The sequence below is a fragment of the Diutina rugosa genome (genome assembly GCF_008704595.1).
Source record: "Diutina rugosa strain CBS 613 chromosome Unknown scaffold14_size250082, whole genome shotgun sequence".
NCBI lineage: Eukaryota > Fungi > Ascomycota > Pichiomycetes > Serinales > Debaryomycetaceae > Diutina > Diutina rugosa.
The window spans coordinates 1-134,191 of record NW_022995174.1 but is presented as its reverse complement, the minus strand read 5'-3'; the positions used below and the strand labels follow the sequence as shown (position 1 = coordinate 134,191).

At 51.0% G+C, this 134,191-nt stretch overlaps 55 protein-coding genes across 55 annotated transcripts in view; 29 read left to right on the top strand and 26 right to left on the bottom strand. All coding sequences in view use genetic code 12, as the record gives it.

Moving 5' to 3' along the window:
* Positions 1–620, bottom strand: part of DIURU_004360 (ferric reductase family protein) — a gene marked incomplete at both ends in the record, with an annotated part of 2,163 nt that extends 1,543 nt beyond the window's left edge. Inside the window, one exon of the mRNA XM_034157225.1 lies at positions 1–620. This exon is cut by the window's left edge and continues 1,543 nt beyond it. Within this exon, the coding sequence (XP_034010852.1) occupies positions 1–620 (620 nt within the window).
* A 577-nt stretch (positions 621–1,197) lies between these two features.
* On the bottom strand, positions 1,198–3,312 carry DIURU_004359 (uncharacterized protein; the record flags this gene model as incomplete). The annotated part of the gene is made up of 1 exon (XM_034157223.1): positions 1,198–3,312. One exon carries the CDS (start codon positions 3,310–3,312, stop codon positions 1,198–1,200), a length of 2,115 nt encoding a protein of 704 aa, XP_034010851.1.
* Positions 3,313–5,586: 2,274 nt separating this feature from the next.
* On the bottom strand, positions 5,587–7,974 carry DIURU_004358 (ferric reductase family protein; the record flags this gene model as incomplete). Its single annotated transcript, XM_034157222.1, has 1 exon — positions 5,587–7,974. One exon carries the CDS (start codon positions 7,972–7,974, stop codon positions 5,587–5,589), a length of 2,388 nt encoding a protein of 795 aa, XP_034010850.1.
* A 958-nt stretch (positions 7,975–8,932) lies between these two features.
* On the bottom strand, positions 8,933–9,523 carry DIURU_004357 (uncharacterized protein; the record flags this gene model as incomplete). Its single annotated transcript, XM_034157221.1, has 1 exon — positions 8,933–9,523. The coding sequence occupies one exon, from the start codon at positions 9,521–9,523 to the stop codon at positions 8,933–8,935; it is 591 nt and encodes a 196-aa protein (XP_034010849.1).
* Positions 9,524–10,896: 1,373 nt separating this feature from the next.
* Positions 10,897–11,553, bottom strand: DIURU_004356 (glutathione S-transferase family protein; the record flags this gene model as incomplete). The annotated part of the gene is made up of 1 exon (XM_034157220.1): positions 10,897–11,553. One exon carries the CDS (start codon positions 11,551–11,553, stop codon positions 10,897–10,899), a length of 657 nt encoding a protein of 218 aa, XP_034010848.1.
* Positions 11,554–13,328: 1,775 nt separating this feature from the next.
* MRPL6 (mitochondrial 54S ribosomal protein uL6m) lies at positions 13,329–13,982 on the top strand (the record flags this gene model as incomplete). Its single annotated transcript, XM_034157219.1, has 1 exon — positions 13,329–13,982. One exon carries the CDS (start codon positions 13,329–13,331, stop codon positions 13,980–13,982), a length of 654 nt encoding a protein of 217 aa, XP_034010847.1.
* A 62-nt stretch (positions 13,983–14,044) lies between these two features.
* Positions 14,045–15,703, bottom strand: DIURU_004354 (uncharacterized protein; the record flags this gene model as incomplete). The annotated part of the gene is made up of 1 exon (XM_034157218.1): positions 14,045–15,703. One exon carries the CDS (start codon positions 15,701–15,703, stop codon positions 14,045–14,047), a length of 1,659 nt encoding a protein of 552 aa, XP_034010846.1.
* Positions 15,704–16,524: 821 nt separating this feature from the next.
* On the top strand, positions 16,525–17,322 carry DIURU_004353 (mitochondrial 54S ribosomal protein uL3m; the record flags this gene model as incomplete). The annotated part of the gene is made up of 1 exon (XM_034157217.1): positions 16,525–17,322. One exon carries the CDS (start codon positions 16,525–16,527, stop codon positions 17,320–17,322), a length of 798 nt encoding a protein of 265 aa, XP_034010845.1.
* A 45-nt stretch (positions 17,323–17,367) lies between these two features.
* On the bottom strand, positions 17,368–18,078 carry DIURU_004352 (tRNA splicing endonuclease subunit; the record flags this gene model as incomplete). Its single annotated transcript, XM_034157216.1, has 1 exon — positions 17,368–18,078. The coding sequence occupies one exon, from the start codon at positions 18,076–18,078 to the stop codon at positions 17,368–17,370; it is 711 nt and encodes a 236-aa protein (XP_034010844.1).
* Positions 18,079–18,514: 436 nt separating this feature from the next.
* CTF18 (Ctf18p) lies at positions 18,515–20,647 on the top strand (the record flags this gene model as incomplete). The annotated part of the gene is made up of 1 exon (XM_034157215.1): positions 18,515–20,647. The coding sequence occupies one exon, from the start codon at positions 18,515–18,517 to the stop codon at positions 20,645–20,647; it is 2,133 nt and encodes a 710-aa protein (XP_034010843.1).
* A 300-nt stretch (positions 20,648–20,947) lies between these two features.
* On the top strand, positions 20,948–21,736 carry DIURU_004350 (DNA-directed RNA polymerase I subunit; the record flags this gene model as incomplete). The annotated part of the gene is made up of 1 exon (XM_034157214.1): positions 20,948–21,736. One exon carries the CDS (start codon positions 20,948–20,950, stop codon positions 21,734–21,736), a length of 789 nt encoding a protein of 262 aa, XP_034010842.1.
* Positions 21,737–21,826: 90 nt separating this feature from the next.
* Positions 21,827–23,575, bottom strand: DIURU_004349 (transcription factor TFIIIC subunit; the record flags this gene model as incomplete). The annotated part of the gene is made up of 1 exon (XM_034157212.1): positions 21,827–23,575. The coding sequence occupies one exon, from the start codon at positions 23,573–23,575 to the stop codon at positions 21,827–21,829; it is 1,749 nt and encodes a 582-aa protein (XP_034010841.1).
* A 1,063-nt stretch (positions 23,576–24,638) lies between these two features.
* On the top strand, positions 24,639–26,456 carry DIURU_004348 (uncharacterized protein; the record flags this gene model as incomplete). The annotated part of the gene is made up of 1 exon (XM_034157211.1): positions 24,639–26,456. One exon carries the CDS (start codon positions 24,639–24,641, stop codon positions 26,454–26,456), a length of 1,818 nt encoding a protein of 605 aa, XP_034010840.1.
* A 779-nt stretch (positions 26,457–27,235) lies between these two features.
* DIURU_004347 (uncharacterized protein) lies at positions 27,236–28,483 on the top strand (the record flags this gene model as incomplete). The annotated part of the gene is made up of 1 exon (XM_034157210.1): positions 27,236–28,483. One exon carries the CDS (start codon positions 27,236–27,238, stop codon positions 28,481–28,483), a length of 1,248 nt encoding a protein of 415 aa, XP_034010839.1.
* Positions 28,484–29,745: 1,262 nt separating this feature from the next.
* On the bottom strand, positions 29,746–31,461 carry HEM1 (5-aminolevulinate synthase; the record flags this gene model as incomplete). Its single annotated transcript, XM_034157209.1, has 1 exon — positions 29,746–31,461. One exon carries the CDS (start codon positions 31,459–31,461, stop codon positions 29,746–29,748), a length of 1,716 nt encoding a protein of 571 aa, XP_034010838.1.
* Positions 31,462–34,577: 3,116 nt separating this feature from the next.
* Positions 34,578–36,383, top strand: DIURU_004345 (uncharacterized protein; the record flags this gene model as incomplete). Its single annotated transcript, XM_034157208.1, has 1 exon — positions 34,578–36,383. The coding sequence occupies one exon, from the start codon at positions 34,578–34,580 to the stop codon at positions 36,381–36,383; it is 1,806 nt and encodes a 601-aa protein (XP_034010837.1).
* Positions 36,384–37,856: 1,473 nt separating this feature from the next.
* On the top strand, positions 37,857–38,528 carry DIURU_004344 (uncharacterized protein; the record flags this gene model as incomplete). Its single annotated transcript, XM_034157207.1, has 1 exon — positions 37,857–38,528. One exon carries the CDS (start codon positions 37,857–37,859, stop codon positions 38,526–38,528), a length of 672 nt encoding a protein of 223 aa, XP_034010836.1.
* Positions 38,529–39,362: 834 nt separating this feature from the next.
* On the bottom strand, positions 39,363–41,846 carry NTH1 (alpha,alpha-trehalase NTH1; the record flags this gene model as incomplete). Its single annotated transcript, XM_034157206.1, has 1 exon — positions 39,363–41,846. One exon carries the CDS (start codon positions 41,844–41,846, stop codon positions 39,363–39,365), a length of 2,484 nt encoding a protein of 827 aa, XP_034010835.1.
* A 1,328-nt stretch (positions 41,847–43,174) lies between these two features.
* Positions 43,175–44,179, top strand: MDH1 (malate dehydrogenase; the record flags this gene model as incomplete). The annotated part of the gene is made up of 1 exon (XM_034157205.1): positions 43,175–44,179. One exon carries the CDS (start codon positions 43,175–43,177, stop codon positions 44,177–44,179), a length of 1,005 nt encoding a protein of 334 aa, XP_034010834.1.
* A 699-nt stretch (positions 44,180–44,878) lies between these two features.
* On the top strand, positions 44,879–49,645 carry RPA190 (DNA-directed RNA polymerase I core subunit; the record flags this gene model as incomplete). The annotated part of the gene is made up of 1 exon (XM_034157204.1): positions 44,879–49,645. One exon carries the CDS (start codon positions 44,879–44,881, stop codon positions 49,643–49,645), a length of 4,767 nt encoding a protein of 1,588 aa, XP_034010833.1.
* Positions 49,646–50,131: 486 nt separating this feature from the next.
* PWP1 (rRNA-processing protein) lies at positions 50,132–51,814 on the top strand (the record flags this gene model as incomplete). The annotated part of the gene is made up of 1 exon (XM_034157203.1): positions 50,132–51,814. One exon carries the CDS (start codon positions 50,132–50,134, stop codon positions 51,812–51,814), a length of 1,683 nt encoding a protein of 560 aa, XP_034010832.1.
* Positions 51,815–52,444: 630 nt separating this feature from the next.
* On the bottom strand, positions 52,445–53,113 carry DIURU_004339 (uncharacterized protein; the record flags this gene model as incomplete). Its single annotated transcript, XM_034157201.1, has 1 exon — positions 52,445–53,113. One exon carries the CDS (start codon positions 53,111–53,113, stop codon positions 52,445–52,447), a length of 669 nt encoding a protein of 222 aa, XP_034010831.1.
* A 319-nt stretch (positions 53,114–53,432) lies between these two features.
* DIURU_004338 (uncharacterized protein) lies at positions 53,433–57,545 on the top strand (the record flags this gene model as incomplete). The annotated part of the gene is made up of 1 exon (XM_034157200.1): positions 53,433–57,545. The coding sequence occupies one exon, from the start codon at positions 53,433–53,435 to the stop codon at positions 57,543–57,545; it is 4,113 nt and encodes a 1,370-aa protein (XP_034010830.1).
* Positions 57,546–57,810: 265 nt separating this feature from the next.
* Positions 57,811–58,563, bottom strand: DIURU_004337 (uncharacterized protein; the record flags this gene model as incomplete). The annotated part of the gene is made up of 1 exon (XM_034157199.1): positions 57,811–58,563. One exon carries the CDS (start codon positions 58,561–58,563, stop codon positions 57,811–57,813), a length of 753 nt encoding a protein of 250 aa, XP_034010829.1.
* Positions 58,564–59,693: 1,130 nt separating this feature from the next.
* On the bottom strand, positions 59,694–60,482 carry DIURU_004336 (uncharacterized protein; the record flags this gene model as incomplete). The annotated part of the gene is made up of 1 exon (XM_034157198.1): positions 59,694–60,482. One exon carries the CDS (start codon positions 60,480–60,482, stop codon positions 59,694–59,696), a length of 789 nt encoding a protein of 262 aa, XP_034010828.1.
* A 1,529-nt stretch (positions 60,483–62,011) lies between these two features.
* On the top strand, positions 62,012–63,202 carry DIURU_004335 (uncharacterized protein; the record flags this gene model as incomplete). Its single annotated transcript, XM_034157197.1, has 1 exon — positions 62,012–63,202. The coding sequence occupies one exon, from the start codon at positions 62,012–62,014 to the stop codon at positions 63,200–63,202; it is 1,191 nt and encodes a 396-aa protein (XP_034010827.1).
* A 797-nt stretch (positions 63,203–63,999) lies between these two features.
* BUD5 (Ras family guanine nucleotide exchange factor) lies at positions 64,000–67,827 on the top strand (the record flags this gene model as incomplete). The annotated part of the gene is made up of 1 exon (XM_034157196.1): positions 64,000–67,827. The coding sequence occupies one exon, from the start codon at positions 64,000–64,002 to the stop codon at positions 67,825–67,827; it is 3,828 nt and encodes a 1,275-aa protein (XP_034010826.1).
* Positions 67,828–68,020: 193 nt separating this feature from the next.
* Positions 68,021–69,835, bottom strand: DIURU_004333 (fungal specific transcription factor domain-containing protein; the record flags this gene model as incomplete). Its single annotated transcript, XM_034157195.1, has 1 exon — positions 68,021–69,835. One exon carries the CDS (start codon positions 69,833–69,835, stop codon positions 68,021–68,023), a length of 1,815 nt encoding a protein of 604 aa, XP_034010825.1.
* An 878-nt stretch (positions 69,836–70,713) lies between these two features.
* DIURU_004332 (U2-type spliceosomal complex subunit) lies at positions 70,714–71,271 on the top strand (the record flags this gene model as incomplete). Its single annotated transcript, XM_034157194.1, has 1 exon — positions 70,714–71,271. One exon carries the CDS (start codon positions 70,714–70,716, stop codon positions 71,269–71,271), a length of 558 nt encoding a protein of 185 aa, XP_034010824.1.
* A 23-nt stretch (positions 71,272–71,294) lies between these two features.
* On the bottom strand, positions 71,295–71,948 carry DIURU_004331 (uncharacterized protein; the record flags this gene model as incomplete). Its single annotated transcript, XM_034157193.1, has 1 exon — positions 71,295–71,948. One exon carries the CDS (start codon positions 71,946–71,948, stop codon positions 71,295–71,297), a length of 654 nt encoding a protein of 217 aa, XP_034010823.1.
* Positions 71,949–72,408: 460 nt separating this feature from the next.
* DIURU_004330 (uncharacterized protein) lies at positions 72,409–74,265 on the top strand (the record flags this gene model as incomplete). Its single annotated transcript, XM_034157192.1, has 1 exon — positions 72,409–74,265. The coding sequence occupies one exon, from the start codon at positions 72,409–72,411 to the stop codon at positions 74,263–74,265; it is 1,857 nt and encodes a 618-aa protein (XP_034010822.1).
* Positions 74,266–75,434: 1,169 nt separating this feature from the next.
* Positions 75,435–78,062, top strand: SWE1 (tyrosine protein kinase; the record flags this gene model as incomplete). Its single annotated transcript, XM_034157190.1, has 1 exon — positions 75,435–78,062. One exon carries the CDS (start codon positions 75,435–75,437, stop codon positions 78,060–78,062), a length of 2,628 nt encoding a protein of 875 aa, XP_034010821.1.
* A 242-nt stretch (positions 78,063–78,304) lies between these two features.
* On the bottom strand, positions 78,305–79,675 carry DIURU_004328 (uncharacterized protein; the record flags this gene model as incomplete). Its single annotated transcript, XM_034157189.1, has 1 exon — positions 78,305–79,675. The coding sequence occupies one exon, from the start codon at positions 79,673–79,675 to the stop codon at positions 78,305–78,307; it is 1,371 nt and encodes a 456-aa protein (XP_034010820.1).
* Positions 79,676–81,160: 1,485 nt separating this feature from the next.
* Positions 81,161–83,200, top strand: DIURU_004327 (uncharacterized protein; the record flags this gene model as incomplete). Its single annotated transcript, XM_034157188.1, has 1 exon — positions 81,161–83,200. The coding sequence occupies one exon, from the start codon at positions 81,161–81,163 to the stop codon at positions 83,198–83,200; it is 2,040 nt and encodes a 679-aa protein (XP_034010819.1).
* A 538-nt stretch (positions 83,201–83,738) lies between these two features.
* DOA1 (Doa1p) lies at positions 83,739–85,865 on the bottom strand (the record flags this gene model as incomplete). Its single annotated transcript, XM_034157187.1, has 1 exon — positions 83,739–85,865. The coding sequence occupies one exon, from the start codon at positions 85,863–85,865 to the stop codon at positions 83,739–83,741; it is 2,127 nt and encodes a 708-aa protein (XP_034010818.1).
* Positions 85,866–87,154: 1,289 nt separating this feature from the next.
* Positions 87,155–89,389, bottom strand: DIURU_004325 (uncharacterized protein; the record flags this gene model as incomplete). Its single annotated transcript, XM_034157186.1, has 1 exon — positions 87,155–89,389. The coding sequence occupies one exon, from the start codon at positions 89,387–89,389 to the stop codon at positions 87,155–87,157; it is 2,235 nt and encodes a 744-aa protein (XP_034010817.1).
* A 1,251-nt stretch (positions 89,390–90,640) lies between these two features.
* Positions 90,641–91,840, bottom strand: DIURU_004324 (alpha-ketoacid dehydrogenase kinase family protein; the record flags this gene model as incomplete). The annotated part of the gene is made up of 1 exon (XM_034157185.1): positions 90,641–91,840. One exon carries the CDS (start codon positions 91,838–91,840, stop codon positions 90,641–90,643), a length of 1,200 nt encoding a protein of 399 aa, XP_034010816.1.
* A 1,336-nt stretch (positions 91,841–93,176) lies between these two features.
* DIURU_004323 (uncharacterized protein) lies at positions 93,177–94,529 on the top strand (the record flags this gene model as incomplete). The annotated part of the gene is made up of 1 exon (XM_034157184.1): positions 93,177–94,529. One exon carries the CDS (start codon positions 93,177–93,179, stop codon positions 94,527–94,529), a length of 1,353 nt encoding a protein of 450 aa, XP_034010815.1.
* Positions 94,530–95,870: 1,341 nt separating this feature from the next.
* On the top strand, positions 95,871–98,297 carry DIURU_004322 (putative serine/threonine protein kinase; the record flags this gene model as incomplete). The annotated part of the gene is made up of 1 exon (XM_034157183.1): positions 95,871–98,297. One exon carries the CDS (start codon positions 95,871–95,873, stop codon positions 98,295–98,297), a length of 2,427 nt encoding a protein of 808 aa, XP_034010814.1.
* An 813-nt stretch (positions 98,298–99,110) lies between these two features.
* Positions 99,111–99,761, top strand: GST3 (Gst3p; the record flags this gene model as incomplete). Its single annotated transcript, XM_034157182.1, has 1 exon — positions 99,111–99,761. The coding sequence occupies one exon, from the start codon at positions 99,111–99,113 to the stop codon at positions 99,759–99,761; it is 651 nt and encodes a 216-aa protein (XP_034010813.1).
* Positions 99,762–100,199: 438 nt separating this feature from the next.
* Positions 100,200–100,868, top strand: DIURU_004320 (uncharacterized protein; the record flags this gene model as incomplete). The annotated part of the gene is made up of 1 exon (XM_034157181.1): positions 100,200–100,868. One exon carries the CDS (start codon positions 100,200–100,202, stop codon positions 100,866–100,868), a length of 669 nt encoding a protein of 222 aa, XP_034010812.1.
* A 492-nt stretch (positions 100,869–101,360) lies between these two features.
* Positions 101,361–102,998, bottom strand: PPZ1 (salt homeostasis regulator; the record flags this gene model as incomplete). The annotated part of the gene is made up of 1 exon (XM_034157179.1): positions 101,361–102,998. The coding sequence occupies one exon, from the start codon at positions 102,996–102,998 to the stop codon at positions 101,361–101,363; it is 1,638 nt and encodes a 545-aa protein (XP_034010811.1).
* A 316-nt stretch (positions 102,999–103,314) lies between these two features.
* Positions 103,315–104,139, top strand: DIURU_004318 (uncharacterized protein; the record flags this gene model as incomplete). The annotated part of the gene is made up of 1 exon (XM_034157178.1): positions 103,315–104,139. One exon carries the CDS (start codon positions 103,315–103,317, stop codon positions 104,137–104,139), a length of 825 nt encoding a protein of 274 aa, XP_034010810.1.
* Positions 104,140–104,361: 222 nt separating this feature from the next.
* On the bottom strand, positions 104,362–105,399 carry DIURU_004317 (alpha/beta fold hydrolase; the record flags this gene model as incomplete). Its single annotated transcript, XM_034157177.1, has 1 exon — positions 104,362–105,399. One exon carries the CDS (start codon positions 105,397–105,399, stop codon positions 104,362–104,364), a length of 1,038 nt encoding a protein of 345 aa, XP_034010809.1.
* A 538-nt stretch (positions 105,400–105,937) lies between these two features.
* On the top strand, positions 105,938–106,852 carry YMC2 (Ymc2p; the record flags this gene model as incomplete). Its single annotated transcript, XM_034157176.1, has 1 exon — positions 105,938–106,852. The coding sequence occupies one exon, from the start codon at positions 105,938–105,940 to the stop codon at positions 106,850–106,852; it is 915 nt and encodes a 304-aa protein (XP_034010808.1).
* A 2,156-nt stretch (positions 106,853–109,008) lies between these two features.
* On the top strand, positions 109,009–110,232 carry DIURU_004315 (alkene reductase; the record flags this gene model as incomplete). Its single annotated transcript, XM_034157175.1, has 1 exon — positions 109,009–110,232. The coding sequence occupies one exon, from the start codon at positions 109,009–109,011 to the stop codon at positions 110,230–110,232; it is 1,224 nt and encodes a 407-aa protein (XP_034010807.1).
* A 200-nt stretch (positions 110,233–110,432) lies between these two features.
* DIURU_004314 (nuclear transcription factor Y subunit beta) lies at positions 110,433–110,942 on the bottom strand (the record flags this gene model as incomplete). Its single annotated transcript, XM_034157174.1, has 1 exon — positions 110,433–110,942. The coding sequence occupies one exon, from the start codon at positions 110,940–110,942 to the stop codon at positions 110,433–110,435; it is 510 nt and encodes a 169-aa protein (XP_034010806.1).
* Positions 110,943–111,486: 544 nt separating this feature from the next.
* Positions 111,487–113,088, bottom strand: DIURU_004313 (uncharacterized protein; the record flags this gene model as incomplete). Its single annotated transcript, XM_034157173.1, has 1 exon — positions 111,487–113,088. One exon carries the CDS (start codon positions 113,086–113,088, stop codon positions 111,487–111,489), a length of 1,602 nt encoding a protein of 533 aa, XP_034010805.1.
* Positions 113,089–113,673: 585 nt separating this feature from the next.
* Positions 113,674–114,426, top strand: DIURU_004312 (RNA polymerase II subunit B1 CTD phosphatase; the record flags this gene model as incomplete). Its single annotated transcript, XM_034157172.1, has 1 exon — positions 113,674–114,426. The coding sequence occupies one exon, from the start codon at positions 113,674–113,676 to the stop codon at positions 114,424–114,426; it is 753 nt and encodes a 250-aa protein (XP_034010804.1).
* An 858-nt stretch (positions 114,427–115,284) lies between these two features.
* On the bottom strand, positions 115,285–124,041 carry DIURU_004311 (uncharacterized protein; the record flags this gene model as incomplete). Its single annotated transcript, XM_034157171.1, has 1 exon — positions 115,285–124,041. One exon carries the CDS (start codon positions 124,039–124,041, stop codon positions 115,285–115,287), a length of 8,757 nt encoding a protein of 2,918 aa, XP_034010803.1.
* A 1,996-nt stretch (positions 124,042–126,037) lies between these two features.
* ZWF1 (glucose-6-phosphate dehydrogenase) lies at positions 126,038–127,669 on the top strand (the record flags this gene model as incomplete). The annotated part of the gene is made up of 1 exon (XM_034157170.1): positions 126,038–127,669. One exon carries the CDS (start codon positions 126,038–126,040, stop codon positions 127,667–127,669), a length of 1,632 nt encoding a protein of 543 aa, XP_034010802.1.
* Positions 127,670–128,159: 490 nt separating this feature from the next.
* On the top strand, positions 128,160–129,530 carry ARH2 (NADPH-adrenodoxin reductase; the record flags this gene model as incomplete). The annotated part of the gene is made up of 1 exon (XM_034157168.1): positions 128,160–129,530. The coding sequence occupies one exon, from the start codon at positions 128,160–128,162 to the stop codon at positions 129,528–129,530; it is 1,371 nt and encodes a 456-aa protein (XP_034010801.1).
* Positions 129,531–129,788: 258 nt separating this feature from the next.
* Positions 129,789–131,684, bottom strand: DIURU_004308 (TFIIH/NER complex subunit; the record flags this gene model as incomplete). The annotated part of the gene is made up of 1 exon (XM_034157167.1): positions 129,789–131,684. The coding sequence occupies one exon, from the start codon at positions 131,682–131,684 to the stop codon at positions 129,789–129,791; it is 1,896 nt and encodes a 631-aa protein (XP_034010800.1).
* Positions 131,685–132,137: 453 nt separating this feature from the next.
* DIURU_004307 (uncharacterized protein) lies at positions 132,138–132,659 on the top strand (the record flags this gene model as incomplete). Its single annotated transcript, XM_034157166.1, has 1 exon — positions 132,138–132,659. The coding sequence occupies one exon, from the start codon at positions 132,138–132,140 to the stop codon at positions 132,657–132,659; it is 522 nt and encodes a 173-aa protein (XP_034010799.1).
* A 990-nt stretch (positions 132,660–133,649) lies between these two features.
* On the bottom strand, positions 133,650–134,191 carry DIURU_004306 (RlpA-like double-psi beta-barrel domain-containing protein; the record flags this gene model as incomplete). The annotated part of the gene is made up of 1 exon (XM_034157165.1): positions 133,650–134,191. A coding segment is annotated over one exon (542 nt), but the record flags the coding sequence as incomplete, so codon positions are not given.

The window sequence follows — 134,191 nt, the reverse complement described above, 5'->3', positions numbered from 1 at the left end:
TTGATCCACTTCTGATCGGACTTTCTGATCCATTGAGGTGAAACAAAAAACAAGAGGCGACACAAGCCGGCACCGAGGCAAACGACGAACCAGTAACTGAGGAGTACGATGCCAAACCACATCAGGTAGTTGTAGTCCATCTCTTTTGCCAATGCCAGCTTGTAGGCATTCGTATAAGCTTCTGCCGGGTATTTCACGGGCTCCTTTCCCCTCAAAGGACCAGTAGTAGCATTCAGGTATTGAGTAGCATTGGTGGCGGCATCCCTTACGTCTTCAGTGGCAATGGTAGCGTTGTGTTGTTGTTGGCAGTAATTAACAAAGGCGTCGATGGCATGAGCATTAGTCTTTTGCACCTCGACTAGACACATGGCAATGGAGCCAAACGCTTCCGGGGCATTGGCCTGGTCACACCACGCGATCTTCATCGCTGCCTGTCCCTCAGGCGTGTAAGGGTTGGGCATCCCCACCAACTGGATGCACCCACTGACGGTGAGGTCATCTTTGTGGGCCTCCGTCCATCCTTTGGCATGTTCGCCTGCGTTGTCGCTGGAGTCTCCGGAGTCTTCAGCCACGGCCACTGCCGCTAGAAGTAGGGGCACTAGCGCTACTTTGGACACCATGCTATGATCAGCTAGGAATACGAAACCTGGGTTTATATAAACTTCGAGAAACTACAGAAGGCTGAAACCGAATAACGTTTTCGGTTTGACAAGGGTGCAAGGTGCATGTTTCCGTACCCCTGGACGTTTCGGCATTTTTGACGCGAAAATCGCAGATTGTGATCACGACACCAATTTGTTTTTTCCCTTGGGGTGAGAAAAACGGGGGTACATGCCACGTAACATTCCGTCCCCAATATGCCAACCCAGTCTTCTCAACTGAGTGCCTTTCACCCCCTGCCATTTGAAATCTTACAATGGTGATTGTTTCTTTGTCGGTGACTCCGCCTCTTCCAACAATTTGCTAAACCTGTCAGTTTCGGGTGTTTCCATGTGCCCCCTGCATTTGATCTTGATTAGGTTCCGCCCCACGACAAAATCGAGACGCCGACAATACTTTTTCGGAACAACACATATTGTTCTCAAACGTCAAAAAAACAGCAGCCATAGATCCCATGACTCAGCCCCTAGGTAATATTGCCATATGCGTTGCGTAAATCGTTCATTGTCGTATAAATAGGTTTTTTATTGTGAGAGATCACCAGATCTGGGCCTGTTCGTAGTAGTCGACTCTGCCCTTAGCCAACTCAAAGTTATCCGCGATCGCTTTACGGGTAGCGTCGACAAGCGTCCCCGAACCGCACGTGGTGAAGGCGATCAGCCCTTGCGCCTCGCGGCACTCAGTTGCCACCAACTCGTCGGGACTGGGGCGGCCCTCTCTGAACTCGACAAAGTCCAACCGCAGCTTGAGCAACGCCACGTAGTCCACCAGGGGGTCAGCGTCGCTCTTCTTTTCGTCCAGCAGTTCCAGTTCCGACGTATTGGTGCCGATGGGGGTTAATAAGTCCAGTGGCTGAGTAACGTAAATCACAGTGTCAACCCGGTCATTATTAAGCTGTTGCAATTCGTGGTAGAACCACTCGATCGCCAGGTAGTGTCTGATGATCCAGTAGAACTTAACTCTGGTTTTACCTTGCTTGGACACGATATCGCGAGCCTGGTAATAGAGACCAGGAATACCGTGGCCGCCAGTAACGAACACGGCATTGTCGTAGCGGTCCAAGGGGATGCGAGTACCGTAGGGACCTTCCACCGTCACCGGAATCTCGGCCTTTTGACCAGGACACTTTTGGAGGTACTTGTATAACCCATGAGTGACCCCACCCTTTACCTTCAAGTAGAGAGTCATCGTCCCTTCGCCATCAGCATCAGTAGCATGGTCCACCACGGTGAACGGGTGCGATTGCCAGAACATTGTTGGTCTGACAAAGTGGATAAACGCATGGCACCCCGGTTGAGGGAGCCACCATTTGGGTCTTGGGGTAGTGACCCGCAATGTGTCGCCACCGACTAATTGGACCTGGGCCCGGCGGATACCAAACGCACACAAGCGGCCAAGCCGGACGGCACGGTCGAAACCCCACACCGCCACCGCTGCGTACATGTACTGGCCGTAGCCCCGGTTGTCGGCGTGGCGCCAGCCGCCAATGATGAAGAACACGGCAAAGAGGATGTGGCTTCCAAGGAAGATCTCGTAGTTGAGGTAGCGGAAGAAGAAGAGCGAGTGGAACACGAGGAGACCGCCACACACTAAGGCGACAATCCCCCAGCGAACATAGTCTTCCGTCATCCACGATTGGTACTTTTCCGAGTTGACACCGCCGGCACTGATGGTATAAGCAACCCCGTGGACAAGCACGAGCACCACGGCACAACGGGCAATCCACTTGTGGATGTAGACAAACCGCGAGTACAGCCACCCGGTGACCCACTGCATGAAGTTATTGCGGCCGGCGAAGAGTACAAGTTGAGGGATAAGCCATAACGCGGTGATCCCCGTGCGGTTAGCGGTCTCCTTAGCCCTTAACTTGCCGGCAGTTTTGAAATAGACGTTGTCAGGCGAGTATTTGTAGCCCCATGCGTTGAAAGTAATCACCAACACGAGGTAACCGGCGACCATGAGTGCCTCCCATCTCGTGGGGACCAACCAGCAGAACCAGCGGCCTCTGATTTCCGGGTTGACGTGCTGGTTGGCGAAGAGTGCCGGTAACGTGACGTATTTCCGGTACTTATTGATCACAGGGTTATGAAGCTTTTGGAACAAACGAGGGACAACAAACTTGGTCAACCGATAAAGACCCGCAATAAACATGATCCCGAACCAGTACAGCAACATCCCAATGCCAAACCACACGGCATAGTTGTAGTTAATGTACCGTTCCACCGCGGCAGTGTAGGCACCAGTATATTGAGCCTCGGTGAACTTGATGGGGAACGGAGCGGGGATACTAAGATTGTACCCTTCCACCAGCTTCACCGGGTTGGTGACAAGGTAGCTCGAGGCATTGGTGTAGGCGTCATCAAGCTGGCTCATGGTGAGGGTGACATTATTGTCGCTTTCACATAACTCGAGGAACCGCTGCTTAGCGCCATCATTGGGAGAGTTCTCCAAGCACCACGCCATCGAACCCAATGCCGGCTGGTTCTTGGTCTGACAGAAGTTTTTGGCTTTCCAGCCGGCATTCTGGGTCTTGATGAGTGCCTGGCACCCAGAGACGGCAAGGTTGACCCGGTGGTAGTGCTGCCACGGCGCGGCCTCAGCCACACTCACCATGGCGGCAAGCACGTATAGAGAAGCCGAAAGGGAGACCATGAGCTGTGGAGGTGAACTTTGGTTGGCGAATTTAGGGGGGGACACGGGCTAAATATATATATCTCGGTGACGCCGCTGGCGACAATTATCAAATCAATCTAACATGCTGAGATGCCGTGCGTCGCACAACCCAGCGATTGGTTTTATGCGCCCTGCGTGTCGCCCACGTCGCAAACGTCTTTTTCCTGTGCTAGTTTGGCCGCCTCAAGCTGCCTGGGTAATGGTAGTCTAGACCGCATGTCACTGGTGTTCCTCACCCCATGGGTCAGGCACGAAACACTGCCTCCGAATCTTGGCAGTGGCTGGACCGAGCGAGATCATTTCGATGACTTGCGGTGAGCCATTGGTTTTGTCCCTCCTCGTGGTAGCCGTTTCGTGGTTATTTTTTTCATTGCGAAGGTGAACATATCCCTAGCAGCAGCAGCAGTGTACCAGGCAACGCAAAAATTTTCCTAAGTGTGCATTGTTGACGTGCATTCCCCAGTACGCCCCCCCATGAAGAACAACCTTGAGTGAGTCTCTATCTGGTGAGCATTGCTTATACCTGGTCTCGGATATCCCGAGCATCTCGTAATGGTCACAATGCCACTGAATAATCTTGGCACCCCTCCTTTCTCCCCCCAGTAGGCGGTGTCCCCCTCCTCCACGGCTGCCCCCACAAAAAAAAGCCAGCACCACCTACATTTTTTCACCGTGGAATGCATCGCAGGCCGCGTTGCGTATATTTGTCAAAGTGACTCGTTTTGCGTTGTGAGTGCGACCCTTAGGGTTCCCCGATCGGAAATGGGGGCTATTGTTCTCAAGGGCGTGCATTCGCTCGCTGTCATTGGCTGGAAGCCAATCGAGCGAATAGCCTTAGTGGCGATAGATGAATCTAGTCAAACTACTCGTCGTGGGCTTGTCCTCGGCGCTTGTCTCCAAATGTGTCACTAATCCAGGGGACACACCTTGGCCTTGGCAGGTACACGCACCGACAGAAATAGCCCTTCGTCGAGAGAACAGAGAAGGCACTATAGGCTTAGACTAGACCATTGCTTGGTCGATGCTATGGACCCTCGTAAACACTCAGCCCCATGGCTCAGCCTCAGGTCCAGGTACCTGGGATCTACCTCCCTACGGGTGGCCGCGGGTCTTCTGCTGGCAACAATCGTGAAAAAGTTCTACCGGCGACCCTCGGTGCCAAGAAATCATCTGTGCATTAGGCACAATAAGCTTTTTCAGTGGAAAATTTTTTCGACGCTGTGCGATTACGTGGACAACCCTTACCGCAAGTTATCTGATCCATCGCAAGCCGGGAGATTATCTGATCCATCGGACACTTCGGATCATTTACGGAATGGCGTCGTTTTCAAGCACTTACGAGGACTACCCCGATGAATGACATTGTCACCCCTACCGAACCCCTTGCTTTTGGTGTATTCGACACTGACACTCGCACGGCTATACTACCCTCCCTGTATGAAAAAGCGGGAGTGACAGGTGACACCTGTCTCACACTCTCGGATTGAACGATTGCTGATTTTAAGCCTGAACCAATTTCATGAATTGCCACGAACAGGAAGTTTGGTTCAAGGCGGCGACGGCGCGCTGGTCGAAACAATAAGATTGCATGTTGTCTTTGTGCGACGTCGCTTCCTAAACGTAAACGACGTACAACTGGCTGTTTTTCTGTCAACAAATGGTAAGCCCTCGTGTATTGTTGAGTCAAATTGTCAGCCGTTTGCCAAACTGAGTCTAGAGCGTCCTCAAGGAGTTGACGCAGCCACCAACAACCACGCCATTTTTCCTTGATTTGCTGATTTCGTAAGCGGGAACCGCCCCAAAAACCGCCACAGTGACAACAAATGGTAACTAAAGCCGAGTAATTGAGGGGTTTAATGCCACCAAGACTACTTCCACGATTTCCAGTAAGTTTTTCCGTACTTGTGTGACTTCGTGGGACAATGTGTCATTGTCTGACAACAATTATTCGGTTACACGGATTTTCTTGGCCCACTGATGCCTCCACTTCTCGTTCATGTACGGAACCTACCTTTCTCAAGATCTGGGCATGCGGGCCTTCAGACCCCTCTTTCTCCTGACAGCAGCATCCCGGCGAAATAATTGCTCCGTCCCTTACACTCCGTGAGTGCTTTTTGCCATTCTGATGGGGTTACCTGATTTAGAGGTCCACAGCGGGTGCCATGCTGGTGATTGGCTACGGATGCGGTAATTTCCGCAATAACTCCAATTAGTTCTATACATCAATATCAAGTTCGTTTTGATAAACAGTGTTTACCAGATTTGCGACTGTTCAAAGAGGTCGACGCGGTGCTTCGACTTCATCAAGTTGTCAGCAATCGCCGCTCTCACCTCGTCGACCAATTGCTCGCCACCACAAGTGGTGAACGCCAACGTGCCCGGAGCATCGGCAATCTCCGCAGCAACCATTTGGGTAAGGTTGGGTCTGCCTTCGTGGAACTGGATGTGGGCAAGCTTAGCCTTAAGTTGACCCAAGTGGTCGGCGACAGTCTCAATGTCCAGCTTCTTTTCCTCGGATTCCAGCGAGGCGTCTTCCAGCGAGCAGATCGGCAGCACTTCGTTTTCAGGGCGGGTCACGTACACTACCGTTTCAAGCGAGTCGTTGTTGAACTTTTGCAACTCTTGGTAGAACCATTGCACCAGCAGATAGTGAGGGATGATCCAGAAAAACTTGATGTTCGTTTGGGCACCCTTGGTGATGAGGTCGCGGGCTTGAGCGTACAAACCGGGGATCCCATGTCCACCGGTGATGAACACTGCCGAGTCGAACTTGTGCAAGGGGACGTTTTGACCGTAGGGACCTTCAACCGCCACCTTCACGGTGGCCTTGTTGCCGGGACACTTCAAAAGGTGCTTGCACAAACCATGGGTAAGACCACCTTTAACTCTGAGGTAAACGGTCATGGTGTGGGCACCAATAGTGGCATCAGCGGGCAGAGCCTCCTCGACGATGGTGAAGGGGTGCGATTGCCAGAACATCGTGGGCCGCAAGAAGTGGATGAAGGCGTGCTGGCCAGGCTTAGCATGCCACCACGCGGGACGGGCACAGGTCACTCTCAAGGTACCGTCGCTGGTCAATTCAACGTGAGCATCTCTGGTACGGAACAAAACGAGTCTGGCAATTCTCACCACACGGTCAAGCACCCAGATGGCAGTGGCAGCGTAGTAGTATTCACCATAACCTTGGGACTCGCAGTGGATCCAACCGCCAACAACGAAAAATACCGCCATGAGAATGTGGGTCATCAAGAACACTTCGTAGTTCCAGTGACGCAAAGAGTAGAGCGAGTGGAAGCAACAGATCAGCATCGCCGCTAACGATACTGTACCCCAAATCATCCAGTCGGTGCCATACCATTGCAAGAACTTTGCCCCGTGGAAGCCACCACCAACAATGGTGTAAGCGACAGTGTGAACAAGCACCAAAATAGTCGCCATACGCGAACACCACTTGTGGATGTTGATGAAGCGAGCGTAGGGCCATCCCAGCATCCATTGCATGAAGTTGTTACGGCCAGCAAAGAGAATCAATTGGGGGATGATCCACATCACAGTGATCCCCAGACGGTCAGCGGCGTACTTAGCTAATTCTTTCACCTTGCTGTCATAGTAGATGGTGTCCTTAACGTGGCCCATGTACGCCAGGTTGCCTGCGATGCAAATAGCCAAGTAGCCGAGGGTCAAGAACGCTTCAAGACGAGTGGGGACGATCCATTGGAGCCACCCGAAGATAAACCCAGGATGAGCGAGGTGCCGCTTGCGGAACAACGCGGGGAGGGTCACGTACTTACGGAACAACTTGGTGGCAGTGCCGTTCATCTTGGCCACCGTGTTGGGGAAAAGGTAGTAGCACAAGTTGCACATACCGGCAATCCACAATACACCAAACCAGTAGCACAACATGGCAATACCAAACCACATCGAGTAGTTCAAGTTGTAGAAACGACCAATGGCAGACACGTAGGCCACCTTGTACCACTTCTTTTCGAAACCGATAGGGAAAGGAGGAATCAGCAGCTTGTTGTAGCCCTCGATGGTCTTGGCAGGGTTGTACACCAAGTACTTGGAGGCATTATTGTATGAGGCTTCCATGTCTTCCAAGGTGATGTCGGCATATTCCTTACAGCCATCAATGTAGGCCTGTTTTGCCTTGGCATTAGGCGAGTCCCACAAGCAGTGCATCATCAGCCCCATCGCTGGTTGGTTCTTCTTCTTGCAGAAGGCTCCGGCGGAGCTCTTGCCCAGGAACCAAGTGGCTTGCTTTTGGAGCAATTGTTCACATCCAGAGACGGCTAAGGTGGCCTTGTGCTGGAGCTTCCAGTGCTTACCCTTCTTCTTGGTAGTGGCAGTATTAGTGGCGCCTGCCTTCGAGCCTTCGCTGCCACCTTCCTTCAGGCCTTCCTTGCCACCTTCCTTCGAGCCTTCGCTGCCACCTTCCTTCAGGCCTTCCTTGCCACCCTTGGAGGTTCCCTCGCCACCTTCTTTCAGAGTCTCGCCCAGGCCTTCCTTACCACCCTTGGAGCCTTCATCGCCACCTTCTTTCGAGCTCGCCACTGCCATTGAGCTAGCACTGGCTTCAGCAGCCTCTGCCAGAGCCAAGCACATGGCGGCGGCCATGAACACTTTGGAGATTGCAACCATTGCTTATCAAAAAAATCTCATCAGCAGGCGAAGGATACGTTAATTTATAATTTAGGCAGCCTCTCCTTTTCCCACCTGCAGCAGTGTCGACCTCGAAAAGTGTGAAAAAGATTAGACTGGCATGCATGACAATTGAGTCGACAACGCAGCCGCATTTTGTACCCACCAGCTTCGGCATACGCCTCGTTTTTTTACGGCAGCCTGATTATCAGTGATAATCTTACAGCACGGCTGAGAAATTCGCAACCACCGCGATGGTGCCTGACCCCGTCAAAGATGAAGTGTGGTTCCTGACTTGGCTAAGCTTGGCCTCCCCATTAGAGACCGAAGGCCTTGGCCTGCCTGTCACCCGCCCTTGAAAATATTGTAGATTTTCGTTTGACCTGTATAAGGTGATTTCTTGGCGGTGGTGTTCGCCATCCCCGAGATCGCATATGCTATATAAGTGGTTACCAACAGCAGAACGGGGGGGTGATTATATTTCTTATTTCAGACCACTATTGAAGCCGTTGATGTTTATGGCTCGTTTAGTTCAGTCGTGTGGGGTAGGGTGCATTGGTGGCTTATGTGTCCTCAATAGACCAGACTGGGGAAGGGGGGGGGCTCTCAACGCTCAACGCCCGATGGCGAAGATTATGCAGGTGGCGAAGGACGTTTCGCAAAAACTCAAGAATAGTCGGATAGAGGCTGCAGCACAAGCCTCACAAACTCGAGAGGGTTTATTTTGCCCCAGGTTTCCATCAGGCTAAATAAGTGGATGGCCTATGCCTTTTCCTTCCCCTCAATTACCGTCTATCTGATCCATCTAATCAATCACATCACGGCGTCGCGGTGCAGCACGCACCAAAAAAAATTTCCTCATTTGCAGTGACGCGTCTTCTCATTGGCCAATAACCTGCCAACAGCGATGCCGCGTTTAGCCAACCACAGCAATGCCAACTTGCCGCCTGGCTGGCTCCTAGTGGTGTGAGCGATTTTGTGTACCTGCACCACGGGTACCCCCGGATCCCGCTAAACGCCCCTGGTTCGCTGGCGCCAGCTGCGCTTCCAGCACCCGCAACCGTTCGAGCAAGTATATCACCTCGGCGTCGTCGAGCTCGCCCCATACGTCGTCTTCTTCCTCCTCTGGGAGGTCGACGAAGGTGACGTCGTCAATGGCGTCATCATTGGCTTCGTCGTCAAGGTGATTGTCGGCGTACTCGGCAATCAATTGGTCGATGTGAGGGGTGTGGTCATTAGCTTGCGCTGCGTAAGTAGCCTGAGTGTCCTGGTGTTCCTGGACAGCAGAGATGTACTCACGCTTATACGCCACCCGCTCGTGTTTCTGGTTCTGGCGGAGATACTCGCTGCGCTGGTACTTGTTTCTAAGGTTATGGGGCCGGCGCGGCTTGAGGGTGGGGCGGGTCCGTGATTGGGACCCCGGGGCAGCGCGGGTGTGCTGGCCGAGTTCCCAGGTGTTCTCCTCGTTGAGCACTTCCATCGGCCGGTAGAGGCGCTGTGAACGCTCCTGCTGGTGCTGGTGGAACGGGTCTAGCTCATCGTCAGCCATTGGGAGGTTAGGAGGTTTTGGTGAGGGAAGGGCTGAGTGCGAAGTGCGACCCAGTTATAGCGTGGTAGAAATGGCACCATGGGGTGAGATGTTGAAAATGGTGAGGGTAGGTTGTGGCAATTGTAGACTGTAGCAATTTGTTGGGTGGCAATTCATATTAGTTTGGGGAAGTCTGAAACGTGTTTTAACCCTCGTTCGATATGCTGTATGCCTTCCTAATGATGTTCGAGGGTCGCACGGTCACGTGATCATCAACAGAAAAACAAGGGATGGCAACTACAATTGCCTCCATCAACACGTACCTAACATTGCCTAGCAGAAGCTGTAAATGTTGTCCGTTTCTGGCAGCCTGTATTGCACCCATTTTATACAACGAATCTACATGCAGGATTTAGACGCTAGCAATAAGGATACTCGAACAGGCAGGTAGGCGGCGATTTCTCGGCTTCTTGGTATGGCCACCGACATAGGCTCTCCTCCTCTCAAGTTGTGGCAACGAAATCATACAAAATTTTCCTGTATGGTGCATTTTAGAAAGTCCTGGATCCTTTGCAGATAGATTCCTACATTGAAGGTGACTCTTGCTGGCGTGAACACAAATCTCTCTATTTCTCGAATTCTTGCATGGCACCACCATAAGGTTGCCTAACAAACATTACTCCCACCACACGATAGTATATGGATCTCATAATCTTAAGTCACCGGGACCCGTTTGAAAACACTCATTATTTCAAAAGAGTGGAATACCATCGGAGAATACCGTCTCGGTACTCCAGAGCGGTATTCCATCTGTGAGTGCGAGAAAAGAATTGGAGAATTGTGTAATGCTAGCGTTAAGTTCACTTACAAACAAAAGAAATCTCATTCCATTAAAGCTCTTACATTAGTAGTTTATGTTGAATATTGCTGGAGGCCGACATTCTATATTTGGTAGTGATGTACCGAGTGAAGATGCAGTTGTATACAGGATTACAAGGATAAATGTCGACACCTCACTCGCTCCTTATCAAAAAATGAGGTAATCAACTAATTCTCGCAACACGAGTAGCAAATTTCACTGGACTCATCATACAAAGTTTACTCGTCAAAAGGCAGAGAGTATTATATTACGATTACAAAACTTGGTGGTCATTTTTAAAATTCAACACCTTTTCAAATTATCCGGTGACGTGAGCCCCCATACTTTTTGTGTACTGAATGCAAGAACACTCCCATAATTTGTGGATTAATGTAACAATTCCGAAAATGCAAGATGGTACTGAATCTCACTTACCAGGAGATTACATATAAAGAAGTCGAAAGGACAAGCGAATTATAATTTATATGCTGTGACCAGTTGTGTCTATTCAGTGACATTGTGTCTATTCAGTGACTCACGAGGCCCAGGGAGGGGTGCCTTCGTTCTTGTGCGATTCCTGGAACGACTTTTCCAGCTCTATTTGCTTGAGCCACTTTTGTACGTTGGGACCAGCAGGACCAAGCTTAGCGCCGACGTAGATCGCCACCGGCAAGTGGTTGATGATGTCGGCGGCAGTCAAGTGGTCGCCAACAATGTACTTGTTGCCCTGAGCCGCTTGCTTAGCCAACACCGTTTCGAGGTAGTTGATCGCCTCTTCGGCGTGAGGAGAGAACACATTGGTGGTGAGCTCGGAGTCGGCCCACTTATGAGCCTTGTTGATAAACAACGGCAAAATCTCGGCGATCAACGACCCTTCCGACCAGTGGAGGTGGAAGTCGACCTCTTCAAACTCCTCGGGCGTCTTCCCCAGCAACTTCTTGTCGGTGTCGAAGTGACGTAAAAGGTAGGAAATGATGTGGCCCGATTCCTCCAACACCACGGTGCGGCCGTCAGAATACTTCACTTCAGCCAAGGGGATCTTACCGTAAGGGTGGATCTCCTTCAAGTAGGGGGCCAGCTTCACCGTCTGCTTCACTTCGTAAGGTAAGCCGAGCTCAATGGCGAGCCAGATGATCCGGGCGCCACGGGTCGAGGGCACCCAGTGGATGATGAGTTTCTCAAGGTTAGCCATAGTAAGTGGTACAATCAATTGAGAGTCAATTGTGTTTTAAAATGGGTAATTGGCCATCTTATTTATACCAAGAATTCACCGGTAGCGGACCTGCGGGGGTAGGGTAGTCGGCGATTGGCGCGCGTCCTAGTTATCCCGTGATTTACATGTACTTGAAAGGGGGCAAAATGTAGCGGCCTGTCGAGCCTGGTGGGCTGCTCGGCAATGTAGTAGTTGCTTGATGTATTTGATAAATTTTGTACACCAGCTAGATTTGTCGGCGACATTTGACTGTAGGGCTTAGGACCCCCGTACCAGAATGTCTCGGTTTAGTGTCGACGTAGCCACAACTGTGGCGTTCATCTCTGCCAGCGAGGCAGTTGGGGCGGGGTTTAGCTCGGCAGCCTTTGCTCCCCAGCTTGAACACGTGGTTTGAAAGAGTTTTAACCCAGGCTACGTCACACGGAATAAGGTACCCACATAGGAGAGCGGGGGTCGCACAATGGCTGGCGGAGGTAGTAGTTACGGGTGGTGGTAATGCGCATCGTGAGGGGTCTCGGAATCAATGCACAAACTCCGGTGAGAGTAATTCCGACAAATGTGTAATGAAAGGTTTGGGTCATGGGTGGGCTAAACTGTAGATTGTGTTGAGTTGGTTTTAAATTTTAGATTTTTGCTAATCAAGAACGAAAATTGCAGAATATCCACCGAAGATGAGATAACTTAGAGTCTTTCCAAAATTTAAGTGAGTTCGATTCTTAGCATTAGTGATTTTGAACTCATATTAAGAAAAACTATATGAGAAGGACAGATAATTAGGGCTCCTTATCCGGTGGATATACACTCCAGTTAGTACACCCCAATTTGTTGCAGCTTTTTTCTTTCCATAACACTCTTTTATTTAAATCATAGACGGTAGTGGCGTTTCCATGGAGTCCTGTATATTGAGATGGGCCTTACTTGGTGTGCAAGCCGGATGTGTTGCAACTGGAGCAACCGCCTAACCGCCAGTAGTCTCAATTTCTTGATCTGTGAGTGCTGATGTCGACGCTTATGGGTGGATAAGTGTACATGAAAATGGCTGTAGTAGGCTCTGATTAAGTCAGTAAAAATGAACATGAATGCATGGACGACGAAGAAACGGGTTCGACCATTGACGCCTTGCTCCAGCACAATGACTACATCCCAGACATGGGTCTTTAAGGGGTTCATGAGCGGAGCTCAGCTATTGACCCATCAGCAGAAGTATTGAAGCCGATTGATTTCAAATGAACTTCTTATGTGTCGTCATTTAGCTTGAAGTATCGGTATAACAAAACTTCTCCTCAGAACATTTTCAGGCGTCGAACTTGTATCAATAATTCGGCTTAGATGTCGATATTTACGATATTGATCATCCTGATCTCGTCCGTGAATATTTGTGGTTCAGGTCATACCTCCCCGACGTTTACAAATTTTCGAGGTCATCTTTGAGTTGATGAGTATAATCTCAGTAGAAGTTTGATGCCAAATATCTTACGCTTCAAGATTTTATCAGGAATAGAATAAGTCAACCACCACCTTTTAGTACTCGTGTGCTCCAGCCGCACTGAGGTATGATGTACCAGCAACTCGTCCAAATATTTAAATTACTCCAAAGACAGATTCTTACAGTCCAGCCAAATTGAGCTCAATACCGTATTAGACGATACTTGCCAGGTTTTTCTTTTCCCGTCTGTTCAAACTATTAGTACAGCTTCAATGGGGTCGCACTTAGACCCGCGTTCATTTGTGAAAAAAATCATCGAACCACCGGGATGCTTGCGAGACAGTTCTCGAGACAGCTTTCGAGCCTGGGGCTTCGAATGTCCAACGTGGGCAAGGTGGGGATCCGGATCCCCGCCGAGGTGTCGTTCCTGACCGAGGAAATCCCCGACGAGTTCTGCAAGTCGTTTTCCAAGGGGAAAAACTCCTACAAGTTACTGAAGCAAGTGGTGGTCAAGGGGCCTAAAGGTACCCTTAAAACTCAGATCCCCCCCTTTGTCAACCTCAGTGAAAAGGATGGTAAAGTGTTTGTTTCCGTTGAAAACCCCGATGACCGGATTCAGCGGTCGATGTGGGGGACGACGCGAGCCCTCATCCAGAACGACGTCGTCGGCGCCACCGAAGGCCACATCGCCCTCGTCAAGTTTGTTGGTACCGGTTACAGAGCGATCCTCGAGGAAAAGAACGGTAAGAAATACGTGGGCCTCAAAGTGGGGTTCCCGTATACTCCTCAGCTTAAAGTGCCCGACGGGTTGACGGTGTCGTTGCCTAACCCCGCCCGGCTTTTGATTGAAGGGATCAATAAGCAGCAAGTGAAGTTGTTTGCGGCGAGAATCAGAGAGTTCAAGAAGCCCGAGCCGTATAAGGGTAAGGGGATCTTTGTTGACGACCAGAAGATCGCGTTGAAGGAACGTAAGATCAAGTGATGGTGCCCGGGTTACATGTACATAGATAATAATAATAATAGAGAAGGGTCTTTACGACGATTTTACGACGATATGCGTGCTCGTTTAGCATCTTCCGGCAGAGTGGGCACCGAAGTGGACATTGGTCGTTTTAACGTTTGTGGGGCAACTGGGGTGAGGGGCGTCGAATCCAGCGACGCCGGTGACCCCAAGTCGCCTTCAGGAGACATAGAGGGTGATTTTGTGATGGCAGAAGCAAAGGGAGACGTTTTTCTCAGGCTGTTGTTAGATTGTGGAGACTTCTCAGATTGTGGAGACTTTTCAGATTCTGGAGGAGTAGAACCTTTGTACAGCAGTGCTTCCTCGTCAACATTTGTTTGCGGCGAGGGATTATCGTTTGTATTGCTAACTTCGTTTGTATCCGGCGAGGCCGTAGACGTCTTTTCCTTGGAATCATCATCAACCTCGTCATCCTCAGTCTTAGCCTCCTTAGCTTCATCATCGTCAATCCTGTCCTCAATACCATCCTTAGGTTCATCATCTTCGTTGTCGTCCTCAGCTTCCTCATTATTAATGGTGTCCTTCTCAGCTTTGTCATCGTCAGCTTCGTCCTCTGTGGGTTTAACATCATCAATTTTGTCGTCTTCGGCTTTATCCATCTCACTTGACTCAAGCTTTTTGTGATCAGATTCGTTATATTGTTCATCATCTTTGGATGATGATTCCAAGATCTCCTGGATGATAGCGGGAACACCTGAAGGTGATTGAGGAGTAGTTTCTACCCCTAGCAAATCCTCTAACAGAGCTAGTGGAGCCTCCTTAGGCATTCGCCGCACAGGCACATACTTCCCATCAATCTTATACCGAGACATACGGGCCACTATGGGGACATTGTCTCCCAGAAATGGGTGAGTGGATAATATGCCATCGAACGACGTAGCATCATCGACTGAACACAGCGGATTATAAGCAGTATGGTGACACCGTTGGCGCCACTGGTCACGAGCCGTATCCAATACCGCTCGAGATAATGGCGTCCCTGTTCGATAGTATACTTCGTCCATGACATCGAGACAAAACTCTCTTCCCTCGGTGTCAACGAGCCCCATGAGAATTATGGCATGGTACAAGTCAACGTCACGATAGACATCATCGTCGCCTTGGTTCACTAAGTCCCAGAACTTGGCTCGGGCCTGTAAATGGCTACCGTTTTTGTGTAATAAGTTCAGCTTCAAGATGCGGTGGATCTTATAGTACACGAGGCGAGGGCTGACGAGATTAAAGCTAGCATCGACATATTTCAAGATTTCGATCCCGTCGCTGAAACCGGGGAATTGTTGGTGGATTTCTTCGGCGAGGTCCGCTTCCATAGTCGCAAGTAACACCGTACGAAACAGGGCGGCAATCGCATTGGCAAACAATGGAGCGATCGGTATCAAGCTGTTATGATCGGGAGTGATGCCAAGTACTCGTAATTGTTGGATCAAGTCATCAAGACTAAAACTACCCCCATTTTTGAAGTAAATATCGAAATAGGGTACTTTGGCGACGATGCGAGAATCGAAATGGCGCCGCCACTCGTTATAGTTGATGGCTCCAGTCAACACATGGTCGGCCGCTGGTTTATCGTAGCCTTCAGTGGCAAACCGTTTGATCTTATTGATATGCTGGTAAGCGATCTCCACACATAGTGGCAGTGGTTGGGGTGGTTGGGGTGCTGGAGCAGGCTCGGGATTGAGCATGGCCGCAGACCAAATGTGATGGTGAAGTATTATTAATGTATAGAGATCTTTACGGTCATACGAATGAAATAGGAGATGGGGGGGTGTCTGCAGCCCGTAGCCTGCTTGCCTGCCGGAAGCCAAGGAACGAGGATCTGGATTTTGCGGGGGAGCCGCGGTTGAAAAGGCGGGGCGTGCCAACCAGGAACGATTCTCCGGAAAGTGCGGTAATTACAAGGCATCAGTGAATGGGGAAGAGGGAAATCAGACGCTCACTTTGTTGAGCGTGTAAGGCTTGGACTAACCTTTTGAGCGAGAAATAATTTGCTGAACAATGACTCAATTTTCGGAATAAGGTTACCTCAATTAGGCTTTTCAAGGATCAAATGTTACGTTCGGATTCACAAGACATTTCAAGTGACAGCTAAAACTTCAGTTGACTTGTCGAGTAAGGTGTATACGAAGATAATGATATTTGTCAATTTGATAGTTGTATTGAGCTTTCCCTACCCCCTTGAATGCAAGTAGACTCAACAACTTATACGAAAGCAATGGTAATTAACTCAATCTCACTGCTTTAATCAGCTTTCTTCTTGATCTGATAGTGATAGTTCAGGCTTTGGCGATGCCTCACTCGCAAGTAACCTCTACTTCATTTCATGTTTAGACCTGCGATCACCACTTCAGCTGTTACAACCAATCTATTCACCACAAAAGTCGTCATTGGCTTCTTTAATTTCTATCTGAATTCTCCCTTTGTCACCATCACCTGGTCTACCGATACCGTTTCGCACGACCATCGCGCGCTGAAAAATCTCTACCATCGACACCACCACCACGACATGTCCCGCTTGGTCTTCACCCGCGGAGCGGCGCAGCTCACGTCGCTCCACGCCGTGCCGCTGATCCGGACACCCGTGTCCACCGTCAACCACTCGCTCGCACTGCTGAACCTCCGCAAGCTGCTCCTCGGCCGCCCCGGTCTCCTCGGGGTCAAGCGCGGCATGATCACCTGGTTTACCAACGACGGCAAGCAGTTCCCCGCCACCGTCATCGAGATCGACGCTTGCGAAGTCGTTGCCAACAAGACCGTCGACTCTCACGGCTACTGGTCGGTGCTTTTAGGGCAAATCGACAAGATGAAAAACGTGCTGGCGCTGGACCTCGCCAAGTTCGAAGCCGCTGGCATTCTGCCCAAGCGCCACACCGCTGAGTTTAGAGTGCGCGACGAGCTGGGGCTTATTGCTCCCGGCACTGAGCTTAAAGCTGACTACTTCGCCGTCGGCCAGCTTGTGGACTGCATGGCCGTCACCAAAGGTAAGGGGTTTGCCGGGGTGATGAAACGTCACGGTTTCGGTGGTTTGAACGCCTCGCACGGTGTTTCCAAAGCTCACAGACACCCTGGTGGGTCCGGGGGTAACCAGGACCCGGGGAGAGTGTTGCCAGGGAAGAAGATGCCCGGGCACATGGGTGCCCGCAACTGCACCGTGTGGAACAACGAGGTGTTGCACGCCGACGGCAACGCCGGCATCTTGGTCGTCAAGGGCCAGGTGCCCGGCCCCAACAAGGGTTTTATCCGCATCGCCGACGCCAAGAAGATCTACGGTAAGTCGGTGCAAGACTTGCAACGCCAGGACTAGCCCGGCTCATGTATATAGTTAATGACACTAGAATTTAGGCGAAACTTAGCCAAACCCAGCCCACTCGATCGAGAACGTTCGTTTAGCCCGCGGTTTCAGTAGTTGTTCTAGACCGTTCTCGGTAGAGGTATCCTCCTCGGCATCATCAATTAAGAGAATGGTTTTCTTCACCAGAGTAGCGAGTCTTCCTGCCACCACAAGGTCCATCAAATTTGCCACGGCATAACGGACGACAGCGTATGAATGGTACTTTAATGGGTCACCAGGATAGCACACGAGATCACCTCCAAATTTTAGACCAGGAGATATATAGAATTGATATTGGTCTTTTAAGTGGACATAGTTCCAAAACTCAGTGATGAACCTCTGAGGAGTATACTGGGGATGAGCATTGATGAACCTCTGCGCCAATTGCTGGGCATTTATGGTATGTTGTTCGAGAAGCTCTTTATCAGACTCGGCCTCATCATCGTCAATGACCACCATTGAACCATTATCAATCTTGGATGGCTGGGTACTAGGGTGAACTGTCCGATAATGTTTATAGTCAACAAGTTGAGCGATCTGGTGGTGGACTAGCCATAACGCTTCCCAGATCATCAACCTCATGGGGACCAGCATAAACACATTCTGCTGTTGATAATGGGAAAGAGTACCCATAAACGTAGCACACACGCCGTGGTGACGGAGAGCCCGCACATCCTCGACCCGGAACACCAACACGTCGTGGTCATTGACCACGGGGAGGGTGATCATCGCACTGGTGCGATGCGATGGTGGGGATCGATGTGGTACAAAAGATGAAATTGGTAAACGACAAAAAGAAGTTTAATCGATAATAACGATGTTTAGGGCAACCTAGGAGCAAAAACTAGGGGCGTAGAGGCAAAAAAAGAAGCCCGATGCGGGGCTCGAACCCGCAGCCTTGAGATTAAGAGTCTCACGCTCTACCGATTGAGCTAACCAGGCTTGGTGCTCGAAAATTTCTTAAGGTAGGTAGCACCAGGCAGGACCAACGTCGCCGAAGTCCCCCAGAGCGGTGTTTCAGACTTTAAATTAGCACGAACGAAAAGCCCTATTGATATTTACCAGTTTCCGAGTGATATTTGGTCCATATCACCACTATTTTGCGCACTCCTGCTGACACTCCACCAGCCTATATCTCACCATCGCGGCATACGCGTCGCGCGTCATGGACGACTTCGACTTCTCGTTTAGCGGCTCCCTCCTCGACGCTAACACCACTCTGAGCGTCCTGACCATCGATGGGCAGGACGTGAAGCTTGCGAATGGTCAGGTCATCACTCTCCGCAAGAAGACCGCTACCACCAAGGCGGTGGAAGAAGAATCCATCGCCGGGTCGTTTATGGATATCGACAAGATATTTGCCGAAGCCGAGCTTGCCAATCGCATTAAGAATGCCGACAAAGACCTCGAGTTCTTCTCACCAGTGCCAAAGTCAACTACTCTGGAAATATGGACGGAAAAGTACCGACCCCAGAAATTCCTCGATTTGTGCAGCGCCGGTAACGACAAGGCCTACCGGCAATTGTTTCGATGGCTCAAGGATTGGGACACTCCGGTAGATCCCGCTGACCCACCAAAACACAAGATCTTATTAGTGTATGGACCTCCAGGGATGGGTAAGACTCTGGCAGTCCATATTTGCGCTCGCCAATTGGGGTACCATTTGGAGGAGCTTAACGCAGCCAACTCATTGGATCAGCTTCCACTGTCATCGGCAACAAGCTTTGATGACAAACGAGCTAAGACGCTGTCAGCTCTCCGCCTCCGCATTTCTAACGCTCTTAGTGCCAACACCATCGGGGCCCTGAACAAACCTACGTGTCTTGTAATTGACGAGATTGATCTGGCTACAAACACCGTCGATATTGTCAAAGCCCTCAATGACATCATTCGTGACGATATCCGTTCGAGTCGAACCTACGACAATAAGGATAAGAAGAAACGTCCCAAACGCTTGCTTCGACCGATTATTTGCATTGCCAACGAGATCTACCCTCAAGGTAGTCGGCACCTGGGGGCAGTGGCGGCGATGGAGAGACTTAGACCGATATGTGACATTGTTCAGTTGAAGAAACCGGTGAAGACAGGGATCCACGCCATTCGTGATCACTTACAGTGGATCGCCAAACAAGAAGGAATCAATTTGGACCATAAGGGAGTGACGTCAGTAGTGGATATGTGTGATGCCGATATTCGTGCCTGTATTAACCACCTCCAGTTTGCCTCCAGGGCTGCCAAATCACATAGCAATACCTATAAGGACGGCCTGGTGTCATGGACAGAGATTGTTGACCTATTATTCAAGCATAATCCTAAAGTTCCCAAGGATCAGACGTTTCAAAGTCTCTGCGATACTTTCCTTGGAGAGTCGTCTAAGGCTGCTCCTCACATTGATCGGGTGATGCGAGGAGTGTTCAATCGATATTTGGACTACGAGGATAACAACATGGCCAAGCCTCTGGAGATGGCGGACTGGTTCGCCCACTATGATATCCTCAATCTGAAGGGAGATGCCACTCAAGGACTCGGGTACGGGTGCATTCTGGCCCTTAAGACCTGGGCAACCTACCAAGACGTGACTCGACTGCGATCAGCAGAACCAGTGGTGGCTAACGCCCGTCACATGGAGTACGAACTGTTAGACACGATGAGAAGCAACACCGCGGTGGCTGAGCTTATATGGAGTCGCTTACCGGTAAACCTTCAACGGGAACTTGGTCTGGTGTCACTGCATGGGTTTTTGTCGGTGGTGATCCCCCATATCTTTGAGCTTTTGCATCCGCTGCTTTCGTCGAAAATTAAGCTGAATCTTCTGGACGAGGAGAAGCTGGCGTTGCTGCGGGTAGCCTCGTTCGTCAAGCAAATGGATTTACGCATGGAAACCACCAAGGACCACACTACCGGTCTCCTGTCATTAGCATTTAACCCCAGTTTGGACTCATTTATTGACTACCGCTCGGAATGGGCGACTCAGCTGTGGCTGTTTGCTGAAAAGGGCATTCAAAGAAAGCGGATACAACTTTTCCCTTTGCTTTTAGCTGAGTTTGATGCCCCCAAGCCCCAGCAGAAACGACCACTTACACCTACTGAAAATGGCGGCGAGGCAGCTCCCAAACGAGCGAAAACCACGATGGATTTCTTTAAGCAGCAGTATGACGATGTCAACACACAGAAGGAATCCTCGCCAGTGGCAGCAGCAGCTGCAGCACCTACTGAACGTATTTGGGTCAAATATAATGAAGGGTTCCTGAACGCTGTTCGCAAGACCATCCACTGGCAGGATCTCTGGCGAGCCTAACAATGATTACGAAATTACAAGAACTACTTATAGTGGTATTCCACCAAGCATACTCCAGACTTTATTCTTACTCTGCAACTCTTGTCTTGATTTTTCACTCACACGAACAATGAATCTACCACTCAAACCGAAAATGTCTTTGGTGAATTTGGACCTATTCTTCACCAAAATCCAACTAATCCCCTCCTACAGTCGATTCTCTTATCTGTTCATTCTCTCCTTGTTTGATCTACCACCCGCACTGACCTCATCGCGAGTCGCACCAAAGCTCATCTCATCTCCACCAAGTGAAATCCAACGATGTCGACCCGGGCCCTCATACAGCCGCTGACAAACCCGGTCGTCGACGGGGTGCTGCAGTGCTTCCACGTCGTCCCCACCGAGATGTACGTGTCGCTCGCCCCGCAATACTTGGCGCTGCCCCTCGACGGGGTCAAACAACAGCACCTCGACCACATGGTGATGAACTACCACGCCAAGGCCCACGGCGTGGTTGTCGGGTACGACCACGTGACTATTGAATCCTCCAACCCCTTGGGCGACGAGACCTTGCTCCCCATCGACGACCTGACTCCCTACTCCTTTTTCTGGGTTAGAGCCGATCTTATGGTGTGGGCCCCCCAGCTCGGAGACACCTTGGAGGGACACATCTACATGCAGACCGCGTCCCACTTGGGTCTCTTGGTCAACGATACGTTTAATGCCCTGATCAAGAAGCACAACTTACCCCTTGGGTGGGAATTTCAAGCCAGCGATGCCGACACCGATTCCCGCTACGGGCTGTGGCTTGACGAAAGCGGCCAGCGTGTCGAGGGTAAGATCAAGTTCACGGTGAAGCTGATCCACTCGTCGGGGAGAGTGGTGTCGCTCGAAGGGACGCTTGTCGACCCGCTGTCGGAACAAGACGCGCAACCGGTGACTCTGGGACTGAAGCACGTTAAGTTTGACGACGACGACGACGACACCGCCACGCCGGCACCGTTACCGGAGCTGGTGCAGCAAGAAGCCGCCAACGACGACATGATTCCTCGTTACGAAGAAGAAGAAGATGATGAAGATGAGGTGAACAACGACGACGAGAGTGATTAGATAACTCTTGCACAAAAGGTTAAAAGCCCTAGTGGCGTGTATATTAGAAAAAGATCATTAGCATCAGTAAACAACTACTACTTTACAACGTTACTTTAATTGGTCTTGCTTGACATACCCCACAAGCCCACGGAGTTGACGACCCGCTTCTTTGCCGGCGAGCTTCTCAAGCCGTTTCATCACATCCTCTTCGACTACTTTTGAGTCAGCTGCATTCTCATCCGCTTCTTCATCTTCATCTTCTTCCTCATCCTCGTCTTCGTCTTCTTCAAGTTCTTCATCGTCATTAGCATCGTCATCATCATTAGCCAAAGCGTCATCGGCCATGGTGTAGTCACCATCTTCATCGACGCCAGTTTGCGCCAGATAGTCACCCTCGATAATATCAACCACTTTATCTTCACTGATGGGGTCCTCCTTGACCAACTGGTTGATTTTGTACCTCACAAGTCTCCGGATCGTCTCGATCGTCTGTCGGTGAAGCCAGCCGTCACTATTATCGGGGGTGTCTCTGAGACCACTGCCGCCATCCTCGAGGGTATTTTGAAGTAGTTCAACTACATCTCCATCCAAGAGATCACCGAGTTGGAAATTAACTGTGGTGGGTAAGATTATGCCGTCAAACAAAAGACTACTCAGTACTTTAACCCCTAACTGGTCCGCCAACTCACGATCCTGGATGGTGGGGGAGAACATCTTAGAGCATTGGTCGTAGGTCTTTTTGCGAGCTTCGCGTGCCACTGCTTGCTTATGCCGTGGCACCCGGAAGTATTCTGTTTGGTACTGCCAGAACGACGGGTCCAGAGCGGGGTCGACGCCGTAGCGGATACAGCAGAACCGCCAGGGCCCTGACTTGAGAAGGTAAGACACATACGGCAACGCTTGTTTCAAGTACTTCTTGTGATGAGGAGGGGTGATATCGTCCAAATGCTTTCTTAACCAGATAGGCTTAGTTTTAAACACCTCTTCCATCCATTCAATACAATTGAGAAGGCCAGCATCGGCAACGGTTTCCGCATCACCAAACTTATCTCCTCTTTCTTCACGAAGCTTTTTAAGCTGAACTAAATGGTCACGGTTGACGGGTGCCGGTTCTTGCGGTACCGGCAGACCGTATTCGATGATGATCGAGTGGAGCTTAGGAAGTACTCGAGTACGAACCACTTTCGATTCACCACTTACACTATCGGTGACCACGTGAGTGCCGGGACTGGGCTGAAACTTATAGTCAAAGGGGAACCGAACTTGCGAAAAGATTGGCGGCGGAATGAGACTGTGGTCAACATTGGCAAAGTTTTTCGGGTCCTTCCAATCAGTAAGTCCCGTGAACTGGTCGTGCTGGTTGAAGTAAGTTTTAAGCTCATCAAGATGAGTCGCTTTAGCAAAGTCATTGGCGTACTCTTGGGCAAGAGGGTTATGCTTAGTCGACACTTGGAAGTCAGCAATCAGCTTGAACGAGTAAGTCTTATCGATGATGGCCACGGGAGTAGCCTTATAGTCGGTTTGTGAACACAATTCCTTGAGGGGCATCAGCTTATAGTTTTCTGGTAATTGCAGCTTAGGCACCAGCACCTTGAGCAAAACACGTTCATGGGACAGAAACAGCGACTGTACCGGATGGTGGAAGGGGTCGTTTTCCCGTAATTTGAGCTCCAACGTGTTTTCTAACGGGGTGTGGATGTTTGCGTTGCCGGCCTTGTCGCGGTGGTTGATGGCGCTGGCGATGCGATCTTTGCCGCCAAGCATGGCAATTGCCCGGTCGGGATTTTGCACATTGAGGGGGAGTTCGACCGCGGTGACGTGGGGGATATCCAACGAGTGTTTCTCCGCTATCCCCATGGTGGTAGGTACCTATAATAGTATTGATGGTAGCTCAACTTTTTTTCCGTGTATGAGCCCTGGGAAACCATAAACCGTGCGAACTTTGGAGGACAGATGGAGGAGACAAAAAAGGGCTACAATAAATGGTAAGGGGGGGTCTGGCTGTAAAGCTGACGCCTCGTACCTTCGAAAAGTCTCGTATAGCACCATTACGCCTCTTATATGTAGTGGAAGGTGGTCATAACCCCTCAAAAGGCTAAATATAGGGCGACAAAGTGGTCGCATGGGCCGCCTCCTCCGAGACTGTCTGCATCAAAACCATTTATGATTAACTGGTGCGAAGGCCACCCTTTTTTCCCTCGTCGCGGTTATTCGACGCGCCTGTCAAATTTGAACAATTCGTAGCTTAGGCACTCTCCCCTTTAATTGGCATTGACAGGAATGAATAAAGATTTCCAAAGGGTGTTTTATTAGCTTTTACCCTCTCACCTTGCCTTTTGTCACTGCTTGCACGCCTTTCAGTATTCTCCATTTTCCTCGCCCTTGCAGTTTCCAGGCGGGAGGCGCGTTCGCGACGCAGTGGCATCGACCTGATTGACATACCACGGTTGTTTAGCCCTCTACGCGTCTCATCACCTAACTCCTTTCATCGTCGAGCCACTCACCGGCTGAGTAATTAAATTTAGTAAATTTCGAAGTCTCTATACAGTAGCCAAGCTCATAGAAAACTCATCACGATGCCTTTCCTTGGCTACCCCACTCGACATCAGTGCATCGCTCGCCCGCGTCCTGCCCGCCTCTGAAAAAGTAAACACGGACACCACCGCGCGTCAGATCACGATTGTCACTTGGGATTGTTTTTCCCAATTCGGCGCGCGCATAGCTTTTTTTTAGGGTGAGTGATTCGTCTTTCCTCAGCGTCGTGTTTGCCTTTGTTCGTGGCCCCGTTAAGCCGTCCATTCGTTTAGACCAGTTGTCCCCGTGAAACTACCGTTTGACCTTTAGTGTTTGTTTTCCCCACCGTGCCGTTTTTCCGTCCACGTTTGATTTCTATCTGTGTTTTGATTATTATACTCCCCCAATGATTATCCCTTTGTCCCCGAGAAGCAACGACGGGATGGACCAGTACTGTAAGGAACATCCCGGCAGCCAGGAGTGTGCCAAGCCCGTCAACGACAACGCCACCATCATCGCCGTGTGTGTCGTGGTGCCCGTGGTGGTGATCTTGGCCGTGCTTGGCTTCTTCCTCTGGCGCAATTACCGCAAGGACAAGAAAGAATTGCTGGAGCACGACCCCGACTTCGACGAAACCGGCGACGTCACCGCGTTGCCCGACTACAAGAGCTACGGCGCCTATAATGGCTATGGCAAGGAGCCATCGCCGACGAAGACTACCACCGACCCCTTTGCTAACGACTCGCTGCTGAACGACTCTACTGCGTTTGAAAAGAAACCCAATATGCCCTACCAGAGCCAGTTCCACCACTCGCTGACGTCGCTCGCCAGCGACCCCTTGGAATCGTTTTTGCCCACTCAGCACGCAACTGAGTCCAAGGTATCTCTTAGTGACTATATCCGTCAGTTCCCTGATGGCCAAGGGTACTCGAGACTGTCGTACCTCGCCCCTCACGGCGGCATGCGCCCGACACTGTCGCTCTCAAACCTTGCCTACCAAAACCGTCTGATGAACAATTTGCACCAGCGTACGGTGTCTCTGGGCCAAACCACTGTGGATGATGCTCTTGACCAGCGTCTGAAACATGGCGAAATCTTAGATGCGAACTCTGAACCGCGGACGGCGTCGGTGCTGCCATTCGAAGAAAACTTTACGCAGCCGCCAGCCCTCCAAGTCAACAACAACGATACTTCGTCCACCGACGAAGATGACGATGAAGATGACGTGTCTAACTTTACATTTGAGCTGCTGAGCATGTCGTCAAAACGGCGTGCTGTTGACCGCCAACCGCTGGGAGTTGACCGCAACCCGCTGACTCTGCATCTCCGTCAAGTGTCTGGAGGCGCTGAATCAGCCGCTACTGGTGAACACGAACCCGCCGCCTCGCTTACCGCTAAGCCGAAGCTGCCGCGGATCTCCCAGTTCAATCTCTTAAACAATGATTCTGATGAGGAAGGCGAACACGAGCTTACTCAGGAACAAGAAGAGGAAATACAACGGATGAAGCTGGTATACCGTGTTTATTTCGATAAGGATCAGCGCGAAACCTACCAGGCTGATCTCTCCAACCCGCTCCCGCTGACACAGATTATAAACTCTCACCTCACCGCAAATACCGATTACCAAAAGCGGATGACGACGGCGTCGCTGGTCTACGATGCCAAGATCGACGAGGCGCAAGCCTACCCTCACCAACAATTTCTGCCCGACATGGAGCAGGGCCAATTTGTCCCCGTTCCTGGAGGCGAACAAATGATGATGTCACAGCAAGTGCAACATCAGCCTCACCCTTACCACCAAAACTTCGAACAACAGTACCAGCCGCAACCGCAACCGCAACCGCAGCAGTTGAGACCGCTCCAGCAGATCCCCACGGCTCTGGATATTCGGATGCTGACTCTTCAAACATATACCGACTTTGACCCTCACCAGCGGTCTAAGCGCGTACAAGCGGGCGTTCAGCGACCAGTTCAACAAGAGTTTGACCCTCTGGAACACATGCCCGCCTCCAATAGCCCTGCCATCCCTCTGGCGACACAGCTAGCTCGGTCGTCGGTGGCGATGATGAACCCCACCGGGATCCAGCGTAAGGCCACTTACAAGCCCGCGGGAGCGCTCCAAGCCCAGCCCCAATTCGTTGAGGAACACGGCCACCATGATGGTAGCGACTTGGTGCCGCAAGCAGGCGAAGACGTTCGGCGAATGATGAACTCGAACTTTTAGCATACCCCCGAGTCCGTTCCCAATTGCATATACCGTACAGTTCAATAGACAATGAGCTAGATAATACCTATCTAATAGAATGAACCTGCGGCGTTGGAGTGTGTGAGTTGTTTGTACGTTGAAGACTCGATTCAAAATTATCCTCCATAGTTCAAGGTCATCAATACTTTCACGAGCTTGATGAGGATACAATCGCTATTGTTGTCGACCATTGATCATGTGATTGAACAAAGGATGGCGTGAACGACATTTTTATTCCACCAGTGGAGTGAAGGTGTCCTACGAAACGCTGATATTTCCGTAAGCTTCGCTATTGGAGTATGTTAACTAAGCAGTAGTTTATTTTATGGGTGCAATTCATCGATTTATCTGATCTTACTCATTCCATCGAGGAATTCCAGAAGCTAAAGTCAGTGGAATTCGAAAGCAAACGGTAGATTTGGCTTAGTTGAACCACCGAAAATATGAAAGATCTGCTGAGCTACTGCAATTCAAAATTAAGAGTCTGGTTTGTAGCGTGATGACCAAAGAAACATCATCATTACCAAAAGATGCCTGTAACTCTTGGAGAAATCACCTTACCGGTTTTCACGTGATCATTGTTTTGTTGAAATGGCTCAGATTTCAAATGAGTGCATAGAGAAAGTTCGGCTGAACTTCACCAAAAATTCAACATACCAAACCTTTCGAATTTGACATTCCTTTTACCATCTTTCACTTTACCGAACCTGAACTACTTTTGTTAGAGAAATCTCTATTGATATCGCACCAATACAGCCATGTTCCGGGCCCAATCGGAGAACGATTCCATCAATCCCCCTGAAAGCAAACTTGAGTCTTTGCCACCACCACTTGAACGAGCGGCTTTTCAACTTGGTTTAACAGATGGTGAGTCCATTGATCGAATTGAGCAATTGCTCTATGAGTGGTGCCTTTTAAATTTACAAAAACGAGGATTGAAACAAATCCTGGCTAAGCCACCCGTCGAGCTACCATTGGAAATTATTGCTATAGTGCTTGATTACTTACCACAACACAGGGTGTACCCCTTTCTATCACTTTCGAAAGGCATTGACTATATCGCGAAACGAAGGTTATTTCGGAAGGTGTACGTCTTCATTGAATACCCAGGACCATTTTTACATGACGCTAATGATGATTTGCTACACTGGCTGTACCTCACCAAATTCCAATTCTTTAAATTGATGCGACTTGGATTCAAGTGGCCCGGTGAAATTGTTTTCATTCAGGAGAACTCTTGGAAGACACTCGTGTTTGAAGCAATCAAGAAACATTTACAACCCGCTGAAGTCACCATTGTCAAGAAATATAAAGAAAACGTGGTTATACCTTCAACAATACAAGTTCTCGAGCAATCGCTTCGAACGTCCTTCACCACACATCCCCACCTTGCGAAGCTTTCATTAGTTGGAAGAAGATTTATGGAACCAACCCCAGTCAAGCTCAAGGTCGATGCTCTTAGTATATTTGGTATCGTTGGAGGTATCAGAGGATGTATTGATCTTTCGTCTGTGAAACAGTTGTCTCTCGTTGATGCTTATAACACTGACGAAGGAAATATTTACAGCATAGCAAATCAAATGGAGCTGTTGAAGGACTTGTACGTGGCGCAAAGCAATCTTTCCTCAGACATATTCAACAAGTTTTTGCCATATATCAGACGATTGGCCCTTTACGACCCAGCATTGGTTCAAATCAGAACAAACTTTTATGGACTCACCGAAAATTTTGGGCTATCTGAGAAGTGGCTCAGAAGTACCTTCGACTGTGCCAAACACTTTCGGATGCTGCTTCAGTATTTCGAATTGGCGAATGGACCTCAAACTCAAAACTGGCCACGGCCGTTGAGAAAACTGGCTAATGTCAACTACACGCATCTTGATAAGTACTTTGAAAATGGCGAATTTCCCAGACTCAAAGTATGTGTTGTGGAGTCCGGGGTGTACATCATTGATCGAATCTTAGGTGAATACAACTCCGCTGAATTGAGCAATCATAATAGGTAGGATGTTGAAAACCTTATTTACACAATCAATTTAGTCATCCATCAGAATTGATCACCATCAGTATTTCAATCAAGCACCAGCCATCCACCTTAACTCTTCTGACGCATAAGTCAATTTCAAAGACTTCGGCATGCAAACACTTGTTTTCTTCGAGCTTGGTCCTTAGTGCTTCATTGTGCTCTCCGACGTGAATGGATCAGCATTGCAATCACTGGGGGTTTCAAGATGACTACTGCGATGAGAGGCAGCTTGATATGATTCCAATTCTAACCGTACGAATGCTTCCATCGATCATCTTTAGGTAAGATCAATGAAATAACAACTAGCGTTTCTGTCACGTATTCCGTGAGTTCAAAGAACTGTCATCAGGCAACAGAAGAATTTCACAACTCAATTCTATCGCAAGCTTTTCGCCTTTCAGTAGAACTAAAGTAAATCAGCTTTGTACTTTTTGATCTGTGTTGTCGTGTTAGAGGCAATGGCGTTCGTGTAGTGAGCACTTACGAGGTATGCTAGAAGCAGTAACAAATTGCGTTGAGGAGACGAGGGTGTCGAAAGACTCGAATATTTGGAGTGTAGTACTGCACCTTCCTATCCGTGATTGCAACAGAGTTTGTGATTGCCAAGGCTGAGAGTAGAGAACAATATATCTCAATGAGGATCGGTAAGATTAGTTTATCTGGGTATTTCCCATCACACAAAGCAACAACCGTCGAGAGGGGAATATTTGGGATCTTCGGGATCCGCTCGTTATGAGCACACCCAGTGGTTGATTTCAATCACCAAACCAGCGTTAGAGCAACCCGAAAGAAAATGAGAGATTGGGAAAGGACAATACTGTCGAGACAATTAGGATTGAGACGATTGTTAGTTTCACAAGGCTGATTGATAATTGTATCTGGCTATTGTGTTTAACAATAGAAAGTGAATTTTTTCATAAGCTGATGACGTTACTGAGCATCTAAGGTCCGAATGTCATGTGTGTTTGTTTGGGTGTATTCCTGCACACAGTTTATGTGAGCAAAGAAAAAAGGAATGAGTTAACCATTAGAGGTAGTGAGCTTGTGATTTCGGAGCGGAGGCGTGAAGGCAGCAGCAACCGTGTCTCAGATCAAAAGAGGGGGGGCTTATGGAGGCTACGACTGCTAAAATAGAAAGTGACTCGCGTATACTGATTGTTAATTATCCGATTATTCCGATTGTCTCAATTCTCTCTTTCGGTGATTGTGGTTACGCTAAATCTCTCATAATCTCTGGCTCTCTCAGGCTTGGACACCGGACGAGACGCCCACGGGCGCCACCTGCGGTTCGACAACGTTGCGGTTCAACGCATCGTCGGACAACAGCAACTGAGCGTCGGTCCAGATGTGCTGCACCTTGGTGGGGTCGACTTCGCCGACACCACACAACGGGTCCAAGGTCCAGTCGTTAACGCGCTTCAAATTGAGCTCGTTGAACACCGAGTCCACAGCCGATACCAATTGGTCGGAGACGTCGCGGCCGTGGCCGGGAGTGGGGGTGATTCTGAGCCGTTCCTGGCCGATGGGGACGGTGGGAAAGTTGATCGCTTGCACGTAGATGTTGTGCTTGTTGAGCAACAAGTCCAGCGCCCGCTTGGCGTCGGCAGCGTTGCCGACAAGCACGGGGACGATGTGGGACGGGTTGGGGATCACGGGGATGCCGATGTCGTGCATCGCGTGCTTGACGTAGCGGGTGTTCTTTTGCTGAGCAATACGGTCTTGCAACGTCGATCTTTGGTAGCGGATCGACGCTCTCGAACCCGCCATCACCGCGGGAGGCAAAGTAGTGGTGAAGATGAAACCAGGAGCGTAGGAGCGGAACCAGTCGACCATGTTCAGCTTACCGGTGACGTAGCCACCCACGGTACCGAAGGCCTTACCCAAAGTACCGGTGATCATGTCCACTCTCAGCATCACCGACGGCTTCGCGGTAACGGCAGCGCCCATACCCGACTTCAAGTGGGCGTCAAAGTCGAGGTGCTCGGCGACACCGGCCCCGTGAGGACCGTACATACCGACGGCATGCACTTCGTCGAGGAAAGTGAGGGCGCCGTACTTGTCGGCCAAGTCACAGATCTTCTCGATGGGAGCCACCAGCCCGCACATCGAGTACACCGACTCGAACGCGATCAATTTCGGGGTCAGCTTCGGGTACTGAGCCAACAACGCCTCGAGGTCCTCGAGGTCGTTGTGCTTAAACACGTGCTTGCGGGCTCGCGAGTTGCGGATCCCCTGGATCATCAGAGCGTGGTTCAACGAGTCGGAGAAGATGACCAAGTCCTTCATCTTCTGGCCCAATAACGACAACACGGCGTCGTTGGCGACGTAGCACGACGAGAACACGAGGGCGGCCTCATGCTTGTGCAACGCCGCCAACTCGGCCTCGAGGGCGATGGCGTGGCGGTTGTGGCCGGCGATGTTACGGGTGCCGCCGGCGCCCATGCCGTACTTGTCGAGGACACGCTTCATTTCCAGCACCGTGTACTGGTTGCGCCCCATCCCGAGGTAGTCGTTCAGACACCACACGGTGACCTTGTCGTCCTCGTCGGCGCGGTGGGCGCGGGGGAACTCGTTGGCCAACCGGTTGATGTTGTTGAAGAACCGGTACAGCTTATCTTGGCGCTTTTTGGCCAACTCGTCGTTGACAAAGCCCGAGTAGTCAAACGCCTGTTCCTGGGACCCTTCCGGCGCCAAGTTGAGCAGCGCCACCATGCCCAAGTCGTTCAAGTCGTTGGCCTTGAACGCGTAGGTAGTGGGCAGCGCCGTCGCCGTCGACGTCGCCGTGGCCCGGGCGGGGGGAGTGGCGCGCGAGTACTGGCGGAGTTGTTGGCCCATGAACGGGCACTGCGACGCCTGCTGGGCCAACTGGTGCTGCTGAGACATGCGGCGAAGGGCAGTGACGCCTTGCTTCTTGACGAACGGACACACCGTCATCGACATCCGCGTAACCGATTCCATAGCTTAAAAAGGGAAGCTGTTTTTGTTACGCTGGGCGGGACAAAGTATGGGGAAGGGCAGGATTTTTCACGCTTATAAGGAGTCGCACCATTTGTGTGCAGGAGGCTCTCATCGAAAACTCACCGTCGTCTAGTCGCCAGCGACAAAAAATATACTAGGCTCTCGGCCCGCGCAGAATGCTACCAAGACAACCGTCTCCCACCCCACACGGGGATAGCATTGTGACGTAAAACCGTTGACATGGTTTGGTAATTGCTCGTTAAAAGGCTTGCTTTGGAGTGGCTACCCCTCACTAACCCCCGAAACCCAGATCCCGCTGTCTGCGGCTGCCGCAAGTCACTCGCCGTTTCACCTGTGAATCTTACGGAGTTTGAATCGACGCGCATGCTACTGAAGCAGCACGGGATTAGTCATTAGCTACAAGCGAGCACATCTAAGCAAATAAAGGGTAAAAAAATGAATTAACGGTTGTATAGTTAACTAAAATAGTAGTTCTCTCAATGTTTCCACTTCTCTACTCGCTTGCACTGCTGGAGTTCCGTGGACTCCGAGGTGTTTAAGCCTATCACGCACCGGCTAACTGCTCACCGTCATAGCGGAAAAAAAAAAAAATCATCGTATTGTTTAGGCAGCTTTTGTGCTCATTAAGAATGTATGACAAGACTAGCGCCAACCGGTTACGGCTAAACCCACAATCTCCAGACCAAATAGAAACACTAAGTTCAAATTCATTAAGCAATTTGTCAGCAGTTACTTCCCTTCGCCTAAGTACGGGGATTGGCCTGTTATCGAGTCCGACTCGGACGCTAGGCAATGCGCCAGCGACATGGCGTCGAACAGTAAAAAAAAAAAACGGTATGTGATGAGATGGCATTAGTAGACGAGCACAGGTCTAACCAATACGTCAAGAAATAGTGGTACCGGTAAGTGTTTCATATGTCACGATTGTTAATTAGAGACTTCAAGGGATTGACAAGTTAGTGTTCTTGGTCGTACGATATTGTTTGCTGTCGAGAGGGTAGGGAGGCGGGGACGGGAGGTGGGGCAACGCTCCCTGTTTGTCCTCTCTCAATCCAGCGATGCGCGGCGTGCCTAGGACGTGGCCTTTTACCTGACTGACAAATGGCACGACGCTGATTCGTATAGTGTGAGCGTAGTGTGCGACTATGACGTCATCGCCGAGCAGTTGCCTAACCGGGCAAACACAGTGGGGAAACGGATGACAGGTTTGATAAATCACAAGCTTCCCCACATTCAGGGGGAGGTAATCAGCGGCGGCGTTTTGGACACTAGCGAAAGAGGGCTGGCACAGAATGAAGTGGAGGTTCCCTAATTCACATGAGCTCACTCACACAATGCACGCTTTGTGGATGCTACCGGCACCGGCTGAATTGGGTAAATAAAACAGCGCCGGTACCGGCGCTATGCCGGATCGACTTCCGACACTTCCGATACTCGCGACGTTTCCGAGACTGTCACGACTAATCACCTAAAAGGGCTCACTTTCTGAAGAGGATAAATCACCGCCATCATCACATTAGCCACCATCAATAGCCGTTGGTCAAGGCAGCAACGACTGTATTGCCACCAGTAGATTGCATTCACCAACAGTAGCACACTAATAGCGAATAAGGGCCAGAATATACAGTGGTTTGAGGCTGAAATACTCGCGAGACCACCGTGAATAAAACAGACACCGCTAGCGATAGTGAATTGAAGGTTTGCGTCTGAGACCTGTCTCACAACTCGATGAAACCTCATCAAACCCACCGTATACCCCATAATCATCAATAAAATCATGACTGTCCCTTTTAGTGAGACTGGTACCACTACCATTGCCAGCACCACTGCAATAACCGCAAAAATCAACCATTTCCCACAAGACGTGATTTCAGGATCAAGGAACGTGGCCACTCCCAAATCCTCCCACCCCGTGCTGGCATCCACAAACACGTCGCGGCCCTGAACAAAGTGGACGTTGAAGCCAAGCACCTGATCCAGCAGTTGAGCTGACGCTGAGCCGTATATACTCAGATCGTCGACCTGCTCCATCACCGTAGAAAATTCACAAGTGGGATTTAAAGTTGATTTCGTGGCACTGTTCCAGGTTCACCATTGACGGCTTAGCCATGGCAGGTGGTGACGGGGAGGTTGAATCGAGGTGATGTCATGAAGGGATGAGCCCTGCCGATATTGTCGTGACAATTTACTGTTTGCAGACATGGCGGGGACATTTGAGGGGGTTACTGAATGGTTACCGTGAACCCTATAAAGGCAATATTCGTCGGAATAAGATTGGCGACCTCAGACATAATTTCAGATCTCGACTGAGCCACACTGATAAAGAGAGAACAAACTCAGGATAATGAGTTTACGATGGATTTCATATGGGAGCCAAGGCTTTCTTTCGAGTGGTACTCCCATCTGCCGAGAGCGGCGTCGCTATCTCTTTACCTTCTCGAAATATTGACCACAGAATCTTGCATCTGGTCATCGGATGGGGCTGAAGCTCTATCCGAGTTTTCTATTGTTTTCAATTCTGGGGGTAGGCCCACAAAACGCCTGAGCCACGCTCGGTTTCGGCATTTTAGGCGACGCCCACCTCCAGTCGTTCACGTGGCGTCTGAGTCACCGAGACCGTAAGTCCGAAAACCATCCTACTCAAGAGCTACACCTCGGTTTCTATCTCCCGAAAGGCATGGTGTTTAGGCCCGCACCGCACCGCATCTTTTCACCTTGATCGGGGCGATCTTCGCTTGTGCATTCCCTATTGTTCGCAGCGTCCCTCACCGACTGCTGGCGGGTATTCGCTATACCCACGGCAACCACTGACAACCACTCACTATACCCACTGACGGGCTAACGGATGTAAACCAGCTTATCTCCCTCATGCTCATCGGCACTCCCGTTAATTGCTATTATTTATCCAACGGTCAAATTGCAGGAAAGAGCCGCTAAATCAATGAATAAAGTTTGCTTGGGGGAAGCTTGGCAACTTTTCCGGTATGCGGGTGACTTGTGTGCAGGCGGTCCTGACTCAATAGCCTCAGCTCGGAGCCGAGCGTCTGAGTAATCCGAAATCGACCCAAATATATACCCACACCCAACCTCCCGCCATGGCTCCCCCCGCCTCGACTATGGAACCCACGCCGCCACTAACTCCGCATACTCCGCAGCCACTAGCGTCGCCCACCGAGGAGTGCTCCATCCTCCCCAGTTACCACATGTACACCCATATCGTCACTGGCGAGCCCTGCCGGCACCGCTCGCATCGGCTACCGCCGGATTATAACCTGGAGGACGAGTCCGACGATCTGCCTGCGATGAGCCGGGCGCTGTCGCCGGCGGTGGTGCCGGCTCGGGCTCCCATGGCGGCGTTACACCCGCGGCAAGACGTGGTGGCTGAGGCCACAGCGTTGGGCGATTCCAAGCTTTTGGACCGGTTACTCAAGCTAGAGGACAGAAACGTCGACGGCTTGGACATCGCCGTTCACTTTACTAGGGAGCTGTGCAAGTTAGGAGTGCCCCTGACGGAAATCGCACAACGGGATAAGTACACTGAAGGCGATACCTTACAGGGGTACATTACTATTGACAATAACACTGATACCACGATTATGTTTGACTCGTTTTTGATTTTGTTGGAAGGGGTGTATACTCTGCACTCAACCGGGTTCAAAAGGCAATTTCTCCAGATGTTGGATTTCGGCGCTCTGTATAATCCGGCAAGAATAAACCGGTTAGTGGGAGACAACGACTACCCCTACCGTCTTCTAGATACCTACATCGACCCGGTGGACGGTCGTCAAGCTGGGTTCAGTTTTGGCGGTCAGGTGGAGAGAAGAGTGAATGCTCGCGGTCGCTACAAGCGGTTCTTTGCCTTTACTCTTCCGCCAGGTATTTTGGACTGTGAGTGTGAAGAGAATATCCCTGAACATCTCCAATTACCGCCTACTATGTCCAACGAGCTCGCGCTGATCTCATACGCTATCACCACCCGAATAATTGGCTGGAACCACAACGCCACCTCAGATGACAACCAGTGGTACATCTTCAAACAACATGCTCATCCCATCACGGTGGAGCCGCAACGTAACCTGTACCACAACGCGTTGGAGCGGCTCGACTTGCTGGAACGCATGTACTACAATTTCATCCATCGCATTGAGGAGGAACTCCAACAACGTACCCTCCACGAAAAGGGGGAGAGACACGGGCTTCCAACTACCATCAAGTCGACCGCGTTGGTAGAGGAAACCCACACGTTTGGCCCTACATCCAGAGGAGCGTTGGTGGTACTGCTAAAACGAAGTGTACCTACCATCTGGCTCAGTGCTAAGAAAATCGGGTTGAGCCTTTCGTTATCGCTAGAATACACTCTGGACGATATTCTGAAAGCACCAAAGATAAAACAGCTGTTGGTGACGATTCAGGAGATCGACTACGCCACCGACCAGTCGCTCCCGTTCTCGTTAGGGGTGTTTTTATTCAATAACCCCGTTACCGCTACCTCACACGACGCTGACACCTTGGACTATGCTATCGAAAGTACCCGTAAGTTGGCGGGATTACTCCGGAACGTCGCCATTGACGAGCAAGTGCGGTTGAATGCTGATGTTGTCAACCATGTGAAGGCGATGTGTAAGCTCCGGTGGAAGAGCACCACTCATGTGATGAAAACATTTAACAAAGGACTGACCATCTCTAAGCGAGCCAACAAAGTGCCGTGGCAGAAAATCGGCCCCAACACTGTGGGCAAACAAGTCACGATCGACATTGACCACCGCCACTTTACTCTGGAAAACCTTACCCCGTGCTGGAACTTGTGTATGACCGGCAAGTTCCATATTCTTAAGATCACCTTTGTGCTTGGGCTGGGCCAGAAAGTTAACCTTAAGTTACCCCTTCATCTTAAGGCTTAAACAAAAAGTTACGACTGATGAATATATTTGCATACTTTATTTTCTTCATAATGAACATTTAATCAACACAGAAGTTTAGTTTGGTAGAATACTCGTTGTAGGCTTTAGTTTGATATCACATAATGACGCGTAGATCAGAGATGAAAAACCCACTAGTTTCCGATAATACGAGCACTAGGGAAGCTGGCTTTTCAAGCTCACCAAGTGTGATTTACCGCTTACTTTTGCGATTACTTCATTGCAAAGTTTATGTTGGTCAAGCGGTGTTTTATTTGAGGCTTACTATCGTGGCAGGGACGTTGTGAAAATCTCTACTCTGTAACTTTAGTATTTGGCAGGGGCTCAAAATGCAGAGGCTATATCGTATAGAAGACGAATACGTGACGGTACTAAACGCTAATCGAAAAACAACAATTCATCTGGCAACAGAGAACGGTAATTGAGTACTGGAAGAGTTGTAAACTTGTTCTCTTGTGGATTTTCAGCGTACACCGTTGCCTATGAATCAAAGGGGTCGTGGCCAACCACCACCGGTAGTCATTGGCATTAGGGACCTACCCGATCTTGTTGCCTCCTGGATCGTCCAATTTGAACAAGAAATGGTGGTGTTCAACGCGATTTGGAAACCGTACTTCTTCAGTCGTGATATTTGGGTGATTAAAGCGGTCCCTTTCTTGTTAATGCCGTACAACGAGTACGCGTTGTTGTTGTGGTTTAACCTCATCCTGCTTCTGTTATGGATCCCCCAGATTTACCGCAACACTATGGAGGACCGGCGTCAAGCGAACTCGTGGAAGTTTGTCTTTAGTTTGCAATTTATCGTCGCCAGCCTATGCTATGTACATGCGAAGGTTGTCTTGCTGCTAACATCCGACGGGTTATTCTGGCAACTTAAGGTGATGGTTGCCTGGTTAGCCATCCAATGCGTTTGGTTATATCTCCAACTCTTATTGGGTCCACGGTTCTGGATCCCGTACCACCATAAGCTCTTCCCTTGGCACTATCAACCTATTCTCACTTTGGCTGATCTTGAGCTGAAAATTTCACTGAGCGTATTGGAGGGTATGGAATTAGACGACAGAGGTGGAAATGGTGAAGTGATTGATTATCAGTGCACGTGTCCTATATGCTGGACAATGGTGACAATACCTATACTCAAACACTTTCAAGCTAACCTCCCTATTGACCGCGAGATGGAGTACGCGGTGACTCCCTGCCACCACGTTTTCCACGCTGAGTGTTTGGTGATTTGGTTACGGTATGGCAGTCGCTGTCCCTTTTGCGCTTCAAAAATACCCCGAAACCAACCGTTTTGAAAATCGTGAAATTTCCTCCTATATAGTTGATGCCGATCCGAGTAACTATGGTAAATTGTAGTTTTGTGCGACCTGCATATTGGCTACATTATCATGCTGCGTCATTAGATCCCGACTAGTATTTAAGGCTCACGCGACTCAGCCTCATGTCTCAATCATGATTACCGTCTCCGTGGGGTCTCGACAAGCCGTTACCAAAAACGTGCCCATCATATATGTGGACCGGAACGACAACATGCTCAATTTGATCCCACTCGCCGCCGTTTTCTTAACAATTTACCGCGAGATATGGGGTAAATACGAGGAAGAGTTCGTGATGGAGTGGCGCCAAACGCGGCAAGAATTCATGGAAGCGCTTACCAAGAGCTTCAGATACGGTCGAGACCCCAGGTTGACTTTGAGTGATGACATAATCCCCATGATGAGAAAATATAGCTATGAAGAAACTAATGCATTGAAAGACATTGAAGATTTCATCGACGCCCAGCTTAGTTTTCAAATGTCTAGCCAACATCGGGATGCCGTCATTGCCAACGCCGACTCGAGAGCATGGCAGATTGTGGAACAAGGTTTCCAAAAGTATCGCGACATCTTCAATGAACACATGTTTCCTCATCTTCCATTGAAAAGTCGGAACAAGCTTGACAGTATCATTAGCACTTACGAGAAGAAAATGAGACAAGCACCAATTTCGAGGGATCGGAAGTGCCAAGCTTTCTTCAATGACGAGGCATCTGGCACCAACGTCCTTTGGATCAACGCACTGTGGGGGAGACTCGACATCCTTGTCCAATTCCCCGACGGCCTCAGACGCATCGTGTGGACTTGATCAAAGCTGGACTTTGTCAAGAGAACACACCCAAAGATATGACCTAACGAAACGAGTATACCCATTATTAAGAGAGAGAGAGAGAGAGAGTAAAGTCAGCGAATATAGAGGATATAGAGAATATAGCGAGAGAATCTGACGAGTATATCAAAAAGCCAATATGGGAAATAGGCGGAAGAGGTGTGCTGACGCAAGTGACTTCAGAACCTAGTAGTGTCGCGTTGAAGAGCTCGTTGTCGCATTTGAGAATTCGAGTTGTCGCAGTTGAGTGTTAGTCGTCGCAGTCGCATTGCAAAGGCCTAGTACCAGAAATGAATTTCCCAGGAAACCACTAGTGTCATTGTGTTCTACAGTTAAATACGACCAACTTTCGTTAGCATCTTGAGGTACAGTGTCATACAAACTTTTCGTGAAAGCGACGTATTTCTTGTTCATTTTGTATTAGTGTGTATGATCGTCATACACCAGGCCCCTGTGATGGTAGCGTAATAAACTGAAGGAGTATAGAAGCCAGGTGTCACCAACACTTGAACAGACTGGGATAGAACTATTCATTCGCTTGCTAAGACTGAGCTACTGGTTCATGAGCGTTTTGTATATGAACGCGTTGTTTTCTGGACGAGTTGAGATTCATAAAGCCGAAATTCAAGAAAGTTGATGAGAAATCAAATGTCAAGAGAATGTCAAGAGAGTGTCACAGCTCTCACATCATGATTTTGTTATTCTTGAAGATATATTGCCCTAATTGCTGGTATCACTGCATTAAACTCGTACTACGATCATTGGCTCACTTGAATTTCATGACTCATGATATTAATATATAACCGTGTTAGACTACTCAAAGAATGCCCGCTGTTCAGGATGCAAGTTGCGGAGGAAAACGGGGGGCGGCGTCATCGTCCCCAACGCCCGCAACGCCTGTAAGTTCATCAACGTCAACCCAAACACGTACAGGGCGTTGACCCAGCCAAACCCTTCGTTGGCGACCCCCTTGAAGTCGAGCCCTTGGTTACCGTACTCAGCGTCGACCTTGTGCGGCGCCAGGGTACCGATGACGTTATACTTTTCCACCACCACCCCGTTGTAGTCGACAAACGCCTTGGTCATCATATACAACCAGCGGTAGGCTAAGCGGCGAGCGACGCCGTCATACCCGTAGTTGATGAGCCCGATCCACGCCAAGATTTGTTGAGGGGCCCAGCCGAAGGGGTAGTCCCATTGACGTGACGGGCGGTCCAAGGAGATTTCCCCACGCAGTCTCAAGGTACCGGCAGCCAAGCCACCGAGCTCTTCAAGTTTCACCACGGTGTTGGTGACCATGGCTTTAGCCTGTTCGTCAGTAGCACACTGAGCCCACAACGGCCAGAACGTCGTCGCCAGCTCGTACCCAGTTTGTGCTTTTTCCTTGACGTTGTAGTCGTAGTAGATCAGATCCTTTTCGTTCCACAAGTAGCGGTTGATGCGTTCGCGGCGTTGAGCGGCGCGAGTGAGCCACATCTCTTCCGTCTGGATCTCGCCGTGGTAGTCGTACTTGTTGTCGAAGAACGTCATCACCATGAACGCAATGTCGGTCTCGTACTTGTACAAAAGCGAGTTCAAGTCCACCGTGGCCAAGTGGGCGCACTTACCCTCCAACCGGTACAGGGTGTCATGGCCCAGCTCACGCACGGCACGGTCGTGCAAGAAGTACTCGTCGAGCGCCGGCTCGTAGATCTTCTGGTCGTTGTAGATGGCGATGAACTCTTCGCGAGTGAGGTTGTATTTTTTGAGGTAGGGAGCCAACACCGAGTCGAAGTGGGTGGCTTCAGTTTCGGGAGGAATACCGATCCCTTCAGGGTGGTAGCACGAGAGCCCCGTGGCCTCGTCGAGACGAGGCTTGCACACCCACACCTCGTGGTATTCTTTGATCAGCGCCCGCAACGCCCGTTCCAAGAAGTCCATGGTGTCGTTGTATCTTTCGGGAGCCACCTCCATCGTCTTGTTGAAAATACGAAGGGTCATATCCGTCAAAAACGGCGGCTGAGAACGGCCCAAGTAATACAGCCGGTTGGCGTTGAGGATCTTGCCGTAGTGCTGGATCTGGAAGATGAAGTTCTCCGCCATACCACGGGCTAAACGCAAGTGGTTTTGGTGGTCAGAAGTGACATCAGTCAAGAGACCAAGGGTCTCCATGTACGAGTCCCACCCGTACTGCTCATTGAAGCGACCCCCGGGAACCACATACGGTTGAGAAACAAGGTTGGTAGGGTCTTCAGGGTCAGGGTACATCAGCAACGATAACAAACCAGGCTTGTCATTGATGGACTTGATGTATTCGGCGTCGATCTTTTGCGGAAGGCGTTCCACGTGTAACGGCCAATCGGGATTATCGTTCTTAATCGCCATGAAGTAGTTGTATTGGTCATCACGGTTATAAGGCACGTAGATGCGATGAGTGGGTTGGTTCTTGTGGACGACGCCGTGGATGTCGGTATAGTCCTCGAGGATCTTAGTGTCGGCCAGCATTTCCAAGATGTTATCCTTGTTCAATTGACGAGTCAACGATCTCCAGAACTGAGTTTGAATAAGTCTCTGTAATCTCTTCACTGGGTTTTCGCTAAGTCGGCGTTCATCCAATACCATCTCCTTACGGCCAAACCGTTTGGCGATGGTCAATTCTTGGAGTAAGTTAGACAACAAGTAAGTACCGTAAATCTGAGCCTTAACGTACCCCTTAGAGTTCACCGTACCCAAGTTAAACACTTTAGGACCGGTATCTTCAATGGTAATCTGGAAGTTGTGGTCGGTATCCTCGTTCTCCAAGAGCTCCTTAAGCGTAGCATCGATGTCGGGGATGTAGAACTTGCGCGGTTTAAGCCGGGTGAGGTCGACCAGAGCCCGGCGCAAACGGAACACATGGTTCTTATTGTGGCTAGCCACTTCAAGCATATCGTTACCGTCCAGGTCCAGTTCCTCAGCGATCAGCTGACCCGGTGGCGGCGGGGTCGCTTCCTCCTGCGGTAAAGCGATGATCAGTGGACGGCGCTCGCCCGGGTGCTTTAAGTCGAGGTCGCGGAGCTGCTTCGCCGCCTGGTCGAGGTCCTCCGTCAGCAGCAGCAGCAGCTCCTCGGCGATGGTGTCGGTGTGCTTCAACGGTTTGGTCATCCCCCTATAGGGGTTCATCTCCTGTTTGTTCAACAGCAGCATTTCCCGCATCAGCATCAGGCGGAGCTTTGCCAGCGACGTGCTGGGGTTCTTCGCCTCGTAGTAGACTTCGGCGGCCTCAAAGGGGTCGCCCGACGACAGAGCGTTCAGCAAATTGCGTTGGTGGTGGCTCATTTGAGGGGACGAGCCAGTAAGGTTTTGTGGTTGTGGGTAGGAGAAACCGTTTGGTTGTGGTAACAAGCGCAAACACAAACTTGGCGAGCGGAGGGTGAGGGCCTGACGGACGCCTTTGTTCGCTCGCTGGGACCCGGTGACGTCAGCGGGCAGCAGCGAGCCAGTGAGTGATAGCGCTTAAATGTTCGGGGTAACCGCGAGCGTGATCACTAGCAGTTAAACAGCAAGCCACCAGCCAAGATAAAAAGACAAATACCATGCAAATAAATCTATAGTATCAATGGTGGAGACGGTTTGAGATGTTTTGATGATGTTGACATTGTCCTCTATAGAGTTTACGTTGTACGTGGTGCCATCGCTCAAACCTGTTTAGTTGTAGGTACTACGTGGGGGACTCCTAATCTTCAATTGGTGACGGCGCGAGGACTAGCGTGAATAACGGAGACCACGGAAAAGAGACGTAGCTAAATACAATCTCTCTGGATCGCAGGAACTAGTCTTCAATTGAGAGGCTAAAGTACTTGATATTACCAGGGTTAATAGCTTTTGTCTGTTATTAATTCAATGGCGTAAAATACAATATTTGTTGTAATTTTTGCCTCAATTGTTGCTGGTGTTGCTGGTGGCTCTGACTTGTCGTGGACATTAATGTTCGGAAACCTTCGATGTTGCGAGCCCCGGCACCCATCAATTGACCAGCGACAATATTTCAGCTCGACTGCTGCTGCTAGCTTAGCCAACGGGGTCCGGCGGTCTGATCGGGCTGCGCACGACCCGCCTCCACACCACCCACCCATCCCCACAAGTGAAATAATCACTCAGACGGAGACTGGCTCCGATATTTTACTAAATTTCCATCAAATTCCAAAATTCTTACCGTCAATTGACCGCTACCTCCATCAAATCCATCTTATTGACCGACACCCTTAGTAATGGCGACAGCTTCCCTTTGTCCGTGTACCCAAAGTTGTGTCCCCACAAAATGGCGTGCGAAAGTTTAGCCTGGGGACGAGATACCCTCGGTAAATACCTCTGAGGGAAACTCGGAAACTCTCGGAAGGATGAGACAGCCACCCAAGCAGGTTAGGGTTGCCACGCCATGTTCACACGTTCATGCCCGAGGCCTGCGGCTGAGCCCTACCAAATAGGAAGTCACCGGCAGGGTGGACGTGTCTCCGGGGAATACTGCCCCGGGGTATTTCGGTTGGGCTCCCGGGGTAACGCGCATGCTCCCCATGAATCCCCCCTATCACAGAAAAACTATATAAACCCAAACTCGCCCCCGCACCTCGCTAAGTTTTTCACTTTCACATTTATCAAATTCAATCATGGTTAAGGTTGCTGTCTGCGGTGCTGCTGGTGGGATTGGCCAGCCCCTCTCCCTCTTGTTGAAGATCAACAAGAACGTGTCGGAATTGTCGTTGTTCGACGTCGTCAACGCCCCCGGGGTCGGCGCCGACTTGTCCCACATCAACACCAACTCCAAGACCGCCGCTTTCGTCCCCTCGTCTAAGGAAGACAAGGAAGCCGTCGGCAAGGCCTTGCAAGGCGCCGACTTGGTCATCATCCCCGCCGGTGTCCCCAGAAAGCCCGGTATGACCAGAGACGACTTGTTTAACATCAACGCCGGTATCGTCAAGTCGTTGGCGGAAGCGATCGCCGACCACGCCCCCAAGGCGTTCGTCCTCATCATCTCCAACCCCGTCAACTCCACCGTGCCCATTGTTGCCGAGACTTTGAAGGCTAAGGGTGTCTACGAACCCAAGAGATTGTTCGGTGTCACCACCTTGGACATTGTCCGTGCCAACACCTTCATCGCCCAAGCCGCCGGCACCTCGCCCTCCGACTACAACGTCAACGTCATTGGTGGCCACTCCGGTGAAACCATTGTCCCCTTGTACTCGCTCGGCTCGTCGAAGAAGGACTTTGACGCTCTTTCCGCCGAACAACAAAAGGAACTCATCCACCGTGTCCAATTCGGTGGTGACGAAGTGGTGCAAGCCAAGGCCGGTACTGGTTCCGCCACTTTGTCGATGGCTTACGCCGGTTACAGATTGGCCGAATCGATCCTTGAAGCCGTTTCGGGTAAGGACGTCACCGAGTGCACTTACTTGAACTTGGACTCGTCGATCAAGGGTGCCGCCGAAGCCAAGAAGTTGGTCAAGGACTTGGACTTCTTCTCGTTGCCCGTCAAGTTGGGCAAGAACGGTATCGAAGAAGTCAAGTACGACATCTTGAACCAAGTCTCCGACAACGAAAAGAAGTTGATCGACGTCGCCATCGGCCAATTGCAAGGCAACATCGAAAAGGGGATCCAATTCGCCACCAAGTAAATTTTTACGAAATAGATACGACCAGAGGTAAACAATCATGTAGATTTGTTCAGGAGATTTCGGCGTAGACCGGGACCACCACTCCGACATATCCCGCAGCACCTGCAAGGTTACATGTAATTGTGTGGCCCACATAACAGTAAAGCGTATACCCATGCAAGCTTGTACATCTAATCGTTAGTAATCGTGATGGATAGCGTGTTAATAACAATTTCACCATTTTGATGAAGGATCCTTGATTGAATATATTTAGATCGTCGATGAATTTTGAATCTACTCGCACATGGAGATTCAGAGAGAAAGATTGCAAAAAGGTGGAATATACACTGATCAGCTGAATCGCACTAACCCCATAAAAACTACACTACGAAGTAAACGATAACTTCAAATGCTACCTTTCTTTCGAGTAGAGCTAACTCATTTTTCACTACCTCCTTTTCTCACCCCTAAACACTGAACTAGATCCATAAAATAGGCAGGAGAAAAGAATGAGAAGAACCGATATCAAACGGCAAAATACGAATCACGAGCATGACGTTCGACGTTATCCTTTAAAGATAAACCAGCGTACTCTTTTGTGATTGGAATCCTTAGTCGGTCCATTTGGTCTTGCCACTCACGTGACCTCATCGCATCGCAAAATATCGCACCAAATTTGACAATCTCACACCCGCTTAATCATCCCATCTCACGCTCAACATGGACATTGGCAAGCCCGTCGGGGCGAGTATTGCCAGTGTGGACTTTGGGGTCATGAGTGACGAAGAGATTCGGCGCCTCCTGGCCAAACAGGTCACCAACCCCGTGGTGTTCGACAATCTCGGCCACCCCATCCAGGGGGGTCTCTACGACTTGGCTCTCGGGGCGTTCCTCCGCCACCAGTGCCACACCTGTGGTCTTGACGAAAAATTCTGTCCCGGTCATTTGGGCCACATCGAGTTGCCCGTGGTGTGCTACAACCCGATGTTCTTCAAGCAGATGTACTTGTTTTTGAGAGCTCTGTGTGTCTACTGCCACCACTTTAAGATGCTGGCAGAGCAAAAGCACTTGGTCATGTGCAAGCTTAAATTGTTGCAATATGGGCTTGTGCGTGAGTGTGACATTGTCGACGGTATTGGTGCCGGTTCTCCCGACGATGTTGACGAAGAAGGCACCGGTATCAAAGGCGACACTAAGAAAGTGATGGCGCTTAGAGAAGACTATGTGGCGAGAAAAGTGGCTAAAGCTACTCCCGTACAGACGCTGACACTTATCGAAGAGCGTAAACGTGTGATTCTGGACTTCTTCAAGCGGTTGATCGCTAGAGGTAAATGTGACAACTGTGGCATGTTCTCGCCGCTGTTCCGTAACGACGGCTACTCGAAGTTGTTCGAGAACTCGTTGACTGATGCTCAACTCGCTAACAACCGTGTTAAAGGTTTGCTGCGCCCGCAAATCGTCAAGGGCGGTGTTTCTGATATCACCGTCCGTTCTAAGGGTTCGAAATACGTGTTGCTGACAGAAGTGCACGGTATCATACAACGGGTATTCCAACAAGAACAACAAGTTTTACTGACGGTGTTCCATCTGCGCCCGCTGGACGCGGAGGTGTCGGGGGACATGTTCTTCCGCAAGGCGTTGGTTGTCCCTCCCACCCGTTTCAGATTGCCGTCTAAGCTTGGTGACGAGATCCACGAAAACGCCCAAAACGCCCTGTTATCGGAAATCTTGCAAACCGCTCTCAATATCCGTGACTTGAACGAACTTATCGCTACTTCCTCGGCTAAGGAATTATCGGCGGAAGTGCGCAAACAGAACTTCAACCGGTTGATGAATAACTTCGTCAAGTTGCAAAACGACGTCAACACGTTTATGGACTCGACCAAGGCCCAGTCTAACGGGGGTAAGCTTCCCAACCCCGGTGTCAAGCAAGCGTTGGAAAAGAAGGAAGGTTTGTTCAGAAAACACATGATGGGTAAGAGAGTCAACTTTGCTGCTCGGTCAGTCATTTCTCCCGACCCCAACTTGGAAACTAACGAAATCGGTGTGCCTCCCGTGTTTGCCCATAAGCTTACCTACCCTGAACCCGTCACCACTCATAACGTCGCTGAATTGCGTCAGTGTGTGATTAACGGTCCCGAAAAGTGGCCCGGGGCGATGCTGATCCAAAACGAAGACGGGCTGATGGTGTCGCTTTTAGGGATGACCTTGGAACAAAGAAAAGCCGCCGCTAACCAGTTGATGACTCCCTCGGGTCCCGCCCAAGGGGTCAAGAAGGTGTTGCGTCACATCAGAAACGGTGACGTGGTGCTTATGAACCGTCAACCGACGTTGCACAAGGCCTCGATGATGGGTCACAAGGTGAGAGTGTTGCCCGGGGAAAAGACGTTGAGATTGCACTACGCCAACACCGGTGCCTACAACGCCGATTTCGACGGTGACGAAATGAACATGCACTTCCCGCAAAACGAGAACGCCCGTGCCGAAGCGTACAACTTGGCCAACACCGATTCGCAGTACTTGACCCCTACCTCGGGGCTGCCGTTGCGTGGTTTGATTCAAGATCACATTTCCGCCGGGGTGTGGCTTACGCTGAAGGACTCGTTCTTCACCAGAGACCAATACCAACAGTTGGTGTACCTGTGTATTAGACCCGAAGACGGCCACACTTTGGGTGCTCCTCGCATTCGCACGTTGCCTCCCACCATCATCAAGCCGCAACCGTTGTGGACGGGTAAGCAAGTCATTTCCACCGTGTTGCTTAACATTGTCCCTCATAACGCTCCCGGTCTTAACTTGAAGCTGAAGAATAAGGTTAAGAATGAACTCTGGGGGGTTGACTCCGAAGAGAACACCGTCATCTTCCACAAGGGTTTGCTTGTGTGTGGTATCTTGGATAAGTCGCAATACGGTGCCCAGCCCTACGGGATGGTCCACTCGATCCACGAAGTGTACGGCCCCACCACTGCCGGTGCTGCCTTATCAGTATTGGGTCGTCTTTTCACCAACTACATCATGCAAACCGCCTTCACCTGTGGTATGGACGACTTGAGATTGACTGACGATGGTAACAACTGGAGACAAGAGATCCTTAAGAAGGGTCCTCAAACCGGTAGGGACGCCGCGTTGGAAGTGACCAACTTGACCGCGGAAGACTCGCCGAAGGAACTCCGTCGTCGTCTCGAGGAAATCTTGAGAGATGACTCTAAGTTGGGTATTCTCGATGCCATCACTCAAAACAAGGTTAACCAGATCACCTCGGAAGTGGTTGGTAAGTGTATCCCTGACGGTACGATGAAGAAGTTCCCTTACAACTCGATGCAGGCCATGGCCACTTCTGGTGCCAAGGGGTCCAACGTTAACGTGTCGCAGATTATGTGTTTGTTGGGTCAACAAGCGTTGGAAGGTCGTCGTGTACCCGTGATGGTCTCTGGTAAGACTCTTCCCTCGTTTAAGCCGTTTGAGACTGACCTGAGAGCTGGTGGTTACATTAAGCAACGGTTCTACTCGGGTATCCGCCCTCAAGAATACTACTTCCACTGTATGGCCGGTAGAGAAGGTTTGATCGATACCGCCGTCAAGACGTCGCGTTCGGGTTACTTGCAACGTTGTTTGACTAAGCAATTGGAAGGGGTCCACGTCTCCTACGACGACCTGGTGCGTGACGGTGACGGCCAGGTGATCCAGTTCTTGTACGGTGGTGACGCCGTCGACGTCACTAAGCAGCTGCACATGCACCAGTTCCAGTTCTGCTTGGACAACTACGACGGCTTGCTCAACAAGTACCAACCCGGTGAAGCCATCGAACACTTGGACGTCGAAACCGCCGTCAAGTACTCGAAGAAGGCCCGCAAACACCTTAAGAAGGAAGCCGACTTGCCTGTCTACGCCCAACTGGACAAGTACGACCCCGTGCTCTCGGTGTACTCGCCGCTGCGGTACTTGGGTTCTGTCTCGGAACTGTTTGCCGCTAAGCTCGACGACTTTATTGCCCAGAACCCTCAATTCTTTGAGAAGGGTGTCTCTCCCGTTTCCGAAAAGAAGTTCCGTGCGATGATGGCTCTTAAGTACATGAGATCGGTGGTCCACCCTGGTGAAGCTGTGGGTATCATTGCCTCGCAATCTATTGGTGAACCGTCGACTCAAATGACGTTGAACACTTTCCACTTTGCCGGTCACGGTGCCGCTAATGTGACGTTGGGTATTCCCAGAATGAGAGAAATCATTATGACGGCGTCGGCCGCGATCAAGACGCCGCAGATGTCGTTGCACTTGTTGCCTGACATCAATCTGGAGATGGCCGACTCCTTCTGTAAGCTGGTGACTCGGGTCACTCTTGGTGAATTTATTGACTCGGTGTCGGTGACTGAAACTACTTCTGACGGGGCCAGATCCTACCAAGTGCAAGTTAAGTTCTACACTAAGGCTGAATACGAAAAGGAGTACGACATCTCTCAGGCTCAGCTTGAACACACCGTCCAAGGTCCTTTCCTCCAGAAATTGGAAACCGAGATCGTGAAACAGTTGAAGAAGGCGCTGAAGAAGCAACCGGTGGAAGTGGGGCAACTGGCAGGCAAGATCGACTTGGAAACCGTCCGCTCGTCAGGCAAGGACGACGACGACGACATCGACGCCGAAGACACCCTGAAGAAGCAAGCGGTGCTGTACGATGGTCCCGACGACGACGAAGTCGAGATCATGCAAAAGGCCGAGGCTCTGGACGCCGAGAACGACGACGACGAGCCCAACTCCGGCAGCGACCTGGACTCCGACGCCGACGACGTCGACATGGACGCCGAGCGCCTGGAGTTGCTGAAGCTGGCCAAGGAAAGACAGAGTGCCGTCATTGGCCACACCAACTACGTCACTGCCTTTGACTTCGACGACGCCCACGGCGAGTGGTGCTCGTTCCTGATCAAGTTGAGAGGTAAGGGCGACACGTTGCCGCCGAAGTTGTTGATGGTGAACATCATCGAGGACACCTGCCGGGCCCTGGTGGTGCGGGAGATCCCCCATATCCAGCGGTGTGTGCGGGACCCTCTGGACCCGAAGGCGTTGACGACGGAAGGGGTTAACTTCCGCGCGATGTGGGACGAGGACGAGTTCATCGATGTCGACAAGATCACCTCCAACGACGTGGCGGCGGTACTCAAGACCTACGGGGTGGAAGCGGCGCGTAATACCATCGTCAACGAAATCTACCGGGTGTTCGACACCTACGGGATCTCGGTGTCGCTGCGTCACTTGGACTTGATTGGTGATATGATGACTCGCCAAGGTAACTACCTCGCGTTCAACAGACAGGGGATCGACTCGCTGACGTCAGCGTTCATGAAGATGTCGTACGAGACCACGTGCCAGTTCTTGACCAAGGCGGTGTTGGACGGCGACCGTGAACAGTTGCAATCGCCGTCGGCGAAGATTGTGTTGGGTAAGGTGGCGGACGTGGGCACGGGCTCGTTCGACCTTTTGGCCCGGGTGCAATAAGGATAAGATAGATATGCATGTAAAAAGAGATATTTGATAATAGCCAGTGTAGATCACCACCAACAGCATTGATCTTTGAGCTCTGTTAGTTCACCCTTACATCAAACTGTATAGTTGATTGAATTTGTTGAATGTTTATAGTCCTGACTCAACGACTACGTGTTGATGCCATGAGTTCGGCGTCTACGGTTTTAAGGGTTACTCAAGACAATCATCTCCACTTTTGATCTGAACTGAGTTCTGGATATCAAAATTTCAGTCACTAACATCCAATAGAGACAGATTTAATAATCAATTCACAGCGAATGAAAAGCCACCACATAAGAAGTCCATAGACAAAAACGAAACCAGGAATTTCCTTTTTTCATATTCTTCTTTTCACCCCCGCTTATCTGTCATTGCTCGCGGCGGGGCCTCTGGCTCATCGCCGTTTTCCAAGCAGCTCATCGCGCACCGACTGCCTCAGACCCATACACCCTCGCCCCGATGATTTCCAGTTCGACGTGGGTGCCCCGAGGGTTTGCCCTGGAGTTCCCGGAACAGTATGAGTTGGACGACGCCGAGATGGAGCGTATCAACCAGTTGGCGCTGCTTGAGCTCAGCGATGCTCGCGACGACTTGGCGGAAGCCGAAGCCGACCAAAGCGACGACAAGCCGGCGCTGGCGGCCCTCAGCTCCACTCTCGAGATCGACGACGACTTAAAGGCCTACGATTTGGAAAACTACGACAACGACACCTCGGAAGGCCAGGAAGTGACGATGTTCCCCGGGTTGAGCTCTGAAGTGCAATACCACGAAGGCGAAGAAGGCAACGACCCCTACTTGCTGTTGCCCAATCAAACCGACGAAGCCGAAGAGAAGGCGGAAAACCAGATCTACCCTACCGATAACTTGGTGCTTGCCACGCGTACCGAGGACGAGATCTCGTTCTTGGACGTTTACGTCTACGATGACGGGGCTGGTGCGCCCGTTGGTGCTCAGGAGGAAGACGGCGACTTTGACAACGACGGCATGGCTCCCGGTATGGTCAGAGAACCCACGTTGTACGTGCACCACGACATCATGTTGCCTGCTTTCCCCCTTTGTGTCGAATGGGTCAACTACCGCCCTGGCAAGCTGGTGGTGGACGAATCGAACCCCAACATCGGTAACTTCGCTGCCATCGGGACCATGGACCCTCAGATCGAGATCTGGAACTTGGACTGTGTCGACAAAGCGTTCCCCGATGTCATCTTGGGCCAACCTCAACCGGGGCAAAAGAAGAAGAAAAAGAAGGGTAAGGGCCACGTCACCACCCACCACACCGACGCCGTGTTGTCGCTCGCCCACAACCGCGTACACCGCCTGGTATTGGCGTCGACGTCGGCCGACCACACCGTTAAGTTGTGGGACTTAAACACCGCTGACTGTGTGCGGTCGTTCTGCGATATCCACGGCGGCGCCACCGTGTCGCTGTCGCAATGGCACCCTAGCGAAGCCCAGATCCTCTTGACTGGTGGCTACGACGGTAAGGTGGCGGTGCTGGACGTGAGAATGGCCGACGAGCTGCAGCTGACCAAACAGTATAAGATCGGCAACGGCCAGGAAATCGAATCGGTGAGATGGGGGTCGCTGCCAGAGCTCTTCTACGCTGGTACCGACGGCGGTAACGTCTACTGCTTCGACGTGCGTGACCAGAAGAAGCCGTTGTGGACGTTGCACGCCCACGACGCCAGTATCTCGTCGATGGACGTCAACCCTCACATCCCCGGGATGTTGATCACGCTGGCGATGGGGGAGAAGGTCGTCAAGTTGTGGAAGTGCTCCCAGGGCACTCCCTCGATGGTGATCCTGAGAGACTTTGGCATTGGCAACGTGTTGACGCTGTCGTTTGCCCCTGACATCGAAGTGGCGGGGTGTGCCGTTGTGGGTGGTGTCACCGGCGACCTCAAGTTGTGGGACGTGTTGACTAATAGTGGTGTTCGCCGTACGTTCAGAGATGAAGTGAGCCAGATGCAACAACGCGCCCGCGAAGAAGCACAGACGGTGGGTAAGCCGTCGCGGATGGCACGCAAGTACCAGGGCGAGGTGCTGGAGGTGTTGATGCTGGTGGAAGCGGGCGGTGACGACGACGAGCTGGACGCCGACGAAGGTGATGTCGGTGGTGACGATATTGAGGAAGACCAATAGCATAGATCGAGCAATAGATGATAATGAGACATTCTAATCAGCGAAAGAGAGTAGAATAGTAATTTAAAATAGGAATCAACGGGTTGCAAGGCAAAAAGTAAGCCCGATGCGGGGCTCGAACCCGCAGCCTTGAGATTAAGAGTCTCACGCTCTACCGATTGAGCTAACCAGGCGCCGATATTTAACTAAAAAGTGCACTTTGTCGTGTGACATTTTACCACAATGGGGTTTTCAATCTTTACACTAAGGCCTCAGAGGTCGTCGCATTTGAGTGAATCGAAAAGTCCAGAAGGATAGCGTGGTACATGAGTAAACAAAGGCCCCGAATTACCAAAGATATGTCCGTCTCTTGCGGATATACGACGTTGTGATATCTCTTTGAACCACGATAACTCGCTAGCTACCATTGTAAGGAGACTGAAGAGTTGAGTATGCGAAGAATCGAGAATGGAGTATATTTCGGGAATGGTGTACTTTGCCCAACGCCCACGATCTATCAATAGAAATGCCCCTAAAGCAGATTGATAGACTATGAAGTTATGCAGCTAGTTGACCGCAATAGAGTACCAGAGACGTGTTTCACGTGTTTATAACGTCAATTGTCTTACTCCGCTGACCAGCACAAAGAACTTAAGCTGTGAGCGTTCTTGATTCAAAAAGGTAGATTTTCGCCACGGCATCAGATTTTTTCCACTCCTCAGTCACCTGCCGGATACGAATTTCTGGGTTTTCACCTTTCCATACATCATAAATATCTTCTTCAACCCGAAACCGATGGAATTGTTTCTTGTTAAGCACCCCAGAAAATACGTGATAGTTGGTGGGGGGTTCAATTAAGAATGAATTTAATTTCTTTTCGGTCAATAAATCACAAAGCTTATCTCCAAACACTAAATGGTAGCACCGTAAGAATTCTTTGCGATCGAACTCGAAGGTATCCAACAGTGTAATATCGTTCAGAAACTGCATCCTACAACCACATAGCGCTTTGAAGTTTGCAAGCCGAATTTGCAAGCTATGCATGCGATCAATTGCGGTCTCCAGCCTCAAAAGTTTCAGGGCAGACTCGATCCAACTCTTGCACTCTTGCTGCTCTTGAGGAGGAGTTGCAAGCATTCTTTCGAGGGACGAAATAAGCAGGGCTAGATCGAGTTGATCATCCTCGTCGGGAGTGGCGTGTTTAGCCAAAATTTGAAGATCGATCCGTCGGCGCTCGAGGTTTCGGGATAGTGCGGCACTCATACTGTCAACATCTAAGTTTTTGTATCTCTCCATTGAGTTTTGACGGGATTCTCGCATAGCAGCAGCAAGACTAAAAATAGTCGTCGCCTGCTGAACGCTCAGTATTCTCCGGTAGGAGTTATACGCCTCTTCGGGGTCAAAAGATTGAGCGAATTGTGGATATACCTCGATGAAAAACGAGGGCGGGCGGCCTGGCGTCCTTAGTAAGTCGACGGGTTTGTTTGAAGTGGAGCTCATTGTAGCAGCATCTTATCGTTAAGTCCAGAGCAGGCGCAAAGCCGACGAGGGTGGTATGGTTTATTTCAATCGCTGGCAAGGGTAGACGTCCCCGCGCGGGTTATCAGTAAATGCACCGTCAAATTTAAGCTCTACTCACATGAGTCGTGTTTCTCGTCAGGACACTTCTCGGAAGCGGGGACGAATAACATTCAATGGTCCAAGCCAACCGAAGAGGCAACGCCGGCTAAGGAGCCATGATCCCGCGAAATCAGCCCCTCCAGCGTCGTTCCTTGACGGCGTAGAGGTGATCGACTTGTGCGACTCTCTGTCGCCATCACCCGAATCTTCAGAGGATGAAAATAGCCTGGACGAAGCCTCTAGTGCTAGTCCATTCGAATCCCGGTCTCGTGACCATCAACAACAGGCCAATGATGAGTCAATCGCATCAAAAACCGATACTGAAGATAATAATGACAGTGTGGAAATAATCGAGATTGAGGATTTTCCCCTGGGCGGTGAAGACGTTTCTAGCCGAGCAGAGCCGTCTGGTGTTGATACTCCCCAGGATCCAGCTCATTGTGAACTAGTGTCTACAGGTAGTGACACAATCGTACAAGCTGATGATGATGCTCGAGATCAAGTGTCTGACATTTCGAGTGACGAATATACCGGTTCTGACGCTACGGAACCAAAGGTGAACGTTATGAAGCACGCAGAAACTGGGCTTCTAGTTTGTGCCGAGGGCCACGAACCGATGGTGGTGCTACGTCAGCAGATAGGGTACCACTTGCAAAGTAAACACAAGGGCAATTGTTCCGAAGAGTTCCTCGACAAGCTTCGAAAAGAGCTAAGAAAGAGCAACATCACCAAGCTTCCTCTCAGAGTGAAAACCAGGCTTCCAGGCATTCCCGTTACTGAGGCATTCTATTGTTTTACATGTTGTAAAGTCCTCAGAGCCAGAGTGGTGCATACTGTAAATAGCCCTACATGCAAGGGAAGTAAGCGAGTAACGGTCAGAAGTCAGCAGTGCTTTGATCGCGGAAGCGTGATTCTTGGGTCCATTCCAGGAGAGCCCCTCGATCATGACCACGTCGATTCTGATGATAGCGATCTGGAAACAGAAGTTCAAATCGAGAAGCACAAAGAAACTGGCTTATTTGTGTGTGCCCACGATCATGACCCGGTGGTTGTGCTTCCACAGAACATCTCAAAGCACATGGGTCATAGCCATAAATATGGGTGCTCTGAAGAGTTGCGCGCAAAGATTCGCCGAGTTCTCAGGCGTTGCACGGTTATGGAGGTTCCCCCCAATATAACCACCAGGCTTCCTTTTATTCCCATTGTCACGGTTCATTTCTGCTTTCACTGTCGCGAGATTTTCAAGAAACGGCACTTTCATGAAAAGACAAATCCCCAATGTAAAGGCAGCAAAAGCGTACCCGTCAAATGTCAATTCTCCGCCCTAAAGAACGGTGTGATTCTTGGTCCCATCCCAAACGAAGAAGATATCAATATGTGCGACCATGCACTCACTGGTCAGAATTCTGAAAACTATTCGGTATACACTAGCGATGAAAGTAATGGGGGTGCTTTAACCAAAGTTAACGTGTTCCTTCACGAGGAAACAGGCTTACGTGTTTGTGCCGAATCTCATAGCCCTAGGGTAGTGCTTCCACGCCAGATAACGTCGCACATTTCGAATTTTCATACTGACAATCAAAATGGCTCCAACGAGATTCGCAAGCGACTTCGTGAGGAACTTTTGAAGTGCCCTGTCACCGACGTCCCGCCCAACATTCAGACTGCGCTTCCAGCTATCCCCATTGACGAAGCAAACTACTGCTTTAAATGTCGAAAGGTTTTCGTAAACACTTACATGCATGACAAACGACCCCAATGCAAGGGCGGCGAGCGAGTATTGGTTAAATGCCAATTCTACAACAAAGCCAAGAGCGTGATCATTGGGTCCATGCCAGATGTACCTAGTGATCTTGCTGATGGCGACGTCGACCATATTGACGACGGTGAGGCCAATGGGAACGATGGTCCAGATGTAGATGTCCAAAAACATAGCGAGACTGGCTTGTTTGTCTGTGCTCACGGCCACGCACCTGTGGTAGTACTCCCACTGCAAGTCCTCGTCCACCTCACTAATAACCACACCACCAGACATAACTGCTCCAAAGAGGAACGTGCACAAATTCTGAAGATACTCAATACTTGTACAGTTACTGAAATTCCGGCAAACATTCAAACAGAATTCCCTGCCATCCCCATTGTCATCGCAGATTATTGTCTTAATTGCAAAATGGTCTTTAAGACAAAGACAAGTCATGTCAAGAACGACGAATGCGTCTTGGTACGAGTCAGGTGCCAATTTTACGCTAAGGGTCTAGGCGTGGTGATTGGACCGTTACCGCAAACGCCTGATGACAACGAAGTCATAGACTCCGACGAAAGTGACGTTGAAGAAGAATTGAAGATTGAAAAGCACCAGGAAACCGGCTTGCTTGTTTGCGCTGAAGGTCATAAACCAAGGGTAGTGCTTCCAAGCCAAGCCAAATATCACGTCAGATATGACCATTCCATCAAACGTGGATGGTCCAAAGGGTTACAGGAAAAGATGATTGAACTTCTCAGCGCCTGTTTAGTTAACGTGGTGCCTTCCAACGTTCAAACCCCACTCCCTTTCATTCCTGTTGTCCAGTCAGAATACTGCTTTAATTGCTGCCGGGTATTGAAGTATAGCTCCGACCATGACGAGGAAAATGAATGCTTGGGCAGCAAGCGAGTTCTAGTCAACTGCCAGTTCTATTTACAAAATAAGGCCTTAATAATTGGGCCTACGCCAGAAGAGCCCAACGATGTCGTCAACAACATTAGCAGATCGGGTCTGGTTCACTTTAATGATAGTGACGACAATGATGATTATGAAGATGAACCACCATTGAACATCTCGACTCACCTTGAAACTGGGTTGCTTGTGTGCGCACACGATCATGAACCGGTGCTAGTGCTTCCACAAAACATTGCAAGCCACCTTTCACAACTTCACCCGAAATCGCAGTGTTCCGAGAGACTACGTCAACGTATCCGTCGATTCATAAGACGTTGTACCGTCAGTGAGGTTCCTGCCACCATTCAGACCGCGTTACCTGCCATTCCCATGTCCGTCGCAGAATATTGTCTTCAGTGCAAATTGTTGTTCAAATCATCCAACACCCACCAAAAGACAAAGGCGGAGGGGTGTGAAGTTGTGCGAGTGAAGTGCCAGTATTATAACCGATATCAAGCCGTCATGGTTGGGGATATTACAGATCAAACAGATGTCAACGAGTTACCAGTTTTATACGAAAGTGATGTGGAAGCGGAGGTATTAACCGAATTGCACGAGGAGACTGGCTTGTTCATGTGCGCTCATGGCCATGAACCTGTGGTGGTTTTACCACGCCAGGCCCGTCAACACACCGTAAGATGGCACTCCGACGAGCGTGGCGGCTCCAAAGAATTACGTATCAAACTTCGTCGAGTTCTTGAGCGTTGCAAAGCGACTGAAGTCCCTGCCAACATCTATACCAAGTTCCCTGCCATTCCGGTCACGAAAGCAGAGTACTGTTTCGGATGTTGCGAGGTCATCGGAGACTGGCCTCATCATGTAAAAGAGTCTTGCAAGCGCATTCCACGAGCACAAGTCGACTGTCAAATTTACCAGTACAGAAAAGGTGTGATCATCGGGGATGTGCCGGAAACTCCCCCTTATTATAAAGACATCGATTCTGGAGATTCTACGCTGGATGCATCCAATGATGAGGGCCACAACCGTCCTGACGATTCATCCACACCAATCGAGGGTGAAGATGAGGAGGACGATGGCCTAGAATTGAACATCATGAAGCACCAAGAAACCGGCATACTTGTGTGTGCCCATGGTCATAAGCCTATGGTGGTACTTCCTCTGCAGCTCACGTATCACCTCTCAAAGAGACATTCCTACATGTACAACAGCACCGACAAGTCACGAGCAAGGATTCGTCGTATTTTCAGCACTTGTACGGCGACAGAGGTTCCTCCCAGGATTAGTACGAAGCTTCCCTTAATTCCCGTGATTCTGGCAGAGTATTGCTGCAACTGCTGTCGCGTAATCAAGAATGACCCAGATCATGATTGGACAAATGAGTGCAAGGACAGCAAGCGAGTGATGGTCGATTGCCAGTTCTACACCAAGACCGAAGCCGTGGTTGTTGGACCATTACCCGTCGAGTCTGACTGATGCTCTAATAGAAATGACATTTGTGACTACAACGACACTACAAGGGGTGGTTATTGAATTTGAGCTTTAACTAGAGCATGACGATCAACGACATTCAACGATAACAACTCTTACATATTATATTGTTACTTTACCACTTTCGTTGTACCTCAATGCAGTGCCACGCTCATAAGCGTACGGAGCTTCACGATCTAGTAATAGCCTAGGAGGGGTTGCAAGGTCGTTCTAAGTGTTATATTAATGCAAGTTAAGTAGTTTGAAATCATTAAAGCTTGGTGGTGTCGCGCCACTCCCGGCCCTTGTTACCTCTGATCATCACGTTCATCACCGCGAAGTCCTTACCCTCCACGGCCCCGTCAAACTTGTTGCCGAGAACGATGTTTTCTACCAAGTGAAAGTTGAATCTCTCGTAGATAGGGATGTTCACTGGACTCAGCAGTTCCAAATAGCAGATCAGGTCGGGATCGTTGTCGATGTAACGGTCAAACATGTAAGAAAACACTTTGCGCAAGTTACCTTTGCCTCTCAGACGCTCCACCAGGCCCACGTAGACAAGTGTCCAGCAGTGCTTGTTGCGGAAGCGGGGTTCATGCAAAATTCGTTCACACAGGTCGTGCAACAACGGCACCAACCCGGAGAAGAACTTCTCTCTGGTGGCAGGCGGTACCATGTCCCACAACTCGTTGTATTTCAGTTCCATCATCGTGGCGAAGGAGAACATCCCTTCATCTTCTGAGGTGGGAGTCGCAAAGATCGCTACCGTCTCAAACGTGCTGGCATCTTCACCGACACCTAAACACACCCCTTTGAGGATGTGCTGACGCACGTAACACTCGTACATCTTAGTTTCCGCTGCCTGGCGGAGCTGGGGGTCCTGGATGTCATTCATCAATAACAGCGCCAACGCATCGTTGCGGAACAGCTGGTAAAGGGTGCGGGCGGCCTTAGCGGCATCGTCCAAGGTGAGGAGACGTAAACCGGTCAGATATGTCGTGGTATTGGTGGTGGCAGTGCTCATGGTGGAGATATCAGGGAGTGGGCGTTTGTCATTTATAGATGGCTACCCCCAGGGCGAATGTGGCTCCCAAAAAAGCAGGACGATGCGCGAGCGGAACCCTGGTTAGGCGGCCCCGCGCGAAACTTCAACCAGATTGCGGGGGTCTACCCCCCAGTGTCAGGCAAGTGACACTGTCATTTACCCCCTATGCCCCTGAGATCAATACCTGTGTCACCTGGTTCAACATCGTGTACAAGAGTTTACGAGGGTAGCGTTGAAGTCATTGATCTGTGTTGCGAGTGAGCTTCACCGATTAGGGAGATAAGCGCATTTCACACACTCAAGGATTCGGGCTTATACACCGGAGCGGAAATGTATGGGCGAGTTGTGAAGCCACTCTCACCGAGGGTGCCGATGCCATCGCTCATGCTGATTCAGGCAACTAATGTGCTCAAGTATGCTTCCGTATAGTGGAGAACTTTTGCTGTAGTAGCCCAAGTCGTAAATGATGATTCTCATCATATCATGTTGGAGTGACTTTGATTTATAGGGCTCTATTTGAACAAGATGTGGGACCACATATTGTACCCCTGTGGCTTTACTGATGAAGGCTAATGCGACACTGGTAGGGCTTGAGTAGTAGATGCGCCGGCATAGCCCGAAATGGCACGAGATACATATGCCGAAATTGTTTTGCCCATCGTCTTAGTTGTATCGTAGTCTTAGCGGATCAATTCACATCATTGAGCAAATTTTTGATCCATGATATTGGAGTTACCAAATCCACTTCCAGCACTCATCATGCTCCTCACATTTGAGTATGTCGCTAGTAAATAATTTTCAGACTATCTATGAAGATAGGTAAATGATTGATATTAAACTTTACTCCCCACAAGTTCAATTTATGAGGGTTTCAACAATTTTCGAAATTTATGTTGCAATATTGGAAAATTATATACATATCAGAAGATCTTGACAATCGCGCTCGAGTGTCAGCTATTTCAAATTTTTTACAGAAGGTTAAAGAGAATAGCATTTATAACTATAAATTCAAGGTATCAATATGTCCAAGTCCATAGAGGTGACTAGACATCGAAAAAGTAGAAAATGTGAGAGATGTTAGAGGCGTTGTTAATTAGGGGTCAAACTGCTTACAACAAAGCGGCGATCAAACCAATGGCACCCATGGCGAAACCGAGCTTGTTGGCGTTAGCAGCACCTTCGAGAGCACCCGACACTTCAGGGACACCCGGAGCCGACGTTTGTTGTTGTTGTTGAATGGGGGCAGACTTTTCGGGGCCAGCAACAGTGGTAGCAGTGGTAAGGGGAGCGGGGCCTTTGCTGGCGTTGCCAGTGGGAGCAGGAGCAGGGGCCTTGGTTTCCTCAGCAGCCGAGGTGGGAGCAGGGGCGGGGGGTTGAGACTTGTTGTTGTTGTTCTCGGGGGCAGCAGGGGCAGCAGGGGCAGGGGCAGAGGAGTGAGGAGCAGGACCTTGGCTGGCGTTGCCAGTGGGAGCAGGGGCGGGGGGTTGAGACTTGTTGTTGTTGTTCTCAGGGGCGGCAGGGGCAGGGGGTTTACCTTGGCCTTGTTCGCCAGTGGGAGCAGGAGCAGGGGGTTGGCCTTCGGTGGTCTTTTCACCTTCAGCGGGGGGTTGACCTTGTTCACCGGTAGGACCAGGAGCAGGGGCGGGTTGCTTGCCGGTTTCGATGGGGCACAAGGTGGTGTAGACGGTTTCCACGGAGTCGATGGTCTTGGTGACGATCGAGTGGGTGGCGGGGACGGTCTTTTCGTTGCACTTGTTGTCTTCGCACGAGGTGATGGTGATCACGGTGTGGATGGTGGAGCCAATCTCGGTGACAGTCTGGGGTTCAGTGTCGGTGGTGTTCGAGAAGGCGGCGACGGAGGTGGCAAGGGCACCGGCGAGCAAGTATCTGTATTGCATAGCGAAAGTAAGTAGTTGGGTTGGTGAAGAAATGAGATTGAAGATGGCATCCTATTTATATTATTCTGGGATCGGCGGTTCACCAATATTCTTCGTCGCCTATGTGTTATGTACATACCATGCACCTATGACTGGTCTTATGCAGTACGACGCCAGAAAATACCTCCTTTCGTGGGGTGTGGCTGCAGGGGTTACCGGGCCCCGGCCTCTTACATCCACGGGTTCCAAAGCGGAAAAATCTTATTGGGCCGGCCAATTGCACCTTAGGTGCTGAAGCTTAATGTCTGAGGTGTCGGCGCCACCCCGACAGCAATTTTTCGATAGTTAAAATTTTAGTTTCGGCAAGTTTATTGTACTCTCAGTGAGGCCACTTCAGTAATGTGACCACTCTCCTATAGGGTGATTGGGTCCCGTTCCTCCGGTGATGCCCGCCTCAGTTGTGGGCATAGCCAACAACGATGTCATCATACGTTGGCAAAGTCGCGTCGCTCGGCCAGGCAACGCCGATTTAGCAGCTCGTGTCACCCGGGCCCCGGGGGCAACAACACGACAAGGCGCTACGCGTATTGTTTACCATTGTGTAGCCGACGTACAGCTCACACAGCCATCATCCAGTGACACAATAGTCCAATTTTGTCGTGGTCGCGTGCTATACTACTCTGAGCTTATCTACAACCTACAGAAATAAACAATGCCAACGTGTGGCGGCCAAGCCAGCGGGCTAAAAATGAAACCAAGGCCAGATAAACAATCGTTGGGGTAAGAATCTATCAGAATGTTCACCGGGGATATGATATCAGGGTGCAATGCGGGTGATTTGTGCCTATATAATTGTTGGCGCCATCGCTGGGAGCGTTGCCAAGCCCCTCTGTAAGGAGCGCAAGCTGATCGCGCCTGTGACAGAACATCGCCTAAGGTAAACGAAAACACTGTGCGCGGAGAGCGGGGGAGTCGAGACCCCCGGCGAACGGAAAAAAAAAAAAAAGAACACAATAGGGGAGAGTGGAACGGCCAAACTTTAAACAACGCCACACACTAGCTCGCATGCGAAGAGGCTGACCTGATATCACGAGGCCCCACCCGGTCAGAGGCATTGCCAATTCCCTAGGTAGCCAAGCCTCCAGCCTAAGCGTAAGGCAGGTGGAAGCATTCGTTGTCTGTAGCTCATTAGCGGTTCTGTCCTCCGAGCCTCGAACGACAAATGACCGACAATATGTGCCATTGTTTTTTTTTTTTTTCAGCGCCAGTCGCCGGTATAGGCTAGCGGCGGTTTTTGTCACCGTGCGTATCCCTTTCCGAGAATGTCAACAACAAACGGGTGGAGAGACGGCACCGCAAACACCAGTATAGGGGCACACAATGGCCCACTAGCCCCCCTCCGTCAACGCAGAGTGGCTATACGACGACAGCAAGCCTAAAAAAAGGGCCCTAACACCGGGCCGGCTAAGCCTCGCCACAGGCACTGTTTGTCTCAGCTCGTGGTTGTTTGCTGTGCCACTGAGGTGCGACCCGTCTCGCACACGCGTCGTATGGTTCTGGTGTATGACATCATCCAGTCCCAGGTGTCCCGTTTCTCCCATGTCACCACGGGGATAGGCGATCCCACCCTGTTTGAGCCTGGCGTGTATGATTTCCAGACGACGCCCACCAACCAGGGTGTGGCGGTGGCCATCGCGTCGATGGCCATCAGCCATCTCAGCCACGGGCTGCTGGCGCGGGTCGTGGTTATTGAGTGCCTAGGGAGGTTTCCCTGGCCGTTAGTGACGAAACACCGTCAGTTTCGAGGGCGTTGGCTCGATGCTAATGGCCCCTTAAAGATGTATCGGTGTACCAGTTTTGGCGAAGTGTATACGCGTCTTGAGAGCTTAGTCGGCGACGAAGACACGTTGGTGGTAGTCTACCAGCTCCACGAGCTTCTTGACCACTACCGTCTCCAGCTTGTGCAGTCGTTTAAGCACCATATGCTCAAGTATAAGCTCGAGAAGACCGCGGCTGCCGTCGATAATAAGACCCAGGGAGTGGACGATATCACTAAGAACCTCCCTACTTTACCACCATCATCGGATTTGCTACAAAAGCTGGCCATCAGCAAGTTTGATGCTCACATGACGGCGTTGGTGCTGCTACTAAAAGAGGTATCGGCGACCTCAGTGGTGGTATTAACTGGGGGACTTGACGCTCGCTTTTGTAAGCTTGAACCGTGGCCGGCAACATCATCGTCGTCGTCGCAGCTTCCGTCACTGCCGATATCTCAGTCACGAGACCCTGTTGCTCCCAATCGGACTCGCCTCATGCTCGTCCCGTCATCAGAGTTTCTCTACCCTCACGTTGCGGCTCGGTTCATCTTCTTCCGTGACTGGTACCAGAAATCACCAAAGTTTGCCCTGGCGGAATGCTACCAGCCTCGGGTCAGCTATACTGACTTGCGCCTTGTCCACGCAGTTAAAGTGGATAGAGGAGGCCAAGTCAATACCTACTGGTTTGACCTAGACGCTGATGACGAAGCCACCCAGCTGAGTCAATTTAAAGTTACTAGTCTTATGGTGGACACTGTTGACGAAGAACCAGAAGATGATGCCAACCAATTCTCCTCGCAACTGACGGCAGAAGCTAACGTAACCGTCGTGATGAACTCGTCAGCGCCGCCCGAACTCCCACTGACGCCGCTGGTGACCTACGACAACACCCACGTCACCATCAGATACCGTCTGACTCCATGACTGAAACGAAAAGCTCAGTCTCCAAAACCACTAATGATAAATGTCCGCAGACTTCACCGACTCCACTTCAACGGTGAACTGCAATCTAATGCCCTTAGACACTTCCTTCACAACCACGACTGTCATCAATACTTGTATCACTATAAATAGCGTACCGTCAGTGGTTGTGTCGATAGATGCTGTAATATACAATACAATACATATTTAGAAACACTACAGGCCACGGCTGAGTTGACACTGGCACATTTGTGGCCAGATCCACTAGGCGTGTCTGCCGGAGAGGTGGCGCTTAGGTCGTCGCCATATTTTTTTTTTTTTCTCTTCACGACACGTCTTGTCCCAGTGCCTCTTGGCAACCCTCCCACAGGCAGACGCGTCTCACTAGTCGCGCTCAAGATCGAAAAGGTAGACCCTGACCGTGGTAGTGGACAGTGATCTCCTGCACGTCATTAACGCTCTCGAACCAGGCGACCGAGTGCCGAGAAACGTCGACGTGGCCCCTAGCCTCAAATCAACGAGAAACCTCAGTCTAGACCCCACTGCCAGTGTTACTTTTTTGTTTAACAACTACGTCGATGTACCCTTATATGACGACTTAGTCCGTTTTGGATAACTGTTAGCGAGATTGTGAGGTCTAGGCAAGGGGGGGGTACTCTGATGACTGTATCCTGCACATAAACCCACAGTCCCGCCGTAGGCACACCAATTTAACCTTTTAGTGCGACTGGGCGAGGCTCACCACCGTCCACCTGGCCCTCAGCGAAACCAGCCACTTTCAAACCCCCCTCTCACTGGCGATGTTTCAGGTGCCACGAAAGTTGGCCCGAGACCTGCAGACGCTGACACTGCTGCTGGTGTATCTGGCAGGCGACGACGATTTCCATTTTGACGACGAGGCGCCGCTAGAGGCCGCCGCTCCTATGGACCATATCGAGGAGGAAGAGGAAGAATTAGGCGACGAACTCGAAGCAGACATATCTACGTCGACCAGGAACGGTAACGCTGAACCAATCGAGCCGGTACCGCCTCAGCCAGTGCCGCAACCGGTAGAGTCAGTGCCACAGCCCCTGGTGGTTCCTCAAGCCGCTGACCCGGTTCCCGAGCCAGCCGCAGCACCACAACAGGCTCCCGAAGAACTGGGTGAGCTCCATAACAAGTTCCACCGTCTCCTGATGACGCTCCAGCAGCTGAAGACTAATGACCAACTGCAAGCTTTCATGCTGACGTTCCAGCAGAACGTTGATAAGGCCGCTGCTCGTCAGCCTCAGCCTATCGACACCAAACGGGCTCTGTACTATGCTCGTATCCACGATAACGTTCCCGACGACTCCTTTGACGCTCTGAATGCCTCGTTTGACGACGCTGACCCTCACCACAAATCCCCTGACCCTCTGCCTACTGTGGCTGGCCCTGACGACGAACATGACCACCTTAGTCTCGGCCAGAAGCTGGGCTCCGGTCCTTCCGGTGGGTTGGGGCTCTCAGTGGACGAAGAACTGGTGGAGCTGGTCGACGACGAGGACGACCTTCTGACGCTTTTCGTGCGCCTGTTGCACCCGTTCGACGCCCTGCTGCTACAGCTGGATCTGGACGCGCTGATATGTCTTTCATTCGACAAGGACGAGCTCGCATTTGTCCATACCATCGACGAAAGTGGCTGGGGGGAAGTGACGCTTGTGGAACTGTTACAGCGAGGGTGGGTGCCAATGAACTACTTCGCCATGGCTGTGATTCCGGGAGACGACGACGAGGAAGAAGAAGATGAAGAGGAACGTGACGGCATCATCCCTAATTCGCACTACCTCCGTCCGCTTTTCCATGCGTGTGGCAAGTTCCTCATCAACCCTTTAAGTCATCGCAACTCTAAGGGTAAGTTCACGTTCTCCCTCCGTACCGTGAACCTGATCAGAGATGGGGTACGCTTACTTCTCCAGTACACTGACTGTCTTCTGCGGCTGAATGAGATTGTCACCAAACGGCCCGTGGTGCGCAAGCTGCGGAAACTGTTGCTTGCTGACTGGTATAATTTGATGGTGAAAGCCAATGAATTCAAGGGGACGCTGAATTTCGGTAAGATTGAGATTTTAACTCTCATGGTGTACCAAGTTACCACCACCGCCACCATCTTCCTCCAAGTGTGGCTGGTGGAGCTGCGCCAGGTGATCAAACGCGATAACGAGAAGCGTTTGCAACTGGATATGAACAATTACCCGTTGTTAGCGGTACCGCCGCTTGCCAAGACAAGAATCACCGAAATCAACAGTCTTTTGTACACTTACCTTGGCCTCATCATCGGCCGGCTTGATCTTGTCGAGCACAACCCGATCGGGTGTGACATTCTTGAGACCCTCACTCATCAAATCATTTTGCTCTTAAGAGAGCTCTTATTCATTTCAAAGACGGGGCTGGACTTCAGTAATGAGAAGCCGCTGGACTTGGACGCTCTGCTCGACACGTTGTTGCTGTTGGTGCTGGACTTGGTTCTGGGGGTCAAAAACCTCGTGGTAAAGACACTTAACGAACTGCTGGAAACCCACGAGGTGGGCATCATGCACGAATACTACTATACTCCCGAAGGTGGCGACTTGATCCAGGTGGCTCTGCGCATTATTCGCCTGATCTCAAAGACAATTGCGCTGATCCGCAAGCTTCTAGAAGTCACGGGTGACTTCAAGCTTAACCTGGAGCGGCTGTATCCTGACTACTCGCGTATCAAGATTGAACCCCAAGAGTTCATCCGCAAGTGCACTTTGGGCATTGCCAAGCTGAACCTGGCTCAATTCAAACAGCACCAACCCATCAAACCGATGCAGCACAACCGGTACTCGCTCATTCGGGCGGGGAAGACAGGCGAGCTTGGCATCACCCCTGGCGGGGCAAATATCCTTCACGATGTGCTTTTGGAAACTGAAGGGGCGTCACCGTTTGCCGTTGATCAAAGTCCTCTCGTTCCTATCGATGAACAAGAGCTTCAAGTCGATCAAAATGGTAACTTAATCGGGGCACTGTTCCGGGGGTTGGTCTACACCTTGACCAATGAGACCAGCCCTCCCGACTACTTCTTCGTGCTGACGTTTTTCCTCTGCTTCCGCCTGCTTGCTCTGCTGATTGACCTCACCGAAGAGCTTATACAACGATTCGAACCTCAAGGTACAGACACTACCTCGTCGCATATGCGCAACCGCCGTCGTCTCATCGTGAAGATGTTCCAGCTCTGGATGGAACTGTACTGGAACGCCGAGACCGATTTCAGTATCTTGACCACCCTCATCAACTTCTTCAACGAAGGGGTGCTGCAGTTCCTTCCCCTTGATGCCATGAAGCTCATGGAGATTGCCGTTAAGTTGCTGACACGTCCGCTGTTGGTTGAAAACGAAAAGAAGGTGTTACGCCTGAACCGCCAGCTTGTCATACGTCTGATCACCGCAGGACGTAAACTGCGCAAGACTAACCATCTGGCCACGGTGGCGCTGGGCGACCAATTGGTCGACCAGTACGAGTTGGCGAAGATCCACCTGAACCTGCTGACGGAGCTGTACCAAAAGAACGAGATGATTGCCCTGCCGCAACTGCTGCTTTTACTGAAACAAGCAGTGGCTCAAGTGGAACACTACGTGATGCAGTACCGCAAGATCTTGGGTGAATCGTGGACGTCGTTACCAGCGGAGGAGCCATATCAACCAATTGAACCCCACCATATGTTGGCGCTGTGGTATGCTCTATGCCAACAGGCGGGCGAGCTCCCTCTGTACCGCCCTCAACTTCTTGAGTTCAACGGTCTTGAAATCGCTAAGCAGCTTACCATCCTCGAGCTGTACATCTTTTGTGTGATCAAGCCTGATGAATTGCTTAACCAGAATTTCAGTCTGAAGCGTGCCCACCTTCGGTTGGCGCCTAATATCAGATTGCTGTTGTTATTCACTAACTGCCTCTCGGGCTATGTGCTTGAGCTGATTTTACAACCAGGATTGCCCCTCAAAGCACGTATCAATATGCTTAAGACGTGGCTCAAGGTAGCGATCCTGTGTTTGTATCTCCGCAACTTCAACTCGCTCGCGGCAATTATCACCTCGCTTCAATCCCATTTAATTACTCGTCTTACTGAGATTTGGGACGAGTTGACTCCGAAGTACCGTGAGTTATACGACTACCTTGCCAGTATCATTCATCCTGACAAGAACTACCACGTGTACCGCTCTAAGCTCAAACAGTTCCTTGTGGTGAACAGTTACGCCATTCCCATCGTGCCCTACTTCTCGCTTTTCCTTCAGGACCTCACGTTTGTCACTGATGGTAACCCCAACTACCGTCGCAACCCTGTCAACGGAGAGAAGTTGATCAACATCGACAAGTACCTCAAGATCACCCGCATCATTGCCGACATTGAGTTGCTCCAGATCTCATACACTGGCCCACTGTCGCTGGCCAAGCGAGGTAGCAACAGCAGTAACAATAAGGAAGAGGACTACTTCATCCACTCGTTGCCGGCATTGCAGGAGCTTATTCTCTTGGAGTTGTATAAGGTTCACCAGTTGAACAAGCACAACGACGACCGTGCCTGGGGCTTAAGTTGCGCTATCCACCCTCGTGAGCAACACCACCAGCAACAGCAAGTGCACAACTGATCCGTTGCCGACCACCGCCAAATGATGATGTATTATAGTGTGGTTCGTGCAATGGAACAAGACAGTTTTGCAAAGATTAATATGGATTAGTTCGATTACTATACATACTGGGTATCTCTGGTTAATTCTCGTTCTCATAACTCTCTCTGGTATCTCTCTGGTATTTCTCTGGTATCTCTCTCATCGTCATATTTCAATTAAACTTCTCGATTTTCCCCACCCATGTTTCCAAGTGGAGAGTTCCGGTTTCATCCAATTGCGCTTCCCGGAGCTTAAACAAGTCCGACTCCAATGCGATGAACACCATGTTGTAGCTGAAATGGCTCATGTCGTATGCCAAGAACGCCGTAGGCACCAAGTCGGTGCTCTGGAGCAAATACAGCTCGTTAAACGCGTGAGCGAGGCGACAGTATTCCTCGATAAACCACCACTTGCCGGCATAGGTGTAGCGCAAGATCTTCATCTGGCTGTTCCAGGCAAACGTCGAGTCTTCTTCCAGCTCATATTCAAGGCCGATGTCGGCAGCATCCTGGGGGGAGAGGAATCTGGCGTACGTCCGCCGCAACAACAAGTAGCACAGCGCGTAGAAGAGGGTGAATACGGTGATGGGAAGGTGGAGGTGGATCTCGCGGGGCATTTTGTGGTTGTAAAAGATAATGTTGTGGCACGCCTTGAACACATACAGCTCGGGGATCAGATTGGGGATGTGGCAGTCGTCATAGCGCACCTTTTGGGCAATGGCAACGACGTGGTTTTGCAACACTCGAGAGATGAAATGCAAGTGCTGGGCAGTATAGGTAGCGAGCGAGTTGCGGAGGTCCAGGATGGTGGCAAATTGGCAGTTATACGGCGACTGGGTCGAGTACTGCTCGCGGTCACAGTAGGCAAACTCCATCTTTTGAAACTCGTCAAGGTCAAACATCTTGTAGCGGATCTCCATCTTGTTGATCTGCAGCACTACATTGTTGTTGTCAAACGGGCGGAACACGGCAAGCATCATATTCTCCACGAGGCGGGCAAGTTGGACAAGTTTAAGCAAGTTCAAATTCGCATAAGGCAAATCCAAGTTGAAGTCGTCCAGACGAATGAAGAGGGAGCGAGCGTTGATGAGACCATTGAGCCGGTCACTAACGTAAAGTACCCACCAGAGATTCGTCACATACTCCCGCTTGACCGCCGCCACGTTGACAATGGTATTCTTTTTGTGGATTTCCATCCCCACGGCGATGGAAATGGCACTGCTCAAATCGCTCAGCATCTGTTCATTACCAAAGCGGTGGGGGCCAAAATGGAACAGAAACATCGCCATCACCACCATTTTGCAGAATCTAAAGTCAAAGCAGAGGTATGGCATCGCCATAAGTAACTGGCGAGTCTTGTTCTCGATGTTCACCATGAACTTTTCAAGCTTCTGGTGGTAGCCTTCCCATCCTAGAATGGGGACTAAAATCGGTTCCGCCATTGGGTCTCGAGCAATCACCAACACCATGGCGTAGGTGATAATGGACGGCACTTCGTCGCGCCCCAAGTGGACCCAAAACTCCTCCGCAGGGAGTAACGGCCACACCAGGTTCACTTTGAGCATATACAACTCAAGTAAATTGCAAATGTCAACTGAGGAAAGGGTGTGGGTCTCCAGCAGAAGCGTGAACGCATTCATGTTGTGGAGCATCTTGTACTGTTCGTAAGGAAGCTTGCGAACCTCGCTGCTTCTGGGGGGTGCTTCCAGCGTCAGCCATAAGCTCACACAGTCGTGGGCCCGGCCGAGGCAGATGAAGTTGTGCTGTTTGCGGAGGAACTCAGCGGTGACTTCGGGCGGGGCTGTATCAGGAAATAGCTTCTTCACATCCACCGGGGGTACCAAATCGGTAGTGTTGGGGGTCGTATTAGCGGTATTGACGGTAGGCAGAGACGTGGAACCACTGCTGGAGGGAGGAACAATGGGGGCAAGCATCAACCCCATTTGGGGAGGGGGAGGGACGGCTCGGACTTTCCGTTTTGGGGGCATTGGCGACGGCGTTGGTAACGTGCGGGGGATATCGGGGGAGTCTACCAACAGACACCTGAGACCGAAGCGTTGACAATTGTCACACCCGTGGAGCTGATAGTCGGCGTAGTTGTCACACTTGACCCGTTTGGCTTTGCAACTGGCACAGGAGAATAACGAGCGCTTGCGGGTGCGGTAGTTTTTGTCGAATGCCGGGAACACTAGCATTGACTGCTGAGACACAAACAATGAGGGAGGCTTCGACGGGTTAATATACCTGAATTCCCTTGTCAATCATGCTGCTGCCTAGAGGTGCGTACAGTTTGAATACGAAGGGCGTGGTTGACGACGAAGCACCGGGGCAGTACGGAGATCCCGCCTTGGCGTGTCGTTTTCGCAGCCACCTCAACAAAGCCTGGCGCACGCCGAGATCTCACCTGACAACCTCAGTTCAAGAGATGATGAACTGGAGTATTCTGATCTTTTGAGATTAGACTTATTTCGTTTCGTTATACGTTTCCTTTTCATTTTTTTCCCATTTCTTCCAAACGTTTTCCCGGACGATTCGCGTCATCGGTGTTGTCGAAGGATCGCGTGTGTGCAGGGGGTACTGCGATGGTGCGCATCGTTAAGTCTGGGGAGGGGAAGAAGCATCGTCTAGCATGGGTAAACGCGGCTAGCGTACGTTCCCGATTACGAAATCACAAGAGAAGGGCACGCTCACAGATTTGATTCAATGAGAAAGTTTGAGGTGGCAAAAGTTGTCTTAGAACCTGTGAGCCAACGCGGTAGTGAATGGCTACAAAATTAATTGGTGTTTTCGGTTGTGAGCGTGTTGTTTTCTCCCCCTCGACTAATTTTTCTTCCATGGCGACGAGGGGTCATTGTTATCGCATCGCATGTCCAACCACCGCCCCACCCTCGAAAGCAAACGAGGCAAGCGGATCGCCATTGAAAACCTGATCCAGCATGCTCGGAATCAGCCTCAGCACCAAACACTCAAACGTCGTCACGTGAGCGATGACGAAGATGAAGACAATGACTCCCTGAGTGAGGATAGTCATCAGCAGCGCGTCAAGGGTGGCGATCTCCTGGTGGTGGATGGCTACGGTACTAGTTCGGATGAAGACGATGATGAGGTTGATTTGTCTAAGCGAGATCAACAGGAAGCGGGCCTGGCTAGTGATGGGGTCCTGAGTGCGGACGAAGGAGAAGAAGAGGACGAAGACTCGAGTCTGGACGATGACGAGGAATTAATCCGTTCGGAACTTGCACGTACTCAAAGTGAGCGTCGAGAGGTGGTGGTGGCTTCACCAACTACTACCAAAAAGCTGTCGTGGCGGTCTACTCCGTTCAAAAAGGCGAAAACCACTACTTCATCAAATGGCGACGATTTCCACACTTCGGTGATCGATACTAAGAGACATCGTGATTTCATGGCCAAATACATTCGGTAAATGTTGACTAAAAAACGGAGTTTCTACAAGTGGGCGCCGAACTTCTCCACCATGACGTCGGGGGCAGTCGACAGCTCGATGTCGGCGACGTTGACGCCATTGATTTGCACCAGCGGCGTCACGTGGATGTTGGTGGTCCGCAAGAACTTGGTGAAGTACTTGATGTCGGCGGTGGCCAGGTTGCCGTCGTTGTTGGGCTCGTCGGTGTTGGCCTTGATGTACAAAGTGTTCAACACGGTGTCACGGTCGAAGGGGAACTTGAACTTCTTGGCGACGACGTCGTAGATGTTTTCATAGTTCTGGTTCCGGTTTAATCCTTGGGTGACGGAATCGTAGAACTTTTGCTTTTCGTGGAACACCACATTGTTAAACTCCCAGAACAACTTGTTGGCGTCAGGGGTCTTGTGTTCTCTCAAGAGCTTAGCGAACGCCAAGGCGAATTCGTTGAGGAACACCAGGTTGGGGTGCCACGGCTGGACCACGTTGACAAACACGAATTGGAATTTGCCCGGGTGGGCCTTTTCCAACTTAGGGATCACCTGTTCATAGAACTTGTTATAGAAGATGCCGGAGAACGGGCAGTTGTAATCGAGGTAAATGTTGACCACGTGGGGGTTTTCCTTCAATTGGTCGAAGGAGTAGTAGAAATGGGTGTTGTAGTTGGGTTTAAGCAGCATGGGAAAGGTAACGGGGTTTGACTGGGAAGAGCTTAAAGCAATCTCCGGTGAGGGCTCTCATCCTGAGATTAGCCGGGGGGCAAGGTTGTGTGCAGGATCTATTTTGCGCGCGCCGCCACAATCGACACACACCCCACACAGTTTTCCAATACTGACAAAATCATAGAGACAGTTATCACATGGGTATGAGACACCGATCAGCGGATACGGGGTTTTGTGACTGAAATGTCAAAGTAGAATCGTTGCTTATGTCGGAGACAATCAATCTGGATCAACTAGAGGCTTTGTAGAAGGATAATGAGTAGTAGTCCTTCGTCATACCCTGGGAGCAACCTAGCGGAGGGTGGCTTCCCCACCACCGTCCCAGCTGTCGATTTCCTACGGGATCGTGCGAACGCGTGGTTACCCCTCGCTAGGCCCCAAAATTGTAGTCTCGGATGCGCAATCAGCCCTCTCGCCAATGCCGGTGTTGCTCGACCTCCCCGTGGAGATCTGGCTCGCAATCAGCGACTGGTTGGCGCCGACGGACCGGGTGGCGTTGCTTGATGCGCTAGCAGGGCACCCGCCGCTGGCGTTGATCTACCGCCACCTCTGCCACCACCCGATCAAAGTGGTGGTGACTAATTGCTGGCCTCAGAGCGATCCTCATAAGTTTACCGTGGAGCAATGGCTTGGGATTGATCACCACTTGGATCAAGTGCATATGGCTTTCCAAGCAGACTCTCAGTACCACTGTCCGCTGGAGTTTGAGCGCCATGAGTTCCAGACCCTCGCTCGTCTACCTGAAGTGAAATCGACGTCGTGGGACTATAGATGGGGACTGCCACCTGATCTCCGGTTGAAAACTCGTGAATTGGTCCTGGATCTGGCGCTGTTGTTCTTTAACCGGCCTAACTTGACTAAGGTAACGATAACCGAATTAGACGGCGACGTCGACCTCGTGAAGTTCCCTTTATTGAAACAAGTGGTGGTGCAAGCGTGTTGTCGCCACGCCCGCTTGGTGGTGCCGGGGCTGGTGCTGGTGTTCAAAGTGACGGGTGCTAAGGATAGTCGCTTGAATGTTGAATGGCCTCAGGGGGCATTGTACGTACAAGAAATTGATGTTCGGGGAGTGAAAGTCGACTGGGAACCAACATCGATGCCGTTACTTCAATTGTTTAATTGGGACTGTGATAGTCCCCTGCCAGTGGACTTTATGCCCGTAACCTCGGTGTATGCTGAAGGACCCATTCTCACTCAAATACCAGAAAACCGTACAAAATTCATTGCTGAGCTTAACCTTGTGGGTTTAAAACTTACATGGTTACCCGAAGATCTAGGGGGTTGTGTGGAACGGCTCCGTATCGCCGATAATCTGCTCACCACTCTTAGACTCAGTGGCAACCGGTTGCTTCGAGTATATGCTGATAATAACCCTCAGCTCTACCTGGTGGAGCTTCCCCAGCAAACAAGCTACCTTTCGCTTGACTCGTGTGGGGTATATCTGGTGGATCGTATATCACCAGTGACCTATCTTTCTCTTCGAGATAATTCCTTATCCCCCCACCAAGATCTTCGCCATATGCCTGATCTCACCACCCTTATCATTAACGAATCATTGGAGAAGCTATACGGCGTACCAGTATCCACCACATTGGATTGGCTGAAGATTATCGAGGTACAATTCCAAGGGTTCCCCGTGAACGTTATCCCGCCGCAAGTACCTCAAATGGATATCCACATGCCTGAAGTCCCATTTAAGTATCACGAAGACGTGGCCTCAGTGAACATCGATGTCGCCTTCTACCCGGAAACTCGCCTACCTCAGCTCCCCGCTCAGCTTCAACATCTCCGACTCCACCGGACCAAATTGGTCACTTTCCCTTCGTTGGAACTGCAGGTGGTCGACAACTTGTGGACCCAGCTACCTCGACTTAACTGGCTCCGTCGTCTAGAAATTACTGATAGCATCTGTCTAGATCTTGACATGCCGGTGCTCCTTCCGATGCTGGTGGAGTGGGTCCTGCTTAATGTCAACCCTGAGAATCAAGACCTAGAGATCCGTTTCGACGGTACGGGACCTACTCAGCTCAAATCGCTTCTGATTGATAACGGGGTGATGATCCCGCTCCACTGGAGCTGGCTGCTGATCGGCCATAATACTAATACCTGGCACCCCAAACTCGCCCGGATCCGCACGCAATGGGCTCCAGGCATGCAACGTGGCCACGAGTGGGTCATGCCATGGGCTAGGGAGATTGCGGCACTGGTGTTTGCTGATGCTCCCGACGACTTCCTAGGGTTTTGGTATGATGGCCACCACTTCCACCGAGACTAGGCATTTCTCATAAAAAGATATCCCCATATAGCATAAACAAAATATCGCTTGCATCTCCTTTTTTTTTGGGGGTGAAGTCATATGGTAGAGGATTTCATATGGTGCCTATTTTGGAGTACGTAGCCGCGGCAACGGTCATGTTCCGTAACGCTGTCACTTTCTGATCCGTATCGGTCGTTGCGTGATCTCAAAGTTCTCCGAAGGCGACGGAGCACAGCTAAACACAAAGCAACGGCGCCCGCCCCGCTTTCGCCTAAATCAGATGAACGACGACTATTGACGGCTACAACCCCAACGGTTTTTCCTGTTTACCTGATCCGGGAATGTCGTAGTTAACGCCAAGTTAGTCCGAGCATATTGCCCTGTTTAAGTTTCGATTTTATAGTTCCACTTTTTTGAATATTTTCCAAAATACTCCATGGAATGAGATATGTCATGCTACTGTACTATAGATCACTCGCTGGGTCACTCACCATCTCCTATAGTCTCCCGTACTGATGACTGGGAGCGTCACTCGCCCCCATTGCTTTCCATCGGGGTGTTGTCCTCACTCTACCCGTTTTGGGGGAAAACGTAAACAGCGCGTGTCATAAGCCACCATCGCCCAGTGGCCCCACTTTTTGCGGAACCCACTCACTAACACAAATTAGCTCTCCATTTCGGCCTGTGACAGGCGCTAAAAGTGACCATACGACTTGCACCAACTACTCGCCCACTGTATAACTAAAAATTCGTAAATGACCCCTACGACCACACAGGGCTCGCTAACCAAATTCCCAACAAACACACACACTCACCACACTTTACTACCAATATCTCATCACCGGACCGAGTGGGTTCGCTTATCTTGGGTCTCGCAGTGGTCTCGAGATAGTTCCGGAAGCGGCCGATACCGCCGGGGCTAGTGGCCACAACCCCCCCAACACCTTCGCTGCTGCTAGCGCCGCTGCCGCGACCCGCCTCGCCGCCAACGCTAAATTTTTATTGTATCGAGCACGTGTCCTGCACACAACCATGGGCGCTCGTCGGCGCGTAGCTTCAATCAAAACAAATCCCCTTCCCCTTCTCCACTGAGTCATCCGGTTGTACCTTTGGTGCCGCTCCACCCTAGCCGCCCGCCGAACCCCTAACGTCAAGGCCCCTCCTTGCCCACACCCTTAAGCGTCACCATGACGTCTCTGCCCCACCAGGATGAGTTGGAGTACTACACCAACGGCCACTTCCTGAGGTCGTTCAACTCGCTCATTCTCGAAGACATCCTGGAGGAATTGGGCCGCCACCCGCCGAAGAAGATGGCGAAACTGCCTCCGTTCACCGTCGCCCGCCCCTCGCTCGACCCGGGGCGCCGCCAGCTGAGCTACCCGCCCCTGCTGGACGACCACACCGACGACGTCACCGTCGCCCACCAGTACCTGCGGTGGGCGACGCCCGCCCCCTCGATCAAGCGGCTGCTGAAGTTTCTCAACCTTCTGATCGACCTGGGCCTCCGCTACGACGACGCTAACGACGAAATCGACCACCAGGCCATCGGCGACGCCACCCCCATCGACACTAGCCTGCCCATCGCTCTGAAGGTGCTGCCCCATCCGCTGCGCACCCCCGTGGTCCACAACAAGTTTAAACGGCCCCACAAACTCGTGTCGCAGCTGCCGCTGCCGCTGCACCTGAAGCTCACGCTGCTGCCCCACCCGATGATGGTGGAGTTGTCGCCGCGTGACTACGGCACCCCGGAACACCCGCGCCTGATCCTCGCGCTGCTGCTGGTACCGCTGAGCTGTCCCCATCTGACTCTTGGGGTTGGCGCCAATAAGTTGCGCAAGACCAGCGCCACTCCGTTTAAACTGCCGTTCCAGCGCTCAGGGCTGGTGGCAGCGCGGCCGCTGTCGCCGTTTGAGTACTACCACCTCGACGACTCGGAATTGGACCTGCCGCTGAAGCTGCGCAAGCTGTCGCTGCTGGGGATCGTCGTCTACCAAGACGTCGAAGGTCCTAAGAAACCTTCCACCGGACCCGCTAACCAGCGCCCCTATGACGATAAAGAAAACCGCACCCTGTACCGGTTTGTCAAACCACTTCAGACGGCATTTAAGCTGCTGGGGCTCATTCGCAAGGGCCTGGCGGCGGCAGCGACGCTTGCCAACACCCGCAAGCTTCCGGAGACCCCGATTAAGAAGAACCCCCTCATGCTCATCAACACCAACAAGGCCCCGGTGCTGGCACCGGCGGTGGCCCACGCCATCGACGACGACCTGGAGGCGCTGATTGAGTTGGGCCGGAACAACCTGACGTTTGTCAATGATCTGACGATTCTGATATTGCGCCTCGGGTCGGCGCAGGCACCGGCCACGGCGCCAAACATCAACTTGGACGTCGACTTGGATCTCGAATGCATGGTTCCCGACACTCCCACCAAAAGTGTCAAGAAAAGCCACCTGACCCCAGTGGCGATTCACCTGCCGGCGCCGGCCGTCGGCAGCCGCAGCCACCCCCACTTGACGCTGTCGGGTGCAGACTATACCCCCGATGCCCCGCGCCGCCGTAAGCGCAACTTGAAGCTGTTGATCATCAGCTGTCAAGAGGATGCTCCTAAAGGGTCACTTGAACCGCAAACCCCCACCAATCTTTTGCACTACTCCAAACTGGCTTTGAGACCAAAGGGCATCGACAAGGACAGCATCATCGAGCTGCTGATTGACGAAGTGGTCGACGTCCCCATGCCGCGCCAAGGCGGGGTGCTTTGTGATGCCGACGTTCACTTGATCTCTAAGTTTGGCATGCAAAACATCCAATTCATCGGCGCTGGCGAGTTCCTGGTGGCGTACGAGTGCACTCTCGACGGCGCCAAGTATGCCGTCAAGCGGCTGAAGCGCCAGCTTCGAGGGCGCGACCACCAGTCGATTCAACGGGAAATCGAAGCGCTTAGAGTACTTACTGGGGTGAAAGACAGTGACCGGGAAAACATTAAGGATAACGAGGATGGCAAGGAATACTTGGTCTACTTCATTGAGGCCTGGGAATACGACCACTACTGGTACATTATGACCGAGTTCTGTGACAACGGTACTTTGGCTACCTTCCTTGACGACCACAAGAACTACCGCCTCGACGAATTCCGCATTTGGAAAATTCTCATTGAAATTCTCACCGGTCTCCGGTTTATCCACCTCAAGAACTATTTGCACTTGGACTTGAAGCCAGCCAACATCTTCATCACCTTCGAAGGGCTGCTCAAGATCGGCGACTTTGGTCTCGCCACCAAGTTGCCGGTACTCGAAGCTGACTTTGACCTTGAAGGCGATCGCAACTACATTGCCCCTGAGTTGATTAATGATAAGATTTATACCCCCTTCGCTGATATCTTTAGCGTTGGGCTCATCATTTTGGAGATGGCGGCCAACATCATTTTGCCGGATAACGGCACCCCGTGGCGTAAGTTGCGTCTGGGAGACTTATCCGACGCCGGCCGGTTATCTCTGGACAACATCTCGGAGGTTTTGAGTGGAGCCAAAGGCGGCCAACTGTTGGCACTGACCACGGGCCTGGACTTCAGCAACTCGCTGTTAGGACCCGCCACCACCGCCTCTACTCTGGTGACACCGGGACTGGTACCTCTGTTCTTAATTGACAATGAGCTGATGAATTTGGACCGCTTAGTGCAAAAGATGCTTCGCCCCACCCCGTTCGAACGGCCTACTGCTAACGATATCTTGAATATGGACGAGTGTGTGGAGATCGAAAACCGTCGCAAGGCGGCCGCCACCATTTTCGAAGGCGAATTCGGTCCCAGTGACGACTAAATGACGATGTACGGATGACAATATACGAGTAAGCCTAGTTGAGACATGACAGGCATAAACAACGAAACCTTGTAGAATCGCTCGACCACTCAGCTGGTGTAGCTGAATGCCCGGTAAATCTTCCCCAATCAAGTGGCATTCACATATGCTTCGAAGACACCACGCCATTTCTATAAGTAAAATTTACTACTGCGTGCTCGTCTAACGTAAATTCAAGTACATAAATAAATAAATATATCGGGTTAAACCCGGTCATATCTCAATGTGAACATATGAGTAAACACCATCTTCATCGGTATATGAGGCTGGGGATTATTCGGGTTATTGAGGATCAAGCCGTCACGGGCTTTAACATAACCGCGAATCAATAGAAGCATTGTCACGGAAACGAAATAGCACACCCCGACCCAAATCGAACAATCTTGGAACAGTTTTGGGTTCACTTCGCCACCAGAAAACTTGGTAAGACTGGTCCCGATGGGAGGCGAGAACACCGCCGATATCCCCAATAGCGCCCACTGATTACTGAAGGAGTATCTCATCACTTCATCACCCCAGATACGTGCACACGACGGGGCCAACATCCCGAAGATCAGGCCCATAACCGCCCCCACCAAGAGGGCAAACGCCACACAGGTAGCATAGTTCCGGGCAGGGATCCACATCGCAAGACATAACACACAGCATATCAGGTGGGCGATGATGGTAGTGGATAGTACTCCCGTCTTGGGAAAATCAGATAAGTACCCTATAAGGATCCGTCCCACCACCAGTCCAAGATTGACGAGGGCTGATACAAGAAACCCTTGGTCCTGAGAGTAGCCCAATGAAGTGACAAACAGGCCTAGAGTGTATAAAAGCACAAGGTAGCCGAAGGTCAGGGTGATGGTGTAGAGCGACAACCAGTAGAAGGGGATCAGCTTATAAATGCCAAAGTTAGCTTTGGGAAACACTCTCATTTCGGGGCGGTCACGGGCTACGCATATGGGGAATAGCATGAGAGCTAAAATGATAAACGCCTGTGCTCTTAATGCCCATCCCACCAGGTTTATCTCCACAATACGGCCACACATAAGGTTAAACAATACCCCACCGAGTCCCAGAGTCCCCGCCGAGATCAGCGACGGTAGTCCTCGTCTATCCTTTGAGAAGTACATCAGGGGTAAAGTAAGCGACGCCATCAGGATCAAGCTAAGTCCCACGTTTAGCAATAGCCCTTGAGTCAAGTATAGCTGCCAGATCTTAGTCAGCCAGCTGGCAAGCATAAGCGCAGCAAACTGGCACACTGTACCCACGGAAATGATGGTAGTGAGGCCGTATTTCCCTAGCCGTACCCAAATCCAGTTTGTCAATGGAGTAAACGCAAGCATAGCTCCATAGGAAATACCGCCAATAAAACTATAGTCCAATTTCGTCGCTCCTGGAAAAGTATCGTCGTGGAGGAAGTGCTGGAAGTAGACGGCAAACCCCAGATTAAGCCCCCAGATACAGAAGTTCATAGTAGCACAACAGGCACAGATCACCCACGAGTAGCGGGTGTTGAGCCACGGATCTAGCTTCACGCTGTGGTGTTCAGCATCGGACAATTGTTTATCTTTGTCTTCGGAGTCCATGGTAAACGACAGAAACTTTGGCCCCGGCGGGATTTACCGAATAGTTATATGCTGGCAGACGCTGGCGATCATGTCGGCAGTCCTTCCCCAGTGACGTTTGTAGAGGTACAGCATAATGTATCCATGGAAGCGCTCCGATATGTTAATTTCCGTTTTCATCTGTACCCCGCATTACCGTTAGCACTAAGTCCGGACTTGGCTCAAGAACTCCGAGGAGGGGCACTGCCGTACCATCGACAAACACCCCGACCACCAACGGTTTACAAATATAGGATTAGCTTCAGGGGATTAACCACATCGTCAAACGGTATGAACTGTTCCCTTCGAGCGTGGCGCTAACGCCGAATTCGAGTCATCACTACCCGCACTGGACCTCGGCAAACCACACCTAATTTTTTAAGGAACATGTTGGAAAAAACTGCTATTGATTGGCCCGACGGACAGCCACATCCTTGTCTAGATTATCTCATCCTGCGTACGTATTGCTTGAGTCATCTCCGCACTAGCGGGTATCCACACCCTTGCTACTGAGATTGAGTCATTTTCCGTAAGGTACGTCGCAGCAGCTGGCGGGACCACAGATCCGCCAGTCGATCCGTCTCCGGAACCACTGCTATCACGCAATGTGTTTAGCAATACATACATAGCGTCAGGCTCCGACACACGCTCTCACATTTGAAATTTACTTAGGGGGTCTAGCAAATAGTGTATTTATCAAGAGCAGACTTCGACGCCCGATAATTCACCATATAGAGTTTGGGTTCCGAAGTCCGGGGTCACAGGGAAAGTCGGACAAACGGTCGGCTAAACACAATTTTGACTATCACATATACACCACATTAGCTGCCGGGGACCTCGGACGTCACAACTCAATGATTCGTCGTGGATAGTCCTAATCCTCCGATACAATTGCAGTTTCCACTCGCACTTTTTCGTATCAGCCACAACACAGTGCTCCAATTTTGGCTGTGTATACGTCCATCTCTTCACTTTAGTTCTGTCATACTAGCATCGTAAACTCTTCACGGTGTGCTGTTATTCGAAAACAAAAAAAGAAGCCCAATGCGGGGCTCGAACCCGCAGCCTTGAGATTAAGAGTCTCACGCTCTACCGATTGAGCTAACCAGGCTTTCTTGAGCGCAGATCGGTTTCCCACAAGTTTATTAATACGAAAATGCCACAATTACACCCTTAAACAGCTTAGTGATTGTACTGTTTGCCTTTGAGAACTTTTCAGCGGCAGTAGTGTGCATTTAATTAGGATTGATTTCGTGACAGTAATAGATGAGAAGTCGCCGAAAAAGAACTCTCACAATCCTTCAACAAATAACTTTTCGAACATATCATAAACTTTGACGATTTTTCGAGTGATGTACCACTGAATGAACCCGCAACCATTGGAATTTGGGAACTGGATTGCTCGTCCTTGGCTCGGTTGCAGATACGCGTCCGCGATATGAGCCCACTTGGTTCGCGCGTAATGCCATGGCCAACGGTGATGAATCCAGCGAAACCAAGGTCTCCCTTGCAAGTCTTCCCGACCGTATCTTGAAGAGAATCTACTCCTACCTCGATGTGCCTCTGGTGTGTCGAGCATACGTGGCGTTTTCTCCTAACCAGTGTGCCAAAGTCGCTGCCGAGGTTTTAAAGGATTGTAAAGTGAATGTGTCAATTGACGCCATTGATGGGGATTTGGATGAAATAAACTTTGACATGCTTGCAAAGCTCCCTCCGTGTAATGTCGCTGTGACGGCGACTGACGCCACTTGGGTCCCATCTGTTGAAAGACTCAATCGCCTAAAACTCACTACGCTAGAGATGATCATAACCGAGGATTTCAAAGAGATCGATGAGTTGTTTTCTCAAGTGATTTTGCTGCATCCTATTAAGACTTTAAGACTCACAAATGTCATCGTCGCGATTCAATGTCTTCCGAGGAACATCTGCCTGATTTATATTGAAAAGTGTCGTGTTTCAGGTCTAAAATTCTTTGGAGTCTTCAACAATCTTCACGATCTAACTATCGTGGACTCTACCTACGTGCCACCTGAAGATCCAGACGAGCCAGTCTGCGTCATGCTACCAAGCTCTTTGAAGGAGGTGACACTACCCCAATATTGGCATCAGATTGATTACGCATTGGCAAGCGGACTTCGATACGCTAGCACTGAAATTTCAAAGCCATACTTTAGTAGGCATACTTTGGAGACTCTTGCACATACTGATATTCCTCGATGGGAAGAAATGAAGAATTTGAAGCGAATCAAGGTGACAGAACAGGGCCCTGACCACCGAAACTCATTCAAAGAAATTAACCTTCCGAAGCTTGAATCTGTTGAGATTAAAAGGGGGTTGGAGCTTAATCCACAACGCACAGAGGCCTCTGAACTCTTCACGGAACTGCAAATGACCCAGTTGATCGAATTCAATGCCCCTGATTACTGTATCAAGGACTTTGGACCTTTTAAACAGCTCCGAAGTGTTCATATCATATTAGAAGAACCGTTGACTAAGGACCTTTCCCTACCTCCTACCCTTGAAAGTCTCCATGTTGAGACGTGCTACCCAGTTGAAAGTGTTCCAGCACAAATCAGAGTTTTAGGCATAAATGTTTTTGAGAAAACCGATTTGTCAAACAGGTTACAGTTCAATCCGGATGTGACTGTTGCCTCTCCCAAGATTCGTGAATTATCTGTGAGTGGTGCTCACAACGTGTCCGTGCTGTGTGTTCAACTAAGACACTTAACGTTGAAGAAATGTGACGGAGAAATGTCTCTAAACACTCCCAACATGAATAAGGTGGAGATAACTGGCATGAAGCATGATGACTTTGCTTATATCACAGAGAAGAGCTCTGTGTCGTTTGTCAAACTTGTTGATTGTCATGCAAAAAGCTTACACTTTGGACACCGGTTGGATAAATTGATTTGCGAGCAGGTGCTAATCAGTTCACTTCGGGTCGAGGCCCTCAAAGTTCGCTACTCAAGTGAAGACGCTACCAATGTCTTTATTAGAGCCGACTCAGCTGTTATCGATATACCATATCCTTGGGAACGGTTGAGGTTAGACATCGAATGTCGACATTTGCTGACTTCGATTTATCGACAATTGCTTTATGAAAGTGTTAAATCACTCACACTCTGGCACAAGGGTCCAGGTGTAATGAATTTGCCTTACAATGCTTTTGGAAGTACCAAGTTGGAAAGAGTGATTCTAAAAAATGTCACTGTGGCAAGAGGCTTCCGTATTCCTGACACAGTGAAGACGTTGATTTTCATCGATATGGGAGGTTCTACGCTCGACCTTGACTTTGACGACGATACTCAGCTTCAGCATCTAGAAATCCGTCAGGTTAACAAGCGCTCAATTTGGAACGATCAAATGAAGCTGATTTCAGAAAAAAACCTTGGCTTCAGTAAACGACCTCCAATATGCAAGTTCTACGGATTGGATGTACTTGAGGATATCGATGTCGATTTTGATGAACACCCAGCAAAACGTCCTCGATTAGAATATGTTGATTGATTGATGTGCGACTCAATATGACAACAAGGTGATGGTGAATAGTGCTGGAGAGGTTACTAGTCTATCAGCGCCAGGTTCCAACGTTGGACCATTCATCAAAATACTGGATCCCCTTATACATATTTCCTCCATATTGCCCATTCACGTGAAATACAACGCAATAGGTTTGTCAGCGATCTTCTCACAACGATCTTGTTTAGGTGATATCGGATCACAGGCACATGGGGAAAAAGAGAACTAAGCACATATTCAAGTTTCGTTAAACAAAAGAGAGAAAAAACTCACACATCTCTAAAAAATGGACGAGTTGGGAATCGAACCCAAGACCTTTCGCATGCCAAGCGAACGCTCTACCAACTGAGCTACACGCCCTCGGTCGAAAAATACCACTTTCAGTAAACCAAACGTTGCAGTCTGCCCAAAAACAGTCTCCTCGTCTCATAATTTGATTTTTGCTTAATCTATACTCAGGAAAAAAATGAATCACTAATCAGAGGGCCGTATCATTACGCACGTTCACTATTTCCTCTATTTATTTTCACTTCAATGCCTCCAACTCCTTCTTTAACGTTTGGAATCTTGGCTCAGACCCATACTTGGTGAAAGCAGTAGATACCCACGGCGGGACATCGCCAGCTTTTCCAGCATGCTTCAAGTTACCATACGCAATTAGCACTCTGTAGGCGGCTTCGCTCCCCAGCTCCACCACTTCGTCAGCGGCGGTGAAGGCAAGGTTGGAGCGAGCTTGCTCGCTCGAAAGAGTGTAAATGAGAGTGGCGTACGCCGTGCACGCCGCGCCGTACTGCTTGTGTGTTTTGTCGCAACTCTTGATGAAATTACCGGCCGCCGCTATTTCCAGGTCTTTGATAGGAAGGAAGTTCGCCAAGTTGTTAAGCACCTTGAGTGCCATCATCCCCACCATGGTCAGAGGACTCAGACCGAAAACCTTGATGAGGGCTTGGTTGACCTTATCGTAGCACAGAGGGACATACGCAAGCGACACTCTGATCAAGTCCAACCCGATCACGGCGGCATCCGGCAGCCACTTGTCGATGATGTACAACCCTGTGTCAATCAAGTGGGACCCCTTGGCATGCACAGCTTTGAGAGCTTGGTTGATTTCGTCCAGATCCAGCAGTGATAATTGGACATCCGTAGGTGCCAGCGAATTGAATTTGGCCAAACCCTTTGCGAGTTGCTCCAGCTTGAAATCGGAGAAGTAGACCGCTTCTTGAGACGGAATTACCAGCGGAGTTGGCGACTTTTTCTGGGGTTGCGATGTAGCCTGAGTGTTCATGTAGGGGTCAGCGGCGCGATCGTAACCCAGTTGTTGCTCGATGTTGAAACCAGCGGTGTTCTTTTCGATAAATCTCACCACTTCCTCGCGATAAGATGTCGGAAGGTCATTATCAGCGAGGAACCGTTCCGCGGCAGCGTAGGCGTTTTCGTTAACATTGTAAGGTAACTTAAGTGGAGGCTTACCGTCTTCAACGTCAACGTCAAAGACATAGTCCCACTGTTTGCCACCATACTCTTGCTTTTGCGAGTCCTTGGTGGCACCGACAACGTCACCGATCTTCGTCCACAAGCCGCCACTCCACTGGTGAGCCTCGATGTTTCCTTCAGGAGACTTCACCATGATGGTCGCCCCTTCCAGTTTACCGGGCTTTTCAAGCGCTTCGTAGCCAGGCAAGTCAGTGCGGTTAATCTGGCTCAACAGCTGTTCGGCGATGGTACTCTCCTTGACGGCATCAGCGAACGAGATGAGTTCCGCCTCCGTGGCATAGCGGCTAGGGTCAGCAGAGAACACTCTGAGATAGTTATCGGACAGCCCCACAAGCAAGTCGCCGTTGTTGTCGAAGTCGACGCACCATACCGAGACACAGGGTAACGTGATCACCTGTTTCGGTTCGACCAGGCCCAAGTCCCAGAGTCTCACCAGCCGGTCCTCGCCGGCACTGGCAAGGCGCTTGGACTCGGCGTCGTAGGCTAAACTGTAGATAAACAGCTCGTGGCCGTCTAAAGTTCTGACACACTGTCTGGACTCGACGTCCCACACTTTGATGGAGCCGTCGTTGGCGGCCGACACGATGTGGGTGGCGTCGATCTTGACCAACGACCGCACCACGTCGGTGTGGCCAACCAATTGTCCCACTTCCTTGTGCTGGTGCCACAATCTGATCGTTTTATCGGCGCCGGCGGTGACGTAGCGGTCCTCGCCCAAGATGATGGCGTCCCACACCGCCAGCGGGTGTCCCTGGAGCACGTGGACCTCGGAGAAGTCGGCAAGCGACCACACGCGGGCGGTGCCGTCCCACAGACTCAGGATGAGCTGGTTGGTCGTCAACAGCGACCGCACGCTGCAGATGTTTCCCTGGTGGCCCACGAGGGCGAACTCGGGCTCCTGGCTCGGCTCGTCGGGCTTGAGCATGTAGACAATCGCCTCCTGGCCGCCACAAGCAATTAAATTGTCGGCCACGGTGAAATTGACGCAGTTGATGAATGCGTTGGTGCCGCTGGTGGTGAGGATCAGCCCCAGGTTGTCTGGATGCCACTGGCGCACGGTGCCGTCGCGCGAGCACAGCACCGGCAGGTTATCCCGCAAGTGGGTGACGCCACGGACGTCCTGCTCGTGTCCCTGCAATTGGCGGCTTAACTTGAACATTGTGGTAGGTGGTGTTGTCGCCACTGAGGTGGTGTTGGTGCGCGCGCTATCAGTGGCGACGCCGCACGCCCGACCCCGTATGAGAAGCAGTATGGAAGCCTGTGGAAGGGTTGCAGAGTTGAACGTCTCACCATATCCATATCACTAATATCGCCCAGCTTAGAGATTTGGCGAGGTCACCACTTAGCGTGAAATTTCAGCGAGGCCCCTACCATATTATGGTATAGTTAAAATCATCACTGAGTTTGAATGATATTCATCTGGTCGAGATTGAAAAACTCTGCTTATAGTAACCACCACTTTTCGAGTCTAACTCGAGCGAAGTTCGACAATAAACACGCGTGTTTGGATTTTATCAGCTACGCGTAGAGTGAAACTAGTTATAAAACTTCAATATGGTGTAACCTCGTTTTCTCAAAACTGTAATCGCGGATCTCAAGTGTTTGTAAAGCCTTCGTTCTCGATACCCTGCGATTTGAGATATAAGAGTATTGTCTATGGTACTGTTGATTTCAAATATATTGAAATCAAACTATGGGTCCTATGACGTCATAACCTCTATGGCTGCGAAAGGTTAACTATAGGGCTGCGAAAGCATTGTATTAAGCTAGACCCGCGCTACCACCTTGCGCAGAAACTACCACCCCGCGCTACCACCATGTACGCCAAATTCTACCCTGCGGAGGGAAACAGGTAGTATTCAGTTTGTGGAATTCAAACACCCGTCCCGATCTACACTTTTACAGCACATAACCCCTCGGCTAAACCACCTGACACTGGGAGACTGAGATGGACCCGTATCGGGCTGAGAAGTGAGCACATCCGTAGAGACACTAGGCCACAACCCGCCTCCTAAGTGCCACTAACACAGCATGTACTGCTATTAATTGATTAAGCACTGGCAACAGCCTTTTAACTTGGCTGCTAGGCGTGCTATGCGTAGTGAACAAGCGTTTGGAGGTCTGTGATGAGTGTGCTAAACCTGTGCCAAAGCCGTGCCAAAGGTGTGCAAAAGCAAAATATGAGGCAAATCCGCAGTTACACCGGCTAAAACCCGCTACTAACATTGTAGGAGAAGTAGTAGTAACCATATGATTCAAAGTAAGAGGCTGTGATGTGGCGAACAGTAGTAGACCTATATAATAGAGGGGATAATGATGAAAAGTGCACCTGGGGCAAGGCGATCATCAAGCTAAGAGACTGATATCGCTTGGAAAACCTTGAAATTAAAGAAAACTTTACCATAGTGTTATCCAAATTCGTTTATTTCATTTATCGTACATAAAAAATCACAACTTCGCGGGCTTCAACAACGAGCCCTCGGAGTACATGTCCAAGATTTGCGGTTCCCACTTGGCAAACGCCTTGGGCCGTTGCAACTTGAGCGAGGGGGTCATGCACCCGTCCAAGGGGTCCTGGGCAACGACGATGTTGTGGAGCTTTTCAAACCCGCACAATTCGCCCATGGGCTGGTTCAATTGGCGCAACAACGCCAGCTTGACATCGAACCGGTTGACAAGCTTGACGGCTTCCTCTTCGGAAACGTCACGGCCAAGGTGCTTGGTGACAAAGCGGGCGACATCCTTGGGGGCCATGCCGACAACACCAACGATGAAGTCGGCGCGAGAGTCGCCGTGGACGTAGCAGTGGGTCAACACGGCGTTGCCACCAAGGTAGGCGGTTTCAATCTTCTCTGGGGCGACAAATTCCCCTTGGGACAACTTCAGGTACAGCTTGATGCGGTCGATGATGTACAACATGCCGTCTTCGTCGATGGCCCCGACGTCACCGGTGCTGAACCAGCCGTTGTCGAACGCCTTTTGCGTTTCCTCGGGGTTCTTGTAGTAGCCACAGAACACTTGGGGCCCTCTGATTTGCAATTCGCCGCGCTGGCCCAAGTCGTGCTTGGTGTCGATACCGGGGATTTCCCGCAATCTCCACTCACAGGCGACGGAGCACAGCCCCACCGAGTACGGCTTGCCCTTCTTGGGACGCAACCACGGGTTGGTCATGGCGAAGCCGCCGAACAGCTCGGTCATGCCCATGCCCAGCGCCATGCCGATGTCCAAGGTGCACCGCAAGAACTCGATGGTTTCCAGCGACAACGGAGCGGCGCCGGTGATGAGGTACTGGAGGTTGTCGAACCCGTAGAAGCGGCGCAAGAGCTTAGTGATCGACGTCTCAAACAACTCGGCTTGGTAGTTCAAGGGCCCGCGGCCCCGCTTGCGTTGGAGAATGAGCAATTCCCACGCCTCTCTCACTTCGGGTCTCAGATTCTCGGTGGTGAGCTTCTTGATCAGAGCCTCCAACTTGTTCCAAATGCGGGGGACGTTGGCCAACACGTGGGGCTTCCACTCCTTGACGTACTGGAAGTAGTTAGCGGGGGTGTAGCCGTTGGGGGGGAAGCCAATGACGCCGCCAGCGGCAAGGGCGCCAGCCATCGTCTGCCGCTCCATGATGTGGGCAAGGGGCAAGAACGAGAAGTATCTCCACCCTTGCTTGGTGGGGATGTCCGTCATGTTGAACGTGATCCCGGCGGCGGCGCCCAGTTGCAACGAGATGACACCCTTGGGGGTACCAGTAGTGCCCGAAGTGAACAGAATGGTGTAGATGGTGTCGGGGTGAGAGGGCATGGTGGGGCCGGGGTGGGCCTTACCGGCGGCAACGACGTCGTCAAAGCTGACCACCTGGATCTTGTTTTGCGCGGCAAACTCGACCACTTGGGGGTCGGTGATGGGGTCAAACAGGACGATCTGGATCAACTGGCCCAACTTCTGCGGGTTCTGTTGCTTTAAAGTGGCTAAGCGGCGGATGTGGTTGCCCAGAGCGAACACCACGGGACACTCGGTGGTGGCCAAAATGAACTCCAGCGCCGTGACGCCCAACGTGTCGTAAAGAGCGGTGTTGGTGATCGAAAACGCCAGGCACATCAAGTCGGTGGTCACCCACTCGTAGCGGTTGGTCAGGTAGAGACCCACGCAGAACGAGTGCTTCTGGTCGCGGTAGAAGTTAGGGTACTCCTTCTCGTGGGTGTCGATCTTGCGGTGGGCGTCGTAAGCGGCCAGCTGCTTGTAAGGGTTGGCTTTAAGCAAGTGCAACAACCCGCTGCCCAACTGGTCTCTTAATTGCTGGACTTCGCCATAAGTTAAATAGTGGTAAGTAGGGTCAGTGGGGCCGACGCGGTAGCCAAAGCATCTCTGCTCGCGGTTCAGCGCCACCAGGGCCTCAAAGTACTGGTGGTAGGTGTCGATGCCTTCAATAAGCGTCTTCTTCAAGTGGTTGGGGAACCCCTTGTTGCGGTACACTTTCGAGTAACCGGGAGTAGCGCTGCCCTCCAACGGGACCAGCGCCTGGATCCACTCGTTTTTGAGGGGCAACTGGTCGCGGAGAAGCTCGGCAGTAGTGGTGACGTTGCTGAACACCCAGTCGGCCTCTTCGGGGGCGAGGGCCATCTGCGAGTAGAAGGTCAGCGGCAACAGCGCCAACTGCGCTTGCGGTTTGTGGTCTTGTAAAGCACCAGGCATGTTTGTGGTTTGGTGGTGTTTGTGAATTGGTGATGGATTGGATGGGGTTTTGGTCGTTTATATAGTGTTGGGGAGGTGGTGGAGCAGAGAGGAGAGTCTATCGGAAGTATTCTCCGTATGCGGGCACCAAACCATGCAGTCACACGACGCTAGAGATTAAGGCTAACTCACCAAATTGAAACTTAATTAAAAGGAAAACTAGCGTGGCTGTTAACTTCAAAGCTAATTAGACAATATATCTGATTTTAAATGGTAAATATTGGTGGGATTTTGGTGTACTAGGCCAGCTTACGGATGGGTACCCCGCAAAGTGTTACTGCGAGCCCTGGCCCGGACTTATCCAGGTGCATAAGGTTGCATTGTACTTTGCCGCCTTTGTGTTTTCGGAGTTGTAGCAATGCATGAAGGGGCGTCATACGTCGTTTACCCCATACTGCCGATCGTGGGGATTTTGTTGGGGCACCGGCAGCCGCCGCCCCGCCAAGCTTCACCTCATAAAATACATAGACAACCACAGTATTAGAAACTCATGTAGTTTCCAAACAATGAAAGATTATTGCACTGCCCCCCTCCCACCCTCCTTGATTTAAGGGATAGGCTATTGTGCTTGTTACTGACGTTTGCGGGGTTAGGCTTTCGCCTAGGAGAAAAAGCAACGCCCCCGAGCGGAGTTGGAGCATTGCAACCAAAAAAAAAAACAGAAAAAATTCCACAAAACCGCTCGGAGTCCCCACCCCATCGGGCGGAGGTTGCGCGATTTGATCCAGGTGCAGATGGATAGGGGGGCGTAGAACAATGGACGGAATTAGAAGCAAAGAGGGGTTCTCCCTGCAGTCGGCGGCGGCATTGNTTTGGGGGGGGGGGGGGGGGGTGATGGCTACGCGTGCCGGCCAACGGCTAGGACAGCGATGACAGCGTGGCCATTACTAAGCGGGTGACGGCGCCAGCTTCCTACTCTGATAGGTTTATGTGGTGGTGAAGTGTCCACAAAAGATAAGCGCATTTCTGACACTTTAACAATAGCTATCGGTTAATCGCTTGAAAGAGTAACTCTCCGAATATTGAGATAGGACTTAATTGTTAATTTTTTTTACTTAATCAAAGCATCGGACTGTTTTTACCACTTTTTCATTTCGTGTATACATTTAAACGTTGGGCTTTTGAAGGGATATATTGTATAGGGCACTAGCTGCGCGTGGGTGAGTCACGGTGACCGCCGGCGACACTGACGTCATCGAGGTTTGTAATGTATCAGTTATTTCTGATTTTGAGGTAGGCGTCGGTGCCCCACCCCGGGTACGTCTGCAACGAGAGGCTGCCGTTGATGTGGTCGTCGCCGTCGTTGTTAAACACCTCGACGTAGTTGCGCGAGAGGGGCAACCCGTACCCCATCCCCGCCACCAAGTTGTCGTCGCCCGCCAGCGCCGTGTACGCCATCGTGGTGTCGTCGGCGGCGGCAACCGTCAGGAACGAGTACTCGAAGATATCGCCGATAAGGTGGGGGTTGATCCCCTGGCCCCGGTCGCGCACCCGGATCTCGACAGCGTCGCCGGCAGCGCACACCGTCACTTTAACCGCCAGTTTCACCCGGTTCTCCACGTGCGAGCGGAACGAGTTTTTGAAGAGCTCGGTCAAAATGTAGTCGAGGTGGTACTCGACGTAGGGGAACAACACCGGTTCAGAGCCAACGACTTCGACGTCGACATTAACGTGGGCGTCGTATTTGACAAAGATTAAATCGTTGACGAACTCGGCGTTTTTATGGATCAAATCGACGGCATTACACTCGGTAATAATGCCGTTATAGCGCGATCCCGGCGTATAGTTGTTGGTCACCAATGACGCCAGGAGGGCGACGTGGTGCTGCGCTACAAGCTGCATTTTGATCCGGTCCTCTAGATGGGTATCGAGGAAGTGGCGCACTTCGGGGGCGTCCATGAGGCCTAGCGCTAGCACTTCATTAAACCCTTTCAGGAGCTGAGGGAGCGCGTCGGCGTGGAGGTCGATAATTTGAGTAAGAGCGCCGTCGACCAACTTTTGGTTGGTCTCAGCGGTAGTGGGTAGCGCCACCGACTCGGTAATGAGTAATTGGAGGGTGGCAAGGTAGGTTTCGTAGGACTCGGCGATGGCGGGGTTGAGCACCACGAGGTACGGCAAGCGGCGGAACCGGCGCAACTGGCGACCCGTGTAACCGAGCAATTGGTCAATGGTCAGCTGGGCGTTTTGGAGGATATACTCCCGGGAAAGCTTAGCGCTCAGGTCACAGAGGGCCAGCATGTGGAACGGCGGGAGCGGCTGGTCGGCGTAGTGCTTGATCGGCGCCTCGAGGAGCGAGCGCATTCTAAACTCCTGGAGGTACTTTTGCTGATCTCTCTGAGGTAAGCGACAGCGAGCCGACGTCGCCAACGGGCGCCATTGGGCGGTGATGGGAAGTAGTCGTCGCACTAGCATGGGAGAGTCTCTAGTGCGCCGGCACCGGTGAGTCAATACTACTGTTGCGCGCACCCGCACCGGCGCACCCGCACTAGTGAGTAATACTAGAAAGAATAGTAAAATTGAAAAAGGCCATCTAGATTCTGCCATTAGAGAATTTTACGTCCGGTAATGACTATTCAAGGGGAATGTCATCGACTATCGGTTTTGGTCAAGCGTTACACCTGAAGTTGTTGGATATTGAGTCAAAAAGTGAGAACATACGACCGTTGTAGGCATAGAGACATATATCAAAAGGTAGAGCTCATAAGATTGATGTGTACAACTCCTCCTAATGAATAATTGTTCAACGTTCGAAGAGGATAAATTCTAGACCCACATGTCGTTGCTTAAAAATTATGAAGCCAACATAGATGACATACTTGCCCACAATTTTGTAGTTTTGTGAACAGAGATCATTTGGAATTTCAAAATATCTTGTGGAGTGTCTATAAGCGTGACCTATCGGCGGGTTCAACCAGGCGCATTCCCATTTGTGGGGTAAGCCAAGAGGACAAGCACTAAATGCAACAAGTTCCACAGGCTACTCATTTTAGAGATTTCTTTGGAGCGATTATATGAGTAAGCGTTTTGGTGAGATATTAGTGCAAGTGAGTAGAGATTGGCGTGGATCCAGCTACCATAATTGGTTTAGTAAACGTGTCATGACTAATGTCTCAGCAGACGGGTGTTTCATGGCTGTGCCTAGACGTCAGCTGCACTTAACAGATAACGCCGCCGATTGTTTCCCCCGGACCGGGCGGCAAGGTCATCCGCTGTCGGTGATTAGCGTCGCCACCAGTAGAGACTGGTCAGTGGGCATTCCCGATTATGAGCCCGTGACTTTCCCCTCATTTTCGCAGTGCTGAGGAAAATTCCAGCGGCACCAGCTTCCGAAAACCCACCTCAGCGGGGGCAATTACCGTTCATGCTGCCACCCACCCCATGAAACAGCTCCGATGATTCAAGATGTTATCATTAAAATCGGCTCAAGCCGCACCCTTCACCAAAAAAAAATTTCTCTCTCCTTTTATGGAGAACACCTATCCAATAACAAGTACCACCCACTTTACCCATAAAATGACCACTACTCGAGCCAATCTATACCAGAATTTGACTGTTCTTGATATACCGATTTCTCTCGAATTGTCAAATCCCCCTTACGCCTTCAGCTCCTTTTCTGCTACTAGTTGGTATTGTTGTTGGTACTGTTGTTGTATTTGCTGATCGTACGATATCTTAGTGCGCGGCGAGGGAAAACAGTGGGGGGCGTGGCGGGAGCCGCACCCACACGCCTAACTCGAACGATGGACCCATGATGACCACCGACGCCTGCCCCCCGCTGATATGCCGTGCCCCCGAGTGTGGCGAGTGGATCCTGTGTGACGTGTGTGGCCAGTGGTTCCACCAGCCATGTGTCGGTGTTAATCCGCAACTGGTGGCGGAGATCGTCGCCTACCACTGCACCAATTGTGAAACAAAACACGGGCCTCTGGTTACTGCTCGCAAGAGTAAACGGAGCAAATCAAAGATCGATTACCAGGCATTGGACCGGGGAGAAACGTTTGCCGTTCCTAAGCTTTGGCACCCCCATATCTCGCGGTTATTGGCGTTTCAAAACCAAGATGACGTTTCGGTTACTGTCATAGCTGATGCTAAGGAGTTTACGACGGCAACACCACGTGACCGTCCTCTCCTTATACCGCAGGGCCAGTCTCAACTAGAAGCTCTTGGAATGGCCATCCCCAAATCGTTTACCATTGATGACATCACTAACCTGGTCGGCGACGACACCGCGGTGGAAGTGATGGACGTGCTTACTCAGCAGGGTGTCCCCGGATGGAAATTGGGCCGGTGGCGAGACTATTTCAAAAGTGACACGCGAGACCGCATCCGCAACGTCATCTCGCTTGAGATCTCCGACCTGTCCCTTGGCCAACAGTTTCAGCGTCCGTTGGTAGTGCGAGAGCTGGACCTCGTTGACAGAGTATGGCCCGGTCCCGAACCACGTCCGAAAATCACTACCTATTGTTTGATGTCCGTAAAGGATAGTTTTACTGATTTCCACATTGATTTTGGTGGTACTCTGGTGTACTATACGGTGTTTAAAGGCGGTAAACATTTCTTGTTTTACCCTCCTACCGAGGAAAACCTTATATGCTACACACAGTGGTGTCTTGATAAGGACCAGAACTATACCTGGTTTGGCGACTACCTGACGATGCATAAACGCCGTACCATAAAACCGAAGGGGGGTTTCAAAGTGGAACTCACTAAAGGTGACGTGTTCTTCATCCCGCTGGGATGGATCCACGCCGTGTATACTCCAGAGGATTCACTCGTTATTGGCGGTAATTACCTCACCGAACAAGACGTGGCGATGCAATTGAGGATCTGCGCCGTTGAGGAGGCTACTCACGTGCCGCTAAAGTACCGGTTCCCTCAATTTGACCAAGTGATGTGGCTCACCAGCAATTGGCTCCTCCAGAATAAGCAATCAGAAGAGGTTGATGATGATGTGGTGGAGGCACTTATACAGCACCATAAAGCCCAAGTGGAAACTAAAGGTAAACTGCTAAGATTACCTAAAGCGATTACTGATGCTACTAGCCATATCGCTCAATTGGAACAACTACGAAAAATTAAAGTGGAAAGTGACGATACGTGAAAGCTTTTGGTGTGTATCAGGTGCCAGTCAAAGTTTCATTTGCTTTGCATGTGATACCTTGCTCCACCGATAACTGAGGGCCTTATGATCAATTGCGAATTACAGGTGAAGAAGTTGTGATTCTGTTTTCTTTCTGAGAGCGTGGAGGTCACGAGAGTATAGAGGGGCTCTTATTCGTTGTATGTGAAGTTCCAAACGACCTTTTAAAGCACCTCCTACAGCACCCCACGGCACTTGACAACCCACTGCCGCTAACTGTGGGGTAATCACCTACGTCTGTCTCAGAAGGTATCACTTATTGCGAAACTTCAACTTTGGTGTTGTTTCAAGGTTGTTTGGTGCAGTGACCGAGATCGCCGATTCGTTAAAGAGGATGACCCGTTTAGATGATGATTAGATTGTTGCTAGATTAATTTTAGATATAATATATATTTCGCTTAGTCAGCGGTAGCGTCAGCGCCCCCCGGCCTGCGACCCGCTGCAGCACCTGAACCTTAAATTCACGTAAAAAGGGTGGGGTTAACGCCACCGATATAGAGGCAACCCCACCATCACGCGAGGGGAGGGGCTTAGCGGTTGTGTGTGTGTGTGTGAAAACGGTTACCAGACGTTTCATCTCTCGTTTCGGTTACTGCCTCCTCAGGAGACGTTGCACAATATGAGATAAACGGCGACTTTCCACGAGGCTTGAAACCCCCAATTCGAGCCGAGCATATTATACCATCCCTGATTAGGAAATTTACTACGCAGTTCGGTACGGGCTCGTAACTGATTTTCTTACTTGTACGGTACGTGAGGCACAGGGCTTTATAACCAGCAGGCCCAGCATCTGGATATGGGCTAAAAGTTTATATACTACGTATTGCTATTTGGTGAAGACCAAAAATCTCATGCAAACGGCGTTAAAAAAAAAAATGAAAGCACTGATTTTTCGGTTCGAGGCAAACAGACACCTTTGTGGAGACATCTACCACTATATATTCGGATGGCGGGTCAGTGATAACTCCGAAACAAACGCCTTTGTTGTGAAACCCGTAGCCACGTTTCACAATACGTACCCCTACCCCTTGTTACCCCTAACCCTCATGTTTCGGCCATTAACTTTCGCTGCACTGGCAGGCTCTAACCTGTCTCAGCACATGATCCAATCTCCACCCTTCCCAAACGTGTGAGGGCGGGGTCCACGCGGCAGTCCCCCCGTGTCTTTTTTCGCCTCGCGACCACACCTCCCAAAGCACCACCAGCACACCCCCCAACCCCCCGAATCACTGTGTGGAGCGGGCCCTGATCTGCTAGACTTGGGCCTCTGAAACACGTTTCACGTTTCACATTACCCCCTCGATGCCGTTACGGTTTTTCCTGACGGACAAGCGCGGCGGCCTCTTCAAGCGCAAGGACCTCCTGGGGTTTATCCCAGAGCTGGTGGTACGCCTGGACATTGAGCGCCACGGGTACCAGCTTGTCGGCGGTCAGCTGACGCTGCTGCTGCTGGCGGCGCCCGACCACCTGATACCAGCGCTGCTGGCGCCGCCGCCGCCACCCCACAACAACTCGCACCAGCGGCGGCTATCGCTGTCGCTGTACGGCGCCGACGACGACAGCGGCGACGACTACTCCCGCGACGGCTCCTACAAGCGCCACCTGAACGACTACTCCAAGGATTATTCGAAAGACTACACCAACGATTACTCAAAGGATTACACTCAAGAGTACTCCCACGAGAACCTGGGTTTTTCATTTGACGACTCGTGGGCGCTGCGCCCCGACGGCGCTAGCGGCGCCAGTGGCGACGACCGGTCGCTGGTCCACCGCCGGCGCCGGCTGGCGCTGGCGCTGCTGCTGACGCTGCTGCATTTCAGCTTCAACCGCATCGCTCCGCGCAACAAGCTGCTGAAGCTGGTGGTGCTGGGGCTGACCCAGGCCGACCACCTGAGCGTTGCGCTGAACCCCTACGAGTACAAGACGACGATCGCTGACCTGTTGGCGCACCGCGAATCGCGCAGCGCCAGCGGCGGCGTTAGTGGCGGCGACCAACGCACTACTAGTGGTGGCGCCGGCCGCCGCAAGCGGTGGCTGACGACGCTGCTGGCGCTGAACCTGCTGTTCCACTCGACCAACCTGCGCCACCCGTCGCCCACCATCGCCGAGTTCGCCCGCCAGAACGTATCGCCGGCGCTGCAAACGGCGGCGGCCGCCACCAAGATCCGCGTCAAGCCGCCGCAAGCGAAGCGGCTGATGGACTTTCCCCAGCCACCGCTGCCGCTATCGCCGACAGAACACCTGTTTGGCCCCGTGCGCCCGCTGCGGCTGCCGAGCTCGTATAAGCTGAACGGCAAGACGCCCCTCGCCCAGCAGCAGGCGACTGACCAGACTACAAGCAATAATAACAGCGCCGAGGGGTCGATGACGAAGCTGTCGCTGGCGCTGGTCCCTTATAACGGACGGTTAGCGCCTAAAGTCGATCGCAGCGAGCGCAGTGATCGCGAGCGCTCTGAGCGCAGCGACCGCAATGACCGCAGCCACGACCGCTCCGACCGCGACCGCGACCGCAGTGAGCGCAGTCTGTGGCACAAACAGCCACCGGCGCACTCGCGCAACTACAGCTCGGGCACCATCCACCTGGTCCACTCGCCCGCGCTCACCGACGTGCCCCCCGTGCCCCTCACCGACTCGTCGCTGCTGCTGGGGCTGTCGCTTGGCTTGCGCCGCTTCCTCAAAAAATTCCGCCTGACCAAGGACGGTCTGGAAGCGCTGCTGGCGCTCCTCAAGAAGTACAGCCACCCGGGGCGCCTTTTGGGTACGGGTGCGCTGGGGCTGGTGCTGCTCGTGACGCTGCGCCACGACAACGTCGTGTACGCGGTAAAGAAGTTCCGCCCCCGCCAGGCGCCTCAAGAACTGGTGCAAGACTACCGGACTAAAGTCGAGGTGGAGTTTAAGATCGGCCAACAACTAACCCACGAAAACGTCATCCACACCATCGAGCTTATCACCGACATGCCCACGCGGAAAATGATCTCCGCCAACCCCACCCTGGAACCTGATTATTACATTGTCATGGAGTACTGCGCCTACGACTTCTTCACGCTAGTGATGCTGGGGCTTATGACCGAGCCCGAGGTGGCGTGTTATTTCAAGCAATTAGTCCTTGGAGTCCAGTTCCTCCACCTGATTGGCCTCGCCCACCGCGACTTAAAGCTCGATAATTGCGTGGTGAACCAGTACGGCCAGCTTAAGATTATTGATTTTGGTAGCGCCGTGTGGTTCCGAGGCACTCAGTCTCAAGTACAATACGCTAAGGGCATCGTGGGGTCTGACCCGTACTTGGCGCCAGAAGTGTTTGAGTACGTCGACGTCGGGTATGACCCCAGGCTCGCCGACGTGTGGCTGGTGGCGATCATCTACTGTTGTATGGTATTGCGCCGTTTCCCCTGGAAGATTCCGAAACAGAGCGACACCCTGTACCGCAGTTTCTCCCAGGGTCACACCCCCGGCGACGCGCCGCTGTCGGATCTGGACTCCGACTATAGCGGCGGCGATAACCCTTACGGCGCCCAGCGCCTCTTGCGGTTGTTGCCGCAGGAAATGCGCCGCCTCGTGAAAAAGATGTTGACCATCGACCCCGAGCGCCGCTACTTAATCTCCGACGTCGCCGACTACCCGGAGTTGGCGAAGATCGACCACTGCCACAACTTGAACGCGCGCGAGTACTTTATCCCCAACAACCACCGCCACCACCTCATCGCCGAGGACGACGTCAAGAAGGGGTAGGCAAGTCTTTCTTTTTAGCATTTGTTGTTTTTTATGATGGTCATTCGCTTGTTCCGTGGTTCGACTCCTGACTGCATTTTTATTATGGAGTCGCCCCCCAGAGCAAGGACAGTGTATTCATTTCTATATCCCGCTTAATGCAAGTTTACTCAGGCTCTCTCTGACATGTGAAGACTCGCATTCGATCTATCACTTCTAATTGCAAAGATACGAATTGAATGGGAATCTGAGGTTTGACTGTACACGGCTGTACTTCATTCGACGGTCACCAAATGGCTTACTTCTCTATTAAAACCGTGAAGGGTAGACCTCAAACGCCTATCACAATCGAATGCAAAGATTTAGATCTCAGATCACATCGAGGGTCGTCTTCATTTTGATTGCACCCTGCTACATTACCCTGGAGATTCAACAAATTTTATAAATTCACCTTCGAATTTTATCAATTCCATCTAACCATTTCCAACCTAAGCCTATCTTAAGCTCTTTAGGTGAACACTATATAAATTTATATTAGGACTACGCACCACTCGAAACTCCTAGACTAGATTTTCGGAAAGGGACTCGAGTCTCAGTTGCCGTGCCCTGAAGAAACGAATTGTCAGTAATCAAAATTCACAAGCAATTGACTTGGGAGGATATATAGAGGCACTGAGTGGGGTTAAACGGGTGTCCTGCGCACGACTCCTTCGGCTGACAAATCAACCCTTAGTAGGCGATTGCGCAAACGTGCTGTGGCGGATGTTGAATAAATATCGTGTCCTTTGTCAGTTGCGTCGCCACTACTCAGTCGCTTCAGTCCGTTCAGTAAACATGACCCAGCCCGTCACCCTCTATGCCTTCCCCACTCCCAACGGGGTCAAAGTGAGCACGTTGCTCGAGGCGCTCGAAGTGCCGTACAAGTACCAGAGAGTGAGCATTTTCGGCGAGGTGAAATCAGACTGGTTCGTCAAGTTGAACCCCAACGGCCGCATCCCCACGCTTGTCGACCCCAACACCAACACCACCATCAGTCAGACGGCGGCCATTGACTACTACTTGGCCGACACTTACGACAAGGAACGCAAATGGAGTTACGCCCCGGGCACCCCCGAATGGTACCAGCAATTGGAAATCGTCATGTTCCTGATGGGTGAACAGGGCCCCATTCAAGGACAGGCGAACCATTTTGTCATCTATGCTCCTGAGAAAGTGGAGTACGCGATCAAGCGTTACACCACCGATATCAAGCGCATTTACGGCGTGCTTGACGAGTACTTGAAGCGCAATAGTGCCAATGGCCCTTACTTTGTGGGCACGCACTACTCGATCGCCGATTTCGTCGTGTTTGGCTGGGCCAACCGGTTGGACGCGTTGGGAATCGAACTCGCGCAGTGGCCCCACGTCCAGGCGTGGTACGAAAAGTTTAAGCAGCTCGCACCCATCCAAAAGGGGATCGCCGCCTTGGATGAAGAGACCAAATAGCTACGTCGATAGTGGAATTCAATGAGTCCTCGCTGACTAAGTGACGACACCATAGTTAGACCGTAGGTAAGACACTCTGTTGACAATTGTCGATGTGTCTTTTTTGTCATTTGTGGCATGGCCGAGATCGGAGCCAAAGTAGACGGATACCACGGATTCAATCTACCCTCATTAGGACCAGAAGTCAATCAAGTGGGGTCTTGTACTATATTTAGCTGAGATTTAGGGGTCGGCTCCGGCCGAACCACTTCTCCAGAGAAATAGGGGCGGGTGGCAAACCCTAGATCTCTTGGCATTTTTCCCTTGGTCCTGGTGTCGATATCTCTTATCAATATTACCGTCACTAGCGATAGTTACGACGCGCGTGAGTGTCGACAGCTGCATTTCCGACAAGCCCGCACTGTACCAAAATCCAACACCATAAACACTCCGTTTGTCATGGAGCTGGGCAACTTCTACTTCCTCCTCAAGACCGAGAACGTCCAGCCGCTTGTGAGCGTGTTGGACGAGCTCCTGCACCAGCTCCAAGCCAACCACGAGCTCCTCGCCAAGGTGACGGCCCAGGCAGACGCGCTCACCTTCCCGGACCTTGTGGCGCCACCACCACCGCTGTCGCCTAAACCCGAGGCTGACCTGGCCAACAGTGGCCTCAATTACCTCCTCAACCAGAAATATAAGCTTGACGAGATCGTCGCCCGCAATACCAAGACCTATAGCGATGATGCCACTGTTGATAGACTCCACAAAGAAATCGAGGCGTTGGCGGCGATATATGAGGGCAAACGGAAACGTAACCAGCAAATGGTGAAGATTATCCATGAGTATGAAGAATTGATTATGGAAACGATCCTCCCGGCGTTGAGAAAGGATGTGTTGGCGACAGATAGCGATATCGACCACCGGTTGGTTGAGAGCAAATTCGCCATGGTTGATGCCGTGTACCGGCGCTACGTGGCTAATGTTGAGTGTCTTTCACGGCTTATCGATGTGGGAAGGCGGTTGATGGCGGTGTTGGAGACTTACGATGATACCCACTATCAATTGCTTAACCAGTTTGAAGTGCTTCAGAATCTAAAGCATAATCTCGTTGAGATCGCCATGCCATAGCTCGTGCTTGAAATATCAAACTGGGAGACAGCTATATCGTGCTATCGATATCACAATGGAATACTTGATTGAGGTATGAACTAAGTGTCAAACTTGGGATACCAAACTGTTAAAGTATACAGCTATACCGTACAACTCACCATACTGACGATGACACAATGATTCTATTGTTGATTCAGTCCAGCCTTGTTGGTGGTAATGAGACTAAACTCCATCTATCTCCTCCAGTTACTGAAGATCTGGTTGATGCTCCCGTCACTTTAGCATTACCGGTTGATGCTACACCAAAACCAATGTACTGTGAATCCGGGTAAGCTCTAGTTCCTGTGGTAGAGTATGCTACACTCGCTCCCTCGCACCCTCGCTTTGGCTTCGCCAAATCTTGGGAGCTTCGCCAGCGCTCGTCTCGTTTCTCTATCGTTATTTCCCTAGCTCTATATATTCTGGCACAGCCGGGGAATGCCTCATGAAAATTCTGTCCGTTTGCTCGTGTCACTTGCGCGCCGCCTTCCGCTCGGCCTTGCCCTTTTTCATCACCTGTTTGAGCGCCACCAGGTCCAACGGGTCAAGCAATTCAAACAGGCACAAGAGCTCGTCGCTCACCAGCATCACCGCCCCCCAGTTGTCGAACTCGCCGCAGTAGTTCGGCGCCAGAAACACCGTCACCAACGTGCGGTCGTTGAAGAACTCGTACCCGTCCTCGACGACCATGTGGGCGCGGCAGACAAGGTCAAAGCCAAATTTCGCCAAAAACTTGTTGATCGCCAGCTTGGAAAACACGTACAGCACCCCGCGCTCGTTGTCCTCCCACTCGTTGACGGTGTCGGCGGGGTCCAGCCACAAGAGGTCGTTGAGCAACCCGAAGTCGGGGACGTCGGTGGGACGGGCAATGTTGCGGATCTCGTCCATCAGGTTAAGCACTGGCAGCAACCCGCCGTGGACACAGAAGATCTTGCCCGCGACAATGGCGGCGATGGGCAACGTGTTGAACGTGTCTATAAACATCTTCCACGTCTTGATGTTGCAGCGGCGCTTGCACTCGTCGTAGAAGCCGTACACTCTGGTGACGTTGGCGCACTCGTGGTTGCCCCTCAAAAGAAAGAAGTTCTCTGGGTACTTGATTTTGTAGCACAATAACAAGAGGATCGTCTCCAACGACTGTTTACCCCTATCAACATAATCCCCTAGGAATAAGTAGTTGGTCAGCGGCGGGAACCCGCACTTGGTGAATATGCGAATGAGGTCGCCGTACTGGCCGTGGACATCGCCGACGACTTTCACCGGTGGCAGGAGCTCTAGAAGCAGCGGCTGGCTCAAAAAGATTTCCCTGGCAGTGGCGCAAATAAGCTGGATCTCGCTATTTTTCAAACAAAGGGCCTTGGTCCGTTTCCCCAGGTAGCCGGCGTCCAATAACCTCTGGATCAAATCCTCAATGTCCACCGTCTCGTTGTCGACAGTGGTAATCTTCGTCATCACCACGGGGGCCTCGGTCTCGTCGTCGTCGTCCTCGATCGCCTGGGAGTTGATCAGCAGCGTCCGCAGCAAGATACCCCCGTCGATGATTTCCGACCCGTTGGGCAACAGACCCCCGGCAAACAGACCCGACCGCAGCCCCGGGCGACTCCCGGGACGCAGCCCCAGCCGCAGCCCCAGCCGCAGGTGCGACGAGTGCACCGAGCGGGTGTCCAGGTGGTTGGTGTTGGTGCGCAGCAACCGGTTGGCGCCGGGCAGCGCTAACCCACCGAAATTGGGCGTCAGCAGCAAGTTGGAGTCGTTGGTGTTGCGGCGCATGAGGATGGGGTCTTTCGGCGTCACCACCGCCAACGAGGGCGGCACCTGGCCCAGCGGCGTCACCGTGAGCTCGGGCGCCGAGAGCGCCGGCGGTAGGGTGCCGTGGCTCAGGCCATGGTTGTTGGTGTGGGCCAGCAGCGGCGGCGCCAGCAGCGGCGGAGCGGGGGTCACCAGTTTCGGCGTCGGCGCCGACGACGCCAGCGCCAGCGCCGGCGCCGCCGCCTTGCGCTGGTGGCTGCGGTTCAGGCGCACCAGCTTCCCTGAACGAGCCAGGGCGCCGGTGTCGGAGCGACTGAGCGGCGGAAGCTTGTCCTTGGATTTACTCGGCGAGTTCCCCATGGTATGACGTCCGAAAGGAGGAGAGGTTTTGTTTGGCGCGCGCAAAGGGGTCAGCAACGCAGCGAGAGCTATCGGCAGCGAGGCGGTTCCGGCGCCGGCAGTGTCGTCAGTGTCGGAAGTCGCACTAACCAGTAGTCACGGCTACGCAAATTTGACTCATCTTGTTCGCCCCGCCCCCGTATATGTGGGTGCCCCCCCTCCCCGTAGCCATGTGCCCCGGGCTCGCAATCAGACACCCCCCACGCCTCGCCCCTCGCCATCACCATGACACTTAACCGCCTACCACCCACTTATCAACATCTCCGTGCTACGGTCCATGGCAAATGAGAATGGCGACGCCCCCGACACCAGTGCTTCCCCGCCGCTGCTGAAGCCGCGAGGGCGACTACCGCAACGCCGCTACGCCGTCACCCCTGCCGCCGCCAGCGAGTACAAGCGGGTGGCGCTGACGTTCGTGGCGGCGTTCTGGGACGACCCGTTTGTCAACTATGTCCTCCGCACCGAGCGGCTCTCGCCGACGGCCAAGCGGGCATTATACTCCGCCTACTACACCCACGCCGTGTGGGAGTGTTTCGCTTTGGGTGGCACCGTATGGGTGGTCAGAGACGTTGACCACGAAGCCGAGCTCGCAAACAGCGCCGCCACCCACGTGCGACGCGGCGCTACCACCGTGTTTGTGGCAGCAGCCACCTGGTACAACGTCTACGGCGACCGCCGCTACCACGACTTGGACTTGGGGGTGGTGGCGCTGCTCTTGCTGCGCCACTACGTGCGTGTCGAGGTGCTCACGTGGTGGTACCAGTGTCGCCGCCGCCTTAGCGGCGCCATGAAGCGGCTCGCGGCGGTGCGCGATTCTTACGTTACCCGCCACCAGTTGGTTAGCGACGATACGGTACTCTGGTATCTTGATGACTTAGGCGCAGTACCTGAAGTCCACGGCCAAGGTGTAGGCACGCAATTGCTCAGTCACTGTCTTGAGCAATTGCGCCAGCCCCACGCCGTGTTCTATTTAGAGCTGAGTAACGTCGCCAACCGCGGCTTTTACCGTAAACACGGGTTTGAAATTGTCGACCTGGAAGACGTCAGTCGCGGTAAGAGTAAACTGCCAATCGTCGTGGACGCCATGGTGCGGGCGAATTGACCCTTAAACAATTTGTATCTATCTCTCCCTGGGTGTTTTGAGCGGTGTTTTGATGCTCACCCCAGTATTTCCTAGTACTACCATATAGTATTCAATCACAAGATTTGGTTTATTGTACTGTATGCTAAATCTCAACTTACAATGTCGTCATCAAATAGTAACGGAATGCTCTCAGTATTAGTTTTCACAAATGAGTCTATATTGGTTTCAATGTCGCGTAGGTTACAACTTGGAGGTCGTGTTTGCCCCCTTATACGCTTTAGTGATTGCCAGTAATAAGTGGCCACCGACAACCTCGGGGATCTCCTGTACCATCAAGTGTTTCCCATCGGGAACTTCGACCACCTCCACCAACAGCGGGAGCATCTTTCTCAACTCCAACAGTCTATCTTCAGGCGTGGTATCGCGGTCTCCCCAAATAATGTATACGGGCGTCTTAATATTCTTATACCCGGCCATTGCTTCCCGCGCACACCGGGGGAACTGCCAGTAGATCTGCGACTGGATCTTGGCCGTGGCCTTAGGTCTCACTTCATCATAACTCTCACCTAATTGGTAGCGTCCGTTAAACTCATCGTAAAGCACATTATTCAACTCTTCATCGGGGAATAACCGGAAGAACGACTTTTTCCGGTAAAAGTCCCACGCCGTCTGCCACCAGTCTTTACCCTTAGTGTCATACGACGTCTTAAAATATGGTCTTCGCTCCCACATGGGGATGGCTACCGCCATGAGATCCTCAAATTCGTCGTCAATATAGGCAGTAGGATTGACGACAATACACGCCTGCCACAACTGGGGCTCGAACTCACACTGCATCAACGCAATGCACCCCCCCATCAGATGTCCCACCACCACGTTAACCCCTGCAGAGAACTCTGGCTGCGCCTTAGCCACAAGATTACAGTCGTGGGCACTGTCCAGCCACCAGTAGTCGTAGCCCAATTTGTCTTGGTTGGCCTCCACCAGGTCGCCGTGATTAATGAGATCAGTGGCCACGGCACACTGGAGCTGGGGCACCGTGTGAAACAACGAGTCGATCATCCGATGCCACGCCGCCTTGTTCATGCCGTTCCCGTGGTTGAACAAAAGATTAAGCGGGGTTCCTTTCACTGGTTCTCGCCGTACGTACTTGCGGTAGGCGACCTCGACGTCCTGGCTGGCGTACACCAGCCCCCGCTTCCGCTGGTCGTACCCCGCGGTGGTTTCGGTGGTGTAGGTGTATAACGGCGACGATTCCGGGATAAGCTTCAATGGCATGTTTGCGTAGTTCCGAGTAAGTCTGTTTGGATCAAGTTATATAGTTTAGCGGGTCGGCATGTGAAAGCAGTAGTAGCGGATGAAGTCCGGGGTAGAAGCCAATGTGGGGAACGCCAACCGTTAGGCGCAGCCTCGGCTTCGGAGATGTGCGAGCCTGCGCCCGCCGAGGAACAAACACCGAAGCGTTGATGAGAATTACGCCATCTAGAGTATTCGTAAGCTTCTCTCGGCTTGGTCTTCTATTAGCCTATTCTGCTTAGATTAGCTGATAGTAATTCAATAAACGACTATATTGGTCCTAACAGCCTCGGGCTATCTCACTCCCCCCCTCTCTGACCCCGCAGTCGGCTCGGAGTTCGAACCCCCCCTCGCGGAGTTTTCTTCACCGTGACAATTATCGAACTTTTCCAGAATTAACCGAGCTTAGATTTATATGGTGGTGGTTTGCTTAGCGGGTCGTTTCCTCGGATTGCACCTTATCACGTGAGCATGGACACCTGCCCCATAATGAGCGGGCGATGCTACCACCACCGCCGCCATGAGTGACAGTTTCGAGCTCAACGAGGTCGTCGACGCCTCCGTCGACACGTCGCTCCAGCGGAAACTTAAGGATATTGCCGCCGGCTTCGTCGGTGGCGCCACCCAGGTGTTAATCGGTCAGCCGTTCGACCTCGTCAAAGTGAGATTGCAGACGGCCAAGGGCTCCGACCCCCAGTCGATGGTGGGCATTGTCAAGCTGGTACTTAAAAATGAAGGTCCGCTGGCATTTTATAAAGGCACATTGGCTCCGTTATTCGGAGTGGGAGCGTGTGTGCTGCTTCAGTTCTACGGGTTCCACGAGACTAAGCGCCAGATTTTAGCTCGCGAAAAGACATCAGAATTGGGATTGTGGCCTCAAACATACATCTGCGGTGCCGTCGCTGGTATCGTCAATACCCCCGTCGCCGCTCCCGTGGAGCAATTGAGAATTTTAAGTCAGGCCGACCTGAAGGCCACCCACACCCTTCTGTCGATGGTGAAACAAATATACAGTCACAGTGGCATCAAGGGCATATATCGTGGTACTGGTATCACGTTAGCCCGTGAGATTCAGGCGTACGGGGTGTGGTTTTTGACATACGAGACCCTCATTCGTCAGCTCGTCAACTACCACGGGTACAAGTCACGCGACCAGATCCATACCCCGGAATTGTTGGCGTGCGGCGCCTTGGCAGGCAATGCCCTCTGGCTTCTGTCGTACCCCTTGGATGTAATTAAATCTAACATTCAGAGCGACGGCTTCGGTGCTGACTCCAAGTTCAATGGGAAGGTGTCAGCCGCCACGCGATACATCTGGCAAACTTATGGGATTAAAGGGTTCTGGAGAGGTTTGATTCCCTGTTTGACTCGTGCGGTGCCTTGTTCTGCCGGGACATTTGCTCTGGTTGAATTAGCTTTGAGGTTGATGGGTTAATGAGTACATAGTATAATGATGAGGTTGTGGTTTTGAGAAAGCGGCCTTCAGAGACGTTCATTCGAACGAGCAGTTGGTCAAAAGAAATATAAACGAAGCTAACGCCTGAGAATTACATTAGCCCAATGTTGGTGTCCTAGCGAACACTGTTAAATGACTTGAAAACCTTGAAAGCTATAGTGAAAGAATTGTTACTCAACCTTGAAATTGGCGCCAAATTCACAGACTGCTGCTGGAGCAGAATTGGAATACACCTACGTAATGACTACAATAACCGAGTTAGTTGTTTGGCGATCGCTAATTATGATCTACACACTCAAAGATGACATACGTTTTGATAGACCATCGAATTGAATCTTTCGCTCAGCCTGTTACGGCTTACTCGGTTAATCCTGCATATAATGCACTGCGTCGCTCGTCAAAAATTATTTCAAATTTTTTTTTCAAGTTTTTTTCTCCAGTTTTTTTTTTTTTTCTCAAAATAAGGATTTGGGATCCTTCTGTTGTATAATTCGTCTAGTTCTCATTGATGAAGTCAGGACTTTTCGCGTATACACATCTAGCCGTATAAATGGTTGATGTTCAATTGCTGGACGGTAACGTGGCTGCCATCAATTCGACCATTATATTTAGTGCTATCGAGGTAATCTTGTAACACCCGGATCTTACACGAAGTAATTCGATGATGAAGCTTAGCGAGTAAAATCTAGATCACACAGGAGACCGCTTGTATTTATGCTACAGGTTAGCTATACCTTATCCGTGTATCTACACGCACGGCGAAGGCCAACATTTCTGAAAATCCCTGATTTATATAGTCCAGTCCTTCTGAAGTTTTATGTCTACATTCATTGAGGAACAGTCTTTTAGGAAATGCGATTTCTGACGTAGTTTCACACCGCCATAAGCGTGGTTCGTCGCTACCATCACAATGTTCTTATTTCAAGCCCTAGTGTTCGCTATGCTTTTCCCCGAAGCTTGCCTTGGTGGAGAATTAAGCATGAAGCTGGTTTCAGAACAATATGGGAGCGCACTCTTGGAAACAAATTACGCTAAGTCAAGATTTCGGAGACAACACTGCAGATCGTATATCATAGTAGCTCTATTTGTTGTCAAGAGGGTACGAAAAGCAGATGAACACGTCGTTGATGTGTTAGATTCAAAGTCTCGAAATATTAGTCCATATACCTCTCCACAGCGACGTAGTCAATTTTCTCTCATTCCTTCAATTTCTCCAATGACAATCATATCACGCAAAGTCATCCTAATGTCAATCACGAAGGCTATAATGGAAAAGCCCAGGCAACCTCTGTACTTAATTACAGTGCTTTCTCATTCACAAGCCAAAATATTGAGTCAAGAGATGGTAGACATTGATAGGTGAAGTTTTCCCTGAAAAGCGATACTCACAGCGACGTTACAGCTGAGTGAGTATCCCATTTGCACATTTTCATTTCAACTCATATGATACTACAAAGCAGTATTATTTTTGTTTCGTAAATCCGGTATAGTGTAGTGGTTATCACTCAGCACTCTCCATGCCGCGACCGGGGTTCGATTCCCCGTACCGGAGATTACTTTTTTTTAACCTGTCATTAATCATTTTTAGCATCATCCCGTTGATCTTACATCGGACGGCAATCATTTTGAGTCATTCGGGTAAATCTCCTGGATCGCATTTTCAGCTAATTAGTCATCGTATACGAAAATCTTTCGCGGTGTCGAATAATCATCTCGGACATTTCCCTTTTGGGGTAACTGCACTGATCGATTAGATGAATAACAAAGAGGAGTGGCAAGTTGAACAATGCGACATGGCAAACATCAGACATTATTAGTAAAATGAAGCGTTGTAAGTAATACTCCTTGCCTTGAATTATTTGCCAACGCTTAAGTTTGTAGAAGCTGCTTGATGCTAACGTGATTATATTCTCATTGATAGGAGTCGGGATGTTTCCTGATCTGGCACACTAGCGACACTTACTAACTCAAATAGGTCAAACTATTGATTTATCATCACGTGACCTTCGTCGGCTGCAAAAAAACCGTTTTTCACGATATTGTGGTGGCTGACAAATTGTGAGCATCAACTTCCCCAATATAAATACAGCGACTCTACCGCGTTTTCCTTTAGTCATCAATTACAAAGCCAAATCATGACTGTTGACAAAATCAATGCCCTTGGCAAGACCAAGCTTTTTAAGCCGCTCCAAGTGGGCGCCAACCAATTGGCTCATCGGGTTGCCTACGCTCCCACCACCAGATTCCGGGCCCAGACCAACCACGTGCCCTCTGATTTGCAAGTGCAATACTACGACGACAGACTGAAGACCCCCGGGACTTTGCTTGTCACTGAGGCTACGGTAGTCTCGGCGCAAGCCGGGGGTTACCCGATTGTCCCCGGGATCTGGAGTGAAGAACAGCTGAAGGCGTGGAAGGCAGTGGTGGACAGAGTGCACGCCAACAAGTCGTTTATCGCTGCTCAGTTGTGGAATTTGGGTCGTACTGCTTACCCCAAGTTTCTTAAAGCTCAGGGGCTCGATTACGTGTCGGCGTCGGAAGTGTACGACACTGAAGAACGTAGAAAGGCGGCTGAAGACGCCGAGAACCCCTTGAGAGCTTTGACCACTGAAGAAGTGGACCAGCTTATTGATGAAGTGTACCCTAACGCTGCTAAGCAAGCGATGGACGCTGGTTTCGACTACGTCGAATTGCACGGCGCTCACGGCTACTTGTTGGACCAGTTTTTGCAACCCACCACCAACAAGCGCACCGATAAGTATGGTGGATCAATTGAGAACAGAGCCCGCCTTATTCTCGCCATCATTGACAAGTTGGGTGAACAAATTGGCTACGAAAAGATTGCCATCAGACTTTCTCCCTGGGCTCAATTTGAAGGTATGAAGGGTAAGGACGCCGAGGTGCACCCCATTGCCACTTTCGGCTACTTGCTTTCGGAATTCCAAAGACGCGCTGATGTCGGTAAGAAGCTTGCCTACGTCTCCGTAGTGGACCCCCGGGTGGCTACCATGGCCGATAGAACCGTCAACGTTGCCGAGGAGAATAACGACTTTGTCCCCTTGATCTGGAAGGGCCCCATCATGAAGGCGGGCAACTACACTTACGATGCTCCCGAGTTCACCTCGCTTTTGCAGGATATTGAAAACGACCGCACCATGATTGCCTTTTCTCGCTACTACACTTCCAACCCTGATTTGGTGGAACGGTTGCGCGATGGTGAGGCGTTGACTCCCTACGAACGTGAGTTCTTCTACACTTCCTACAACTGGGGCTACAACACGTTTAACAGATTGGGTGAAACTAAGGAGTTTGACGAAGAAAAGGAAAAGGAACACGCCCCCCAACCCGTCAAGGCCTAAGGTAGCTATATAACCAAAATACATTAGCATTCTGGAATTACTCAATCTTTTTATTTCATTTGAAGCTGTGATCGACATGTATATTAGGGTTGGCTAATAGCAGTGCATTCGTCTGTTTGGTGTTTGATCCACAAATACTACGGCTGAATTCACGTATAGCTCAAAGAAATGTCGCCATCTTCTCTCTATCCTGATTGCGGTTACACCCACTCGTCGTACCAACCCTCATTGGTGTACTGAGGATTATAGGGTGGGTCCTGAGGGTACGGTGGAGGCTGGGATAGCAATTGCGGGGCACCATCAACTGCCAGGTGAGGCGTGACTTCGTCAAGGTATTGTTCGTCCGGCAGGATATCCGGCAGCACCGACGTCAGCCCCATTTCCAGCGACTGGGAGTCCAGACTCTGCTGCGGTTGCTGTGCCGATCTGGGCTTCTTTTTGCGGATCCGCCGAGGTCTCTGCGCTGCCTGCATCGCTTCAAACTCACGGTACTTCGCCAAGTAGATCTTGAGCATCTCGGCGTAGTGCTCGAACCCTAGAGTGTACATCGACCAGAGGATATCCTCGCCGTTCATCGTCTTGCGCTTTTCTAGGAGACACCGGTCGCTCAGCTGAGACGTGATGAAGAGGATAAACTCGGACACACACTCTTGCATACACTCCTTCAGCTCCTTGGAAAGCTTACCGTTTTCGGGTAGAGCCGCCTTCATCACCCTCCCCACTTTTCTCAGTTAGTACCTTTCGAGTCGGCTGTTTGGGCGTGTGGTTCAACTGGGATTACGTACCGTTGGCCAACGGGAGAAACCGGTCCTGCTCCTTGATTTCGTAGTCCCAATTTTCCATGACAGGGAGTGGAACCGCTGTGTGACGGTAAAGTCTACGGCAGGTGACGGGCGCGTTGTGTCTATATAGCTGATGGATTTGATAATGCGGACCTCGGACACGCACAAAACCGGCCAATAATATCGCATCGCTCTCGCCCGTCGCCGCAGCACCAGGCGTGTAAACCATGGCCCTACCACTACTAGTGGTGTCTACACTGGTTGAAAATGCTATTTCATGAGTTAGTTACCCGACCAATGGCCAATTATTACCTATTTTCCGTGTCCTTCATCGGTCGACCCCGGGGCCATCTCGCCAGATAAGCCACCCGTGGTGCGGCGGGGTGCGGCTAAAAAAAAAAAAAAGAATGGGCGAATTCGGGGCGTATTCGGAATAAATCTCGGACATCCTAAGCGAAGATGCCTCCCCTGCTCACCAAATGCGCTTGCTGCTCATTTTGAACCGCATCACCGAGTCGAGGTCGGTATCCCGATCTCGGCGACGCAGCTTCTCCTCGTTCCCCGGAGGTACCGGTTCTGACGGGTCGTAGAGTAAATGGCGGCTCGTAGGGTTAATTGTCGACATTTCGGGATTGGGCACCCCGGGGAAGATGACGTTCTCCACCTGGCGCCGGTTGACGATGCTCACCGCCAGTTTGAGGAGTACTAACCCTAAGATGAGGCGTATTAGTACAAGAGCCAAAAACACTAGGAGAATCACCACTGAGTTCGCCGTCACCGCTTTAATTGAAGTGCCTCGTACCGGTAACAACACGTACTTTAAGTCGCCCATCGTCATCAGTAACAGACACACGATCAGCGCGTACAAGGGGATGCCGATGCGCCGCACGTGCACCAAGTAGTCGGTCAAGTTGTGGCTATCGCCGTCGCCCATGCTCAGAATATAGTCGGCGCTGATCACGGTGAGGAAGTTGCGGTACACCTGTGGGCGTAGCTTATTGAACTTGGTGATGTAACAGTGCTTAAGCCAATCGACGATGATTTCCAGGCCAAACACGCCGATGGCGGGGCCAATGATGGCGCCACCCACTAAATTATTCCACGCCAGCAGCCAGCTGTTGGGGATGAGCAGTTCCCACGAGTCCAGCCCCATGCGGGTGAGCTGGAGCAAGTTGCGGGAGGCGATGATCAGGATCATAAGCCCAAGCGAGTACCGCTCACACAAGTCGGCGAGCGCCACTTGGAAGAGCCCCTCGCGTTCAAACCGTTTGAACACGCTCCCTTTAAGCTCAGCAAACTGGTTGGAAAGCAATAACGTCATTAACGCGTTGGAGTATGAGTTGGCAGCGACGTTAAGACTGACGGTTTGGTACACCAACACGTAGGCGTGAAACGCCAAATACACAATCGCCAGCGCTGCCACCACCACCCGCCGGAGCTTGCTATTGTCCCGACAATAAAGCAAGTCCAGCACGTCCTGGCCGAGACTCAGGAGAAGCTTATCGGCGACCTCAAGCACCCCAAACATCACGTACAACTTGATGTGGGCCTGGCCGCGGATATCGTGGTACATGCGGCTGATATCGAGTCCCACCACCACATTGAGCAAGTACACCGCCCCGCCAATGGTGACCAACGTCGTGGCGTCGTGGCGGAGCGAGTCTGGCGGACGCGTCCGGACACCTGTTATCCGGGCCCATAGCAGCTTCACCAACTGCACCACTAGCTTCAATGGCACCAAGGTAAACACGGTGAGGTAGCTGCACACACATACCCCTAAACCAAACGCCATGAACCGCTCCAAGTAGTACGGCACCCGCGTCATGTTGACGATCTCCTCGATGTCCCGGGACAGCGCTGGTGACGGTGACGGGTGGTCGCCGCCTCGGATCTCATAGAGCAATAGCAGCCAGAGCGACACGTTCACTTTTGAATCACTGGTACTGGTAGTGGCGGGCGTGGTTGGCGGTGACGACACCACTCGCGACCCCGAGTGGGTTCGAGACCGCCGCCGGAGCGTCAGCGCCAGCGCCAGCGGTAGCAGGAGGCTGTGGCTCCGTTTCAGTATTCCCATAAATTATTTAGATTTGGTCTATTCCTTGGGAGGGGCTGGAGCGTAGGGGAAGGTATTGTTATGATGAGGTGGTGGGGGATGGGATGGTGTCATCGTGCGCCCATCGCGACCACTAGTAGTACTGAGTCCGCTGAGGCATTCACCGCTAAATATTACCAACTCGTAGTGAATCAAAATAGAACCAATCACTTTAATCGCCAGTGATGATGTCATCGGCGTGAGAGTCACCCCCCGCTGACCATTGTTGGTCGCCTTCCCCACAAATATGAGCCCTGCTCGCTCATCCATCATGCTGCCACTGCTGCTTCTGTGCCCCGGCAAGTGCGACCCTGAGCCGCCCACCACCAAGGCAATCGCCACTGATCCCGCCCCCACTTCCACAGCCAGTGCAAACTTGTGGTTTCGAAAATCGCTTCGGATCGTTACCAGCAATTCACGTGACTGTTTGAAAACCCTGACTCGAAAACGACGACGACTTAGGTGATATACTTCGCTCTGTCACCATATTTACCTGCCGACGTCGCCCACCATCATCCCCCCCACACGCCAGCGATGCCGCCATTGACCCTCACCCAGTTTGTCCCCATGCTCGCCCGCTACCCGCACGACGAGTTCTTGGACCCTAGCCAAGCGCTGGGGCTTCTGTTGCTCCTTGTCGAGCTCTTGGTCGATAACACCGTCGAGTACCCTCTACTCAAATACCTCAGCCGGTTTCTTCTGCCCGATCTATACGACAGCGTCGTCGAGGAACGCCAGATCGAACACAACTGCGGCTACATAACATGCTCCAATAAGCCCAAGGCGCGGCGGCCCAGCGTCCATCTGCTGCTGCCGCCCAACGGGTTCCAGATCTACGCCCGCAAGCCCCTGATTATCTTGCCCAATACTTACTCGCTGCAGTACTGCTGCAAGGAACACTACCAGGCGCTGACTTTCTACCGTAACCAGTTGCTGGAGGAGGCAGTGTTCAGCCGAGCCAATATTATGGTCGCACCGCCGTTCCCGGAAGACTACCCCGCCTACTGGTACGAAAATGGCATTACGTGTTTAGAGGAAGTATTGGAACGCCACCGGCAAGATACCAACAAGCTGCTTTCGGAGATCATCGCCCAATTGGCCGGTCTTAAGGTGGACGACTCCAATGGCCACCAACAGCCTCTGCCAGCACATGACCCCACCAATAAGCTCATCGAGCTCATCAACAACTTCGAGATTGTTGAACACGAAAACCCTCAGCCTGATCTAGGCAACAAAGAGGAGGAAGACGAGGAGGACACCAACACCAACGCCGACGGCTACCGCACCCTGGCGCGTGCCTGGGGCGGCTATGTGGTGTAAGCGCCACCGACGTCGCTAACGCTAACCATTTAACGACCATCTAACGCTGTATACATTGTGGCACCTATCCATAGCAGACCTACCCAGAGTACAACGCTCGCTCGTGGACAAACCACCATAGAATACAATACAAGTCATATCGATTATGAACCTAGAAATAAGTATAGGACTTACTGTGTCGAGTAGTACTCGGATGAGAAAATGAGTGTGATTTACTGATCATCCGTGGCTCCACATGAGAGTAGCAATCAGGAAGCAATTGACATATGCTACTCAAGCACTCTGAGTATGGCTGATTTGAAACCCAAAGTTGGATTCCAATGGAACGAGTCTTTCGCCATTAGCCTCGATTCGGCCGCTCATATATCCAGCATACCCTCGACATGGCAGACTGTTCATAACACCGCAAACTCGGGGCAATTGCATTCCCTGTCCATGATAGTACTCATAGTCCTATCATCGCAACGAGGTCTTTCGGCTCGATAGCAATGGTACTGTTTCGAAAGCCATTCCACTGAGGATTTACCAGGCAATATAATCATGGATGACACGTGGGGTAACTGGCTCGAGTCAACATCAGAGAGCTCAGTGCAAGTGAGGGGTATCGTAGATGGTGTTGAGGCTCCTTCTTCACATCGGGAAACGATCTGGGCTTTGTTCACTGACTTCAGATGGGTTATACAATCGCCATCTTCGGGTGCGGTGTCATTTTGGTGACTTAACGATCGCACTACGTATGGAGGTATATACGTCTTACTCGTATAGTATTGTCTACAAGCACTGACCTTTTGCTTTCCAGTTATTGATGTGATATAGTTCTCTTTATTGATATTAATAATTCTATTACCTCCAAATAATTCATTCTTCGTCGCTATCGTCGTCGCTATCGTCGTCATCGTCACTAACGTCTCCACCTAGGGCCCGTAATTGATCCTTATACTTAGATTTAGAGTCGTCAAGCTCACTCATCAAAAGCATCATATCGTCCAACTCCGAACGTGGCACCATCAGCTTGAGTTTATCCTTAACGTCCTTGAGCTCACTTTGTAATTGTTCAAGTTGAGAGGAGTCGGCGGTGGCAGCAGTGGTAGCCTTCTTCGCCGCTTCAAGTTGTTGCTCCATTTCAGCGATACGTTTGTCAGCAGCAGCCTTAGCTTCGGCGATTTGCTTTTCAGCTTGTTGCTTAGCTTCGGTTTCAGCAGCAGCCTTAGCCTCGGCAACTTGCTTATCGATAAGCTTCTTAGCGTCAGCTTCCGCTGTCGCCTTAGCTTCAGCAGCCTGCTTCTCCGCCGCTGCCTTCGCTTCCGCTACTTGCTTGTCAGCGGCGGCCTTGGCGTCAGCAATCTGCTTGTCGGTTTGCTTCTTGGCTTCAGCATCACTAGTCGCCTTAGCCTCAGCGACTTGCTTTTCGGAAGCGGCCTTAATTTCAGCAATTTGCTTTTCAGCTGCTAGTCTAGCCTCAGTAGCAGCGGCCTGTTTGGCTTCAGCCACTTGTTTCTCAGCCGCTTGTTTGGCTTCAGCCACCTGTTTCTCAGCAACAGCCTTGATATCGGCAATTTGTTTATCAGCAGATTGATTCAATTGCGTTTCATGAACTTGCTTGAGCAGGTCGATCTCCTTCTGGTGGGCTTGTTTAGCGTCATCGATCGTCTTCGCCTTGGCTTCATCCATCTCCTTCTCGTGCTTAGCTTGCGCAGCCACAAGTGTTTCGCGCTTCGCCTCCTCGATTTGCTTGTCGGTGGACTTCTTGGCTTCAGCTAACGCCGCCGCCAACATCTCCTCGGCCTTCTTGTTGGCTTCAGCAGTGGCAGCCTTACGCGCTTGTTCGATCTGTTCAGCAGCTTCTTGCTTCGCCTTGGCAACGGCTTCTTCCACTTGCTTAGCAGCTGATTCCTTAGCCGCAGCTTCAGCAGCATCGTTGGATTTCTTGGCTTGTTCCGACTTGATCTTGAATTCCCGTTCAGCATCAGCATAGGCTTGGGCCTTGGCTTCTTCCACTTGCTTTGCAGTTGTCTTTTCCGCTTCAGCGCGAGCCAATTTCTTTGCTTCTTCGACCTGCTTCGTCGCGTCTTTCTTCGCTTGTTCCAACGCATCCTTAGCCAATTGCACTTCACGTTCAGACGAGGCCTTCACGTCAGCAAGTTGTTTAGTAATGAGCTTCTCGGCATCTTCCTTAGCTTTCTTGGCTTCGGCTTCGGCAGCAGCTATCTTAGATTCCAACTGTTGACGGATAGTGCTGATTTGCTCAGTAGCTTCGGCCTTGGAAGACTCCGTCAATTGTTTCTTTACCGCATCAACATCTTCAGCTGCCTTCTTCTTTAAAGCCTCTGCTTCAGAGGCTGCCTTAGCCTTGGCATCTTCTAACTGTTTCTTAAGACCAGCAACTTCCTTGGTGATCTCCGCAACCTTAGCGTCAGCTTCCTTTCTAGCGGCTTCGACCGAGGCTAAACCCTTTGATGATAATTCAGACGCTTCTTGTTTAGCAGCAGCAATGTCCTTCTCGGCCTGAGCTTTAACAGCAGCCACAGACTTCTCCCCTTCCTCCTTAGCGGCAGCCAACTTCTTTTCCAATTCAGCCTTCAAACTAGCGGTGGTCTCCTGGGCTTCAGCCAATTTCTTTTCCAATTCAGCCTTCAAACTAGCAGTAGTCTTCTTGGCTTCAGCTTCAGCAGCAGCCGCTGTCTTTTCAGCATTAGTCTTGGCAGCAGCAACGCTCTTTTCGGCCTGAGACTTAGCATCAGCAAGTTCCTTCTCCAACTTGGCTTTAATCAGAGACGCCAGTTCCGTGGCTTGCGCCAATTGGTCCTTCAATTTCTGTTCAGCCGAAGCAACCAGTTGTTTGAGCAATTCCGCTTCCTTCTTGGCGTCTTCAAGCGCCTTGGAGTGAGCTAAAGCCTGCGCAGCAGCTGACTCCTTAGCCTTGATTTCGTCAGCCAACTTTTGCTTGAGCTCAGCCAACTGCTTGCTCATAGTTTCATTCGCCAGAGCCGTCAGTTTGGACAGTTCTTCTGCCTTAGCCAGAGCAGATTGTAAGGCTTCAATCTCCTTTGTCTTAGCAGCAGCATCGGATTCAGCAGTGTCCAATTTCAGCTTCAAACTGGCAGTCTCGTCTCTTAGGGAAGTAAGCAGCTTCTCTAAATCACTGAGCTTAGTTTGGTGATCAGTTAACTTCGAGTTGAGGGTATCACGATGAGCAACCACTTCTGCGTGCTTCTTCTCCCACTGTTCAGTTGCTTCCTTGTGCTTCTTTTCCCATTGTTGAGTGGTTTCAGCCAAAGCAGCAGCGGCGGCTTTAGCGGCCGTCTCGTGGTCATCCTTCGCTCTCGCCAATTCATCCGCAACCGAACGATGTTGTTGAGTGAGTTGGCGGTGCTCTTCTCGGGCCGCTTTAAGCTTGGCTGACCACTCAGCCACCACTTCTTCAGACGTAGAGGTAACCATCGCCCGTTCCTTCTCCACATCGGCTTCCAATTGAGCCACAAGCTTAGACTTATCGGCGAGAGTCGCCTGAGTTTCCATCAATACTTGCTTCAAGCCCAGAGCATCCTTCTGAGCTTTAGTTTCCGCCTCTTTGAGTTGGCGACGCAAGTCATCAACCTCCTTGGATTTAGCAGCAGCAGCCTTGGTGCGGTTATCCTGGGCTTCAGAAAGCTGTTTCTCAAGAACGGTAATCTTTTCCAGGTACTTCGACTTCGCATCGGCCAACGCTTGGTCGTGAGCTTCCTTCTGCTGCTTCAACTGGTCCTGGAGCTTTGTGACTTGCTCCAGCCCCGACAACTTAAGCTCGGCAATTTCCGCTTGGCTCAGTTGTTGAAGCTTGGTCAATTTCAGTTGCGTCTCCTTGAGCGTTTCCGCCTGAGCCAGTTGAGCCTCAGCAAGTTTAGCAAGTTCAGCCTTGTGGTCCAGTTGAAGCTTAGCCACTTGATCGGCCAATTTCTTAGCATTATCGGTAGCCTTTTGAAGATTGGCTTCAGTCTTTTCGAGAGCAGCTTGAGACGTTTGCAATTTGGTGGAGTACAGCTTCACCTGTTCAGCAGCATTAGTGGCTTCCGCTTGTGCCTTAGCAACATCATCTTCTGCCTTCTTCTGGACTTTAGCGACCTCAGCTTCAGCATCTTTGCGAGCTTTAGCGACTTCAGCTTCAGCATCCTTTTGAGCTTTGGTCAATTGCTCATCAGACTGAGCTTTAGACAGAGCAATTGCCTTATCGGATTCAGTCTTAGCCTTGGTGACCTCAACCTTAGCATCATCCTGAGCTTTAGCAATGGCAGACCTCGCCTCCTCTTGAGCCTTGGCAATGGCCGTCTTGGCATCAGCTTGAGCCTTGATTACTTCAGCTTGAGCGGCATCACGAGCCTTCGTAAGTTCAACAACTTGGGCCTTCGCCGCGTCACGAGCTTTCGTGAGTTCTTCAATTTGGGCTTTAGCCTTTGTCACCTCATTCTTCAACTTAGCAACCTCAGCTTTAGCATCAGAAAGTTGTTTTTCAAGTTCCTTGACCTGCAGGGTACGCTCATCTCTGGCAGTGGCAGCTTCCTTCGCCAATTCCTCCAACTTTTTAGTTGCTTCGGTGTATTTTGCCACCACCAGCTTGTGTTTGGCTTCAGCTTCCGCGAGTTGCTTAGCGTGGTCTGCTTTAGCCGCTTCGTGAGCCAGCTTAAGACTTTCCAATTCACCCTTCAGCTTTTCCTCAAGTTGCTCAACAGTCTTAGAGTGTTCATCGGCCAACTGTTTGCGCTTGGTGTCAAAATCAGCAATAGCTTTTTGGTGAGTCTTCGTCAAGCTGTCATTCTCCAACTGAAGCAGTTCGACGCGAGAGTGAAGATCAGCAGCTTTCGCTTCGGCAGCTTTGATCAAAGAGCTCGCTTTCTCATCAGCTTGTTTGATCAAGGTAGCCGCCTCGGATTTGGCAGTATCAACAGCCGATTTAAGTTTACTTTCATGAGCATCACCTTGAGCCTTCAACGCGGCAGCATGAGTATCCTTAGTTTTAGCGATTTCAGCAGCATGGTTGTCCTTGGCTTTGGTAAGCTCATTAGCATGGTTATCCTGAGCCTCCTTAAGCTTTTGCTGAGCATCCTTAAACTTGGCCTCGGCAGCCTGAAGCAACTCTGCATGCTTGCCTTCAGCAGACTTAAGAGCCGCATCAAACTTCGACTCGGCAGCTTCAAGCTCCTTCTTGTGTTGTACTTTGGCAGCAGCAAGATCATCTTCGTACTTCTTGATAGTCGACTCGAGCTGTTTATGGGTGCCATCAGCATCAGAAAGCAGCTTCTTGTGGGTGTCAACCGCCAGTTTAAGATCGAAAATCTCCCTCTTGTGGGTATCAAGGGACAGCCGAAGATCAGAAGCCTCCTTCTTGTGGTTATCAGCCATCAGTTGCGCCTCGGTGAGCTGCTGTTTGAGACTGACGGCAGCAGCTTTAGCAACGTCAATTTGTTTCTGGTATTTGGCAGTGAGCTCGTCGCGCTCCTGCTGATATTTAGACGTGAACTCTTCCACCTCCTTCAGATGAGCGTCTTTCGTAGCAGCAAGAGCGGTAGCATGTTTCGCTTCCACAGCATCAAGCTCCTTCAGATGGGCATCCCTGGCAGCTTCGAGGGCCTGTTGGTGTTTGTCTTCAGCAGCCTTGATGTCCTGTTGGTGCTTAGCTTCCGCAGCCGCGAGCTCCAGTTCGTGGGCCTGCTTAGTGTCGGCAAGAGCCTTCTCGTGGCCCTTCTTAAGCTCCGAAACGGACTTATTATGGGTATCTTGTTCCGACGACCTAGCAGCCTCCAACTCCTTTGCGTGAGTGTCCTTCAACTTATCCAGCGCCTTTTGGTGGTCATCAACCATTTGTTTGAGCTTAGCCTGGTGGGTATCCTTGAGTGATTGAAGTTCCCGTTGATGAGTTTCCTTGGCCTGCTTGAGCTCGTTCACGTGACTCTCCTTGGCGGTGTTAAGCTCAGATTGATGGGCCGCCTTAGCTTTCTCGAGCTCCTTCTGGTGGGTTTCCTCGGCAACCTTAAGCTCTTTTTGGTGGGCTTCCTTTGCAGAGGCAATTTCAGCTTGATGAGCTTCTTTGGCAGCCTTGAGCTCAGCTTGATGGGCTTCAATCTTAGAGTTGTGAGCATCAGTGGCCTCCTTCAATCCCCGTTGGTGAGTTTCCTCAAGCAGTGATATCTTTTCATCGTGAGCCTGCTTATCAGCTTCAAGAGATTGGCGAAGTTTTGCAAGTTCAGCGGTGTGAGTCTTGGTGGACTCAGCGAGCTTGGCGTCAGCAGCTTCCAGGGCTTGTTTGAGCTCATCTTCAGCAGCCTTCTTGGCTTCAGCAAGTTTGTTTTCAGCATCTTTGATGGTTTCTGTAAGCTTAGTCTCGGCATCAGCCTTGAAAGCTTCAAGCTCCTTGGTTGCCAGCAGTTTTGCTTCAGTCAATTGAGTCTCAAGATCGGCAACACGCTTATCAGCACCAGTAGATAACTTCTCCACCTCTGCCTTCAAGTCGGCAATTTCCTTCTTCAAAGACGCCACTACTTCCTCATGCTTAGCCGCTTGCTTAGCCGCTCGTTCTTTCTCCACATCCAATTCGGCTTGGAATAAATCACGCGCCGCTTCAACTTCTTCCAACGTGTCCTTAACATCCTCCAATTGCTCTTCCAAGTCTTCAACCTGAGCCCTAGACTTGGCCGTCGCTTGATCCAAGTTGGCCCGTATCAGAGCAAGCTCGCTCTTGTGGGTTTGTGTTTGTTCCAGGGCTTCCTTTTCAAGACGTTCTTTGACAGACTTAAGTTCAGCCAACACCAGTCCCGCCAGGCGCAATTTGTCCATAAGGTGAGTATTCTGTCCTTCAACCTCAGTGAGCTTCGTTTGCATATCACGCACGGTGGTTTGACTCAGCAGTTGCAGACGTTCAAGATCGGCTTCAAGCTTAGCCACTTTCCCCTCGAGATCCAGCTTGATTTTAGCATGTTGCTTCTCAAGTTGTTGGTGAGCCTGAGCATGAGACTTCTTGAGGTCATCAAGTTCCTTAGTAAGCAGCTTGATCCGCTTTTCTTGTTCCTTCTTCTCCCGCTGAAGCGTAAACAAGTCTTGCGTCATCTTATTGACCCCTTCTTCAAGCTTAGCCTTAGCCGCCTCAGTTTCCTTCAACCGTTCTTCCAACTGTTTCTGCAGCGACCCCAACTTCAGAGACTCAGCTTCCATCGTGGTCAATTTGGCTGTCAACTTCTGCACTTCGCTCTCCGCTTGGTCCTTCAATTGAGTAGTTTCCTTCAACGAAGCTTCAACCTTCTCCAAGGTAGACTTGGTCGAGGAGTAATCAGTCTCAATCTTAGTCAATGCCGTCAGTTTTGTCTCAATGTCCGCTGCCATATCCTCCAGCTTCTTCGTGAGCTCAGCCACTTGCAGTTTGAGATTCTCTTCCGCAGATTTAGCAGCGACTTTGTGTTCCAAAAGCTTCCGCTTGACATCAGAGTATTCGCCTTCGAGCTCTTCAAATGCTTCAAACGTGATGGATTTGCGAGGATCAGTCATTGGGTCGTGGAAGAGCGCTCGTCTGATACGACTGAAGTTGCTCTTTACAAGTGTCACATATAGATGGTCGAAATAAACCTGCGGTAACCCAACGTGGTCCAGCAGCAGGCTCAGAAGCAGCTGGTCGTCGAAGTCACGGAACAAATGGTATTGGCGAAGCTGCTTGATACGTAGCAGGTAGTTATCTTTACCCATACTTTTGATCAAAAGAGTGTGGAGATCCTTTCTGGGAAGTGGCAGTTGGGAGGTGGAGAACTCGTAGCACACGCCGAGCCACACCAGCGCCATCGACTTGGCGACGGTGACCTCAGTCAGCTCCAGATGGTGGCCACTAAGATAAGCCAACACTTGACGAAGAGCCAGCGGATGCTTCAACACCTCGTTCACCACGGTGAAATCCTCGTACATCCAGTAAGTGAACAACATGTAGTACGCCATGGCAATACGCTCGTCGTAGCCAGTTTCAAGCAGCGCCACTAAAAGCTCAAGCATCGCCTCCACCAGCGTCATCACTTCAGCATCGCCTTCAGCTCCAGTGGTGACCGTAAGAGCAGCTTGACGGTTCTCGTCGTAGTCTTCGAACGTGTACATCAAAATGACGGCGGCAAACCATGCCCGATAAGGGTTAAGCTTGATATCCATATCGTAGTCCATAAGCACCAGAAAGATGTTGGGGAATTTCGGCGGAGTAGCCGAGGCAGCGCTGCCGTTAGTCTCGCCATTGGTTTCGCCCTGGTCCCAGTAGTGGGGGTCCTTGTATGCTTTCATTTGATCGCTCAAGAATGCCTGTTTCAGTTCCAGATTGTCTTTGAGAAACGCCCTCAAAACGTGGGCAGCGTTCATGCGGATATCGAACCAGTGCACCAGGTTGATGTTAAGTGCCCAATTGAGCAAGACGAGGGTCACTGGCGCTAAGCGGCCGACTTCGAGCCCCGGCATCAGCGGGTCCTCAATCATCGGCACATCGATCTGACTAAATTTGAGCTGAATTTCAGGGTTACCAGCGATCAAGTGGGCCACGTTGCTCAATGCCACCAGCTGGAGGGCTAGCGGTGTCTGTGGAGTAAACAAGAGTTGAAGGATGACAAAAAGTACCCCAGCATCGAAGAGTTTCTGCTGATTTTGAGCCAAGAACTCCAGGTCTTCGTCGACAAACGTGCGGCACAACTCAATGGCAATCGTCATGTTCTGCTGGCGCTGGTCGGTCCACACCATCGGCGGCAGGTCTTCACTGGTGTCCACCGGCTCACTGAGCAACTGTCGTAACCGTTGTACCCCTTGAGTTTCGAGAAATAGCAGCTGGTTACTCGCATTAAACTGTAACAAGTTGGTGATGAGCGTCAAGCAGTCTTGGACCAAGATCAGACCGCGAATACCGCCTTCTTCGGCGATAATATCAAATAGCTGGTCAAAGCAGTTTTCGAAGGCAATAAGCTTCTGGATGCTATAGTTGTTGTTAGCCAATGCCATCAAAAGAAGGACGGTTTCGTTGCGCACGGGGTCGTGGTCATGATTTAAGAGATTGACAATCACCAGGATGGCGGTGGGCACTTCAAGCACCACTTCCTTCATCTTCTGCGGTCGTGTAGCCACGAGCGCTTCCAACAATTGCAATGCGTAGAGGGTAAGGTGCCAGCCGGGGTTGCCATTGATGATCTCGATGATATCGGCAATAACAGAAGTATCGGCGGTGAGGCCGTCAGCAATCCACATACTGAGTTGGTCCAACAGCACCTGGTCCTCCATGAGCCACGGCAGCGGGTATTTGCCGTTCTGTACTCTCAGCTGATGGGCAATCCACCCTTGGCGGGTCATATCCTCGTCCAGCTCTCCTCGGATAAATAAAATAAGCCATGTTTCAAGCACAGCTTTGGCGACGTTGACGTCGTCGACAGCGTCTTTTTTAAACGCTGCCACGAGCGGCCGAAGCCCGTATTCGACCACTGTCTCTCGGTGGGTGCGGCTGAACGACTTGAGCCCCAAGATTGCCAGGCGCCGGTCCAGGGCTAGCGTGGCGTGCTGGAGCCGGTCGCATAAAGTGGGGATGGCCTCCTCGACCAGCTGGACCTGGCCGCTCGAGAGGATATCCTTGAGGTAGTCCATGGTGAGGGTTGAATACGTGGCGCGAAAAATTTATGGACCACTAGGTGGTGACTTCAAAGACAAGAGTTGGGGAGAAGCAATTGTCACAATAGAATACTCGAAACTAGTAGACGACTAAATTGTTGAGGTTTAGGTCTACATGCTTTTTAGATTGCGTGGGTGGGGGTCTGGTTAAATTGAGAGATGATGGTCGCGTCCGTCGCGTCGTTCGCGTCGTTCGCGTTTTGGTAGCTACGGTCAACAGAAAACGGTAAGAAGCAAATGTGCAGTGCCAGCTTAAGGAGTGAACAAAGTTCATGATTGAAAACTTCATAGTGAAAACTGGGAATAATAACATTCGAAAAGTGACACTCAAATCAAAATATATCATTTTATTAACGTTAGTAGGAGACCAGAAATTTTGTGGTAACAAATCTGTGGAGTACAACGACGAGTTTAGGATGAACGCTTAAATCTAATCAGACTTCAACTTTGCTTATAGGGGTAATGGTGGTTCGGAGAGTGGTTTTTGTGAAAGTGGTGAGAGTCATGAACGACATCGGATGATAATCCAGTTTTTTGAAAATGCGGGGAGATTTTTCACGAATTGCGGAGCGACTCAGTTTGACTCATGAAAATCCACTCCGTCCGCCCTCGGAGGAATAGTTTCATTCTTGTGACGTCATTTTATCTTTTCACAAGATTGTCACCTAATTTCTCCAACGTGAATCACGTCTCAGTATGGTTAATAAAGTCCGCTCTTAGCAATGTCGTAAACAAAAGTAATCAAAGACTAGAAAGAACAGTTCAACAAAAAGTTTACTAGATTTTCCACCAGAGTTCGATGAAGAGTTTCGTATAATTTGATAAGAGAATACGAGACGGGTAAACGGAACATGTTTGAAAAACTTTCGCCAGAAGTTCCTTCCGTCCAGGTCTCTCCACCTTATCGGCGATAGGATTGCTAACGGCTAGTGCACCTGTGACACCCTATGGGGGGCTTATCTCAAGTGTGGGGTAAATCACCAAAACACTTCACTTCCACTGCTAAATTCTGTGCTACGGCCGAACGGGAGTTCTTCATCTATGGTATGTCGTCGTCACCACTGGTAACCGCTACCCCCTTGTCTCTCGCTTCTCTTGCCTCCCCCGCACCGGGCACCTCAGCCGCGGCGGTTAGACTTGTCGCACTCGCTCAGCCCCACCCTGACTCAGAGTCATGAGGGACACACATCAGGTATAGGGGTATCATCCGACGCCGCTCTCTCGCCTAGTATTTCCGGGCATTAACTTCCTCATGTCTGTCGGGATATGCCACCGACCGTGAGTCACACTTTAGGCCTACTCCGAGTGTTGCACTGTCTCCCGGGCCCCGGTCTGGGCCCTTTTTTCACCATTTCTTAAACGGTGTCATTTTTCACAGGCATTCGGCTAGCGTGTATGTCTGATCCGTTAGTCCTAACGCTCGGGTCAAAGGGACGTGGAGGAGGCATTTGGGGGGTGCGACTTTCCGTCTCTCAGCGGAACATTTTGTCGGCACCTTTGTCGCAATATCCCGTGAAAAATTAGAGCCAAAGTAGTCAAACCCTGGGCCAAAAATTTGGGCCAAAATGTAGTATTCTTGATGGCAGATAGTGCCCACTGATCAACTGAATCCATCGGGATGAGGCTGGGCTTTGTGGTGTAGGATTGCGAGCCTTAGCCGGGGAGATAATGCACCTGGCCGCCTTCCCCTCCAAGGATGGTTGTCACCCGAGGGAGTGAGATTGCTTACATGATCCACAGATAGCAGGCTACTAGTGTCCCGGACCGGGCGAAGGAGGGGGAAGTATATGTCCCCGGGCGGACGGCACATGACCCACACCTGTAGATCACTAATCAACGTATAAATACCGCCGCATCGACGCCGTTGCCGGCAGCCCCCCTCCCCCCTCATTACTAATTGTTGTAATTTGTCCGTGGACAAGTTTGCCCCGAATTTCGCACACCCTTATATATAAGCGCCACCGCAACCAAGATGCCCACCCCCTACCGCCGCCAGCTGCTCTCTCGACACGAACAGAGGCACCGCCGGTTTTCTTCTGGATACGTCGAACAAAAACCTCGCACTGACGACATGTACCAGTCCGTTGGCCACTACACCACCTTCACCGTCTTTGGCGCCCTGGGCGACTTGGCGAAGAAGAAGACGTTCCCTGCCCTTTTCGGGTTGTTCAGAGAAGGCGAATTGCCCGAAGAAACCCAGATCTTGGGCTACGCCCGCTCCAAATACGAACAGGACAAGTTCCGCGAACACTTGCGCCCCTTCTTCAAGAAGGGCAACACCAGCAAGCACCCCGACTTCGAGGCTAAGGTGGAGAAGTTCTTGAGCATGATCCACTACGTCCAGGGGCAATACGACACCGACGAAGGTTACCAGAAACTCGACCAGATCTGCCAAGAATACGAAAAGAAGCACAACACCACCGATGAGCCGTCGCGCATCTTCTACCTCGCGTTGCCCCCGTCGGAATTCACCACCGTGGCCAAACAATTGAAGAAGAACTGCTACCCTAACAAGGGTATTTTCCGACTTGTTGTCGAAAAGCCCTTTGGCCACGACCTTGAGCTGGCCCGGGAATTGCAAGCCAACCTTGCCCCCCTCTTCACCGAAGACGAATTGTACCGTATCGACCACTACCTCGGTAAGGAGATGGTGAAGAACTTGCTTGTCCTCCGTTTCGGTAACGAGTTGCTCGCAGGTCTGTGGAACAAGAACCACATCAAGCTGATCCAGATTTCGTTTAAGGAATCGTTCGGTACCCAAGGCCGTGGTGGCTACTTCGACACCATCGGCATTGTCCGTGACGTGATGCAAAACCACTTGCTCCAAGTGTTGACGCTTTTGACGATGGAACGTCCCGTGTCGTTCGACCCTGAAGCCGTCAGAGATGAAAAAGTGAAGGTGTTGAAGGCTATTGACGCCATTGACCACAACGACGTCATCATTGGTCAATACACCGCCTCGGAAGACGGTAAGGAACCGTCGTACCTTGACGACGACACCGTCAAGAACAAGGACTCTAAGGCCGCCACTTACTGTGCCCTAGGTCTCCAGATCCACAACGAAAGATGGGAAGGTGTCCCCATTGTCATGCGTGCCGGTAAGGCCCTCAACGAGCTGAAGGTGGAAATCCGCATCCAGTACAAGCCCGTGGCCAAGGGGATGTTTGAAGCCATCCAAAGAAACGAGCTTGTCATCAGAATCCAGCCCGACGAAGCCATCTACCTCAAGATCAACAACAAGATCCCCGGTATTTCCACCAAGACCTCGCTCACCGACCTCGACTTGACCTACGCCGTGCGGTACTCGGACGACTTCTGGATCCCCGACGCCTACGAGGCGTTGATCAGAGACGTGTTCCTCGGCAACCACTCCAACTTTGTCCGTGACGACGAGTTGGACGTGCTGTGGCTGTTGTTCACCCCGTTCCTCGAGTACATCGAGGGCCCCAACGCCCCCAAGCCCGAGTTGTACCCTTACGGCTCCAAGGGTCCCAAGGAGCTCCGCCAATTCTTGAGCAAGCACGGCTACGAGTTTGCCGACGAAGGTATTTATGAATGGCCCGTCACCACCACCAAGGTCGTCGACGTGGCGGAAAAGCTTTAGGTGCTTTTCGTCTACGACAGTCACGTAACTAATATATTAGAAGAAAATTGGAATTTTTGTAGTGGTATTCAGGCCAGTTATCCAATGCCAACTTAAGCTATATCGTAAGGAACCTAGGCTATATCGTAAGGGGATTACGCCTTGTGGCAGTGTCGGAGTTATTGCGCAGTTCATATAGATATAGCCTTACCTGGCAACTCCGACCTCGCGAGATCTCCTGTCGGCACTGCCGGAATTTTCAAGAGTTACGCCTTCACCCCTTCCCTCGTCTCTAAGTACTCCAATTATACCATGAAAAATCACCTAAAAGACCTACTAACTGATTCCAATTCTCAACCAATCATCTTCTAAACCAATCACATCGACCCCTAGGTATATTTCCCCGTCGCCTGTTACCCCGTTCTCCGTTGCTGGATTTCGGCTCCGCCGGCATTACCGGACCCGCTACATATAGAGGCGCACTCGGCCCTAGAGTTGGCCCCTCCAAGCCATGCTCCGTCTGATCCGCCACGCCAGCACCCAGAGCCTGCCCTTTCGGGTCGCCATTGTTGGTTCTGGGCCCGCCGGCTTCTATACCGCCCACCATTTGTATAAGCTGGGCGCCCCCGTCGCCGTTGACTTCTACGAACGCCTCCCCGCCCCCTACGGCTTGTCCCGCTATGGCGTCGCCCCCGACCACCCGGAGGTCAAGAACTGTGAAGAGTACCTTGATTTGATCATGGACAACCAGGAGAACCTGAGATTCATCGGCAACGTCACCGTGGGCGAGGACATCGCCCTCGACGAGTTGAAGAAGCAGTATCACGCCGTGGTGCTCAGCTACGGGTCGACCGCTACCGACAATACCCTTGGCATTCCGGGAGAAGACGCCGAGGGGATCATTCCTGCCCGGCAATTCGTCAATTGGTACAATTCCCACCCCGATGCCGCCAACTGGCAGCCGCCCGATCTCTCAAAGATCCGCGATGTTACCATCATTGGCAACGGTAACGTCGCCATGGACGTGGCCCGGGTGCTTATTGGCCTGCCCCTGTTGCACTGGGACCCCACCGACATCGCCTTGGCCACGGTCAAGGCCCTTGAAAAGTCCGCCATCCAAACCGTTAGCATTGTCGGCCGCCGAGGGGTATTACAGCTGGCGTTTGCCAATAAGGAGCTCCGCGAGTTATTAGAAATGGCCGCCCTTAATCAATTCCTGTTCCAGATTAATTCCGATGAGCTTAACGCCATGGCGGGGAAGAAGTTGGGACGCGTGGAGAAGCGCCGCTTGGGTTTACTTGAAAAGTACGTCGGCACCGCTGTCGACTCGTCCAAGGTGTTGTCGTTTGAATACAACTTGGCGCCTAAGCTGTTCCTCACCGAAAACGGTAAGGTCAAGGGGGTGGAATACAATATCAACAAGACCGACGATCTGGGCAAGGCCACCCCCACCGGGGAAACCACCACCGAGCCGGCCGACCTCGTCATCACCCTGATTGGCTACAAGGGTAGTCTCATCGACAACAACTTGGGCATTGGCTTCGCTAAGAACCATATCCTCAATGACAAGGGCCGCGTGCTCACACAGGACTCGCAGCCGATCCCCGGTTTATACTGCAGTGGCTGGATCAAAACGGGGCCTAAGGGGGTGATCGCCACCACGATGTTGGAATCGTTCGACACCGCTGAGCTCATCCTCGAAGACTTCAAGGACGGTAAGCTTGCCGCGCCTGAAGTGGAGCCGTCGCCCCCCAGCAAGGCGATCTCGTGGACTCAATGGGGCAAGTTGGACGAGTTCGAAGTGTCTGAAGGTGAACGCCTCAACAAGCTTCGTCTAAAGGTCGACAACACCCCCGGCATGCTCGCCATCGAAGACAACTAAATCCAACAAATATAGCTTAGTAAGGATAATAATACATTGAAATGATCTCCCAGTAGACTACATGGACCCATAACTGTTTTAATCTAAATTATGTTTTTGTTTTATTACGAATTCGAACTCTTATAAACAATGGAAATTTTTAGACGTAGTTGTGGTATTTGAGAATTTCATCAAAATTTCTGAACACCAACCAAAAATGAAAATTACAGTACACTGATACTTTAAAATTATTTAACCTTTATATTGATTATGCATGCATTACAGATCGACCATGGGTCGTTTTCCATTAGCGTTAGGTGTATCTGCCAGATCTTGCCCCTTCCCTAAAGACGCCCGGTATGCTTCTACGGCCTTCTTGTATTCGTCCATAGCGGCGTCAAGTCCAGTGACCACCGGTTCAAGACACAATTCCAAATCCTGAGCCATTTTGTCCTGTAACTTTTGATTGTCCTTGATAAGTTCCACTTGCTTGAACTTAGCCACCGCCTGGGCTTTGAATGGCTCGATTTCTTCTCTCAGCTGTTTGAGCAGTTTATAAAGCTCTTTAAGTTGCGTGGGCTGGTCGCCATGTAAAAAGATTTTCCAGAAATGCAGAAGAAGCTCGACAACAGTGATGTTGAAAGTGATGATATCCTGAATAACGTCCAGGGGGACGATGTTGGTGGCATCCGCCAGCACTGCGGCTCGTTCCCGGAGTAGCAGTCGAAACACACGATGGTTTTGCTTTACCAAGGCATTGATGCCATGATTAGTCAATTCGATCTCCTTTTCGCGACCCTCGTAGGTGCTACGCAAATCAAGTGTACCCGGTTGGAACATATTGCGATCAAGATAGCTAGAGATGGTAGCATCATCAATTTCAGGACCTCCAGTAGTACCGTGGTCGTCAACCCGTTGCCATCGTTGGCGGTTGGAGTGGATATTGAGCTTGATATACTGTTGTGGGACGTAGTCGTTCAAGTCATGCAAGTCGAGTTCATCAATGTACTCGACTTCCTCACGTTTCGACAAGTCATCCGGTGCACCGGGCTTATCCAGCGCCAGTGGTTGCGAACCTGGCAGCTTTTCTCTCACCATCTTCACCATCTTCCCCAGCAACTTATTCATATTCTTCATCAACAAAATCATTTCGTTTTCGCGGCCGTTATTCTGCTGACGTTGTTGCTGTTCACCGGAGAGTTCCTCTTCAAACTTCATCGTCATGTCAGGGGCGTTACCGAGTTTTTGCGAGTTATCGTCGACGTTAGCCTGGATGTCAATGAACCGGCTAGTGGCTACCTGTTGATCCGATGCCTCCAGGGCATCTTCAGTCTTCAAGAATAAGTACTTGTCAAGCACGGCATCACCACGATTGTTGGTGGTATTGATTTTGTCCCCCCGCAACCGCCGGAAAAGCTTCAGGTTGAAGAACCGCAGCCAGAACTCCCCTTCACTGAACTTTTGCGGCACCAAATCTTCAAAAGCTCGTTTCACCACAGGGTAGGTATCGAAAATCTCATTAATAGTCTCACGTGTGACGTTGACATTGACTTTATTGTCAGACGTCGCTACTGGCTTGATTGTCGACAACACGTTATAAGGGCCCCGATGTTGAGATACCGTCAAGGCATAGGTTCGTAACAAGTTAACTCGAGTCAGCCAAAACACTTTGGGAGGAAGTTTACCCTTAAGAACCGAGTTGGTGAAGATATTGCGGAGATCTCGATCTTCCTGGAGAAGTTTCTGCTGAAGATCAAAGTTCTTGAGGAGAGAGGTGTCTGATAACGAGTCCACCGCTGGGCTTGCTGATGGCATCGGTGTAGTTCCTCTCGAGGTGTCACCGGGAGCGGGAGTGGCGCTGCCTTCGGTGACCACCGTCTTTAACCTGTTCACCACCACCTGAAGCGCTTCCTTGATGTTATTCATGATGGGTCGGTTGGAGAAGGACAACGTGACCAGCTTGTTCTCGCCGTTGTCGTCGTAGTACACCCTGACCTTCATCGCCGCCACCGTCTCCTTCAGCGCCTTAAGCCCCGTGAGCGAGTTGAGGGGCACGGTGACGACCTTCTTCTGGTCAATCAGCTTCCATTCAAGGGTGGAAGGGGTCACGTCTTCCCGGACACTGACCATGCCACTGAGGTTGTCGATAGAACATGCCCCCGAGACGCTGGCCATCTTATCGGTACGCGGATGAAAAAAGTGGTGGGGTTGGGTGACTATATGGCGATTGCTTCCATGAAAAATGGTAAGGAAAATGATAACCGAGTTATCCGGGGAGTGTAGCAAATGGAATAGAGTAAGTAGCGACATGACAGATTAATGATCAAGTCTATCGTAGTAGTAGAGTGGGCTCAGCTGGCAAGCAACCACCACCACTGGTGCGATGCTGTCACCAACCAGATCAAAATCTAAACATAAATTTACAATATTGTGACGTATTCAACACAATGAACCAATAATTCTCAGATTATATCGATACACCTCTCCCTAATTTAGTTGTCTGATCTAGAGAGACACCTCGTCGTTTATCGCGGTGCGCGGCCGAATAAACTCAAACACCGTACGATGGTCGCTGTCCTCCGTAACCTTGTCCGGATCCCCCGCAGTGGGGTGTTGCTGGTGCTGCCGATGCGGTTGATGTCTCGGAGCACGATGTTATACCAAGCCGAGTCGCTGGTGAAGTTGCCTCACCCCAACGTGACGGCTAAGGACTACAAGCCCCCCGTCACCATTGACCGCGAGCTTCCTGACCCGTTTAAGGAGAAGAAGCGTAACCGGTGGTATTTCGTTGCCTACGGTATCGGGGTGGTGGCGTCGTTGGCCATCATCTTCAACTACGAGAAGACGAGATCGCCCATCACCAACTCCATCCTCTACTTCTTGCGGCGGCTGAAAATTGCCCGTGACGAGTTAGGCCCGGGGATCGACTTCACGCTGTCGTGGCCGTGGATCTCTGGCGAGTTGAACACCGTCAAGGGTAACATCGACATTCTGTTTGACGTCAAGGGGGCCAATGGGCCCGGTACCATTAAGTTGAAATGTAACCGGAGTCTGAAGCTTATGCCGTTTGACGTCGAGCACTTTGTGTTGGTGAAGGACGGCAAGCTGTACGACTTGACCAAGGATCCTGAGGTCGACTTTGACATTTAAAGGTGGTTCTCTCTCCGATTTACCATTCTTACCATAACCTGTATATAATCAACTCTTTTTTTTTTTGAAATAAACATTATGAGAAATCGAACTTCGATTTTTTTTCGCACTGAGATAGAGGCGGAAAAAAATTAGTCAGTGATGGTTGCGCTCCACCACCAAAAGAGGATGGTTCAGCCAGCCTTCAACCGCCAAGGTTTCGTTTCAACCCCTGCCAATGAGTAAATGACCTTCCGCCCTTCCCATAGCATAGAGAAGCGAGCAAAATAATTACACTGCGTCGTTGTTCCATCGCTCTCGTGCTACATATTGTCGTGTCTAGGCTACAGAATGCGTCGAGGCCCTCGAAGCAGGGTGCCTAAATGCCGACGATTCAGTCTAGGCAAATGTCGTACGTTAATGCTGATGGATTCAGTTCTTAGGTTGTTTATTAGACTTTTAGATTTCAGGGTCCGGTGGGAGAAGGTTAAGATCTTTGCCCCACGTTAGAGGCGCAACAGTCGCGTCAATAGTTGTGTACAATTTAACCGCTTTGTGCCCATGGTCATGGGCGTTGGCGAATTTTTTTTTAACCGAATTAATTTTAGGCATTACCACCTCAGCGGGCTGCTGCGGCGAAGCAGGCGTGGGCAAAAGCCATTGTTGCTCAGGTGACGTATGGGACAAAGGGGGAGATGACGAAGGTCACATCAATTAGTTGCCATTGCTCTCCGGTGGCTGGTTCGTCCCCTTAATTGGGATTCGACGAGAGGAACCCGAGGGAGGTGAATTGACTATAGGTATGTGGGGCAGCAAATCGAGGCGGTAAATCCACCAACGTAACCAGATTTACAGAACGATTAAGGTATCAAACTATTCATTTTATACTCAGACCATAAAATAACTCAGAAAAAAAAACCAACCTAAACGATATTTTTCAGATAAAAAAAAAACAGTGCATCAGAAGATGCTTTTACCAAACACTCTGAAATTGCGATAATTCGAAGTCGTTTAGTATTCCTTGTCAAGCCATTGCCACTTGAGCTTGAATCTGCCGAGGGCGTGGTCGGCGATCGAGTCAAAGGCAAAGTGCGACAAGTCCAAGTCGTCCTTGGCACAGCCAGGGCACGAGTCGACGACGGTGACCACCACCGACTTACCGTTCTCGGGGTTCCAGGCCTTAATCTTGGCGCCACACACGGGGTTGTTGTTGGGGTTGGCGACGTTGTGTTGGGCCATGATTTCCTTGTAACGGGTGGCAGAGATGGCAACGATGGGGTCGTCAATGGTGTTGGTCCAGCCGCACGAGCCGACGTAGGGTTCGTAGTAGGTACCGTCACCGGAGTAGGTAGCACCCGTGGTGTTGTCGTCGCCGCCGCCCGAAGTAGGCGAGGGCGCCGCCGACGTCGAGGTGGTGGTAGGCTCGGGGGCCTTAGTCGAAGTGGTAGTGGGTTGAGGAGCTTGCGAAGTGGTAGTAGGGGTAGTGGAAGTGGTAGTGGGGGTAGTGGAAGTGGTAGTGGGGGTAGTGGAAGTGGTAGTGGGGGTAGTGGAGG